This window comes from Coturnix japonica, chromosome 2 (assembly GCF_001577835.2).
Source record: "Coturnix japonica isolate 7356 chromosome 2, Coturnix japonica 2.1, whole genome shotgun sequence".
Lineage (NCBI taxonomy): Eukaryota > Metazoa > Chordata > Aves > Galliformes > Phasianidae > Coturnix > Coturnix japonica.
The window spans coordinates 60,372,768-60,516,946 of record NC_029517.1 but is presented as its reverse complement, the minus strand read 5'-3'; the positions used below and the strand labels follow the sequence as shown (position 1 = coordinate 60,516,946).

Sequence of the window (144,179 nt, the reverse complement as noted above, 5' to 3'; positions counted from 1 at the left end):
CTGGTTCTTTAGGAAAAGGTAGTGGATCTGGAACATGTTGCTGAACGTTTCTGGGGATGCTGAAAGCTTTTACGTGACAGTGATCATGCTTGTGGAAGAGATTTGCACAAACTACTGCAGATCACTCAGGATGCTTAGCATAAAACTTGGAAGTCCATTCCGGTTGATAATTGGAGTGTTAGGTAGTTATCAGGAAAATCCTTAATATGCTTGCATGCTTATTACAAGCATCTTCATCAGACTATCTTCTCCTCTAAGGCATTGGTATACAAGACAAATGTCTAGGGTTGCTGGAGGAAATGCTTAAGTAATTTCCCTGTCCTGGGAAGCCATTTACAATGTCACACATCAGGGACATCAGACAAGAAACTGATAAGAACACTTACTGACATAAAGTTATCTTTTTAATTTTCTTGTTTTTGTGAATTTTATACACTACTTCATTTTTAATACTAAAGCGGGAGAAATAGATTTGTTTCATTTTTCTCATCTTGCTTCATTGTCATGCTACTCACATGGGGCAAGACCATATAAGCAATATATAAGCAATTATAAATACCTCAAGTGTTGCTTTAAAAAAAAACACCAACAAATGCCAAAACCAACAGGCAAAAAAAATCTCAAGCAAGTTCATCAGACCTCATGTTTTCTTTTAATGCTAATTATGAAAGAAAAAAACCCAGAGGAAACTGGCTTTTCTCATTTGAGCTGTCCACAAAAATCCTTGTTCACTGGGTTCTCTGACTTTGTTTTACAAAACATTTGTTTTTCTTTTGAAATATTCTTGAAATACTTTGAAATATCTTGAAGTACCAGTTTGTCATTGCTCACTTTTCATCTTATTTACAGCTGCAGGAATCTAATACTGACAGGCAACTCATTGAGACCTCTCCAGTTCTTCAAAAGCTTACAGAGTTTGAGGAGGCAATTGGAGTCATCTTTACTCATGTTCGACTTCTAGCACGTGCGTTCACTCTGAGGACAGTAGGCTTTAACCATCTGACTCTGTGAGTATGTGGCAAGGGCCCTCTTAGGGCTCAATGGCTCTACTGTTAGTAGACCACATTGCTTTATTTGTTGACAAACTCTAGGTTATCTGTGTGTTCTCCAGAAGAGGAAGATCAGAAATGTTCACCAGCCTGTGTCACTGAGTATCCTGTCTCTGTAGTAGTGAATAATTTGGGAATTCTGTGGGTGTTAGGGAACCATACTGGTGTATCTTCTGAGCTTCCTGGACTGTTGACTTTGGGTTATTGCTCCTGAAACTATCCGAATGTGCTTGAAGATACACTTGGCCAGAGGCAAAAAGTAAAGTCATGCTTTTGGGGACAACTACAGCCCTTGTATTCTGCTGAGTGTACAGCACATAAACATGCAGTTGGCTTTGGGTGTCTAACTGCTATAACCTATTGTAAAGAAAATAGTTGTACCAGTGGATACCTAGTCCAAGCTCTCACATGGGTTTAAACCCTGATCCTTCTATTTCTTGTGAAAGGACAAAATTTCTTCTCTACTGAAGTCATTGCACTCACTGGGTAGAGACAATTAGAGACTTCATCCCATAACAAACCTGATGTCAGCAGATGTCCTAGACCTGTGATCTAATAACTGTGCTACCCTGATTTGCTTTCTAAGTCAAAGTCAGAGTTACAACAGTTTCTGTTGTTTTCGTCTCACTAGTGTTAATGCTGGAAATCTGTCTTAAAAGTGTTTAAAAACAAGTAACATTGGCTTTCAGATCATTCTTTATTTTAATTTCTATATGCATGCTGCTTTTGTTTTTTCCTCCCTGAGTACTTATTGATTTTGCTGCATTGATGTCTCATTTTTCAGAGGCCACAATCAGAGGATGGAATTCCTGGGTGACTCCATAATGCAGTTGGTAGCCACAGAGTATTTATTCATACATTTCCCCGATCATCATGAAGGGCACTTAACGGTGAGACTGCCATCAATCATGGTCTCTGGGAAAGCAAGTGCGGGATGGAGACTGAAATTATGGAAGTGGCAAGTGAATTATTCTAGATTTGATTAATAAAAGAAGCCCCAGCAGCCACTGTTCTTAATAAGACTTGGTTAATTTTAAGTCATGTGTTGTGCAGTGAGTAGGAAATGGTGATTTATGAGCTCAGTGCAATAATTTTTGTTGTCTGCGGAATGAATCAATAATTTTAAGGATGTCAGTTATAAAACTGAGAGAAAAGATTAGGTCATACTTAAAGACATGTTTAAAGCCATTTATTTAAATACGCACATAAGTGCTTTTTCATTTTCCATTGAACCTGCAACAAGGTAGTAGAGTTTCCTTTCCAGACAGTAAATTCTCACTATGTTTTACTATTTTTTACCTATTGCTTTTAATATGGATCCCCTGTAGTTACTTTGGAATTTAGTTTTAGTGTTACAGTAACATACACTACTGTAAATATAGGGTTGTGAGATATGTAGCTTTTTCTCCTGATTAACTGAATCTTTTAGTACTGCAGCTCGTATTAAGCACTATGAGAAGATGACACTCTCCTTAATGTTTCTGAATTTTTCTTAGTTTTCAAGTCATTATGAGATTAAAAAATTGTTACATGTATTATGGATATACGTCAAGTTCTCTAGTTAAAATTAGGGAGTAATATTTTGGATGTCTTTGCTACTGCAAGTGGATTTTTTAAATCAGTGAAGAGTTGGAGATGCTAAATCTCTGACAGATTCCTGAAGAAAACACTGCTTAGCTGTTTTCAAGAAACAGAAAGTATGTGTGCTCCCATTTTCATTTTTCGTTACCATTTCTTGACTTTCATTTGCATTTGTATGAATTGTTCTGCAATGTTCAGGAGGAGTTGATAAAGCCTGATCTTTTGATGTAAAAATTAAAAGGGAAAGAGGCTTGTCATTAATTTTTCACAGAGGAAACAAAAACAGAAGGCAGAAATCCAGATTTGCAGTTTTTTTTCCCTTTGTAGGTGACTTTTAAGAATGTGGGCATCAGTGTTGTTATAGTAAGATAAATCTTTCAGGAATTGCTTGGCAGGAAGGACATAGTGTTGCTGTTAATGGGTGTAAATACTCGAACGGCGATCAGAATGTCTCTGTGTTGCTTAATTTAATGATAAGTGAATTGGCAAGTAGAACAAGCTGCACATTGCCCAAGATTCAGGGGAAACTACAAAGAGTAGAATGAATGCTGAAAGTGCATAACAATACAGAGAGGTAGGCAGTGCCTAGAAAAAAAAAATTAATTTTGTGGTTTTGTACAGTAGAAAAGAAAATAGTCTTTGAAAGTCTTTTAAGTATGAGGACAAATGAAATGAGGCTTGAGAAGAGTAGACGGATGATGTGAGACCTGAAGAGAAACAGCAAACATGAGGTTCCGTCCTCCTGGGGAGATTTGAAGTAGTGAAACATCAGACAGATGAGTGTCTATAGTGTTGCAGACAATGTTGGTAAGTGATGGGAAGATTCTGCTTGACTGGCTATGCAGTGTCTTTCTGATATCCAGTGATTTCTTGTGAAGAAAAGTCAAAATTAACTATATATAAGAAAAAGGGATTGCAATTTTATAGATGTTTTTTGAGGCAGCTAAATGATCTGTCAAAAAAAAGCAAAACAATGAAATTTTGTTGTGTACTGGAAGCTACTTCTCCAGCAGTGTTTATGCTGCAGTCATGGGTAGTAAGTAGTACAACTGACTCTTGTCATCTCTAATTCTCTGTGTAGTGTGTATGTGGTTCTTTTATGATAGTACTAATCATGGATTTGGGATGTGTTGCAGTAAATATTCTGCCAGTGCAGCAAAATAAATTGTGGTTCTCTCATTTCAAGAAGCTGATAATTGTCATTTGATTTTTGTTGGGCTTCTTTCTTATAGGTTGCATACTGTAGTTAGGATTAGGTTGGGAATAATACTGATTGTTTGTCTTAAGGACATAAAAAGGAATGATTTTGGAAAGGAGCAAACAGAAGATGAGTTTTAGCATAGGTTAGGAAGAAAGGTATTAATCCTTTCTGCAGTCTGCCTAGTTTATGAAGATCAGGCTGTGAGTATCTGCTTCATACATCATTGCCGAACAAATTATGAACATACTGTTCTTTATTTATCCATTGTCAGAGATGAAGTATCAAGTGTAGTGAATAAATCTTTATTTTCATAAGCTCAGTTGACATTTTGGAGCCAGGTAGAATATAACTTGGAACTAATAAGCTGTGCAAATGTGACATGGAAGACAAAGAGGTAAAAATGTTGTACGCAGCTTCAGGACTCTGGATAAGAGTGGAATTTATTAAATGGCTATATCTAATAAAAAAATAAAAAATAAAAAAATAAAGCTCATCTTTATTAGGCATTTGGGAAATTGAATGGAATCCTGAAAGTCTGAAATTCTCCTTTCAGCTATCTGAGATTTTATGTTTGACAGGTTTCTGTTTATTTAAGCAATCTGCCTAAAATCAGAGGTAAGCACTTTGGAGACTCTGCTAGAGAACTAGATATCCTGGGCATTGTCACACATTAAAAATTTTAGAGCCTGATCTACATCAGGGATATATTAGTTCAGCTATGCTGCCTTCAGTAGAACAGTGTGATATTGCAAATGGGCTATCCAGATAAGCATTTTCTTCTCTGCCCAAATGAATGGAGCATCTTTCTCACCTGCTGCTTCTGAAACTTCTGAAGTTTTGCTTCAGTGTGTGTTTGTTTCAATTACTGCCCACTTCTTGTTTGGTGGACGTTTGGGATTGTGCTGTAGTCTCACAAGTGTTGTGTGTTTATACTTCGTGTGGGAAAAAGTTTGTATAACTTTGTGTACAGTAGGAAAAAGTAGAAAGTATAGGACTGATGAAGAGATGGTATGTGAATGCAAAAAAACTCTCAAACCAGCATTCTAAATGTAAGACTTGTCTGTAGAAGGAACATGTTTTGAGATAAAAAGGATTAAAATCTGATGAGAAGTGAAACATAAGGGAAAAATCAGCAGTAGAAAGAATGAGGATGCGAAGAAGTGTGTGTGTGTGTGTGTATGTGTGTGCGTCTACCTAAATAATTTAGGATGTGCTGAAACAAACACCAATAGACTGGGAAGTGAGTGGCAGCAAAAATAAACTGAGTAACTTCCCCCAGCTCTCACTGCCTTTTATATTTTGGTATTGCTATTTGTTACCATTGTGTGGAATTCCTTCTATTGCAGCTGTTGAGAAGCTCTTTGGTGAACAACAGGACGCAGGCCAAAGTGGCAGAAGAGCTGGGAATGCAAGAGTTCGCCATCACTAATGACAAGACAAAAAGACCCGTAGCTCTTCGAACTAAAACTCTAGCTGATCTCTTGGAATGTGAGTCGGTGTGGTTTTATAACAGTTTAGTACTTATGCACTTCATTTGTTTTCCCATGAGGCTTATTTAAGAAAGCCATCAGAAGTCTTACAAATCACTATTAAAAAGAAATGTTTGGATTTTCTAATCAATTATGCCTATATCTCTGCTTACCATATTTTTAAACACCAACCTGAATTTTTAAAGCCTATATGTGAGCATATGAGGGAGGTATAACTGCAGATACAAAACTGTAATCTTAGAAGTGATGACCGTAGTGATAATGATGCCTAGAGCAGAAGAATGTCTTAAAAGTTAAAACCTGCCATTGAGTCAAGCTGTTGTAATGGTAGTTTCAGTGTTTGTGATATGTTCTTGTCACTATCAAAAAATAAAGTAATGCCATCAGCTGTGAGTATTTCCGTGGTTCATTTAACTACATTTTATGAGATATTTCAAAATGATCATTCTCTTAGAAGGAAAGCTTTGTGGAAATTAAATGCTTTTTCCCTCCATTTATGAATGTATGTGCTAAGTTATTTCCAGAGAAAGTGGAAATAGTGATAGATATTGTGTGAAGAAAGTTAATCTGTATCTTGTGTGTTTTGATACATTTTGTGAGCCATTCAAGCTCCTTGGCTTTTGCCAAATCCTCTTAGCAAATGGAAATCACTCACAAACAGTAGTGATTTATATCTAAAACTTCTTTTATGGTACCTAGTAGTGATTTATTAGTAAGTAACCATGGTCTGCTGGCTAAAATGTGAGATTAGGAGCTGAGTGTTGTTTCTAACTCTTTAAGTGACTGAGTGGATTTGAGTAAGTCATTTAATCTCTTGGTCAACTTTGTTTTTTCCTGTGTATGCAAGATAATAATCCCCTCATCAGATTGCTGCTGTGAAGCATAATTGAATGTGGCTTTAGAGTACTCAGAGAGATGCTTGTTTCTAAAAGTGCAAGCCATTAACATTCTCCTTGGATGAATGACAATGCCTATTTTTTTTCCTCTTTCCCCCCAGCCTTTATTGCTGCCCTGTACATTGATAAAGATTTGGAGTATGTTCACACTTTCATGAATGTATGCTTTTTTCCACGGTTAAAGGTAAGACTGTCCAGTTTCCTACTTGGCTATCACTACTGTGTTTTAACACATTATCAGATTTTGGGCTCCTACCACATTCTCTCAATGCAAAAACATTTTTTGTGAACTTCTTATAGGAATTCATTTTAAATCAAGATTGGAATGACCCTAAATCTCAGCTTCAGCAGTGCTGCTTGACTCTCAGGACAGAAGGGAAGGAACCGGACATTCCTCTTTACAAGTAAGAACCAGCATTTTACAGATACCAACTCCTTATCAATCTTTATTTTATAAGGAGGAAGCTATCACTAATCTTATGTTTTTCCCATAGCTTAGTTTTACTGTGGTTATCCAAACCCTCTAGTCTCTGAAGACAGAAAATGTTGAACTATTCTTTCCCAAGCTTTAGATGTCCTAAACCATGACAGAACTAGCAAGTGATTTTAACTTATACAGGTTTAGGGGAAAAGGTTTTGTGTGATGGACAGATGGAATATTTCATTGGCATAATTCTGTATTTTTTATTTCCTCACTGTAAGGAATTTGGAGATGAAGGCAAATAGGATGGAGGTGTCTTGACAGTAGTAGTATGAAGTTTCTGTGCATTCCTGCAGAAACACAGTAAATGCTTTGTTACATATTCTCCTTGTTGGCTACGGAGTCAGATGCATTTGAAGGGCAGCAAAGGTCCTGGACATTTTCTGTGTGCAATTTACCCTGTATCTGTCTTCCTGTACAGAAGAGCTTATGGCAATGAGTTTCAGCTAGGACACCTTAGTTAGATACCTAAATCTGTATGAGATAGATTGCCCTTCTCTTTCAGTTTTAAAATAGATAATAGCTGCTTTAGTGGCAGTAATAAAATTTAAAAAGACTGTACATTTCTTTTCACATGTTCACATGTACAGAATTATGTAAGAATGTGTGCAATATTAGCCTCCAGAAGGGGAATTAAGGGCTAAGAAAGATTTTTGCTGTTGGGATTATTTTATCAAAAATACACAAAGAATGAAAGTCTGAGTGCATTTATCACATCTGCTGAAGTAAAGATCTCAATGAATTGTAGCAGTTCAGTTAGTGAGAAACAATGCTCTTCAGACATATGATCATTTCAACACTGTAACCGATGCTTTGCAAACATCACTTCTCAGTGTCACGGTGTGAGGGCTTACACCTTCATCTTGAGTGAGGGAGATGAATACAAAAGATGTGATTCCTGACTCTTGTAAAACCCGCTGAGTATCAAGTACCAAATGTTTGTTTTGTTTTTGCTATGACAATAAATTGATTTCTGTCTTACAGCTTAGAGCTAGTATTACGCTGTTATCTTCCAATTATCTTGTTAAATTCTTTTTCTTGTGGTTATGTGTTTCAATGCTGTTAGTGCTGCACCCCAGTCAGCCACACTGGGGTGACTTTTATTTGCTCATGTTTATTGTTACACAGCACACAGAGTACTATAGTTAGGTGCTTAAAAAATTGATGTGAAATTGTTGCTTCTTCCAAAAAGAAACAAGGTAATGGACAGAACTCAAACTGACAGCAGGGAGAGATTTGGGACAGAAGGAAGAGACAGCAGAAGAAGCAAATTCATTGCATGTCTGGGGAATTATCTTTTTCCCCTGTAGGTGGTTGTTGATGCATGTCCTAGACATTCCTAGTTCAAAAGGGAAGTTTGTTTTGTGACAGAAACTCTAACTTTTCAAAGCTGATGGAAAAGTACTGTGACAGTTCATGGTGTAGTGAGTTACCGTGTCCTGCATTAAGTCCTCGCCAGATGAACAACTCTCTGTGATTAAAATTATAGAGTGCACAATCATATTGGTGTGCTTATTTGCAATTTCACAGATTCATGTAATTCAAGTGATTTTATTCCAAGTGTATTCAGTGTTTCAGCGCTTTGTTCATAGTGTGTGTTTTTTCCGATAGGTGAAAGTTTTAATTTTCACAGAGTGCTCCTGTCTAAATGTTGAAGAATAAGTACATTCGATATGAATGAGATGCATTTTATGTAAATTACTTCTCTTTGTTGCACACGCACCATATGGGGGATCTGTGGGTTAATGTAGTTTATAAAGCCATCCTTCAACTCCATGCTATGCATTAGTTCCACTAAATGTATTTACCGGACTGAAAGCTTGGTGATGTATGTGCCACTGACAGATTCTGCTTTTTAATACTTCCTGTCTGAATAAATCATGTCTCTCATTTCAGGACTCTGCAGACAGTGGGACCATCTCATGCCAGGACGTACACAGTAGCTGTCTATTTCAAAGGGGAAAGAATAGGATGTGGTAAAGGCCCAAGGTATAGTGGAAAAAATTAATCTCATGCAGTTAAACTTTTATCTGTATGTGACAATGTCCAGAATGACTCACCATGATGAAGTTTGGTAATAGTCTGGTTAGCCTTAGAAACTAAAACTGTGGGGCATTCTTTGGGTCATTCTGAGTTTCTGCATCAGAAGTACCGTAAGACCTGAATGTTGGTGTACTTCTGGGTCTTAAGCTTCATTTTTTTGTGAACTTCAGAACCAGGTGGCCAGCAATAATCTCCTATTTGCTGCTCTCAGAGTGGAAACTGCAGAACAAACTGCTGGAAATAATAACTTCATCTTTGGCTTTAATGCTAGATTATTGTTCAGTATAGGCTGGCAAAGTTGGAGTGCAAAATTCTTAATTTTCATCAAATGTTATCACTTTAGGTATTTTGGAATATCTTCTAAAATTACACAGTTTACAACCACACACACAAAGTAAATCATCTTATTTTGTGCTACTAAAACTGGTAGTGTTTATAAAAATATCTTTGGCTTCTGAGAGTTCATGCCTCTGATTTTGTTCCTTTTTTTTGGTCACAGCTGAAAAACTTGAGCAAAGGATAAAGTAGATTATTTTGTTAACATTATTGATCTAAGTTTTAAAGTGTTCTATTGGAACTGTCGTGCTATTGCTCTCATAATCATAGAAAGGATAATATATACTCTGGAAATTTCTGGTTATCCAAAGAGTTTTGTAATAAAACTCTGTCTTGTAATAACATTACTAGATACTTCAGTTTATTCTGTACAAGTTAAATCATATTTAACATGTTTTTGTTTGACTTTCATAGTATTCAACAAGCAGAAATGGGAGCTGCGATGGATGCACTTGAAAAATGTAAGATATTGGAGCAACAAAAAAACATTGCCTTTAGTTTGGACTTCACTGTAAGGTGCAGGCTTTGTCTGGGAACAAAATCAAACTCAGAATGTACTGAATGCTTTCAGATTCTGATTAACAGGTTTGCTTCTTAGTCCTTGTAAGCAATTTTTTAAACGCCTATGTAGGCATCATTTGTCATTTCAAAGAGAGTTGACACGTTACAGCAAATGTATCATGAAGGGAACCATGTGTTGTAGTCTCATTTAGATTTTATTCCATACTTTAAAATGCAGTGGGATAAACCTTCTTAGTCTGACAGTGAGGCTATCTATCTTATGTTGTAATTCAGAGGAAGAGGAAAATTAATTTTAAATTGCCAATTTGATTGCACATTTTACAGTAGATAGGTTAAAATCTAACAGGCAGGTCCCCATTCAGTGTAAGCTGATACTTTCCTGTTAACAACAGTTCGTATCAGCTGAAGGTACAGTGATCCTTGCCTGCATCTTTCAAAATTATGCAAAGGAATGCCAGCATGGGAACAGTTGCAATGAAATTTGAAGTGAAAGAAGTGAGCGTATGCAGACGTCTTATATGAAGACCAGTCTCTTGAGTTAAAGTGCAGGTATTGCAAACAAATAGATGACGTGTTCTGTACAGCAAAAGAAGCTCTCTGTGTGGAGAGGCTAAAGGTACATTTTTACAACTGATTGAAATATCTGCAGCTCCCCAGATGCCAAAGTTTTTTAATCTATTATGTCTGCATGTGGAAATTGCAGGACTTAGACTTTCAAGAGACAATGAATCCCTGTCATTCCAGGGATTTCAGACTTATTCATATCCACCTGCTAGGTATAGGCATCTCACCCGCAGTAAATCTGACGAGTAGAAGATGCAACTTCTCCAGCAAACAACTGCAGAATCTTCTGGAATTTTTCTTTCTGTTTACTTCTAAGGGTTCACTCTCAAAGAGCTGTGAACTTCACCCCCTGTTTTAGTGTAAGACTTCTCACTGCTCTTTTCTGACATACATTTTGGCTTGGGTGCCATGGACTTATCTAGGTAGAGGGGATCTCTAGAGGTCTCTATTCCATCTCTTTCTCAAAGCAAGCTCTACTTTGAAGTTTGATCATACTTCTCGGGTCAAATTTTGAGTCTCTTTAAGAGATAGAGGCTCTATAGGCCCTATAGGCACTGGTATGAAGATTTATGGAGAGGTTTCAGGGTTTTTTTTGTCTTGTTTTAAGGAATATATATGTAGTTAATTTCAAGTAAAATTCATTTTCATGTACCTCTTTATACATAAGTTGCTCTGAAGTTAACACCTATTTATTTCCATGGAAACTACACAGTTCCCAACAATGCTATTTGACAGAACAAATTCTCAGCTACAAAACAGTTTTTCAGCCAGTCACCGCCATCAGCTATACATTTTTGCCAGCAATGGACAGCCTGCATGCCATGCTCTTAAACATCAGTGGAGGTGATCTGCTGCCCCCACTACTGAAACACACCACCCTCTGCCTCACTGTGTTCACATGTGCTGTTTGGTCATCATAACTCTGGCAAGCTTCAGTGAATGTCAGTGGGTGCCATTGTTTCTGCATGGGAGAAATCAGTGATGCACCATTGCTTTGTATGCACTTCCATGTCAGATGCTATTCTGTCAAACTGCCCCTCTGCTGCCATCTGTCACATGGCAACAAAATGTAATGGAACATTGGTGGGAAGGTTCAACTTCTACTACCATACCACTAACATCTGCCTCTGACCTCCCGGGCCAACAAAATAAAATAAGAGGCATTACTTTTGGATCGGGGCTCATATATCTTATAGTCATGATATGTTTATTACATAAATTTATTTCCCTATATCATAAATGAGTTATAAATGAAACTGGTTGCTACCGAGCTGAGTTCTGCAGGTTCTTAAAGAATCACGTTACAGGCACAGCGCTGAAAATGCAATTTCTGTTTTATGGTGCATACAAGCAACAAAATCTCCCAGAACTCCATTAAACAAAGTACTGAAGTTTTAAATACAACAACAATTTAAAAACAATTTACTTTTGTTTAGGTAGTTTCATATTTTAAATAAATATACCCTCCTATACCCAAGTTGTGAATAACTGATGAGTAAACTCTGTATTCCTGTAGTATGAAAAAAAACAGCCCATTTCATCAGCCAGTAAAATGCAGTAGCAGAAAGTCATTCTGCTCTACCACAAACTCCAGCAAATTAGATGGCTTCTGCACTGTGTTTTCCCTTTGACAAAATAACTGTGCTGTCTGAGACTCAGAAAGAAGAAGGAAACTCTCCTGGGGAAAAGCCCACCCAGAACCTTGATCTCACTTGGTGCTTAGGGACTCCTCCCTGAGCAGCCTCAGCTCAATCCTCTTGTGCTAGCTAGCTAGCAAGGAAGACATTTGCCAAGACATTTCCCAGACTTGGTTATAGCTTTAAAGGTCAGTGCAGCAACCTTTTGCATTTATCTCAGACAACGGATAGCCAGCACTGATCCCAGAGCTCAGCTTCTGTATAACCCTGGCAGGATTTGCTGCCAGGCACAGGCTTCCACCTCTTGCTTTCAGGCTGGCTGGAGCTAGTGGTCAAGCAGTACTCTGCAGAACAGACTCTGAATGTCATCACCCATGTCAGGAAAAAATGCCATTTTCTGCCAGGTGTGCACAAAATGGAGAGGAGTTCTGATCAATCACATAAGCTGATTTTACAGCCTTCTTTCTCAGTCATGTACCTGTGTATCAGCCCAGTAGCAAATGTCTGAAATCAGAAGTATCTTCCTCCCCAGCTCTCTCTCCATCATCTCAGCTGTGTCTAGTCTGCTTTAGCCAGTCTTCACCCATCCGTACCCCTAGAATGCACTAAGCCTGTGTACTGGCACATAGCTAAAAACTAACTTTGTCAAGAACGGATTTTACTGCAATCTGTTCTGCTACACTATTACTTTTCCATTAGGAACCTTGCCATAATGTGGGCATCTAGTGAATTCCTCATGGTCTAAAGTAATAATAAGAGGAACGCTTGTGCAATGCTTAGAAACAGTGGCTCACACTTTTTGGGGTAAGAACAAGGCAAAAAAACCTTGCAGCCTTGACAGTAGGATCGCATTCATATTTCAGAATTGACCACCTGTTGCTAAGGGAACTGAATGTAAAATCTAAGTAACACCTAGCCATGTTGCTAGACAAGAGTTTTATATTTTGTTTTTCTGAGAGTATTAGATCTCTCAGTGTTTTGTTGCAAGAGAAACCATAAAGAAACCAGTCTTATGACAGCCCTTGTTTCTGTGGATTATTAGAGATGAGTAAAAATGGTAATATTATTATTCTTCCCACCCTGATCTCATGAAAGCTTAAAAAAAAAGAAACTTTCCTTGTGTTATCAGTTTGTTTATTAATGTAAAATATTTTTTCTTGTGTCAGATAACTTTCCCCAGATGGCCCATCAGAAGCGGTTCATTGAACGGAAATACAGACAAGAGTTGAAAGAAATGAGGTGGGAAAGAGAGCATCAAGAGAGAGAGACAGATGAGACTGAAGAAGCAAGGAAATAAAAGGAGGGCACGGAAGCAGTGGCATATTTACTTACCTAATAACTCTGACTGTGGCCTATGGAGACCTAACCTAGTTTTTTGCAGATGATGAATGAGGAGTGCCTGTTGATATCAAATAGAAAATCATAATCTCTACTTTGAAGTGTGTATATAGTGTTTCTTTAGTTTGGTTTTAAGTATCAGATGAGCTTTGTTTTATTTCTTCTGGTAACATTTGGTTTTAAATTTTAATTTTTATGAAAAGTTGTGGGATTATTTTTATTCTTTTTTGAGATCCTGTATGAAATAATAAAGCATTGATTTCAAAGGTCTTTAGGAGAAGAAGCTATTTAGCAAGTTTCCTGTGTTGCAGTCTTGTGTCAATTATTGTGTGAACTTAATTGTGGTGGAAGGAAATGTGATGACGTACAGCATCAGCAGAGAAATTAAGTACGTACCCACCTCCACTTTTAAAGTTAAATCTAGTTTTAGACTCTTCTAAACCACAACCATAAACTTCTGGTCCAGTTATATAGACTGGTACAGTAATCTAAGCCAAAGAGATGTTCACTTTTGTTTTAAACATTTTGAACTTTCCATTCCATACCTGTGCAGTGGCATAGATGTGTGGAAGGTGTTCTTTTAAGTTAATATTGTAAAAGTTTGAGGTTGGGGGGGAGAAGAAAACAAGGTAATCTTGAAGCAAAAGAATACCAAGATTGTTGTTTTTTTTTTGTATAGAATGTATAAAATTTACATTTTCAAGGTTAGTTTCATTGGTTTCTAAGAGTAAGGCAGAATTTGTTCCAGAAATGTAGTTCGTAGGTGATGTGCAGTACAAAGGCCAGAACAACCAGGTCTGCTGACCTGCCTCTGTGTCATCCGGGTTCTCAGTTTTGAAGTCTGAGGTTTGTGTAAGGTACTTTTTTTAAGGAATGGCCCCAAATAATGGAACAGCCACTGTGTCTACTGATGCTCTTCCAACCAACTATTGCCTTCACTGTGAATGTATGTGTTTCTGTTTTTAATTTGCCCGCTTCGTGCCATTCATTTCTGTTCTGCCGAGTTGTGAGCTAAAAGAGTCACCGAGTGCCTGTTGTGTAGTCAAGCCACCTCTGCATCTTCATTTCAAGAAAGATAAAAAAAAGTCTGAATTTGAACTCTGTATTTTCTACCTTTTTCAGATCTTTTTTTTTTTTTTGGCATTTCACTTAGGCACCTTACCTAGTGTGAATAACAAATGTATTTGGTATAGCAACCTGGCAGATTCTTGAGCGTGGATGCATGGATGTGGCCCAGAGGATTCATGCAGAGGTTCTGGGAAAAAAAAAACACCCTTTTGCCGAATCACTTTGCTACTCTGGTTGGTGTTTTCTAGCACTAGTTTTCATTCACTTCTTCATTTGTCTGAAGCACCTTTCAATAGGTGTGTGATAGGGATCACTGAAAGCACTTTACTGCAGGGGACAAAGTAGACAGAGTGTAGCTGAAAAGATCAGACTACTCCAAATGTCTTCCCAAAGTTTTGCTTCTGAGTTAATCAGTGGGCTTTTTTATGAGCGCTATTTTTTTGTATGTATGCAACATGAGGTGTGCTTAAGTGTTTTTAAAACTTGACCCCACAGCACTACTTCACTTCTTACAGCTCGTATGATTGTATTTTCTTAATGGATTGGTGCTTTAAATCCATTTCAGAGGACCAGAGAAAAAAAAACATTCAGTAAATTAGAGAGTGATAATAAACCATTAAAACATAAAGGAAGGGATAATAACAACAGCAAGATAAAGGCAAGGAGCTGCTCTCTGCTGGATGCTGCTGTTCTTTGACTTTTTAGAAGTGATTGCAGCTCCTTATTGCTTCAATCTGTAAATAAAAAAGCTGAAATGTCTCTAGACAGCTGCAGACTTAGAAAGCAAGAAGCAACAACTGCTCTGCCCCCAAGTCTTGTATTTCAATTTCTTTTGTAGAATTGCCCCTCCGCTTCTAGCAATAAGTTGAAGTGGTGCGTTGGTAGAAGGTTATGGATAATTGTGTGCATTGTTACTTTCTCTTAACAGAGGCCAGGTTCAAGTATTTGACAAATAGAAGGCGCACCTTCAATTTTGTGTGGTTGTTTTGCTAATTTCACCATGCCTCCTATCTCCAGTGGAGGTGTCAGTTTGTACTTAAACATCACTTGTGTTCTTCCTGTACATCATCCCTTACATTTTTCCTATATGTTTCTTTTTTTTTTTATTATTATTTTTTTTTCAGCTGTAAGAAGATTGTTTCCTATGTCTACATCAAATCTGCAGTAATCTTTCTGACTAAAAAGTGGCTGTGAGGCTGTGAGCATGTTAGGTAATATGAGGAGGTGCACAGGATAATTACAGTGAGTGCAGTCCACATAACACAGCACTGAGGTGAATTTTAACTTAAATTTTGGAAAAATGATTACTGAGCTCAGGTGGATCAACAGAACTGTTGTATATAACTGGACCACTTCCCTTCCTTTTCGGAGGTGTGTCTCTGGCTTCCTGATAGAGGGGAGTTCCTTTTTGTTTGCTCCAAAGCCTGATCTGCTCTGACCTAGAGGTGCCAGTGCAAAATCCCTTGACTTATTTTGGGTACAAATAGATGTCTGAAGAACAAGCCTGAGGTTTGTGTGAATCCAGCAGATCCTGTGAAATAATGGTTTTATTATTACTTTTTAATACACATAACATACAGATGATTGAATAATAATGCAAACAAAACAGATAATTTGATTAGGAATATTAGTTGAAATTGCCTAAAATTTGCCATTCTTTGTAGAGCCAAAGTTCACTTTGTGATATTTCAGTTTCAGTAACTAAAAGGGCCTTCGTTTCTAAGACTGTTGTAAACATTGCTGCTAATAAAATTTTCCAGAAGAGACTTCAGGCATGGTTGTTACTTGCTAAAACAATTTGGAAAGATCAAAAGGCGAGTCCTGATCATCTGTCTTCCTACTTCAAAGACGGTTCGATTATACAGGCTGTGTATTTAAATGAAGTGATTCACTTGTGAAAAGTTTATTTAGTGGAAGTTTATAAAGCCTGTTAGAGCTTAGGGAGTTGATCATCTACATAGTATTTTATCTTTGGTGGAGATAGTGTTGTGATAAAAAAGATGGTATTGTGATAAAAATTTCTGAGCCTCATATGTCCTACCCTGCATTTTTCTCACCCTACCCCCTATAGGTTTTCTGTTTGGCATCCAGCATTTGAAACAGTTTTGCATAGATGGGAAATACTAAATCAGAAGGTGGCCCTGTTTTGTCTCATTGAAGCGTTGTCTAAGCTATAGTGAATGACTGAAATCTTACTATGAATAGACTCAGAAAAAGATGTGATGAGTTTCATCAGTGATTTCTGGTAGTTGTTCTTCCCTGGAAAACCTAGCTTAGCATGCTGTTGGGGGCAGGCATTCTGGATTCTGTTGTCTGTTCATTTGATTCCTTGTTGGTATATGATGAATATCCTGGAAAGCAGCTACATAACAAACTGATGGGTGCATAATGAACTTGTATTTTCTTACTATGCTAAAAAAGAAAGAAGGCCATAACAGCATGGTAAGTAGAACAATAATCAGATCCCTATGTATCATTCTCACATCTCAGTACCTTTTAAATGTTCTGCAGAGCTGCCCATTAGACCATCTACCACTAATCTCAAATGGGTTTTGCTTAAAAGAAAAAAAAAGTAACTTGCTTATATTTTGAAGGTATAATATCTCCTTGATATATGAACACTCGTTAAAATGGACTACCAATCTAGAGGTATGCTGGTCATTTCATGTTGCAGGGAAGATGGAGATTTTAATTTAGTAAGGCTTTTAAAAAATATTTCACAGCTTTCTTCCCTTGTATCCTGATGTATTCCCAGTTTGAATTACAGATGGTGTGTTTCGCAGCAAGTTTCTCATGAACGCGGTACAGCTGCCTAGCAATGAGACTCTAGGTAGGGCCATCCATCACAACAACTTGTTAGTTGTTAGCTGGATTCCTCTTTTAAAGCAGTTCTCTGTAAGTGAAGGCAAGGGTAGGTGAATTTGCACTTGTCTTATTTTCCTTACTTTATTTTCTTTTTGTGGTAGCCTACCACGTTGCTGTTGCAATGAGTTACTCAGCCAGAGGAACTCTCTGAAGCTTGCAGGAAAGAAGACCTTAGTCTCTTTTGTCTGCATTTTCTGCTTGTAGGGACATTCTTGATCTGTAAAGTAATGAGCTAAGGGAAAGAAGCATTGCTGCCTGGTGTGCATTGGCAGGTATCAGCATGCTGGAAGATCTGCCGAGTTGTCCTGACAGAAGTGCAGAGAGGCTGATCTTACAGCTGCAGCCTGGCCTGAGCCTGGAAAGATCTCCCCTGTTTAAAAACAAAAGGAGCTGCTTGAAAACAAGGAAGAAGAGAGAGTTGCTATCTTCTCCAGCTCACCTGGATGTTTCATTCTCATGCCTGGTATCTCAGGTGCCCTTAAATTTCAGGTTTTTTCTGGGGTCCTAAAATAAAGGAGGTTATACTCTCTAGCTGTTCTATCTCCCACCCTTCAGAGAGAAAGTTCATCTCAGAGGCAGTTTTCTTCACCTGCTTGCAATTGATAACAGAGTACCAAATAAATACACTCAAACCCTCTCTAAATAGGTACATTGCCCTTTGTCTAAATCATCCTTGTATTTCCTAAAAGGATTCTAAAATCTTTCATGAATAGAGGTATAATTGATATACCCACGACTTCCATTACAGTCCTTTCTGAATGCTCCCAAAATGTGTTTTTGTTGCTCTTCACAGTACCTGTGTTGAGAGAATAAAGAACTATTTATATGATTGCTGAGAAATGAAAATGAGGACATAATTGACTTTTGGGTCCAGGCATCAAGGGATCTGCAGTTGAGCAATGATGCTTCATCCAGGGGTTAAGCATCTTCTTTCTTTGAAAGCCTACATTACTTTTCATGTGCCTGAAAGCCTCTCTGAGGGAGAAAAAGAGAATATTACTATGCACACTTGGTGATGTCACCCTCCTGCCTTTCCCAAGGGATGAGTCTTGGGGAAACAATGACCAAGAAAGTCTCTAAAGTTGAGGACTCTGCTATGAGAAGCCAGGGCCCAAACAGCGTGTTGCTTGTACTCTTTTAGGAAATAAGTAAATAGTTTTTTCCCCTTCTGGCAGATGTTTCAAATGTAATCCATTAACAAAAGACAGACTTGGCCTGACAAACTGGGAGCTTTTACCAGTGACAGAAGCAGCTCCTGTGTCGGTGGTCCAGAATTGATGCGACAGTGATGGGTGAGTGCTTGTCATTGGAGGTAGCTTCTTTCTTTAAATAAAGATGGGCATGGTGGTCATAGGAACCCATGGGATCCCTCTGAAGCCAGCTGAACCAACATTTCTAACAAAATTTACTTCCCCGTGGACTTCCTCCTGTCATTACTTCAGCCATTTACTGTGTCAGAACAGTCCTGACATGCTGACCAGCCAAGAAATGTTTTTGCTGCCAAAAAGAATTACAATTCAAATGTTGTGGCTCTGTTTCCAGAGGGATACTTGAACTGGCAAACAAAAAGCAACTATTTCCTAATCCAGCAGTGCTTCAAAATGCAAGTATTATTCAGTATCCCATTATAAATTAGAGGGTTACTCTTGAAGAAAATACTAAAATTCCATAAGAATTTTTAACGGCCATTGAAGACAAGTCATCCAAAATTACCGCTCTTCTGATCTTCTTTTATTGATTAACATTACCAGATACATGAGAATCTTTTAGCTTTGCCATCACATCTTTTCAAAGGGAAAAAACTAGTAAAAAACTGCTTTCATTTCTCATGTCTAAGATTTTTAATGTTCAATACTATTGTCTCCTTCAAAAACCCCAGCCACGTGTTTTAAATATATTTTTTGCTTGTCAGAATGTGCCAGATTTTACAACCAACATAAACCTACATACACTAAAAAGCTTAAACAATCTGTGTACTACTGTGTAGTTTTTGTTGGTTTTATTTATTTTTTATTTTTTATTTTTTTGTGTAAGAGCTTGACCAGAAATCAAAAATGATGGGAAGCCAAAAAGTGCCAACTTTATAAGCCCCCAGTCTTTTAGAAAACTCATGATTTTGCCCTACAACTTGTTTTCAAGGCTTCCCATTCCTTTTTGTTTTCTTTGTTTTACATGTTTGTTTAACTCAGTCTGTATTTTACTCTCCTCTATTTCAAAGCTGCCTTTTGTCTAGGAGGTACATTAACAATTCCTTGTAATGACCTTGACCTTGGAAGCAACACTTCAGCATTTATATTAGAAATAAAGTACTGACAGCAGGAACGAAAGCTTCTCTGTGCACCTATGCAAATAAAATACTGAATCTTTCCAGTGTACTTTTATGAGAGACTTTAGAGAGTGTGAGATCTTTATGCACACAGTGATATACTTTTTGCAATTAGATTGTTAGGCATTTATTTCAACTGATAGCTTGTAAATGGACATTTGTACATGCAAGAAAAAATGAAAAAGTAAGAAAAGGCAGAATTGTTACCTACAACAGTAGAAAATACATATATATATCAGCATTGAGTGCTGAGAAGCAGATCAGCTTGGACAGAAAAATATATTAACCACTTTGATATATATGCCAAAAATACCAGGTTTTAATGTAATATAAATACAGTTTTGCCCTCTGCTTGGGATAATGATAATTTAAAAAGAAATGCAGGAGGAATTCAGTTTTATGCAAAACTAGGGTATAAATCTAAAGGGTAAGATATAACAATCAATACTTTTTATGAGAAGTAGGAAAGAGGCAATAAAAGTTCAATATCTTAAGTGATAGAGGTAGGAAATATTCTAGCAATTTTCTAATAGATTTCAGGAGCTTAACTAGGGACATATTTGAATATGTTTTGGGGATTAAGAAAAATACATCCTGCGCTTTGTGAATAGCATGTATGAAGTTTTCACTCATTACAATGTGAAAGCTTTTACCAAGGAACAAAAATGTTTTCTCTGTGCTCCTTGTTTAACAGGTATTAAAACATTGTTTGTGTTGTAGTGGTATCCAGAGATCATTGCTAGGGCTTTTCATGCCAGCTGCTGTATGAGCACAAAATGACAGGCAGTCCCTGACCCAGAAAGAAATAGAAAGAAAGCAATGACTTGCACAAAGTCACAGAGTAGGTCAAGGGTAGAAATGAGAACAAAACGTGAGTCTTCCAAGCCCCAGCTGAGGTTCATCCTCTTTCCATACCATGTAGCTCTTTATTTACGGCATTTAACTTTAGAGGTGGGAGTTATTTTATTTCTACATTAATGCCAACATTTTAAATTTCTCATGCAGCAGACTAGAATATGGTTTTCTGTCACCTCGTTCAAATTGAAAGCTCATGGAAGGATTTAGAAAAAGTTAGAAAAGAGACCAATGGAAAAGAAAATCCAAACAGTGGGTGCTGTGTTTAGTCTCCCTCTGCAGCCAGTGTGTCTGCATTTCCCTGCCTTTGATGCTCAGGTTTGTCACTCTAGGGCTCACCCATCAGCCTTGGTGACAGGCCATGGGAGCATGCGAGTAGAACATGACCTTTTTGAGGTTAGAGTGGCTCTAAGCATGTGCAATATATTTCCAGCCTGGTCACAAGGGAAAATCATTGTGCAAACAGCTGTGCTCTCATTTCTGCATAATACTTGATTGAAGAGTGCCAAAGCAATCTCCTTGTTTCCTTGATTCCATGTTGTTTTTTTAGTGTCCCTGTGACCCTGGTACGCTGCATGCTAGCTCCCAGGATAGCCAGTAGCCATGCAACAAGCTCATGTTCACCAGCAAGAAGGTAGGGGGGAACATGCAAGTCATAGACTGAAAAAGCATGTTCTGAGAGATGGTGAGGAGGCAGCAGCAGAGGTCCAGAAGGTAGGAGGCATATGGAAGAGATCATTTATCTCCATGTAATTTAGTATATTATGTTACATCTCTATTATTTAGTGATAGATTACCTGGTAGTGTCCCATTTTGTTCCCTTGTTTGTTTTGTCCAGCAAGAAGACAGTGACTATGGCACACTTCACTGACACAGATCAGGTGTGCAAAAACAATGTATTAAATGTATCCTGTGCAAGCTGTTGAACGTCTGATCTATAATTACAGGTATTCGTAGCAATGTATTAGTCTATGATTAGTCAGTATTTCAATGTTATACATATTACGGGGAAGATAAATTAGGGTAGAAGAGGTTGTATGACCTGTCTGGTTGGCTTGTCCATCATGCTGTGGGGTCTGGAGAATATTCATGTGTGCTGGGGGTCTCAGGCCAGCTGAGGGGAGCTCCAAAAGCTGTCCTCCAGCATCCTGACCTTATGCCTTTTTACATCTGGTTTACTATGTTAAACAAGGAGGGGGCACACTGTTACAAGGTACACAGACTGAGATATAAGCAGGGCTATGAAAAACATATGACTTTGCAGAAAAGCAGAGGAACTTACAATGGTTCCTTAAATTTCCAAAAACATGAGGAATTTTTTATGTATTAATCATCACACAGGTGTATGGTCTCCATGTTTTTGGCAATGGCACGCTTCCTCTTTTCCATGATGACTACAGGTCACAGCTCAGGCCCTGGGCATGAGTACTAGGCGGCATGTGGTTAGGCATAGATACGGTGAAGGCAGTGACAGAGGCACAGCTGTGGCCTAATCCAGCCTGCACTGGTAGGGGCAGTTCTCATCACTGATCAGAGGACGGCTACTGTACCATGCCTCATCCTGTTCTCCAGTCTTGCAAGACCTCTCCCCTTCTTCAGCAGGCAATGCTAGGGCCATACTCCAGGGGTGGTTTCCCACATGTTGACCCGTGTGCATGCACCATACAAATGTGTGTATCTATGTGTGTGTATGGAGTGAAGCAGATGAGTATGTGCATGTGTAAAGAGGTCTGGGACTGTGCAAGTGTAGGAGTGAAGGAGGCCCAGAGAGACAGCTGCACGACTTCTTCACCTTCTAGGCAGATCTGTCATTTTTGGCTATAGGATTGGTCTGTTTATTCCATTTAACGATACTGACCTTTGTGTGGAATAGGTTGGCCTGTTGCAAAGCTAGGATTTGTGGCCTTTTGGGACTTCAGTTATTCAGAAGACTGTGGGTATTTTTCACTGCATCAAACCCAAAGAGAGAGACTTCTGATGACCCAGTTGCCGTTATTACTCGTTTGCCCTTTACCTTTTGTCAGCCTAAGTGACTTTAAATTTAGTCAGATGTTAGAGACTCTAAATTTGAAGAATGTTCTGGGGATGAAAGACATTTTATGGCAAAGGGAAACTGAACTATTTCATATACAAACTACCTTTGTATTGCCTGTCTTTAATGACAGTCTTGAAGAGATGCTAATGTGAAATTTCTAATGTAAGAAATTTCTAATTTAAATAATTTCTCTTGAGAAGTAAAAAATATTAGAATTTTGGATCTATGGGAAGATACGTTGCCTCGAATTATATTTTCATCCACAGGAGAGAAGACTTTATGCTGATGTTACTTAATCTGTCTCTGAAAGAGCAGTTGGTTTCACTGTTGCAGTGTAAGAAACCGTCCCCAAATCTGGCTTGATTTTGGAACATTCAGTCTGGTTAGAAAATTTATCTTTACTAAATAGAGGGTTAGTACAGGAGATGGTTTGAAAGATACCTACAGATAGATGGATTTGTATTTTTGTCCCTAGGTTGTTCACTGGAATGGGTTGCCCAGAGAGGAGGCGGGTGCCCAGTCACAGGAGACATTCATGTCAGGCTGGACAGGGCTCTGAGCAACGTGATGTAGCTGCAGGTGTCCCTGTTCACTGCAGGGCAGTTGGACTAGATGGTCTCTAAGGGTCGCTCACAAATCAAATGGTTCTATGAATGAAGATGGTCTTTATGGATCCCTTTCAACTCAAATGATTCTATGACTCTGACTTGTGGTGGCCCTGATTCTGCAATGCTTACACCTGCAGGTAATTTTAAGCATGCCGATATTTATGTTGAGTTGAGCACATCATCCGGATCTTGGGAAGCAGGTTGTTTCAACTTGCATGCCATCCCTGGCAAGAGCTTTGCAAGTTTTACTTGTACTTGCACCTCGCCATTGTCTTACAGCTATAATCTGGAGACACAGAGGCTGTGCAGGTGGCCCTGTAGTTGAGTGAATATTTCTGTAAATAGACAAGCTCCAAATCCTGTTTGCTTCCCCTCAGTTCTATTGACTCTAAAATAAATAAATAAAGAGATAGACTTTAGTACTTTTTATGGTAAGTTAAACAGAGCTTTTCCTGACTTCATGCAGGAAAGGGATTTGCTGAGTAAGAAAGTTCTAATTTCACATAGCTGTTTTCTGCAGTAGAGCTACACTAAGTACTAAGCATGAGAGGAATGAGAGCATAGTCACATTAATGAAAAATAGGTTATGATAAATTATTCAAGTGGATGAAATTACTTTGGATTCAGATGAAGTTGAAATTTAAGGGCCAGATCCTTTTCTCATATAAAATGATTCAGTTTCATCACTTTCTGAAAAACAGTGAGAACTTGTATCATTCAGTCGAGAACCTGACTCCGTGGTATTGACTATGATCGGCAGTATAAGCAGTCATTTAAAACTCTGTGGTATGTATTTCATCTACTTTAGGTGACAGCCATAAGGAGAATCTTTTAAATTCTGACATGGCGTAGCCTTTCTTTCGAGTTCTGTGGTGTGATTTTAAAGCAGGTGAGATAAAAGCTGTGTGTCTCCAAAGGCACCTTTTCTCTGATATTAAAGGAAACAATGTAAAAATATGCCCACTAAATAAATCATCAGGGACTTTCAGAATAGATCACATCGTTCTGTCTTAAAACTTGTTTTACAGCTCGAGATGTTCACCTGAACTCAGCTTCTTTTGTTCAGCAATTTTTCTGTACAAGGAGGCATATGTAAAGAAGGCATCTCTGGAGGAGAACACCTATCGGATGCTCTGTGAAGACAGAGAAAAAACCTCCTCTTGACTTGTGGCTTTTTCAGAAGTTGAACCCTCAGTGATTCCTCCCTCATCTCCAAGGAGGAGAGGAAAGTGAAGGAATGACTGAGAGCTGTTACTTTGCTGAAGGTAAATACCAGCAAAGTGTGAATGTCGCTGGCTTTGCAGTAACTTCTGTGTTTAAGTGCCATAGCCAACGTATTTCTGTGGAGGAAACATTCAAATCTGGCTTCTGCTTATCTAGTATGAAAGTTGAATCACTTTTGTCTTTGGCTTAAATGCACGTGAACACAGGACAGTGGAGAAATGCATAGGCTGGCATAATGGGTTTTTATGGCTGAAATGACACGGAACTATGACAAGTTGCATCTATAGAAAACGTGCCCCAAACCAAAGAATTCCTGTTAAGTTCATCTGCAGTATGAAACTCTAAGTCTGAAATGCATTCTACCAAGTAGTAGGGACTGAGACCTACTGCTATATGAATATAGGGAGAAGGCAGCCTCTCCAGAGACTGGTTCATGGCTTAGGCAGGATGAGTCGTCTGCTAGATGTGCTTCTCTTTTCTGAGAACCAAAGGGTGACAGCTCCTTTATCTTTGTGATTAGTCCAGTGCTCATTGTTAAAGAAGCTGAATCTGGACTTTAAATGTGTGGCATATAGCTCTAATTAAGACACAAATGCTCAAATTGGGTTAGCCTGGCATAGCCACCTTAACACTGCATAGTCTTTGCTGTGGGGAAGATGCATCTTTATCCCCATATGACCCCCTCCACCATCCCATTAAGTGCAGATGTGAGGAGGAGTGACAGTTTCTCCTAAGTGAGAGTGTATTCAAATGTCAAGAAACTTTATTTTTTAATGTGTTAAACTATATAAAATCCCTAGATAGTATACCTCATAAATGATATGAGACTAATTAGTAGAAAGTTAATGAGAGTGCATTCACAGAGGTTATGTCCCAGGGGTTCATCAGTGCTATGGAAAACATGGAAGAGGGGTAAAAGCTGTAGCCTGTGTTGTTTCTCTAGCAGTGGCCATTAATTAACTCAGGAAGGGCAAGTTTAGAATGACAAAATGAGGAGATAACTGTTAAAACACCATGAACTTTGTCTTCCTTTTCAACCCCTTCTGTCTCCCACTGATGTCCCTGGGCTGGCACGTGATTTTTACTGCTGCATCAACCTGCCCTGGCATCCACAGCCATGCTATGGCTCCATCCAGCTTCCCCAATTTGATGGTTTCTACCATGCTGAGAAACTGAAGTTCTGGTGGTTTTTCCAGGAAAGCTGAAGGTCAACTGAAACATTATAAAAGTCCTTTTGACGTGGGTCCTTGTGGTTATGTGGGCCCCCAAGTCCTTTCTAACTGAGTGTCAATTGTCAATTTCTGCAAAAGCAGAAAAGAGCACTTCTTGATTGATGGTACAATATTAGGAATGTAAGTCTGTTTTTGGCTTCTGAGTGCTTGTGTATTGAGAGCTGTGATGGGGACTGAGGGCAGAGCACTGTATTACATTACTACGATAGCTGAAGTGGAAGCTATTGTACTGACTACCTGTGAAGGGATCCAAATGGCGAATTTATGTTCTGGGTTACTTAAACTTGAATAGGAGTGTAAGGCCTCATTTTTAACTCATCTGAGTCATTAGGATCCTTCCCTTGACTTTAATAAGTGTCTATATTGTGCTGAAAATAGAACCTTGAAATGAAACCTTGGCATGTGAGTAACAGAGACTTTAAAAGTGTGAATTTACAGTTCATCAAAATATCAGGGAGATAGTGCTGATGAAATACCACCTATTCCATGTACTAAATTATAATGTACTTAGTGAAACACTGATATCTCTTGAAAGAAAGGAGCTATTGAAAGCCAGCCCCATGTTGAACAAGGGTCAGCCATTTGCACAGCTTTTAACAGTGGCCACTTACATCTGAACAGCTACAGGCTCTTTTGCAACATGACAGTTCAAAGAGTTTGGGGCAAATGCAACTGAAGGAACACAGACTCAAATTAGTGCTTGCTGCAAAAGAGTCATCTCTGTACTGATTGCAAAAGCTGGATGGAAGAGAGAACAAAATGATGAGATGAACCGATGATCTGCAGCGACTGAAGTATAACTGATGAGAAGTCAAATAAGATTAAAAAAAAGAGAGAGAGAATAGCACTGATGTCAGCTGTCACAAAAGAAAAAAGATTATGAACAAGCAGTTGTAATGAAACAATAGGTACGTATGTTGCAAGTAACAGAATCTGAACTCCATGCCAATCTGAAGGTGATCAGACCATTGTGGAGAAAAGTCATAGATGAAGTGCCAAGGAGGAAGACATTCCTCTTTTTTCCTCTCAAAACTTAAATTTTACAGATCTCCCTCATATTCTTCTTTGTCTAGTGTTCCTAAATGTGGCCAGTAATTGCATCTCAGCTACTTCTGAATTTATTTCACAAGCCCTGTTACTCTTTGATTTTTGCTCATACTCAGCCTAAATTCTTCCTTCCTTTGCTTATGGCCATTACTTCTTTTTCTGTTCTCTTCTGAGACTTGGTGTGATTTCCTGCCTTCATTTACATTGTTACCTTGAAGGTATTTACAGGCTATGTTCATTTTCCTCCTGAGGTTTCACTTTTCCACTGTGCTGCTCCCTTCAGTTCCTTTTCTTTCTTTCTTCTGTTGTTTCCTTAATTTGTATCCTCCCCATCTCTTTTATCACTATAGTACAGCTTAGAATCTTAGCTAATTTTATATGTGAACTTCTATCCTGTTCATTTCAGGCTAATAGCAAGTAGCAGAACATACCTTAAAATGGTTTGAAGGGTGTTTCCACAAAGTACAACCTGATATCACCACTTCGACATGCTGTGTTGTGCTTTTAGTGTTCATCAGAAGAAAACGTCTTGTTTTGCTATGGCAGCTGCTGCAGTGGTGAAAAAGATAAAATCTGTAGCCTTCTTTTTTCAAGTAGGACTTTGTATTCCTCCCATTTTGATTCCTCACTGGCATGTATCTACTTGCAAACATCTTGAACTTGCATAGTCTGCAGAACCTGTGGTCCATGGCTGTGTTGGGTGTGTGCACTTAAACAAGCATGGGAAAGAACCTGTGCTCTGCGCTTAAAAATACAAGAGTGACATTCAGTTTGCATTTTCCCTTTCTGTTTTCCTACCAAGAGCCAGGCAAAGTTGCCAGCTTCATGTAGGCACATTGACCTGTATGTAGAGGTTCTACCAGGATTTAAGTGACTTGGCTGGCTCAGTTTCTAAGCCTTAAATTCTCGATTTTTAAGAGTTTATACCTGAATTCCTTTAGCTCTCTGCTACCTAGTTGAGGTATGCTTGCTTGGTGGGAGCTGCCCCCTTTCTCCATGCAGCACTGTGAGTGGCAGGGCCCTGCTCTGCACAGCTCCTTGGCCACAAAACAGGATTAAGGCAATGCTAAGGAATCATACAAGGTGTTTTGAATGCAAAAAGGGCCAAGCAGAACAGACACTGTATAATCACCTCACCTGATGAGGAAGGAGTGAATAACTGATAACCTGAAGCACCCGGCCAGTGGATGCAAGGCAATACAAGTAGTCTGAAAAAACATCATAGAATCATAGAATGGCTTGGGTTTGAAGGGACCTCAAGGGTCATCAAGCTCCAACCCCCCTGCCACATGCAGGGCCACCAGCCTCCATATCTAGTATGAGACCAGGCTGCCCAGTGTCCCATCCAGCCTGGCCTTGAACACCTCCAGGGACAGGGCATCCAGAACATCTCCGGGCAGAATCCCCAAATAAAGAAATTGGATGGTGCTATAAGGAGGGTAAGAATAGACTAGCGCAATCTTTGTCCTCATATTTGTTAACCACTTAAAAAGATCATTTGATAGAGGGACAGCCACACTCTGAAAATGTGCCTGTATGGCAGTGCAGGGCCAGGGAAGAGGAAGCTCATGTTGATCAGGGAAATAAATGTGTGTGGCAGCCATCAGACAGAAGGTGATGCAACTCCTGAGCCCCTGCTGCTGCTGTCATCCAGCGTGTTTGGTTTCAATGTTGTGAGAAACCCTAGGCAATCTTGCACAAAGCAAGTGAGAAAATGACAGCCCTGTGATGATGCAGACAGTTTTCCGGATCAGCGTGATTGTAGGAGAGCGCTGTACTTAGTTATATCGATTTGTCTCTGAGAGCTCTTTCAGCCATATAAATCTCATCGAAAATCTTTAAAGATCTTGCCCCAGAAGGCCACTATGTTTTCTTTCTCAGTGAAAAGAAGCAGAGCCAGGAATTCATTTCTCAGAGTTTCAACTAGAATGGTCCATTTATGAGGCAGGTCTGAATGCATCTCTATTTTACATTTCGAAACGTTTAAAAACGGTGCTGTACTTCATGATCAACCTTTGCTTCTAAGCAGTACCACAAAGAGCATCATCTATCTCCTCTCCCTTTCTTTCTTACTTCAGGGAACCTGAATAAAGAAAATCACCTTTCTTTTGCATGGGGGAATTTGAAGGAGCATTGTGCTTTTTGTAGCTCAGCCATTGAGTACAATAGGCACCATGTTATAGAGATACTATTTGTGCCACTCATGTTAAAAAGAATGATAGCGTTTCCCTGGTTAAATTCTTCTTCTAGGGTAACTAAAATGGTTTTAAAAATAAATATTTGAAATCCAAGCATCAAGTCTTTCAATTCAGTCAGAGATAAGGGAACACAAAATATAAATACATACTAGTTCTCCATACAATTTTCAACAAGTCTGAATCATAAGCTGTCTTTATGCCCGGCAGACTCATTTGTTCTAGCACATACATAGAAGTAAATAGTAGAAAACACAGGAAGCAGAACCTTTTTTTCAAAACAAGAATAGCCCTTTGAAAAAAATAAATTATTGCATTAGGTTAACCTGTAGCACAGAAAGAACCTGCTTATATAAACATCTCATGTGTCTGATCTTTAGACTGTTCAGGTACAGAACAGCTTGTATGCTGGATCTTTAAATGTATCAGTAACACTAAATGTTTGGCAACCTTATTACTTTTCCCCCTTTGATAGCGTGGTAAAATATTCCTTGCCTTATTCTGTGCTCTGTACAGATGTAGCCGTCTGTCCACATGCGGTAATGGAAGGCTTGGGACTTTATTTCTTTCCTTTTTTCTTCTAAACAAACTATCTCCAAGACCTTTTACTACCAATACATACTAAAGTGTTATTTATTCAACTAAATTGTGCAGCTTGTGGCAAATTAAATGTAATTACAATGCAGCAAACAAAGTTAACTTCATAAAATCAGGACATGGCAAAGAACATCTGTTTAGACAGCCATGCCCATACAGGTGCAGAACCACTGGCAACAGCAGGAGAGCATTGCATTAATATAGAATGCAATAGGAAATTAAGCAGGCCCTCATTTTGTCACTTACAGCAGAGGGGGATTCCGGTACATTTGCACAGAGCCAATTTCAAAGAAGTGAGCACTGCTGCACTCCCTCCAAATGCAGCAAGTTTGTGGACAGGACATTAATTGTGTTAATGAACCCTGTCCTAGAGTATGCGCATATGTTGATGAGTTTACTCTCCAAAGCTTCTTTACATGAGTATGCTTATACTGACTTCATTGTAAATGATGTGAAGCTGTTACAGTAAATAGATGAGAAATCTAATGCAGAAAGGCAGCAAGGCTTTGAGGACTGTGACTGACAATGCACAACACCACAGGTGGTAAATTCGTTGTGAGAGTGAGCTCTCATACCTGCAGCACATCAGCATTTACTCTGATACACCTGGTTCCAGTTACTTGCCCTGCACAACTTCATTATAGTTTTCGGTGTGGTATGAGTCACAAATGACTCAAAGAGATGATGGGGGCTACAGATAACATTCTTCAAAAAGATTGTTCTGGTCTTCACAAGTGCAAAACTAAAACTATTTTCTCAAACAACGCCATTTGAATCCTTGTTCTGGAGCTGAAGAAAGAAAGGCGCCAACGTTGCCCAGATTTGCAATATTAATGGTGCAGGGTTATGGGAGAAAAGTAAACATGTCCACTGATGGTCCAACTTACATTTCTGCCATGGACAGCATTTCTTCAGCCTACCCTCAGCACTCCTTAATGTTTCCTGCCTCTGTCCACGCCTTTTTGTCTTCAGGTGAGGTGAGCACAAGCTCTATTCTTCTTTTTCCATGGTTGGTGCTGTGGGGCTGGGGGCCTGGAAGGAGTGCTATCTGGCAGCTGTTTTTCCCAGAAAAATAAAAGAGCTGCCAAAAACTCCTTTCTGGACCTTTGGTCCTGTCCTCAGCACCTGGTACCTGGTGTATGCACAGCCCCAAGGGCAGAGGGAAGTATAAGCAGTCTGATAACACTGACAGAGGTGCAGTGAGATGCAGCTAAACATCCAGCAGTGTTTCAAAAGGAGAGGTAGAAAGGATGATGAGACTGTGCCATCATTCACTAAACAGCTTTATAAGTGTGTGATTAATATATAGTGCACATTTAAAAATGTACGTAGGCTACGCAGTGGATAGAAGAAAAGAGATGCCAAAACAGGAGACAAATGAAATCAATCTACAGTTCAGCTTTGGTCCAGTTACTGTAGCTGTTGAGTATGCAGGAGGAGCAGCCAGAGCCTGCACAAAATCATGACCATCTACACCAGGGATGTGACCTGCTGGCAGAGCAGGGCAACAGCTGACATACAGTGAGTGGGCTTTTGTTTTTTTTTTGATATTGCAAGGTAACTGTTAGTGAGTAACAAAGCAAAATCTTCTTACAACAGTTTGTATATTATAGTCCTTCTGCCGGAAATCTTTCTTCACACACAGTGCCTTCATTTCATAGCCCTCAGGAGCAAAATCTATAATGTGAGTCCCTCTGCTGCAGTTCCTCCTGGCCATCTCACAGTTAACATGTATTGTCTTCCAGGTGTCCCATTTCACTCCTGCTAGAATCAATGATAAAATTCTGACTGTGCAAGCGATCGAGCCCATGGGCCAGATGGATATTTGGTATCAAAACGTTTGAAAGGCTCTTACTGCAATAAAGAGCTATATGAAGTATTTGCTCTAAAGAAAAGTACCAATCTCTTTTTCTCCAGGGCATCTGCAATCAATATTATATTACAGGTTGATTAAATACCAAGATATTAGAACGGTGAATCTCAAAGTTTAGTTTTGACTTTCTTCTGTTACTCAAAAACAACTGTAAATGTTGTTTAGAGAAATGTTGACAATACCAGAAAACAACAGAATCAGAACAACACCATAGCTGCTACCTCCGAACATTTGAGCTTTGTTAGGGGAAACAGTTGTTATTGGTTCTGTGCCTGGCAAATGCTGCAGGTGGGTGGGACGTTATAACTTTGTGGGCTAAATATTTTGCCCATTTACCCTGTGCTCTATGCATGTAGGTGGTAGAACAATTTCTGTGCACAGCTTCTTAGATTTGCATCCAGTGTGTGTATAAAGGGTGGGTGCCTCTGAAAAAGCTGGTGATGGCCATGGGAAGCCAAGGAGAAAAGTAAAGACACCTTACGTTCACAAATCTGTACTGAAAGGTTTGTCTAGTACTAGAAACTGTAGCTTTGATGCATTAACACTGCAATAAAAATAAGTAAGCAGCAGACAGAAGGCCACATGAAGAGGCATGGCCAACCCAGCCATCATGTGGAGCAGTTAATGGGTGGGTTGCCACTGGATTCCTTTTAGTTCTTTGTCTTTGATAAGGTTCATGTCCATCTTAACATGAGTGACAAAGGCTGGGAGTGAAGTGAAGAGAAGGAGGGAGGAAGAACCTGGCTCCATAATTAAACTGTAAAGAAACAGGGCCACCAAAATGCCCAGTAGTGACAAAACAAAAATGCATCTGGCTCAGTGCTTTGTTTGGTACGTGAGGGAGAAAATTAAATGCAGTGAGTGACAGAGTGAAGAGCACACCTTTTGTGAGCCACCAGTATGCAGACCTGCAGGAATGAATGCAGCACCAGAGATTAAGCTGGACAATCAGACCCCACCGTCTCCTGCCACTCCACCAGCCTCCTAAGTGCCTCACTCTTTCCCTTGCCAGAGCTCTTTCATTCACTCCATTTTTCAGTGTCTTGTTATCAAAGCTTATGTTTGTTCTTTGGGGTGTTTTTGGTCGTATTATATTTTATTAAAGGAGGTTTGAGAGTTTGTTTGTTCTAATAAGCTGGAGCTGTAATTGGGAAATGGGTTAAGCTTGCTTCCAATTAAGATAATTGACGTGAAAAACCCAGTTGTGTCCTGAGAGAGAGAAAGAAATAAGTTCCCCAGCTGAGTTACAGAAGAGAACAGCTTTGTTTAACATTGTAGGTAGAAGCAGATGTTTAGAAAAACATGTAAAAGCAATCAGAAGGGGTTTTATTCATTTGTTTATTAATTAAGGTGCATGCATGAGCAGCCAGCCAGATAAGTTCTGAGTAAAGAAAGGCAAAGTTCCAGCAAGGGGTATAAAGTAAGCTGCATATGGTGATTCTTGCCTTTTTTGTATTTGAGGAACCACCCCAAAAATCCTGGGTTTTATGTTTGTTGAAGGCTCAAGTCACAGTCAGTGTGCCTCCTTCCATACAGTCTTCCTGATTATGTTCTGGTTCTAGTAAGTCTCTTCTCTTTTGCTTAAATTAAGTAAAAAGCATCATAATGACCTATTAGGCTGTACCTATCTCTATAGCTTGTGAAAGCATACATGGGATTGTGCACTCCATGGTCTGAAACAACTGGAAATATATACCAAGTACTTGGGCAGTTCTGAAGTAGACAGTGACTGACTGAGGACTTCTGATGATGCTGAAGTTTGCTTTCTAAGTTGTAGGGAATAAGGAAATAAGAATCATCTTTTCTGACAGTAGGGACAGGGTAGTTTCAGGGTCAAACATAAGGATGGGCAGTGGCAGAGAACCTGTTAGTGGATGTGTACTCAGTTTGGAAAAAAGACAGTGTAGAGGGTTGGTGTTTGTTGGCAGCCAGCTGTGCTAAAATCTGGAATGAATTACTGCTACTAAGAGGGAACATTTCAAAGGCTTTGTTTAAAAATATAATTTTCAGCCTTTTTTTTCCTTTTTCTTTCTTTTTTTTTCTCTCTTTTTTTTTTTTTTAATTTTTATAAGGTCAATACCTCATCATATAGTGTCAAAAGTAACATCATCTCATATTAAAATTGGAAGGACAAACATTGAACTCACTTGGTTGCTCTTGTAAATAATCATTCCTGCAGTTTTGATGTGAAGATTAAACCCTTAGTGAAACTTATCACTCTTTTCTTTGGTTTCCTTATTTGAGACATCCTTGAAATCCAGCAATTACTGGTAAAACTTTGTTTATTAAAGATGCTGTAGGCATTAATGTCTCATCTTGTTAATTTGTCTCTGTGCTATCTTCAATAGTATTAATGAACTTTTGGAGTGTTAGTGATCTATGCATTGCTTGTTGTTGGGGGAAGATATTTACTGATAAAACTGGGAGGTGACTGTCTGAGAATCAGATATGTTTTCTAGCTGAAATACTAGCCTATAGCTGACTTTTCGTTCTCCTTGATGTGCTCTTGGAGGATTCAAATAAGAAACCTGTTAAATTCTCTTTCCCAGTAAAGAGAGGTAGGAGGCCCTTCTGTTTTGTTCCTGGCACTCAGAGTCACTGTACACACTGAGGACTGCTAAGCCTGTACTACGTACAGCTTGTGCAGGTGTACTCTTTACTGGGTAAAAACAGGCTGGATGGACAGGCCTGGAGAGTGGTGGTGAATGGAGTTAAGCTCAGCTAACGACTGGTTGTGAGTGGTGTTCCCCAGGGATCAATAATAGAGCTGGCCCTGTTTGATGTCTTCACTGATGATCTGATTGAATGAACCCTCAGTAAGTTTGCAGATGACACCGAGTTGGGAGAAAGTGCTAAACTATGTTGGGAAAGGATGGATTTTCAGAGGGACTTGAATAGGCTGGATCAATGGGCCAAGGCCAATTTTATAAGCCTTAACAAGACCAAATATTGAGTCTTGCGCTCTGGTCACAACAACCCCATGAAATGCTATGGGCTTGGGATGAAATGGCTGGAAAACTGCACAAAAGAAAAGGATTTGGATGTGTGAGTTGACAGCCATCTGAATGTGAATCAGCATTGTGCTCAGGTGGCTAAGAAAGCCAGTGGCATCCTGCATCAGAAGTAGCATAGCCAGCAGGAGCAGGGCGGTGATATTCTCTCTGTACTTGTTTCTGGTGACACTGTGGCTCAAACTACTGTGTTCACTTTTGGACCCCTCGGTACAAGAAAGACACCAAGACCCTGGACTATGTCCAGAGAAGGGCAACAAAGCTGTGAAGGGTTTGCAGGAAAGTGGCTGAGTGAATTAGGATTGTTTAGAGTGAAGAGGGCTCATGTGAGACTTTATCATTTTCTACAGCAGCCTGAAAGGAGGTGGTGGTGAGGTGAGGGGTGTCAGCATCTTCTCCCACGTAACAGTGATAGAACTAGACGTAATGGCCTTTAACTGCACCAGTGGAGGTTCAGGTTGGATATTAGGGAAAAAAAATCTCCAAAAGAGTGGTTAGGCACTGGAACATGCTGCCCAGGGAGATGGTGGAGTCACAATCCCTGGAGGTGTTAAGAAATGTGTAGATGTGGCACTGAGCGATGTGGTTTTGTGGGAACAGTGATGATGGGTTGAAGGTTGGTCTTGATGATCTTATTGGTCTTTTTCAACCTTAATTAATCTATGATTCTATGAACCAGGATTCCTTCTGCTGCTGCTAATCTTTAGTTTAAAAGAATTCAAGCTTATTGTTTGTTTTTTTGTTTTTTTTTGGTTTTTTTTTGTAATCCTGTAAGGCTGCTCTCAAAACAAAATGTAACAGAATCAAGAAACAGGGCATCTAGAACCCCTCCATGCTGGCTTCTGTGTGACCTTACCAAAAGATGTAAGGGAAGGAGAGGTGTCCTCCACCTGCAGGGCTTTTTCTCCATGGTTTGGTGTTCAGATAATGAAATAAAAATAAGCGAATGCTTTTAGTTACCATGTCAACCTGTGTATTTATAGCTTTATGAACTATCGTTGAATGTTCAAAAAAGATGCTTTGGGCTAATTATATGTAAATTTTCTTCCTGAAGTCCACCAAAGATTACAGGCGGATGTTTAAGCTGATTACTTTAATTGGTTACAGAAATTCCTCAGTTCATTCGCAAGCTACAGGTAGCTCTCACTGTTTAACTGGTTGTTCTTTTTTGGCTAGTTTTAATACTTTTGGTGAAGAACTGCTTTGCTGTGACTTCTCCCCTTCTTTTCTTTGTCCTTGTGTTTAGGAAGAATTTTAAACATGATCAGATTTCTAGAGATGTAGACAGATATTTCCTTTAGGAAATATTAAATGAATAATTCTATCTGGAGGTTTTTCTACTTACGTAGAAAGACAATGCAAATGACATTTGTCCTCTCCTTAAATAAACAAAGACTATGCTTTGTTGTTTGTTTGTTTGTTTTTTTCGGACCTCATAAAGTGAAAGAAAAATAACAGTGCCATTTACATTTTATGATCTTTATATCCTACAAGAAAGGTATTCTACATACTTTATTCACGTAAAGCTTCCTCTGGCTTCCAGGGATGCCTGGGCTAGTTAAAATTTGGCTTGTGTTCATGGATTAATATCCTCCTGATAGTAAGCATCTCTGAATGATGTTTTCTGAAATTATATTGCTCTTTTGGGATGCCTCACTAACCATGGGCAGTGATCCTACTGCTCTTACAGCATGTTGCAAGCCAGACACTTACAAATGATGTTTGAAAGACTGAGCCAGTTTTCCTCTGTGCTCTAAAGCGGCTGCAGAATTGAGAGAATTAGGGGGGGGGGGGGAAAAAAAAAAAAAACAAGTTAGAAAAAAAAACAATTTATTAAGTAGCATCATATAAATAACTTGTTACAAAAATCAATTTGCAAAAAGGCAAATTCACTCTGTTTGTGAGAAATTGTTGTTCAAATTGGTTTCTCATTAAATCCTTAATCCCCCTGCCCCCCTCCCCCCAAAAAAGAAGCCGGTACAGTGAACAAGAAATATAAGGGAGAGAGTGCACACTTGCCATCTGACCATAACAAACTGCCCATTCACGCTGTAGAAGAGGTGATGGTTCCAGCATGGATCCCTCTGTAATACAGCTAAGCTTCTAGGTGTAAATCTCTTGGGTGCCAAAAATATTATTGCCCGCAAATGTTCCTCCTTGATTACCAGATCCATCTGATGCTGAGGATCCCCCCTGCAAGAGGGGACACACTGCAAGAGGCTGTGTAGCTGGGGCATACAAGCAAGTAAATCTTCCCAGGTTGTGGCACTGGTTTCAATTTATTCTTGGATGTATTTTTAATTAAAAAAAATCAATACCGAAAAGCATTTATTTTAAGGGCTTAAAAATCACAAATCGCAATAGGAGTTTGCCAGATCGATTTAGCTCAGTAACACAGTTAAGATGCACATAGCATTTATTATAAGGCCTTTTTTCTTTCTTTCTTTCTTTTTTTTCTTTTTTCTTTTTTTTTTTTTTTAAGTTTAATTTTCAAAGCAATGAAAGTAATCACAGAATTGAAACAGTACAGTGATTCTGAAGAGTTTTTATATGTCAAAATCCAGAACAGTTTCATGTTTGCACTGTTGTTTCTTTGTTCTGTTCACCTGAATGCTTAATAATACTATACATTTGTTCCTTTAATAAACACTAAGGTAATAGATTGTAGAAAACTAAAAGCTTATAGAAAGTGTCTCCAGGTATATTTACATAAATAGTGCAGCCTCATACGAAAGGTCAAAAGCCCACGGGAGTGGAAAGGATTAATCTGTGTGTGAGACTTATGCTTTCTTGGTCAAATTAACTTTGTGAAGAGAAATGTGAAGTTTGCAGCTCCTTTTTTTTCCTCTTCTTTTTTTTTTTTTTTTTTTTTTTTTTAAAGAAAGAAGACATGCAGAAAAAAAATAAGAGCAACTTCTGTAAAAGCTCCTTTGAAATCTAGCAATTCTATGTATAATGTGACAGCTTTGTGGCTTTTAAGTGCCGTGGGCCTGCCTTGCATGTGAGTGATTACCTCCCCCCAATTCCCACCCTGTGCAATTCATTTTCCATACTTCTGCCTGAAACTCCCATCTCTCTGGCTCTTGAACTCCTTGTAACCCCAGTCAAGGCTTTTGGATACATCCTGCTGAATTTATGAACTGTTCAGGGGAGTGTTTCGTATATGATGAGTGCAGGTCTGGGCTGAAAAGTATAATATTGCAAAATGATGGGCAGGATTAAGATTGTCTCAGCTGTGCTGAAATAAAACTGCTGAGAGGAAAGACTGGCATTAAAGCGTGGAGTTGGCTGCTGTGTTTTTCCCCTCCTGGAGCAATGCACAAGGCTGTAGGCATTAAATATACTTTTGTTCTTCATCTCTCTTAAATAGAGAAACAACCTCTAAAGAAGGCTAAACTGAAAATAGAAATACCAAAAAAAAAAATAAATATATATATATATATATATATATAATGGAATCACTGAATGGTTGAGGTTGCCAGAGACCTCTGGGTCCATCTGGTCCAACCCCCCAGCAAAGCCACACAGAGCTGGGTGCTCAGGACTGAGTCCTGAAGATCTCCAAGGAGGACATTCTACATCATCTCTGAGCAAACCATGCCGATACTCTGCTGCCTGCACAGTGCTCAGTTCTTCAGTTGTAGCTCTGACATTTATTGTGGGATGTTGTGTTTTCACAGGCCTAGAGAGTCAGAAAAATACCCTGCCTTTCACAACTTACAAAACAGTTCATACTCATCAGAAATAGGATAACGATTGTCAATTTGTCTGCTCTTATTTGACACAGGAGCCCAGACTGCAGTGTTAATTAAAACACAAATGGGCAGGGGACAGCAGCATCCAGGTGAGACAGTGATCATGTAAAACAGTTCAGTATTACTTATAGCCAAATGTAATGTGGAGAGATTTAAAACAGATGGTGACAGGAAGAGCTGATAGAGTCCACAGAAATCACCTGCTCAGAATCACCGTCCATAACCCACTGAAAACAATGCAGAAGACCATCAAGTTAGATCTGGTGCAGAAATTTAGCATGTTTTAGTAATCATCATGAGAAAGGGTCTGTCTTCTCTAAAAATTTGCATGGAAATAGCCTTGATTTAATTTGCTCTGTTTGAGAAAGATGGTGTCTGTCTTGCTATCCACGCAAATTCCCCTCTGGCTTCTATAAGCAATCTGGAAGTGGTAAAGTTACTGTGTTAACTGTTTGTCTCTGCTCAATGTGGGTAAATCATCAGACTTAGAAGCATGCCTAGCTTCAAAATGTTTTTTTCCTCTTCTTCTTTATTCATACTATATGATTAGACACATTCCCAAAGCCATTTCTCCCTGCTTTACTGCTTTGTGACTATTGAATTTTTGTAAGATTAGGGATGTCCAGTTAATGTTTTTCTGTTAGTTTATTTTTGGTTCAGAGAAATGGAAATATTTATGCTTGTAATGCAACCAATATTGCTTTCCAAAACTGGATCATTTGCAGGTTGCCTTTCCCATTCACATTTAACACTGTGAAATACCTTTCATAGAAGGAACTAAGGTCTGGCAGCTAAAAAAAATAAAGAAATATAGAGAGAGGAAAAAAAAAAAAAAAAATAGTTGTTTTAGGCCAAATATAGAAAATAACCAGTGTTGGTACATTTGTGGGAATGTTTTCTCTCTGCTTGGGATTCTTTCCTAACGATCATCTTTTAGAAGCAGTATCTGAAAGGCATGACTGCTTTTTTCTTCTCATGTTTAGATAGTCTATCCATCCATGTCAGGTCTGGAAAAACATTTCAGATCTGTGGTACTGCCAGCTGAGCTCTCAGGAAACCCCCAAATTGCCTTGTTCAGAGCTCACGGCAAGTTTCTGTCTTGGCTCTCCTTCTTAGGCTGGTCTACTAAGGGAGATGTCCTGGCACAACTGTGTTGGCAGCATGTCTGGATGCATCTGGTTTGCTGTATCTCCCCATACTGCTGCTGCTGTGGGATAGACTGATTCTTAACCTGAAACAATCATTATTCTGAGTAAAAATCCATTTTATAGGCAGTAGCTGATTTGGGAGTTGGGGTGGAATAGCTATACTAGAAACCATATTCTATTTCAAGCGTAGAGATGTTATTGTTCTGTGACAGCAGGGTTGGAAACATCTCCCATGTAAGCAGGCATCTATTTTATGTTAACTCCACTGAGTTCCTTGGTAGCTTTCAATAGCTCCCCTGTTGTTAAAACAGACACTTTTCCAAGTGAAAAGCCAACTTCATTTCTCATCTCTGCCTGGCTTAACTAAATTTGCTTGTAATGTTTATTCTCTTCAAATGGGCATGGTTCTAAGAAAAGCAGGCTTAAAACAGCCTTGAAACTCACTTCATAGCCCCTAATCTAACAATTGTTGATCTATAAATGACAACTCTAGCACCGTGTGAAAGTACTGTTAAATACTCATTTCTGTCATCTAGCACACCGACATGCAACAAGGTGCAAAGAAACACTACTGCAAAGTTTTGTATTCATTGCAATATGGCACTTTCAATATTTAATATGCGGTACTGATTTTATAAATAGCACTTTGTGGTACTGCCAAGCAAGAGGAAAAGACATAATTGAATTCTTCTTGTTGAGAAAGATACTAAGTCTGTCTAATTCGCAGGAAAAAAAACAGACTTTAAGACCTAGATGCATAATAAAGAATTTGGATGTGAGTTTGCCTTGAGTTTTCCTAGGAGAATTCATTTGCTATTGAGACAGTAATACTGTGGTGACATTACATACTTTTATATATTATACATTTACACAACAGGCATGAGCAGCCTCTCTATTATATACTGGGAAGCTCATTGGGCAGGATAGAGCCAGCTTTCAACAGGAAAAGGGAAAATAGCAAAAAAGGGAGGAGAGGGAAAAAGAAAACAACAAAACTTGAGGTTGAACTGTCACTAACAATCACCAGATCAGACCAAGTAACTGTACTGACTTGGTGGAGGTGCATGGTCCTTCTGTCGTGTTAGCTCCCTCAAGAACTGACACAGGTTCCATGAGGGGACCACTCCCATTCCAGCTGCAGGCAGGCTACTTACTTCTTGGGCTGCCTCCAGCCATGTGACAGCAGCCCCTTCTAAACAGTGAGTAGAGGATAGTTAGTGGGACCAAATGCCTGTGAACCCACAGGCCACATGCTCGGCAGCTATCTTTGATGTCCCCAGTGGTCTGAGGAGGGTCAGGATTCACTGATGGCTCTCAGCATCCAACTCTGCTCTGAGCTTGTGATTTGCTGCAGCCAGCCCCATGCAGAGATGGGCAAGGAGCAGGTATGTGGCAAAAGAGTCCCCTGAAGGGTACAGCATCTGCAGCAACTGTAAGAGTGGCTCACTCCAAAGAAACTGTGGCAGGTGCTCCTGAGATCCTGCTTCTCCTCCCATGTCTGAAAGGAACCAGGCGGTTCCTCTCCTGTGCCAGAACCAGGTTTTGGGCTGGTTGCCTGTTGGATGCTCTGATTTCCAGGAGGCCACAAAGGGATAGGCTTTCAAAGGCTTTTATAATCTTGAATTGTGGAGCAGAACTGAGAACATGAGAAGGGCCTAGCTGTGTCAGTGCCATCGTGTAGGCACATCAGGCTCAGCCCCACCATGTAATGGAGCTGGCACCTAACCCATGACAGGCTGGGAGCTCAGCTCCCCCTGTAATCTTGGACTCGTCTGCTCTTGAAAACTCATCTGAGATACAATGCTGGGCACCTACAAAGCATCAGTTGCCTTTCCCTAAGCCTGCAGACATGTAGTGCTTCTCACTGCAGAAGTGTCCTTTCCCAGCACTACTGGACACTGCAGAACAACTCGTTCCTCCTCTGAGCTGTTGTGGGCCCACAAAACTAGAATTTCTGTCATTGTGCTTGGATGTGTCTAAAACTCTGGAATCTTACCACTCTCTTTATTTATTTCTCTGAAAGTAATGAATTCCAGGGATTAATTTTTAATCCCTTTTAATTTTCTGTCTATTAACTTTTTTCCCTTGTCTCTGTATTTTTAGAGTAAATTGGAGCAGTTTAAGTTTTCAAATTGATTCACTAAAGATTTTAGGGGGGAGGAGGAAGGAAATAGATCCACGCCTGTAATTCTAGTGTTAAATACTGTTTCAAAATTAAGTACATGAGATCAGTTATTTATGAGGTATATTAAAAAAAAATAAATAAAAAATATCCTTCTTCCCTCAGTGCTCTGCTTTAGGCGAAGTCCCTGTTTTGGGACCCAGGGGGGCTTTCAGCTCCTGGAATTGGATATGTCTGATGGCTACCCCTTTGGGTTATTTTTCCATCTAACCTCCTAGATGACTGGATTTAAAGAACAGCCACAGTACAGGTTTGACAAACCAACAGAAAGAGCGAATAGTGCACAAGCTGTAGAGGAAATTGTTCTGGCTTGAGACTATGACATCTCCCTGCGCTCCCACCGGTGGACAAAAAATTACTTAGCTTGGCAAAGCAGATAAGCACACCCACTGAGAGACTTGTGATTAAAATGTCACCTTCTGGTGAAGACTTTAACAACACTGGCTGAGTAGTTTATTAAAAGAAAAAACAAACAAACACCAAAGTTATATACCCTGCCTTTTTTCAGGCCACTAGAATGACAATTGATTTTTGCTTATTTGTGCATTCAGGGCTTGAATCAGAAGGGGGAAGGGAAAAAAAAAGCAAAAACAAACAAACAAACAAAAAAAAAAGCATAAGAAATTACTTCCTCTGGCAGAATGCCAGCATTTTTCCATCTGTAAAGCATTTTCCAAGTGACTTATCTAATACTTGCAACATCCTGATGAGGTAGGCATTATTTCCCTACTTTACAGATAGCAAAACTGGGCAGTCAGTGAGGTCACCCTGGGCTGCCACCAGGGGAGCTCAGGATGTAGAAGTTCTCTTTCCTCCTTTGCAGTTTCTTATTTTGACTCAGTGGGTGGCGATGACCCTGAGGCTACAACAGCCCTCCTACACTTGGGAACAGGCAGAAGTAGAAAAGCCCGAGTCCTGCCTCCCCGGCACAGTGACCTTCACCACTGATGTGCATGTGGAAGCCACTGCAAGTACAAAGAAAAGCACAGTTGCTTTCTGTTCCTTCCTCCAAGTCATGGTCTAATATGGAGTCTAGGTTCCTAGAAGCCATCTAAGAACAAGATACTGGGGCTACTGACCGCACACACATGCATGCACTCACATCTCTCCAGCAATGCTAGGTCAGAAGAATATATACATAGTAGTCAATGAACTATATATATGTGTGTTAATACAATTCAGTGCATTGGGGGCAATGGCGAGTTCTGAAAAAACACTTAGATTTAAGTGACCATTAGGCCTCTCTAACCTCCTCGTGAGTAAAATGTGTTGGATGTTTTTTTCTCATCTGACTCTACTTTGTATAATAAACCTTCATTCCATCACCACTACTTTTTGACTATAATACATAGGTTAAACTAGGGTACCTCATTACATTGGGATGTGCAATACACAATCAACAGAGCAGTCGTCTGAGCTGAATAATCTGAATACAAGTAAAAAGAGCAAGTGAGCTTAAACAGTAATATACTCCAATTTACAGTATAAGCAGAACAAGTAAAAATATTGCTCCCCATCTGATCTTTTTTTTTTTCCCCTCCACCACTGCTGTGCCTGTAAGGTTGGCTTGATAAACTTGGATGCCCTAAAAAATAAGAACTTTGCCTCTTGGAAGCTCATAAAATGATACTAGAAAAAGTTTTCTGACAGCTGATCCACACAGACTGCAGTCATTAGACAACTGGAACCGTTCGAATAGAGAACCCTTTCACAGAGCTGTGGAGAAATAGAAAGAAATAGCCACTTCACGTATCTCAATGCTGTTTCTGAAAATGAGGGAGGGAAAAAAAAGGCAACATATTAAGAGTCTTTGTCACTGTCCATTGAGCCATACATATCTGCCAACTTTTTAAACCGCGGCCCCCAGTCACTGAGGTAATCATAGTCCTGGTCTCCGTCTGTAGTAAGGGATTCTATAGAACTGAGGGACTCTGCAACAGATCCATTTCCTTCATAAGCATAGGTTGCTAACGAGTCATAAGGGGGGGCAGCTGGGTCTGTATCATTCTCCTTTAACCTTTGGTTAATGAAATCTCTGACATCCGTATTATCTCTGGTTGTTGCAGTCCGCCGTGGCATAAAAAGCGTTTCTGGCACAATGTCTCTGCGTAATTTATTATCATCTATGGCTTCGGGATTCCTCAGCGTGCCAATATCAAATGCCTGGGTGTCTTCCTCTCCACCACCTTCATCATTATAACTGACAATGTTGTCTCTGATGTCTTCTTTAGAAATGATCAAAGGCTCTTTCTTCCTTTGCCGTCTCAGTGCTGCAAACAACACCACTGTAACTGGAAAGAAAAACAGAGGAGAGGAAGAAAAAAGTTAATCCCCCAACTCCATTAAAACCCAGATGAAGTGCTGAGCTAGGGTTTAAATTCTAAGTTTGAAAAGATGTTTTGCAAAACTGCAAATGTGCACGTCAGGTTTTTAGACTATGCTTCTGCTTGTGAGCGCTGTGAGAGATGTTGTGGCATGAGTGTGCAGCAGACAAAGGAGATGTCAAGCTGGTAAGAAGCTGAGCGGTGGCTTCTTGTCAGCAGGCCTATTTTTACCCAGAATTATATAGCAACTCTGTTGCTTGGAGAACAGAGGTAGTTCCATGAGAGCTGGGAAGGGAGAAACACCTGCACCAAAAACATGTTATATATGTGTTATATACCTTGAACATCTGCGATGAGACGAAACTTGTGCGAAGGACAATACTAATGTCTGCTGGGCTTTACAAATGTTTGCAAAGCTGTACTTCAAGTCCTTCCTTCTCTGGAATAGTTTAGGATATGGCATGGATTCTCAACACACTCCAAGTCCAAGTTTATTTTATGAACTTTCCTGGCATGCTTTTACAATGGATACCGTGTTTTAAAGTATATAGCTTGCCTTATAAAGTATATAACTTAAAGCCTGTGACCTATGAGATATTGCCATATGGCAATGGCTTTATTAAATCCACCAAAGGATTATGTTTCTCAAAAGGTATTTTATACTTCTCATTCTAATGTGGGTGTATAGATATAATTTATTCAAAATGCAGGAATTCCTTCAAAGGCCCTGGTCCAAACCTAAATAATTTTACTCCGTAATTATCCCTGGAGAAGTATGCACACAGGGTAGGAGCTGATATGTTCAACATTTTTTTCTTTTAGAAGCTGATTTCAGATTTCTTAGCTGGATTCTGCTTTGAGATGGTAAATGACCAAATATTTACAAATGAACAGCAGCAAGGAGCAGGGATGTATTACTGCTTGGTAGTCTGAAGTCCACAGTGCCCAATATTTCATCTCTGCTGTGCAAACTTGGAGAAAAAAAAAGACAGATCTTGCTGTCTTTATAGTTCTTTCAGAGCAAAGCAAAACAAATCAGAAAATGCCTAAGCTCATTGATATGAGACGATAAGGCAGATCAAAGTTATCTTTCATGTCAGCTGCATTTCTAAAACTGTATTTCTAAAATGGTGTGTGAGTAAAAGCACAGTAACAGACTTCTTACTTTTTATTTTTTTCCCAACCCCTTCCTTGATTGTAACCCTGTTAAGAGCAATGGCAAGGACTGAGAACATCCCCAGAAAAAAATGTTATTCTATTGAAACTTAGTGTATATTGACAGACAAAAATCATAAGATGGCAAAACCTTTGGTTTCATATCCCAGTGATGATTTATTTCTGGTGTCACATAAAGACCTTAGTTTGAGCCACATAGCTTCCTTATGTGGCTATGCTGCAAGGGAGAACTCTTGTCCTTATGAACATAAGGTGATGTGTGATACTATAAAAGAGGGCTAGGAAAAGGTCTGTGTTGGGAACAGAGATAGCTGGAGCAAATTTTGGAGAACTTAAGAAACAGAGTCAATTTTGAATGTGTTTCTGCTATAGGCTTGTCAGAATTATCTGACAAAGTACGGGATGAGTTTCTGAAGTATTTCATGAACAACAAAAAATGTGTTATACAGAATACTCTAGCATGATACTTAATAATTATGTCACGTCTCTGATACTTGGATTTTCTTACTTTGCACTGAACCTGTAGACAAAAACACCCCACCAAATGATAATAATAATAATGATAATAAAACAAAGAAAAAGCAACTCATCATTAGATGTTATACATTAAAGTACAACACCCTTACATACATGTCAGTTTTTAGCAATATCTGTGGGCTTCTGATAAGCACTAGACCTACTCAATCTGAAAATAAACCTAGCACTTTACAGGCACTTTTTGTTGCTGCTAAACTTTAAGATGTGGTTCAGGTCTGCCCAGAGTATTGTTTTTCACTCAGTAGTGACTGCACATGCAAACCTTGCAACCAGCCTGAAAATAGAAAATTATATAGCTGAGTTAATTGAAAATCTGCTTATGGTGCATGGTGGTGTGAGCAGTAATTGACATAAAGTGCTGCTTAGCACACAGAATCAATTATTTTCGATTGACATAAAACAGGAAATCGTTTAATGTCAGATTGATATTAATGAGCACAGTTGTATTAACTAGTGCAAGACTATCTGCAGCATTAGATTGATTTCTTTTTCTGGAAAGGAACTTGATACAAAGTGAGCTCAACACTTAAAGGCCATGATATCATGTTTTGAAAAATAAATTTAATGGCAAAATGAGGTTCAGATTGTTTTTGTAGGAATCTTTTTCTGAAGAGATGATAGCACTTATCTGGGCAAGCCATGATTATATTGTTGAAGTCTGAGTGTCACTATCTGGTCTTCAAGTCATCACTGGAGGGAGAAATCATTTGTCAACAGTAATGCTCATGGTAATGAGCATATGGTGATGAGCATGTCTGAGGAAGATACATGTGTAGTGAAAACAAGTGGAATCACTAGGGAATATCTTCTCCCCTGCTTGACCCTAGTGATATGACATTGGTCTGATTCCCTTCTTTTCTGGTCAAATGCTAATCATCCCCCTGAGGACTGACTGTGGTGAGTTTTACAGTTCTCCACAGATTAATCAATTATATCTAATGGCTGATGGATATATCTCAATTTTGCTGAACAAATTGAGCAGAATCTCCATGAGAGGACTGTGAGAGATGTTCCAAATTTGCCTTATTTTTCAATTAATAATAATAATAATAATAATAAACCTGACCACCTGTAAATGCTGTAGCCAGAGATCTGCATGTCCTCGAGATGTTAGAATGCTTTACTACCCACCTCATTTCAGCATCCTTTTCCAATGGAACAGAAGCACCAAGTGTGACTTGTTTGTCCCTAAGTTAGACATGGGAACATAGTTGTTTAAAACTAAGTTATCTGGACCCCTTCTGAGATCAACAGGAAGAGACAGACTCACTCTGCAAAATGTGGATAGTCACATCTACCTCAAATACTAGTAAGGGGATGGGATGGACAGCTTTCTGGATGTGCCTGTTTCTGTTCTGCAAAGGGTGTAGCCCTGCTGTCTCATCTTGCTTGGATGTGTCTAGCTTTTAGACAGTTGAGATTAGGTAGGATGTATTCTGTACACCGTATCACCAGCATCCCTCAGAGGAGGAAATACAGTAATATAAATGTCAGATAAGACATGGATGCTTCTACTTTGTTCTTTTTCTAGCCTTGGTATAACCACTTGCAGCAATAGAAAATAAGCCACTGACATCTGTGATACTGACCTCTTTGATCTGAAAGTTTTACCCCCTTGTACCATTTCTTTTGAGGTGAGCCTTTTGAATTTCTTAATTGTTCTGAAAGTATTAAGGAGAGAAAATTTCTGTGTGGTCTGGTGGGTTGTTGGTTATTTTTGTGTGTGTGTGTGGTTTTTGTGTGTGTGTGTGTTTGAAATGCTCAAAACTGATTCAACCACCTAAAGAACAAAATATCTCTGAGCCACTTACCAAGTAATATAATGATACAGAGAAGAATGGCAATAAGAGCCCCAGTGCTAAGACCAGTAGGATGAATCAAGGCTTCCGCATTACAGGACAGCATCTTTCCTCGATGGTCGCAAGCACATACCCGAATAGTCACCGTTTCAGTGCTGCTCTGGATTGGGTAGTCATTGTCTGATATTACCACTGGCAAAAGGTAGGTACTCATTTCATGCCGGTTATATCTGGTTTTTCGGGTGAAAATCCCTGCTGTGTTATCTGGAATCATAAAGCACACATTTTATCTTCACCTGAGGACTGAAAGCAAGAGTGAGATAAATAAGAAAAGTCCTTCTAGAAATTCACCTCTGTTGTCCTGGAGTGTAAAGTTTGAGCTGCTGGCTGCCTCTGGAGCTATGGAGAATGAAAATTGGTGTCCACTGTAAGAGTCATCTTTATCAACAGCGCTCAACGTTTGTATCAGCTGAAACAATAAGAACAACATTATCCTCAATGTCAGTGGACCTTATGTCTATTTATGATTTTACTGTTCTTTTTTGTTGTTTTTTGTTTGTTTGTTTTGTTGTGTTTTTTTTTTTTTTTTTTTGTTTATTTTAGCTGATGCTGCAATTGTAAGCATAACAAAAGCAATGCATGTGCTACTGATGCTGCTTCAGATCACCATGCTATTGTATCCCATACCATTAGCCAATAACATAGTGAATTTGAAAGCTGGCAGGAAAATCACGTAGGCTTTGGGAGCAGGTTTGGGTTGATGCCACTCCAGCTGGGTAGAAAGCTTCGCATGTGACAGGCAGCAGAAATGAAAGATGAGGCAGTCCAGTTTGGCTGTATATTCATCTAACCAAATCCCACATCACTAGAATTGTTTGGCTGACTCTTCCAAATTATGTGCCACTTTGAACCACTTAGTAATAGTGCTGATAGAGTGAAAGTTATCTGGCAGAAAATAATTATCACACAGACAGGAACTGTAATAGTTTTTGAAGGAGACTGTGGAGGTGCCTGAATATAGCAGAAAATCACAGAGGGAAAATGCATCAGAGATAACAAGGCACAGTACAGAAAACAAGTGTAAAACATAGTATCGTATTAGCTGCAAGAATACTAAGTTGTAATCGGATGCTGTGCAGCCACTGTTTAGTTTAATTTTGCCAAACTGACACTCTGATGCAATGCAAGGTGTATCTCTTGATGAGGTGGTGCAAGAGAAGTAGCAGACTCAATTCATTTTGAATATTTTCTTAGTACAAGCACACAACACACCTGTTCTGCTTTTGCATTTTCGCAGACAAAGGTCTCATAAAACATGGCAAACTCTGGAGCGTTGTCGTTTACATCCAAAACCTTAATGAACACTGGGACGCGGCTGCTTTGTTTTGGGTTGTCTGAAATGATAAAACCAGAAAAAATAGAGATTTTATTTAGCCCAGCTACTGACCCAGTATAGAAGAAAAGGGCAGATTTAGGGGCTCAGTGCCTTCATTCCTTTCTCGAACATTATTTTCTGCTAATTCCTGGGGAAATACATTATGAGATTAATTCAACAAAACTGGGCTGTATTATCATACTCTGATTCTCTGTTAACATTACAGTTAATATTGGGTAGGAGTTTAAGATTTGCCAGTTCCTTTGGACATTCTGAACATGATTACAGATGCATGTATAATATCTGTAAAAACATAATGCCAGAATTAAATGAAATCTATTTATTATCCTTCTTGATGGGGACGGTGTTCCCAGAACATACTCCTTTCCTTAACTCTGAAACGGGAAGACTGAATATTCATGAAGAGAGATAGGGTTGCGGGTTTTTTCCACTCCACCTATAAGAGGCAATATTCCTTTCCCTGCAAATCTCATGACAGAGCTCCTTAAGCTACCATGATTCCCATTACTATACATAAATAATAACCACTGCTGTGATCACAGGCATTTTCTAATCTTCTGTGGATTGATTTGGCTAATATTCTAGAGTTGATTTTAAAATGTATCAGCCACCAGCACTATATAAATCCGCAGATTCCTGTATGTAATCTTTTCTTTTCTATTTTTTTTTTTTTGCTTGAATTTGAAGAGGATATTAGGATATTACTGAGCATAAAGTACTGATAAAAATGTTGATATCCTCATAGACGAAAGTGAAAATGATTGGAAGTGCAGCACATTGTGCAGACCATTCCTCTTCCTGTTGGACTACAAAGGAGACAGATCTCCATCAAAAAGATACTCAAAGTACAAAAGAAAGGAACAGGTAGCAACCTTGTCTGAGAGGCGTAAAGGAAGAAACAGGTAAGACTTTCAGTCAAAAGGACACATCATAGTTACCATCAGCTCCTAACTGATACAAAACCCACCCCTGAACAAATCTATCATCACCGATCAAGAGTAAACCAAGAGACATTTCCAGACTTGTTCAGTGTCCCATGTCCTCCATATGAATCAAAAAATGATCCAGGATAGATCACCTAGACATACCCACTGTAGTAACTGGGAGCGTGTGGGAGTGTGAGAATGAAATCTATGAGGGAATGAGTGGGACTGAAATGACATTTATTTAAAATAAACACCCACCTCCTCCTATTCATGAGGACTCGCACTGAGTTTTGCTACATAATTTCCAACCCATATAAATATAGTTTATTAATACATTTTAGTCTATGATCCCAGTTTAAAAAAAACAAAATAAAACAAAAAAAAAACCCAAAAAACCCCAACAACAACAAAAAACAACGGTGGAAAAAAATATAGAGCTATGAGCTTGCGTGGTTCTACAAACATTCATAATAGTAGCTTGTTGAGTTAAGCTTTAATAAAAGCCCTATTGCTGTATTTATCAAACTTTTATAAATTTGAAAATGCATTCTCCAAAATTGGCACCGTATATTTGTATTACAGAGCTCAGTCATTTGGCAAAATACTGCACTTTAAAGCTCCACAGTCCCATTGAAGTTAATATGATTCCATTATGCGTAAAACACTTTCTAATATAAACCACAGGGCTAAATTCATTCAATGTATAAAATATCTATGTACAATATAGACTAGGCTGAATTTTATGCTAAAATACATCAATACTAAGGTTGAGTTTTTATAATAGGCAGAAATCAAATTACTCATTAGACTTTGCAAGGCTACTTGCAAGACTATTTATAAGGGCATACCTTTCTAAAAAATGCATTCAAATATATTGCCAAATGTGGTTCCTTTTCTCCCCAAAATTACAGTTGTTTTCTTTCCTGCTATTTTGATCTATTAACTACATATTTTCATTTTACTTCAAGATGCCTAAGATCCTTACAATTTTAAAAGAGAGTAGAAGGAATAGAAGCTATATAAAAACCAACATATTCAATGGACAGGGGTCTTTTCTTTTACTTCTTGGAAATACAAGTTGAAATATGTTTATACATCATAAAAACCTTTTTGTCTTCTTTCAAATTATTTTTGCAAAAGAATTGGAGTTTTTTTTTGTGTGTGTGTGTGTGTTATCCTTTAATTACTACTGAGCTCCTTCTCCAAACAGGTTCCACCATAAAAGACACAGAGATCTGCTTAAAATTTCTCTCTATAGTAGTATGTTTCATGTTTACCTATCAGCTGCTAAACATTTATTTTTCTGAATGCTGCTCCATCGTCCTGCCGACGTTGATTTACCTTTAAGTGTTAAGTAAAGGATATTTATTTTAAAACACCCTCAGAACTGTCCCTGGTGAGCTGTGATTCTGCAGCTGTGAGTCAGGAGTGCTGTGTATTGAGCTTCATTATCAGTTTGCCTCAGACTGTGGCAGTTGTAGCGATCCTGTGTTTCATGAGGTAATTGTTTGCAACATTCAGAGCATAACTCTCAGGACTGCTGAGCAACTGCAGCTCACACAAATACAAACAGGAGAACGTTAAAAAAATGCAGCTATCTACACTTGCTGATGATTTTAGAAAATTCAAGGCAAAACAACTTCTGTATTTCCATTTGTTTTTTACCATAATACAAACTTGTGAACAGTCATCCCTGAGAGATATTTCTCTTTATGACTTTACCACTTTTTTTACATCCCTTTGTGTCAGTCCCGCCTGTAACTGTCCTTCCTTTAGATTACTTCTTTAGTAATCTAAATTAGTAATGTTGTGTTACTGAAAGTAACTAATGTTAGCAGAATGGGATTTAGCAAGCCTGGCTAGAAATGTCTAGTTTTAACCAGGACCATTAAGCAGTGGTGTTTTCCAGTTCAGTCTCCTGAGTCTAAAATTAGTGTGGTAGCCTGGATTAGACCAAGGCTTATTTGAGGAGTAGCTGCTTTTCTGCCAAGAAAATTGCTTTTGGAATGCATCTGCCCTAGGTATGCCAAATTTGGTCTAGGCTTAGAGATGCATAGCTTGGGAAGGCTGTGGCAGCCTGCAACATTTCAGACTAAAGAGGAAATGTAATTAAGACAGAAACTTGTTTTAGGCTCAAAAGGTTTAGCTGAGAGCATTTGGCCCAGTAGAGGCTCTCCCCTAAGAGAAGGAGGCAAGGACTGATATGAGTATTTCATGTAGACACTAACTTGGTTTTCAGATACTATAAAGTCTGCTGTAGCGCATGTTATTTCAGTTCCAATGGGATCAAAGTAAGTGTGCTTCTTGGCATTCTTTCCTTTTTAAATGTTTATATTTTCCCTCCTCTCCTACCTGGGAGCACAGTCTCTAGTGTACAGCTCTTGACCCTAGACCACTCCTTCAAAGACTTAACAGAAACACAAACATCTGGCTAACAGTCAGCTAGAAGTCAGTGGTATGCAGAAACAACATACCTGGCATAAAAAGATGCAAGCTTTCAAGAGAGAAAACTATTTACAAAACCATCATTCCTGTAGGCCCTAGTGCACTGGTCTTATGTTCACAAGGCCATCTAATTGCCTCACTAGTATCACATACATCACAATAGATTTCAGCTTCAAAAAACCAAATCAAACCAAACCAAACAAAAATCCCTACAGAGTAAGGAAAACTGGAGTCAAGTACTTGTTAGTTACATTCTTCTCAGCATTCAGCAGCTGAGTGAGCCATACACACACATATACTCAAAATGAGAAAGTAGAACTTGCATTTATCTCAGACCACACTTTTTTTTTTTTTTTTTTAAATGCCATTTAGCTTCTGGGACAGTCCCAGAACTGATACTACTAGAACTATCTACCATTCTGTCATGCTTCACTGTCATAGGCACTGGGAGTCTGCAAAGCTGAATGGAATTGTATCCTGTAATATGTCTTATGTTTATAGGTGGTGCATTAAAACAAAGAGGCTTACTTATTAAAGCTACCTAGCATGCATGGCTTTATCTAGATCCCTCGCATGTCAGTTCATAAAATAAACATGACTACTATTACCACAAAATTACTTTTTCTGACCAGTCCTAAAGTAAGCAACAGACAGGTTTGTAACTAGGGGTTCTGAATTTAAAACAAAACAAAGACAAAACCCTACAGAAGTTAGAAATTGAAATAATAAAAAGCTTATTGGCACTTTGGCACTTGGGCACCTAGCTCAGCCCAGCCACCTCATCCCTGCTTGAAAATATCCTGACATTCAGTCTGGATCAGAGGAAAGTCGTTCAAGGAATGCTGTTCAACTTTAAGCCACTTCATTAGCTGCATACTACTGTTTGGAGCTCATTGAGTAATTGTGGTAATTACTGATCAGAAAATATAGAATTCTTGCTTTCTTCCCTTCTCAGCTGTTACCTCTTCATGCACTGCATCCCCAGTAGACATAAAACTGCAGACCATTTTTTTCAGAGTTTCTGTTTCTTCATTAGTATTGAGCAGCCTATCCATATAACCTGACATCTGTCCAGCCGTGCTTTCCACACTCTCAGTTAGAAGGCTAAGTTCATTACATCAGGGACAGCAGTGGTATTTAGGTTTGACTTACTGATCTCTGCTGCTATTACTGTAATGTTGTGCCATAGCAATGTTTCCCGGTCAAGAGTTTTTGAAGTAAATATCGAACCATTTCCTGAGTTGATGTTGAATACTCTGTCCATATCAGTGTGTCGATCTACAGAGTACCTGCAAATGCAGAGAGAGAGGTTAGAAGATTGTTTTCCGTTTATTTTCTATGTACTTAAACCATTTGCTAAGACTAGACATCAAACACCCATTAAATGGGGTTGCCTTTTGTTTTCAGTGCAGGCTTTGGTGTCTTTATATATTCATACAAAGAGCTGGTTCTGAGCTTCTAGATAATGACGCATTGGAGGTTTGATTTAGAAGGTGGGGCATTGTCATTGAATGAATGGATTACTGTGGAATTTACATACCTCTGAGAATCATCAAAGCTTTGTTTTTAGTGAGAAATGTGAAGTCTGTGTCCTGAAAGATATGAATTTTTTTTTTTGAGGCTGATTTGGCTTTCCCATTATCAAACCCTTTTTTAATGGCTTTATATGCCAACTGTTCCAAATAATTTCTGATAGGAAGTTTGACAGCCAGGATGCATTTCTGCCTTTCAGTTCCCAGGGTTAAAAAAGACTGCCCTCAAAATAACAAGTTGGTGTGGAACAGAGATTCATTATTCCATAATGTATATCACATAAAGGTTTCCTGTAATTCATTAAAACTATCATGCTCAGCCCTACTTGGTGGTATCCAAATGTGAAAACAAATGCTAACAAGCTCTGGAGCTCATAGTCTAAATACCGGAGCAATTTTTCAATCTGATCTCTTTCTTTTCCTGCTGACCTGAATCCAACTGTAAAATCAAAACTCTCCAGTTCATAGGACATTGTTCACCTGTCCTAATCCAAATGTTGTCACCTCCTTTTATCTTTCATGAAGAAAAAAATAATTCACATAAATGATGGAGATTTTGACAGAAATGTGTTTCTGATGTTTCTAAAACAATTATGCAATTGTATTATTCTGCTCCCATTGCAAGTTGAATGTGTGCTGGTGTACAATCCAGAACAGAACATTATAAAGCCCATTGTCCTTGCTTTGTCTTCACATCAGTGGAGTGAAGGAAGCTACTGCTATGTTTAAGCAAAGATAAAACTGAGATACAGCTGAGCTAGAATGCAATCAGATGAAAACTGGGCCAGGAGAATGACTGGCAGAGTTCATTTTCACTATAGAATTGAATGGAATGCAAAGGCTGAAGAAAAAACTCCACTCCCTTCTCTGCTCTAGGAACAGCTCCGTGACATGTTCTTTATTCTGCACAGATTTCGCAGGACCTGTGCAGCTTCTTAACTTCTGAGAATGATCTCACACACAGATAGGAACAGATAAAAGAGCTCAGCTCAAATGTGATTTTAAGAAAGGTTTAAATTGAAAACACTAACCTACTAATTATTTTGTAACTTTGTGGTTTCTCTTTTCAAATGAAAAAAAAAAAAAATGGGATATGATATCCACAGAGAGTTAAAGTAGTCTTATTCTAAATTGAGAATTTAGTGAAAAGTACCTTCCCAAAATTGTAGAAAGCATTAATTATTTTGAATAAATTACTTTTCTTTTTACATGTGCAATTTCTATGGAAACAACCAAATGAAATTCAAAGGTACTTAGAGAGCAAACTAGTTGTATTTGCATAGGCATACTCTACTATGCCTGTGATTTGATTTAGTCCTTGTTCCTCACTGTCAGTTGACTAACAATACAAAAATTTTAGCTGTGCGAAGTCAACTTTGGTGTCACTAGTCTAGTTTCTCAGTGCACCATTATAACATTACTGACAGCTTGAACAAAGTATGTGCGAAGGTATGGAATAGGCAGCACTGAGTGACGGGACAGCTCCAGCAAGCCATGTATTTTTGTCCAAATGTAAATATTACACGTGAATTTGTTGACTTAGCTGAAATGTTTGATGGAAACAAGTTTATACCGAGCAGTTTGACTCTCGTATATTTTGACAAAGTAAGTATTTGATATGGTAAACATTTCATTTTAACTTTCATTCATTCTGGCTTTTATATGATATTATGTTGGTATTTTGTGAATTCAGTCATTTTTCAGACATTCTGCAGCTCATTTCCATATCTTTCAGCTGAAATACTTCAGTATTTCCACTTCACAGTACATCTAGATTTTTCATTCTTGTTTCAAATGAAAATACCAGGATTTTCTGTAGATTAGCTATTCTGGCCGACTCTAATAGTATGTTTCAGGCTCTTATTCAGCAAGATATTTAAGAATGCATCTAGCTTTAGGCATGAGTTGTTCTTTTTTTCTTCAATTATGTCTTCATGCATGCTTCGTATTCTGAATGGACTTAACATATCTTACAACCTTAGCATATTTTAATGCCTTGACATATTGTAATCACTATCATTACTTTCTAAGCTTGCCCAGGTTCAATTGCATCTGTGATACAGTGTCTGAGTGAAATGAAAGAAAATGTTCTGGAGCTTTATACATTGAAGACTTCTTTGAAACATTAAGAATTTAAAAATGTAAATCTGAGTAAAACCAAATGTATGTTCAGTTGTTTGTGCAGAGAAAAGTTAAACTCGGGAAAAAGAAAAAAAAATAAATAAGCAGAGAACAGCTTCTTAATGAAATGTTAATTTTATTTCTTCATATTCAAGAGAAAATACAAACAAGGTCAATGCAGTTAAAGCATATTCTAATTATATCATTAACCCTGGACTAGAAAGATGATTTTAATAAGCCAAACTGTCAGTTCTGTTTCTCAGTTTGTGTAATCCAGTCTCTTTTGGTCGAGGACTGTTAATTATGCAGAACTGGTGGTGATTCTGACTTATGGATCATAACACAGTAAGAATTAAGCAGACAACATCAAACTCATTTTTACATTTATTTAATGAAATTATTGGTGCGTATTTGTCATATTTCACGACCTCATCACTTTCAAACCTTGAGGAATTGACAAGCTAGGAAGTTAAAAGGTATCTATATATATTCCATTCTCTCCTTGTACATAACAGGAAGAAGGGGCGAGTGAAAGAGAGAATCTAACACATGCAAATATGCTGTCATTAAAATATACAAACAAAATTAAGCCTTGCATTTGTTTGTGGATCATTTTAATCTAGGAAACTTTCGTAAATCAAATCACAGCAGGGAGACAGCTCCAGTGACTGATGAACTTCATTATGACTATAAGGAGTTAGTATAGGAAAAAAAACCTCAACTAGCAATTTACAGAGATCTGATGTACAATACAGCAATGCCAGTTGCAGCTTTTTTGTTTGTTTGTTTGTTTTGGGTTTTTTTTTTTTCAGTATGCAGTGGTTCATAACATCGTTTCTCTTTAGATCCAGGAAAAACAGAATGCAGAACTTTTTTCATAGCACAGCCGAACAGTGGAATATTAATCAGGAGTATATGAACGATGCTATGCCTGGATGGTTATTTAAACATATAGCCAAACATTTATTGGTGTATTTTTATATATCCTTAATGTTACATAGCAGAAAAGCTAATTTATAAGAGCTGGACTGATGCTTTACTGATACACAGGTCATAGACAATGATGTACTCTTACAACCAGGGCAGATATCCGCTTCATATTTGGCTATTGCTTCATTGTCTCCTGACGCCCAGCAGCTTGCTGTGTAATGCAACCGCAAGTCAGGAAGATTTGTGGGTCAGGAAGGGATGTGTGTGTGAATTTTTCATAATGCATTTTCATAATGATATTGTGAAGGTTTCCTTTAATGGAAGATCAAAGGGACTTTCATCTAACAGAGTTAGGACTCAGTTTGTTTAAAAAGAGAAATCTTCACTCAAGTAGAGGAGAAAATGAAAGGTTTTCATTGTAATATCATGTATCTAAAGATTTTATTTTTAACTGTCAAGGAAAATTGACAAGCAAGTGACAAGCCATATATATACAGTCTAATTGCATCTTCCCTGAAGCTCAGAGAGAAAATCAAATTTAGAATCTCCATTGCATGATGGAAAAAAGTTACCCTGTCAAAATAATGCAGACTCGACCTCTGACCCTAAATTCTAGGAAATATCCAAGGCATTAGCACCGTAAAATTACGATGACTGCTCCAAAAGTAATGCCACCTATTTTATTATGTTGGCCCACTGCGTCAGATGTGAATGTGGTATGTCAGTAGAGGCTGAACCTTCCCATCAGGATTCTATTGTATTTTGTTGCCATGTGACAGATGGCAGCAGAGGGGCTATCTGACACAAAAGTACATATGAAACAAGGGTGTGTTTTTGAATTCCTCCATGAGGAAAAGATTGCAGTCACTGACATTCATCAGTACTTGCTGAATATTTATGGAGACCAAACAGTAAGCACAGTGAGGCAGTGGGTGGTGTGTTTCAGCAATGGAGACAGCAACAATGAGTCAACTCCACTGGTGCGGATTTTTATGAATGCAGCATGCAGGCTTTTGTTCATTGCTGGTGAAAATGCGTAGATGATGGTGGTGACTGTGTGGAAAAATAGTGTTTTGTAGCTGAGAATGTGCTCTATCAAACAGTGTTATTATGCTCTTTTTATCTGTTCTATTTTCCATATAAATAAATAAGAAGCATTACTTTCAGAGCAACCTACATACATTTATTGTAAGATAACATATCACAGGCTGCTGCTCTCTCCTTTCCCTCTTGCTGATTTTCCTGCTTATTGTTTCTGTGTTTGCATCTGTTACTGCAAATTCTTCCTCATTTTTATTTTTCTTCTCTTTTCTCTCTTATTGTTTCAAATTATTAGTGCATAGAGACAAGTTTTCTGCTGTTATGCATCACTTTTGACATTTCTACTCAAATTTGTTCAGTAATTATACTTTAATATGTAGAGTACCTGTACAGTACTTAATAACTGCCCTTTGAATGATAGATACATTTTAGCACACACATTCAATTAATAGAAAAGAGCCAATAAGCATCACACAACATAAGCATAACCACTATTAACTGTAAATCACTTAAAAATTAAGAGGTGGTGGTGGTGTGAAATTCAAGTGGTTATAGTTATCACAACAGGGGAGCAGAGGGAATCAGAGAAGCATTCCCCTCATTCTCTAGTGCCATTAGATATGAAAAAGTATGTTTATATGAGGACGAGAAGGGTTTTGCCTAGGTTTCACCTCAAGCAATTTTTCATCTTCATGTTAGCGTACCCATGAAGACATGCTATAGATGGTATTCATTCTTTCCCTGAAACTCACCACAGCCAGCGAAACATCATGTTGCCCTTCAAGTCACTATGCTCTCTCTTCTAATCCAGGACTTCCTATAATTGTTGCATGCCAATGATATAAATAAAAGCAAACCTTAATTCAAATTAAAAGGCTTAGTCTTGAACAAGAATTCATGTGCAGGTTGAGGAATTCAAACAGATTGGGTTTGTGCCAGAAAGTTTCTTCTAGGAAATTAAGATAGTAGTATTTACCCATCTCACCGAATGAGCTGAGAGCTTAAAACTTACTCATGCTTCATAAGCACTCTAAGACACCTTGATGAAAGATAGCTGTCTGCAGATGTACAAAGTATTGATGGATTGGATTTTTATTAAACCTGTATTGTTCTATCTTTGATCTAAATACACTATTGCATTTCCAACATGCCTAACCCAGAGACAAGCTAAAAATTGACCTGGATTTAATATTGCTGTATTTTTCATTTCCTCCTCTTACTGCCTTGTCAGCAGCAATGAACTCTAATTAAAACACATGGATATTTAGAAGTTCCTTCATATTCTATCTAATATGATTTATGTACTTCAGTACTTCAGTACTCCAGTTTTCAGATGTACTGAAACAGTTGACCTTTTAAATTACAAAAGCAAACAAACAAAAAAAGGATTAGGTTTAGCTACACCAGCCTTATCATTTACTCCAATTCCTCTAAGACTAATTAACTCAGACATAGCAACTGTAATATACGAAGTCTATGAGCCTGAATTTTTCTTACTAAACTTACACTGATATAAGTGAGAACAGAGTCTGTGTGTGAAGCAAGTACTTTTAAGGTATTTCTACTTGTGGTATTTAGAAGGTAAAAGTGACCTCTGTTAAGCAAATTTATATGGATGGGAGAAGAGTGAGCTGCTGAATCACTACCCTGTCATATCGCCAAAAGGATGCACAACATTGCACTGGAAAATATTGGAGGTGGAAGCATCACTACTAGCATCATCGTAGTGTTCTTTCCCAGTAAACTATTCCATGGTAAAAGTAACCACAAACATTATTTACTAGAAAGGCTAGGATATAATTCAAAGTGCAAAGGCCATGCAAACACCATCACGCATATGTAGATATGCTCAAGTAAGAGATCATTTAACATCTATGCTACTCCATATATAAGCATACCGAAACTATTTCATTCTGAAAAGGGATTTCTTTGTATGTACTCACACAAAAAAGAAGGCAAAAGCAAAGCAGTAAAAGAATTCAGAGTGAGCTGAAAGTCTGTGCTTACTTGACAGGGTTCTTGGCAGCATCTGGATCCTGCGCTGTTACTGTTCCTATTACACTGTTTATTGGAACATCTTCTTTCACTTCAATTATATATGCTGGTCTGCTGAACACAGGGGGTTCGTCTACATCTTCTACTTGAATTCTGATTGTGGCTGAATCCTTGAATGGCCCCAAGTAGAGGAATCGAGGATCCACGTGAGTATTGGTGGCTTCCACCTTCAGAATATACAAGTTTTTATTTTCAAAATCCAGTGCCTGGGAAGAGAAACAAAAGAACGAACAAACAAACAAAAAACCTTGAGAAGTCCGTGGGGATAGCTGTGGTGAGCAGCCCGAGTATCTAAATGATCTGGGGGATGAAAGCCTGTGCTAGGTTACAGGAGCCTGAACTGGAATTAACATGCCAGAAGAGGGAAGAAAGTTGGGGGTCTTTGCCACTGATGGTAAGTTCTAGGAAAAAAAACAGCACAACAACAACAAAAATACTTTTGCAGGGAATTCTGTGCCAAAAACTTCTAAACTCAAATTAATGGTACCTTCTCAGATAGCATCAACTCTTTTTATCCTGTTGGTTGTAAAATTTTGTTGTTTTCCAGGCTCTCCATCTCTTGACCTTAAGCACCATACACCAAAGGGGGATTCTCTAGGAGCTCCTTTCTAACATGCTGACATCCCATCACTGAAATGAATCACTGTCTTATTTGGTGTCAGAAGGCATTCAGGATCACCCATGGAAAACATGACTTTATGACAGGCTATGACCATATCACACAGTGATAAAATGTGAAGAACGTTTTAGGAACCATTTCTTACATTCCTTAGAGTAATGTGAGGAGAGATTACTTATCCCACTTCTCTATTAGGCTGTAGAAAATTCACAGCTTCAGCCACCAAGAGACAGAAATGCAAACAGAGCTAGACTGATATCATAATCATCCCCTTAAAGGCATCTCTTAAAAAACAAGTAATGACAGGTGTCGTACTGATATCAAAAGCAAGTGCACGTTCAGAAAATCTACACAATGTCTATTTAGTGATGGCTGAACTTGAACTGATGGAGGATGATATCTGTAACCTTATCAAGCTTGCCTGATAAACTGTAAACAATATTTCTCAAACCTTTTCTGACAGCCAACGTGCAGCCTATAAGATGGTGTCCATTGTGATCCAATACAGCAGTATTTTGTTTTGTTTTGTTTTGTTTTGGTTTGGTTTGGTTTGGTTTTGTTTTGTTTCTGAATGAAAAGCATGCTGATGGGTTTTATAATTGCATCTTTATAGCATGGGAGAGAATAAATTTGTCTTTGTATTTTGATATGTTATAGGTATACAATCCAATACCTTTTGAAGGTGCAGAGCAGGCTGTGTGACACTGAATATTTCTGTGGTGCTAACACAGCACATTTCTAAGAAGTGAACAAATCCTGTATGCATGATAGAGACAAAGTCACAGTTGGGTAACTCCTTGAATTGTCCTATAGAAACATTCAGACAGAATTTTTTCACTTCTATCCCACTCCACAGATTATGGAGATCTCTCAGATTTGAGAGATACTCAGATCTCTCAAATTACGTCTGTTATTTTAGTAAAGGAGAAAGCATCCTAACTGTATAAAAAAAAATTGACATAGGTAATGTTGTAGACATTCCTATTTGATGGTATCCAATTTAATAAGCAAAATGTTGCACTAAAAATGGAAAACAAATGTGGTAGATACTTTTTTTTTTTTTCTTCTGGTATTCCTGAGGTTAGTATGAAGTGTGTTAGTATGTGTACCTTTTTGACAGTTAGAATTCCTTCCTGTGTGTCCTTGTCTGTGGTAATTCCAAACATGTCAAATCCATCCCCCTCAGTGATACTATACTCAATCTCTGCATTTTCACCCAGATCTGCATCATTAGCTTTAATCCTGCCAATTGGAGAGTCAGGTGGCGTAGACTCAGGAGCTCTGAATTGGTAGGTGCCTACAGCAGACAAGAGGAAGCTTTTGTCAGTCAGACTCATGGTATTTTGGATGCTAACTCTAAGCCTGCTGTCCTGTTGGTCATGAACAGATGCATTACGGGGTGACTTTGTCTTCATAGTTTCCTGGTGCAAAAGCATCCAGACTCTGCCTTATTTTCATAGGAATAAAAGCAACTTATTCTTCTATCTTTCTTTTTCTAGTGTGAAGGGATTTTTTTTCCTACATATATGCAGCTTTAGCAACATACTTTCCTAGATACTACCAGTCTGTGTTAACAGTATCAAAACATTATATGAAAAATGTTTTGGGGTCAAAAGACAAATAAAATATTAAGACCTGCCAGAGGCCAATGCAGTTTAGTATCACTAAAAGCCCACTAAAAGCAAATCCAGCTCAAATGCCTATTACTAATATGCTGCACTGAATTTCTCCCCTGAGAAAAAACTACTTGGGGAATGTTGCTATTATGAGTCTGTATCTTTGGCTTTTATATTGAAGACAGTCATGTCCGGAGATGTATAATTAACTCATTGGAGGCAGAGTGCTATATTTCCTCTTAACTTGTTTTAATTTAAATGGAAACGTTTTGCCCACAGCTAAGAACAGACTTTGAACTTAAATGACAAGTTGCTTCCAATAACATTCCCAGTGACTTAACCGCCAAAGCTTGCTGATTTGTCTGATAGTATCTGCAATTACTTTCTTGAACAGCTGCTCTTGACTTTGACACACACTGACACTCTGATACACACACACACACAGAACAGTGGTAAGATGAAGCAAAAATAATGGAAAAAGAGAGAGAAAGAAATGTGAATGAAATCTGGATCACGTTGAATCACTTATGGCAATGAACAATCATTAATACAAATAGCTTTCTAAGAGATCTGACTCAACTGTTTCCTTTAAATACTACACAGCTATCTAAATTATCTGAAGCAAGAGGAGAATAGGTTGAATATCTGGTATATTTCTATGTGTGTCTTTTTTTCTGTTTGCAATGAATATAGGAGAACCCATTGAGGCAAATGTTTCGTAGGTAAAAACACTCATTTTGGTAGAGTTGCTCTGGGGATCATTTTACATTCTTAAATAAATACTTCAAAAGTTAAATATGTTAAACTAGAACAGACTACTTAAAATGTAGTTGACCACAAGGTCTATTATAAAAACAATATTGATCAGAAAATATAGATTGTATCAGTCAAAGCTATTTAATGGGTGGCAAAAAATAGAAGCTGTTTCTCTTTGTTAATTCACTTCTCAGAATATCTATTGCAGCTGTAGTAAAAATATTAAAGGTAAGATTCCCAATGTTTGTAATTAACCTTAGCATGTTGCTACTGCTTGCTTGTCTATTTCCTTTTTCTTTCTTATGTGAAGTCATACTCTGTAAATTCATGACAGCAGAAGCTTGACTACAGAAACAAACAAACAAAAAACTTAATTCCTGTTCACTGTATTGTAAAGACAGAATATAAACAGTCCATACTCTGGGGAAATCGAGGTGGATTGTCATTGACATCAGTCAGCGTGATGTTCACAGTAGTGGTCCCTGATAATCCACCCATCTGGCCTCCCATGTCTTTGGCCTGGATGACCACTTGATATTGCTCCCTGTTTTCACGGTCCATGTTTAGCAAAGCAGTTTTAATAATACCTAAAATGTGAAAATTAAAGAAGTAAAACTCACAAGGAATGTACTGACTTCAATGAAAATCCATATTTAAAAAAATCCCCACAGCCTGAAGAACAAAGCAATCTCCGCATAATGAGTAAACTTTGCCCAGTACAAATATTTACTGTTATGAGATGGCACATTAAATTACAGACCTGTCATATCATATCTCATGCTGCTGCCTATATGACAGACACAATAGTAGTGGCATCCCCAGAAAGATGTTCTATCTGTGAGCAGTGTTATTTTACATAACTATTTACACCCTTTCAGTTCCATGCTAAAGTCTCTGGCTGAACTGAAAGGTGGCTCATTGTTCGCTATAATGCACTCCATCTTTTCCCTCCCGTTTTGTCAATATTTTCATTTTGACAGACAAAAAAAAAAAAAAAAGAAAGAAAGAAAATAAGGGAAAAAACTAAATTCAGCAATACAACATTAAAGAGGCAGTACAGCAACATTAAAATGGGAGAAGATAATTAAAAAAATTGTAAGCATACAAGCATGCCCAAGTATATATATTTCTACTTATACATTGATTAAAATGATTTTGCTAGACTCTTCCTTCTTCAAAGGTACAGAGTCATTTTAAGCCTAGCTCCTATTGAATTTCAGTCATTTAGATTAACCATGAAGCAAAATGTTTGTGTTCTGACTTGGTGTCTTAAGGCTAAGAACTGACTCCTTTGTAGACAAAAGGGATGAAATCCAAGCACTGAAATCCATGGTAAAATTCATAACAGCTTCAACAATGACTTATTCAGCTCTTGGAGTTTTGCAATTGATTTCCATGGCAGCATGATCAAGTCTGTGGTTTACCTTGCTTCCTTTCCATTCCTCATACAACCCTCTTGCTGGGTGCACTATCCATATTATAGCTCGGAGAACAAATATTGTACTTTCCAAGTGAGAATGCATGCATCAGTGCAAAAATCCCCCTTCTTGTACCATCTAATACCTTCTGCTTGAAAGGGATGCTCCCTTTGATATTGGCTTCCCTTTTTTTCAGATATACCTTTTTTCACCTCACATTTTTCTCTGATACATCTCATCTCTACCTTGAACAAGTCTCTACAATTTAGATAAGAAACAATTCTAAACCCTGACTAATTGTCTGGAATACCATTCTTTTCCTGTAAGGATGTTGAGGAGAACTCTATCTTCAAGCAACCTATCAGAATGGATATTCCCATTTAAGGACCTTCTTCAAATCTTGTAGAAGTTTGATGTTAAGTCCTGAGAGTATCTGTATAGTGGGTTAGTGTAGTGGTACAGCAGATCTGGTCAGTCAGAATTTACATGTTTTACACACAAAGGCTCCAAAGCAGTCTGTTATTCAGCCCATAAAAAATTCTAGTCACTTTATATAATTTAAATATATACCAAAAAGAGAACTCAGAACTTTGAGATTCTATTTGTGATCTGCTAGTGTAGCTCAACAGCCAATTTTAACTCTTCTATCATTATTCTTAATTAAGATTTCTTTCATAAAATTAGCATTAAAGTGGTATGTTGAAGATGTACAGAAATTATAATTACTTTAAACAAGTTTTGAAGAAGCAGAAGGTAGAAAAGAAAAAAAAAAAAAACAAACGAGCAAACCCTCAGTCTTAATTTAGCCATTATGAAGATATATGAGGATTAAGCACATTTTTTTGCACACCCACCTGTTTCTCGTTTTCTTCTAAAAGCCAACCTATTTAGTTTAATTTAAGCATCTATGGCAGTCTCTGTAGCACTGCTTGTTAAAAGTGATTGAAAACTGTTTCACATTCAGTACTAATTGTATTTATTATATTTTGCTTGTGAGATTAAAATAATGTTGGTGTCATGTTTACAGATATATCGCTCAATTAAGTTTGTCAGATTTTGCACTGAATAAGATATAATCTCTTTGAAATTTTTGTTTAATATGTCCTAGCTTAGCTTAGCATGTCATTTTAAATTGCAGACATTGTCACAGAATGACAGACAAGGTCTTCTGACCTGTTTCAGGTTCCACAGAGAAATATGGCTGTCCCTGAAGAATGCTGTAGACCACTCTGGCACTGTTTCCATATGTAGGATCATCAGCATCTGTTGCTGTGACTTGCACAACAGAGGTACCTGCAATGATAAATTACAGAAAGTAAAAAAATACATTTTTTTCTTCCTTCCTTTCTTACTTTCTTTCCTTTTCTTTTTTGTTGCTTCTGAGACAGCTTACAATGTAGAAAAGCATAGCTGAGGTTCAAGTCAAACATGTGGCAAAAAGTAAAGTCTTATTTGGTAGGAGCTATTCTGCTCATAAAATACAGTGTTTCTAAACCAATATAATAGCTGGCTTTTTCTCAGTTCATTAAACTGCATTTATCTAGTGGATACATACATCCTTTATTATAGGTTTTAGGAACAAATCAGAAACCCAACTTTCATTAGATATCAAAGGTGTTTAGAGATTGAATCTAGATCAAGGATATACTTTCATAAATTTACTCATGCTTGCAACAGGTTAAACTAAAATTTACAGCCAGAACAATGTTAGACTTTAAAGTGTTTGAAATCAGAAAGTAAATCTGTTTTTTTATATATCTTTTAGAGAAAGAAATGTCTTTGAATCCTAGTCAAAGTGTTAACAAACATGATAAGTGAGCATAAGTTTTAGGATTTAAAGCAGATTTGTGAATAAAGTGTTCGCTTCACATACTAAAATGTGAATATTAGTTTCTGTCTTCAACAGTTGAGGTTACATCTGCGTGACAAGTCCCATGAATGAGAGGAGAGAGTATGCCCTAAAGTCTTTATTTTCACATTGCTTGAGCTTTATTTTAATCTCATTCTTGACTGTGATTAATTAATGTTTCTGTCTCTGGGTATTTTTTTCAGCTTATAACTGTGCTTCTTGCCATTCAACCATCCATTTTTCTCTGACAAAAAAATAAAATGACCTTCCTAAGAATCAGAGAGAAAAATTCAAAACCTGTGAACTTATATGAAAAAGATCCAACCATAAGTCATATTTCAAGGAATAGTCTCTCCCTGGAATAGTCTCTCCCTTCTTTAATTTATTTATTTATTTATTTATTTATTTATTTATTTATTTATTTATTTATTATTCATTCTGATGGCTTGATATCTGTGAAACAAGTGGAAAGATTTAAATGGATATCAGTGGAATTTGTAGCTCAGTTTTGTTGCCTAGAATAAGCAACAGGGTTAATAGGAAGTAATGACATATCTAAGAATTAATGATGAGTTGACTTGGCTCACAGTTTTCTTTCCTGAAGTGAGTGCATTCACTTCTGCATCTTCCCTTTCTTCCCCCTTTTTTAACCTTCCTGAACTAAACAACGTTAGCTGGATACCTCTAGGGGTGGTGCTGACAAACATAGGTGACCATATCTTAACATACTATTACACTGCAACTAAATCATGTTACCAGTGTATGTTTAACTCTTTGAAGGTGTCCTGTAACAGAGGTCAGCACAGCTTACTTTCACTGTGAGCTAAACAAGTATGCATTAATTTGCTTTTTCTGTGGCATGACAGAGGAAGAGTATTTTACTCATCTGATACTTATGTTTTCAGCAAACCACTGTCACTGATTCCACTGGAGACAGATTTTTTTAGTGGCTCAGTTACTTCTACTCACTGCAAACAGCAGATGTCTGCATTCATTACCTTTCAGTTTTGGTCCCTTAATAAAATCCACAGAAAGAATTCACATTAGATACAGAAATTAACTCTTAGCACTTACCAACATCTGACATTTCTGGAATGCTGGCATTGTAAACATCCTTTGTAAACATTGGCTCATTGTCATTGATATCATGGATTTTGATGATAAACTCAGATTCTGGTTCCACTGGTCTTCCAGTTCTTCGATTTATAGCCTGGGCACGAAGTATGTATACAGGCTTTTCTTCTCTGTCTAGTCTCTTCGTGGCTTGGATGTCACCAGTGTTTTCATTGATAATGAAGAGGTCTCCTGCTCCATCTCCAGACAGAATGTACTTAAGTGATCCATCTCCTTTATCCTGGTCTGAATGCAGCTGGTGATGAAATGAGAATAATCAAGAAGGGGGGAAAATAAATAACTGGAACACAACTCTACATATTTCTTCTCATTATCATGATGCAGACTTTACTATTGTTAATACCTAGCCAAAGGGCTATAATCTTCTTTTAGGAAATCAGATGATACACCAGTAGGAGTCCTGAATGGATGGAGTGGTATATTGAAGTTGGAATTGAAGTTGTTTTCAGTATTATTAAAAAAATCTCTGGGGAGACCTAGGAACCTGAGTTGCAGATGACTTTCCAAAGCTGAGCATATATCAGTAAAATCTAAATACTAGAGGTTTCAGTATTATTCTGTGAATATATACGAGAGTAATCTCCAACAGTTGGAAAATCTGCAGAATCATGACTTGTAGTAGTCAAAGAATGAAAAAGTAGCCAGGGCAGTCACTTCTTGAGTTCAAATTCTGTGTGCTGTGCCTTTATGACTCTGGGCAATACAAATAAGAGTGAAAAAACACAAATACACAAATGTAGCAAATAAGAGGCAGAGGCAACTCATGTACAAGGCCATTCCAGCACTGGCAATGAAGATATCAGTCACCTATCCAAAGGGACGCCGACCAACATGAAACAAAGCAAGTGCAAGTGAAAGTAGAGAACAACAGTAGATAGCATACAGCGCATGAACTTTCTCAGGAGATTTCCCTGGCTATTGAAAGTCTGCTTAATGCACATACAAGGTACAACAAATTAAATCCTACTCTGATTGCTGCTCCTTTGGTAAGGACATATTCCTTTGGCCTTAAAATAAAGGTTAATCAAATGTACTTTATGGATTATTATTTTATATATTATTATACAAAATAAAAATATATATTAAAATGACTTCTAAGTTTGGGGAATCAGTGACAAAATTCACAGAAGAAAAGTAGCAGATTCCTGCAAATTTTTTATTTTGTAGCAAAGATGTTAATGAGTTGGAAGAGTTGAATTTTCTCAACCAACTCTTTGCTTTTCTTTCTGCATGCAAATTTGAAATATATCTGTAGCTGAATGTGTGTAGAAGTACTTAGCATTACTGGATAGAATGCTTTGTAGAAGAGAAAGATTTGCACGCTGAAAGAGTATAGAGTACTATGATCTTCACAGGTTTTACCAGTGCCTGCCTATTCCCCAGGCACACTGGAAGGGCAGCCTCCAGTGTGACTGTATGGTCAATGTTTTGGGTTTCCTCCAACCTTCTATCCAAACCAGAGCAATGCTGAGAGAGAGCCATAATGACAGCCGCCACCTGGTGGCATGGTAATCCCCATGAGACCACCCATGCCTGTGGTCCCTACAGAAAGCATGATCAATGCAACAAGCGCATCCTCAATAAGGGTAAAACTCTGTTTTTATATTAAAAAAAACATGTTTTTTTATATAATGTTTTTAATAAAGGTGTTTCATATATAGCAATGTATGTTTTATAATAAAGACACATAAATATAAAATAAAAAAACATGTAAAATAGAATCAAAATACTACTAGAACCTAATAGTCACAGGAAATCATTATCGACGCGAAGACATGCCAAGGGCAATACTCCATTCCCAGGGAGAAAATGGGCCTTCAAAGTAATATTGCACAGAGCCTTCCTCTTGAAAATAAGCAAACTATCAAGTAGCTAGCTTTGTAAAGCAATTCTTATCCATCAAGGAGATATTCAAACACTTCACAAAAGCAGTACCATTACATTTGCTTTGTTTTTTTGAATAGCAAGGTATAGAAACTTGGCACGTTCACACAAGACAGCGTGGTCTTGGAACCTGGAATACAGTTCAGATCTCCTGAAATACAACACAGAATCCACAGAATCCACAAGAATTACCCACGGGTGGAAGGCGACGCTCAGGATCATGGTAGTTACCAACCCCCCTGCCTGGCAAAGGCCAACCAAACATACGCCTTTACTAGAATCAGAGTTTGCCCAGGGCCCCGTCACACAAACAAACTGGTCTTGAACACCATCCACAAAGGAACGGGGATCCCACAACCTCACTGGGCAGCGCCTGTTTCCAGAGACCTAACCACTCTTCCTCAGAAAAAGAAACTTTCCCCTAAACATCCAAACCTGAACATCTTCCGACTCTTTTCAACTTAAGAACGCCATTTTCAGCCCCTAGTCCTGCTATTACAGCACTCTTTCGAAGAGTTTACTCACCCCTCCTGACGGTAAGCGATTTCCGCCTTTAATCATGACGAAGTTAAACTGTAAAGGGCCTGCCCAATGAAGGTCACACACCCGCAAGCTCAAAAATATATCATCTATATAGCACATCCCAGGCTCTGAAAAACAATAGCTAGCTCAACCCCCGTCAGCAGCTCGTCCATCATAGGGGAGGTGCTACCAGAGCCCTCTCTGATGCATAGCCTTTAAGATCGGCCCCGAAGCGATGTCACACATCACAATGGAACATGCCGATTTCCAAAATCTCCATTCTTTTTGTACTGAGGGCTCCACACCTGGACACAGTACTCCAGATGAGGCCTCACAAAGACCCGAGTAAGAGAGGACGATCACCTCCCTATCCCTGCTGACCACCCCTCCTCCTGATGGAGCCCAGGAATCCCATTTGCTATTACGCAAGGGCTGGCGAGAAGCGCACTCGTGAGTCCCAGTCAATTGGCCATCAAACCTACAGAAATGGTATGATTTACCAGATATAGCCTAAGCCTCTGAAGAATATCTGTTAGATCTCCTTGTTAATAAGTCAGTCTAGAAGTCTACTGTGGAAAGTAATTGTAATTGTATATTTGAGTACAATTTTCTCAAAGGCAACTTTCAAAAAAAAAAAAAAAAAGAAAAAAGAAAAAAAAAAGAAAAAGAAAAAAAAAGGAAAAGGAAAAAAAGGAATAAAAATAATTCTTATTTAAAAATACATATTTTTAATGAGTATTTCACATCCAGATATTCAATTTTTGTTTGCCTTGAAAGCCTCTTTAATTTTGTCTGTATCATAGTGGGAGAAAAACAGCCCTTGGTAACAGACTATCATTAATTCACATGAATCATGGAACAGTGCTGCTGTGAGACTTGCTATAGGCTGAACTCCCAAACTCATTTTTATCACCGTTTTAATTAAAACTGGTTTCAAGGAACAAGGCAGCAAAAAAGGTCAAGCTAGAAAGGGTGTTGGAACCACTGGGAATTGTCTTCCCTAGTATTCTTTAAAGAGTACAGACTACCTAAAGAGCTTAAAAAGGAAAACTTCTGTGATTTTTCAGTCAATTTTTTATGAAATTTCCACTTTTCCCCCACAGATGACCTATCAGTGTAAGACAGACTGTGATTCATGTATATCAAGACAATGTATATCTCAGTGTACTGACTCACTAATGTTGAAAATGAAGTGATTTTCATCGAAGGTTCAGTCTCTAGCTTTTCAGTAAAAGCAGAAACTCCTGAAAAATAAACATTTCCTATCACAATGTTCTTTCCAGACCTAATATTCTAATACCTTCAGATTTATCACTTTCCTAAGACATTATAGAACAGACTGAGTGTTCAGCTGGCCAGAAAATAAATGGCTTCTCTACTTAAGAGTCAGGTCTGGGAGAGGTCATGTCCCATGTATGTTATGTAGAACTAGGGCTGTCTGAGCATCTACTCATCAGTCCCAACAGTGAACTTCCAGTGTGCTACCATGTGTGGCTTCAATAACATATTTCATAAAAATTCTTTATAAAAGTATGATTATAATACTTGATTTAAGTAAATAAAGATACTTAGTTAACCACTGGGCATCAGGGTTGTTTTGTTTTGTTTTCTGTTTTATCGTGTGTGTGTTTTTGTGGGATAGGACAAAATTATAGCACCAGCATGAACTGCTTAATAGCTAGTCCAAAGTAATTTGAGGTTTTTTCCTTTCTTTTTCGTAATAATAATAATAATATTGTTTTTATGTATGAGAATAAATAAACAGATCTCCAGGAAAGTTTCTCATAGATGATAAATTTGCAACATTCACCTATGAGGAAAATATCTAGAAAAACAATTTATTATTACAGATTATATTATCTGTGCTTGACTGTTTGCTTGGTATAAAATTTTATGAGGGCAAAACCATTTGCTTTATTTTTTCTTAACTGTCAATTTATCTTGAGAGTTAAGAAAACAGTGAGCTATGTGAAGTGAGAGACTGCTACTCTAACCATTTTGGGGAAAATAAAAAAAGAAAAACCAACAACAAAAAAAAAAAGGAATAAAATCTAAAGGAGGAAAAAATGGTGCAAGTTTAGACCAAAAAAAGGGCCTGGATGAGAGATGCACTTAAAAATGCAGCTGATTCTTTTGTATATAGAACTTAATACAATTGTTATGAAGATAAAATAGGTAGTGGAAACAACCCTGCTTTCCTTTGAAAATGACAGAATTTTCACTATCCAAACCCTTCATTTCACAGGAAGTTTGCTGTAATGAAATATGCATAGAAAGTATATTGCAAGTGCTTTCAGCAGGACAGATACGAGACATCATAGCTTCACTCTTTGTATTAATTCATGTTGCAAAAGTATTTCCATTATCCCTGCATAAAGTTGTTCATGGGCCAGATAAATGGACCATGGCAGATAGTCATGAGATAGAATAAAATATCGTGGGATGCAATATTCATGTCAGTTGGGTTGTATTACATTTCTGCTCCTTGATACAAATTTACTATGCCCAAACATTTTAAGGCTCTACTTAAAGTTAGACTTTTTATTTCTGGAGGAACTCGGTGTTACTCAAAAGCATTCATCTAATTTGGTGACTGAACTGAGCAATACCCCAAAGGTAAGCAAAATTGAGAAATAGTAAGTTGCAATAAAAAGCAAATGCTTCTGCAATTGAACTACATTAATATTATAGTAAATTGATTCACTCAGAATCTTCTCTGGACACTTTTGTGAAATCACCTATCAATCACTGGCTATGGCTGAGGATGAATGACAAATTAAAGATTTTATTATGCCCTAGGCACATTTTCACTCATTTTACTTTAATGCCAATGTTACGTGAACCATCTTCTTTGCTTTTAATGATTTACAGTAAGATAAAAACCATCCAGTCTTTTTCTCTCTTCTCCCCTCAGGAATATTCTGGCCCAAGACATTCAGACATGGCTGCCTGAAAGTAGGTAGGGCCTAATTGCTCTGGTAAGAAATATACACCTGTTTAAAAAGTCTGCAGGACTGCAGCATTAGCTACCTGTATTTGACATTGTACTCATTGTCACCTACATAATTCATTTAATAGAAGAACTTTTTATTTATTAAAAAGAGTCACAATCTGAAGCAGCCTTGCTTTCCCCAGTGTCACTGACAGAAGCCCCCCAGAAGCATCAAGGGCAGCTACAGGTATCTTCTCCACTTGGAGAGGTATGTGAAAGCTGTGCTGAAAGTGTTTGTGCTGTGAATATCTTTTTTCTTCTTGTTCATCACCAACACAAGGTATTGCTTAACTTTAAAGGAGCACCAGAAAAAATTTACCAGGGTTTTCAAAAGTTGAATCAGGCCTATGCTACATAAATAGGAATTATAATAGGTTAAAATTAAGCTCTGAATTTATTTTTTATTTTTTATTTTTTTTGTGAGTTATAATGGAATATATTAGACAGATGCAGCTTTCCAGCACACATATTTGTAATGAGGTTTTACTTTACTGAGAGTGTACTTTTATAGCTGTGGTAATTAAATTCCAAAAAAAAAAAAGAAAAAAAAAAGAAAAGAAAAAAAAAGAAAAAAAAATGAAATTACAGTCCATGGATATTCTCCAGAATGAAATATCATTCCTCCTCTACCTCGCTCTGTAAAACTGATTTAAACAGCATAGTTAATCTCATTCATGAAATGGCTTTGGGTTGTGTAAGACAGCTGTAAATTGCAGTTTAGCTCCCACTAATGTCTTATTGCTGGTTATGATAACTGGAAATTCGGTGGTTTCCATCCATCCTACAAATCAAGTTCCCATTCCTGCTGTGAATGCAACCCCCTGCTCCCTCAATTTGAAAGCAGTCCCTGAACCTCTACAATGGCACAAGCCAATTGACCTTGGGATGTACATACTAAACCATCAACCTGCAATTATCCAGAAATAAGCTGCCTCGTGTCTTATTGTTTGCTTGTATTTATAAAAGGAACTTGCTATTCTGGGACTGCTGTGGCCACGTTTTTGTTTCCTAGCATCACAATGAAATAGAGACCATTATTGAAGTGGCAAGTGGGCAGTTGGTATGTAGTTAACATAAAGAATCAGTGTCTTACACTTGGCAGTATTCATAGCAATGATTTTACTCCAAATTGAATAGATCGAAGCAGCAAAGCTCTGTCAAGTAGTGAACAAATTCAACCACATTTATTGCTTGAGGTCACACAGTGTGATGGTACAGTGAAACACTAAAAACACTATGAAGTTATAATATTGCACAATTTCTCTTTCACAGTAATAACTTTCTTGAACTCTTTCCTATCTATCCCTACAAAATAAACACTTGTCATTAATATAATAATTAACATGATTAATATCATTAAATAATCATCTCTAAAGCTTTTGGTGAACTTAATGACTCAAAGTTAAAAGGAAAAAGACATTTTTTGGTCATTAGGTAATAAGTACTTATATATATATATTGCTGAAATTTAAGTAGAAGCTTTATTTGCTTCTTAAAATACCCCCCAAACACTATTTGTACTTCATATACCTATATGCTGTTTCATGTATTACTGAGGCAAATACAGAAATAATTTATTTCAAGCCATGAAAGTGCCTTTTTTCTAAGAAGGTACCCCACAAGATCCACTGGAAGATTGAGTATCACCAGAAATGACAAATTTACTATGGATGTATATGCCATGTTCTTATGGCCTCAATTATGGAAAGCACCATCTCCTTCCCTGGTCCACATAACCTCTCTATCTGACTCACCCCTAATGCAAAATTGCCACTGCATGGTATTTTATAGTTCTTGCTCTATCAGTGTCTTCAAAACCTCTTAACTGCAAAATCCTAAGCTCCTTCTCATGTCCCCTAAATCCTGGCTGGAAAAGAGACAGAATGTGCTGAGGTCAGTGGTGGCTTGGTTTATATGCATATTTGCTGAACAGTCGTGGCAAAATGTAGGTTTCTTTACCTTATGCTGCTACTATTCTTCCAAACTGTAATGAAATGAGTGTTTTCAACACCTTTATTCCTCTATAAAATTTAATTAGAAGTGGTTAATGGACTTAAAAATCAATTAGAGAAGGCCAGCAGACAGGGTGCAGAGCATTGAGCCTAGTTATCTGCTCAGATCACATACTTGGAAGGTTAATGTAAGATATAGGTACCTATACTTCCTCTGGCTTGTTACTTCAAAAATTTAACTCAAATTTCTGGTAAAAATGGGAGGACTCTAAGAAAGCATTCAGAGGAGAATGGGAGAAAGGTGCTAGAGTACTTTCAAATTTTCTTCTTAGTGTTTAGAGAAACTAGAATTGATTCCTTTCTATTCTTATGTAAAACAATTTGAAAATTATATGAAGATTTATACTCAAAAATTTAAGTCTCAAAATAGGAGTTTGTTATTTCCATAGAAAGTAAACAAACAGCAACAACAAAAAGTATAGACAAGATGAAAAGAAAAATGCAAAGAGATTCTACCAAAGCATAGCACTATAATTCCAAATGTACAGCTGCCAGAAACAGCACTTCCACACAGGGGCTTTTATTCTAACCATTATGACAGGTGCTTAAAATTAGTTACCCTCTTTTTTACATCTCCCCACTAACCAAACATCTGTTATATAAGCAATCAGCAATCTTCATTGTTCATCACTTTCTTGATCGACTGTACATGTTACAGTTTGCAGAGTACTTGAATTTGTTTACTTCAGTGATTAGTTTACTGTAGTTACTGTAGTTACTGTAGTTAATAGTGTAAACCTGAATATGGTTCAGTATGACTGATTCCTGAGTATTTAAGACAGTTTTAATTTCTCACATCAGGATTGTTTTTCTATTTCAAGAACCACCTCCCACTTATATTTTTCCTCTTCCAACATCTATGGATGATAATTATACATACTCTCAGTATTTTTCTTTGCAAGGCTGCCAGCCTACATGCACTCTTCCTGTGTGAAATGGTCACTTTTCAATCCTCAAACAGAACCCTGTTTAAAATGCTAGTCTCTTGGTTTTAGTTAGTAGATTGAAAGTGCTTGAGTTTAGTAGATTCCAAAAGGAGACAACAAAGAAAAGGCCAGATGTGATGTTTAGTAGTTCCTAGTAGTTTTTCTGTGATTGGTCCATTTCAGTTGGCCTTCCTTCTGTATGAATACATGCAGGTCTTGAACAGCAATGTTAATATTTTCCTTTATCTTACAGAAATAAGTACATACATTTGTTACTTCTGTTGCCACATTTAAGGAGCTTCTTGACATCCTAGTATTGACATTTATGCTTTTCTCCTTTTCTCACTGTTTCTAACATATGACCATTTATTGTGTATAGATTTTTGTTTGTTTGTTTGTTTTGTTACTTCTATTTTATTCCTATCCTTTTTTCTTTTCCTTCTTTCCTCCTGCAAGATATTCTGAAAACAGTTGTGGCGGAAATGCTAAGTCATGGTTTGAAACAGTGATTGAGCACCTGGTGGGAAGGCAAGGCCAACCCAAGGTAGCTCAGGTGCTAGCAATGTGCCTGAGTGACCAGAAGGAGTGGAGCCAGAATGCACCTCTTCTCAGACCTCATTGAAGGACTGGTTGTGGAGGTGAGGGTATTTCATTGTAGATCTCTGTTTACGTATGGTTTTTTAAGGGTAAGCAGTTTTTGTTTTGTTTTGTTTCTCTTTTGTTTCTGTGTTCATGGCTGCTGTATTTGAGCAAATCTTCACTTGTTGTTACCTTAGCTACTCTGCTGTCCTTATTGCATTTTCTATTGCATAACAATAGTAGGAGATATATATGATAGAGCACTGAAATGAAGCATATAAATATTGAAGTTGTAATACCTTAATAACACAGAGAATTGAAGAGTTACTAAGGATAAATGAAATTTATGTGAATGCTGGTTTGTTTAGAGTTATTGGGATTTTTCTTTTATTTGCAAGGGGTTCCAGGAAATAGAGTGGAAAGGGCACTGAAATAATAATTTAACATTTGACCAGGGTCAGGAGACAAAGTGCTCTTGTATTTGACATCTCTGGGCTCATGCTCTCCGTGTAGGCTGGAAGGCTCTTTTTATTCTTTTGTGAGGGTTATGGGTGAGGCTGCATGGCCTTAAGTAGACTTTGACAATAACTTGTCTGATATTGTGATCCTGGGGATGGGGGACAACAGGCTGCCCAAAGAGTAGCCAGGAACCTGCTGTCCTATTTAAAATGTTTAAATCTAAGAATAAACACCAGTACTCTAGTGACTCACACCTTTGTTACACACCTTTCAAAATCACAAATGGTTTTCTATCCTGAAGTGCAAATATGCAGCCACAGCTAATCAGCTTTGCAAAAAATCAATTGAGAAGTGTCAATCCTTTCAACATTGCCAAGGGCCTATCAACTCTTATCCCTCTTGGGTTCCACAACTGCTGTTGCTCTTCAATTTGATTAAACAGGGACAATGACACAAGAACTTTTTGTTCTGAACTGCAGTACATCAAGCTGGAAAGGTCCCTTATTTTGTTGCTCTCTTTCTCTAGAGGTAACTTGCTATCAGATCTTAAGGATTATTGAACAAAACTACAAGCTAGTTAAAGGTGCCTCCATGTTCTCTTGGGCTGAAAGATGCTCAGCCCTTCTTTGATAATGTAGTCTTATTTGTCCCTTTTGCTATTATCTCTAAGCATAATTATAACAGGAATTTACTAAGTTACAACAGACAAATAGGTCTTTTATTTATAAAACACAATAGATTTCTGTGTCATGTCTGATCATCTCTTTGCTTAAAGGGTGCTTGACTTGCACTTTCTTTTATCAAAATTCTTGCTTTTTTTTGAACTACTACATAACCACAAGAAAGAGACCCAATCTCATTTTGCAGGTATTAAAGAACTGAAAGCCATTATACCTCTGAGCACTGATTTCTCTCACTTAAAAAAGAACATGCATGTGATGTAAAATGATTTCTACAACTTTACTTACCATTTGGTATCTTTCAAGCAATTGCCTGAAAGATTACAGAGTCCTGTTCAGCTCAGTTCAGCTAAACTGTTGTAGTCATAACAAAATAGCATAGGATATGACTTCTAGAATTATCCTCACAAAAGCTTGGAGATTTTTTTGTTTGTTTTTTGTTTGTTTTTTTTAAATTCAGTTCAAAATTCTTTATGAACAGACAAAGCTGTTTAAACAATTTCCTGTTTAGTTCATCTATTTCAGCAGCTGGCATTTCTCTGTCATAGTGACCACCACTCTTTTTTTCTTTGTTTTTAAACTATTTGTTAGAAGCAGTACCTGGGAGACAGGAAGACTGGTTTATTGAAGTCACTGACTGAAAGGCGTAATGGACTTAGCCACCCTAGACTTGTCATAACATAACTGAGGTACTAAGAATACTCTCTTGCATGTAAATCTGAGCCGAAGATTAGGAGAGATTAAAAATTGTTTTATTAACTGATGCGTACACTTCAGTGGTCAGGAATGAAAATTCAATCCGTTGAAGCTTTGAAAGCCATAAAGAGGTGTACAAGTCATCTTATTTCAGGAGACAGATTATCATTACTCCATGTTTCCTACCATAACTGGATTGTCAGTCATTGGTTTCAAATATGAGTCTTAAAGACTAAATGAAAAGATGAGTTTGATGCATAACTAATGACTTCCTTGGTATATAAAAAAAAATAAATACAAATGAGTGAAGCTCATTTAAGTGCACCTCTTTGAAAAAGCACAAGATATGCAATGGAAAGGCATGCTTGTATTTGGAAATGCAGAACTTACTAGTTTTAATATTGTCTCTGTCAAAGTCTTACTGGCTTATCTTATATCAGTATTTGATGCTTCTACATTTTTCTTGCAGTAAAATGTGGGTCGTTAACAGTGTTCTGTTCATTATATAATTATAATAATGTGATTTGAATCTTAAGTGTAAATTGTTCTATGCTAGCTTGTGGAAATATCAAAGATTAAGTCGAATAAAGCAAGCAAAATGCTTTAATGCTAGAAAATATCATTGCTCTCAGGTGTTTATTATCTACCTGCTGAAGGTTACTGTCACCATATTAACTAAAGAATGGGATAGATGCACTCTGGGCTGATTATATTAGCTCAATAACACCTGGAGTTGTTCTAAACTATGGTTTCTTACTAAAATAAATATGTGTTTTCTGTCAGGTAAGCTGTGGAGGTATGGAAAGTTAAATGCCTAACCTGTAATGATTTTCAGCAGGAGTGAAATGAGTCCCTAAAGAAAAACATGCTTCCCTGGAAATCTTTTCCCTAAGTCCTCATTTTTCAATGGGAATTGTGAAAACTATTCAAGAGCACCTACTTTCCTCACAGTTTTTTTTTGAAAGTCAGAACAAAATTGTTCCCTTATCTTAACATACGTCCTCGTATATCTCAGACAGTTATGTGCACAGGAACAGATGCCTACAACACAGCTAGTGTGCCTTTTTAAGTTAATTTAACGTACCGTGTTCCATTTTGCAAGAAAAGATGCTCACTGAGTCAAGAAGCTAGTACAGATATATTGTGTTTTAAAAATTACATGGGAAAAAAGTATTATATTAGTTTGTACATCCATGCAACCATTTAATGGCAGAATACTTTCATGGGGCCATCTACATATCCAATTGACTTTAATGGGACTTCTATCATGTACTGCATTACCTCAGTCAAAAAAAGGAACTCAAATAATAGTAGTTGACAGCAGATACTTACTGAGATTAGGAGTTTTTTGGTTGTTCTTGTTTTGTTGTTTTCCTTCCCCCCCGCCCAGAAAAACAACCACATGCACTTTTGTAACTAATAGATTGTCTTAGCATATCTTCCTTAATCTTCAATTGGCCTGATTAGTATAGTTAATGAAATCAATCTGTGTTATATATCGAGCTTTAATTGCCTTCATTATCTTAGGAAATTTACCCAGGGTCAGTTGCTTCTCTATCAGAGATCCAAATTTTCTATTTCACTGAAAAGCAATTTTCTTTGACTTATAAATTTAAAAAATAAATAAATAAAAATTTTAAAAATCTCCTAAATCATTGCTGAACACAGCAACTTCAATTTAATATTACATCAGTGTTGTTCTTTCTTTATAGATATAATGCAGATTCAGAAAGTTAAATGAAGAAATGCATTTTTAATTCAGTAAAAACCTCTAATCCTTGAGTGGGAGGAGGGGTGGGGAAGATATTCCTTAATGGTGAACTAGAAGGGGAAAAAAAAAATTGCTTGGCCTAATATCCAGAAATGTTTTTACTGGGATATGGTTGAATAAAACATCAGGCTTCTTCAGTAAGTAACAGCTTTTTTCTGTTCCCTGATGGATGTGCTTGAAAGCAAATGCTCATCCTTTGCTTACTGACAAAGGTGATCCCTTGATATTCTGAGCTGCACTTGATGCTGACAATCAAATCCAGAGGTATGTGTATGAATTTTATATGCTATATAAAAGTGTGTGGTAGGGTGGAAAGTAGGGATTGGAGAAGTGAGGCTATAGAGAAACATTCAAACAAATGAGGAGACATATTCTGATTTAAATCAATGTTTAACAAAAATGAAATAAATTCATATCCACAGGTTTACTCAAGTCTTTAATCTGTTTGCGTACCTGGCTTATCTAGTACTGTAACTCAAAAAGTGAGGAAAGGAAAATACCTCTGCACTGTCATCTTTCGCAACTTTATTTCTAAAAGTTTGTGTTGCATAAAGAGATACCTAGAGAACTGTGTGAGGCAATAGTTACAATTGAAAAGGCCGCATGTATTAAGTCTTAACCATGTTCTCCCTGGAAGGCTGCTCAGCTAGAAATTTCTTTCTAAGAAAACTTGGCCGAGGCTGTCATTTTTCATTCAAAAGAGCTCAAAATATCAGCCTGGACATGAAGGAATGGTTCACATGGCTCAAATGTTGAGATAAACAGATGATAGAACTTCAGGAAATCAGGGGGGTGGATTAGTAGAAGATCAGCTCAGGGAGATGGAGCTTTGCTTTGGAACAGGTGACAAATCAGTCAAGAGCTTGCAGATAAAGGACAGATCAACATGAGTGATATTGTGGTAGGTACTCACAACAGACTGCTTGCTCAAAGAAATGAAGTACCTGAAGCCTTTGTTAGATGGAGGAAGGAAGCTGTACAATTGAAGGCTCATGAAAGACTTCAATCATTCTGATGTCTGCTGGAAGAGCAATATGGCTGTATGCAAGCAACCCAGGTTTCTACAATGTGTCACAACAAAATTTCACACAAGTGATTGATGAGCTGACCAAAGGGTGTATTATGTTGGATGGATGTGAATGTAAAATTTACCCTCAGGTCTCAAAGGTCCCTGAGCCTAGCAGCAAATTCTAGTGAAGTGAAGCATTATTCACAGCAGAAAAAACAAACAAGCATACAAAAGCACTATAAAAGTGTAGGGTTTGTTGTTTGTTTGTTTTTTTAACAAATTGGATGAACTCAGGTACATACTCAGAGTGGGATGCATTTTAAAAATATAAAATGGTGAGGAAATGCTTTCTTGCTATGGTATTTGGCAAGTGATTGAGGAAGGTTCCTAATTTCTGAGAACAGGAAAAGCCACAGGCATTCTAAAGAAGGACAAGAAGGATCTGGGAACTAGAGACTGGCCAGCTATACCTCAGTCCCAAGGTATGGAGCAAATCCACTTGGAAGGTAAATCTAGGCACACAAAGAAAACCAAGGTGATGGAAACAAATAATATGGATGGCAAATTGCTTAACCAACCTGATCGCTTTGATATAAAATCTGAATAGATGAATTGGTGAGATATGGACTGCAAAATTGGATGGTAAAATGTGTGGAAATTCCATGGATGGACAATGGACAAACTCAGTGAGTTATGATCTGTGGTTAGGAATCCCACTGGTGGGATAATGGGTGTTAATACTGCTTAATATCTTTATTAATTATTTTAATGATGGAATGCACTCTCAACAATGTTTTTAAGTCATTAAAAAAATAAAGGGGGGGGGAGGGGGGGGGTTGTTTGCATAGAGAGCTTTCAATATTGGGAAGGTAGATGTCAGCAGCTTGGAGAAATGGACTCATGATGTTCAGCACTCACAAATATAAGTTCCTGCATCTGTGCTGGAATACAGTCTAGATAAAGAAATAGTTTTGCGCTGAAAGATCTGGATGTTTCATTTCAATAAGCTGAAAATGTCCTTGCTGAGAAAAAAGCCAACTGAACACTGGTTTCTTTTAGCAATAGTGGCTTACTGTCAGAGGTCATAGATCATTCTATTCAAAGCCTGTGAGAATGGCAGTAGAGCAGTGTATTTAGTTTTGTCCCTCCTCTGTAAAAGAAAGAAGTTGACATACAGCAGTGAGTCTACTGAAGGGTCACCAGATGGGTTAGGGGGCTGGAACATATGATGAATGCAGAGAGAAGAAAAATGTTTTTGTTTAGATTTCAGAAGAGAAGGTCTATTGTTGTTTACAGCTACCTAATGGCAAAGAGTAGATAAAGACAGAGGAGACTGTGAAAAGATGAAAGGCAGTAGTTAGAAATTGCAGCAGGGGTAATTCTGGTTAGATATTTGAAGGAAAAAAAAAAATAATCAAAGGAGTTAAGCTCTGAGAGTGCTGCCCAAGAAGGCGTGGAATTTCTGTACTTGGAGACAGACAGAACTTGATTGAGTCCTGAGTGATGTGCTCTTAAATGGACCTACTTTGAGCAGAGAGGTCAACCAGATGCCTCTGAGAGTTTCTTCCATCCTAAATTATTCTGTGGTTCTATCTGTCAGAAGTAATATTCACTGCAGGACAGTTCAAGATTCAACACTGCCTGTCTAGGACTGAGGGTTAATTTTGACTGAAGAGACTGGAATTATTTCGGTGTTAATACTTTTCGTCATTATTCTCCAAATTTTTATCTAGTTTTTGTGGAATAATATATATATATATATATTTCTTGAGAACTTGTGGTGGCTATGGTCAAATCAGTATAAATATTCGAAAAGGAGTTTTCCAGAAAATACTTTCTGAAGGTAAAATCATAAATATTTGCTTGATGTGAGTCAGTCGTGGTGAATTGTGTAGATCCTGACAGGCTGTGTTACCTGAAAGTAGCACGAGGCTCACACTTGTATTAATTCTCTGGCTGAAACCCCCTTGGAGGTTGTTATTCTCTGTGTCTACTGGAAATTCTCTGAGGAATTTCAGCAGTTATAAATTGTATTAGCTCTCCTTTAAGCAACTGACCTGAAATGTGTAAAATCACAGAAAGAGCATGGGGCTGGAAAGAATCTATGAATGCTCTGACACCTCTGTTTGCATGGCCTTTAAATCTATTGCCTGAGTCAGCTTGATTGTAGGGTCTGCTATGTAGAAGCATGTCATGGATCCATAGATACAGTTATACCCTTCGGTTGTCTTTTAGGGAGAACTGGACCTCTTGTTCATGATAATATAGTGCAAACATATAATTTACATGCTACATGACTTTCATTGATGTAGCCTGCTGACATCAAGATGCAGTATGCACAAAGCTGACAAACACACTAGAAAAAAAATAGAATGATATTAATGAAGCAGCACAGAGCAGTAAAACATTTATTGCAGCAGATGATTAACAGTGAAACAATGTTTCACAAAGAAGTAAGAAATAGTGCTGGGTAAACAGCATATCTATACAAAAAGGCCACTCCAGCTACTTTTGTATAGTCCTGCTCCATTCAACATGGCAGACTTCAGCTGGGAATAGAAGGGCTGCAGTTGAGTGATGTATCTCCCAACTTTGAAAAGAAAACACTAGGAATGATAGTTTCAGAATAAACTTTACAGAAGGGGAAAAACATATCAGCAATGTACAGTTTAGCTCCCAGTTCACCTAGCATTTTATTTCTCTACAAATTTTATTCTCTCTCTCTCTATATATACATGTATATATATAGTGAAATTAGAAAAAGAAAGAAAGAATTTATATTTTTTCCTTTCTCTCTTCCTTCCAGAGGGCAGTTCTTACCTTTCCTTCATCTGCCACCTCAGGCTTTCACATTGAGTACAAGCTTCACTGAACCCTGAAGCATTTGCAAGTGCATGCTAAGGTTTGCTTCACCCCATTAATGGTGAAAGCAAACCACAGTCTGCATTAGCACATACAGATCAGTGGTAGCTATTCGCATCACAACACATTTTCAGTTTGTGTTTTGAAATACTGTGCTGACTGGCCATAGCTCTCAATCTGCTGCTGCCCCACTGTGAACCTACGTTCACCACTGAGAGAAACAGCAGCAAAAGCAAGGGGAGTCACAGAGGATAAGTTTCATTTAATAAAAAGATTTGTGTAAGCTTTACAGTTTAATATTTTTGATGAGCCAACTGTAAGTAGCAAATGTTGGAATAACAAACGTTCTTTGTCCTCAGCCTGATAAGCGGGATTTTTTTTTCTGGCTGTTGCTAGCCCGCAAGTTCTATATTCGTAACACTGCAGCTTTATAGGAAAGACTTGTCTTTGCCGTACAAACAAATAGGAAAATGGTAATTGCAGCAACAAAGATCAGTAATTTAAGTAACCACAAATAAACCATGAACTTCACCTGTAGTTCTTCTCTGGGAATAGAAATAAACATGTTAAGCTATTTTTGTATAGCTGTAAGTCTAAGGGCACACAGTCCAGGAAGATAGGCAGATTGCTGACAAAGGGAGAACAAGATGATCTGTGGAAAGATGTGGCCCAAAATGTAAGCACTGTTATGAGTGGGCTGTTAGTATATAGAAATAAAAACTGTGTAGTTCAGGGCACAAAAGAAAAAAAGGAAAAAAAAAAGAAAAGCAAAAATTTTTCACTTCATTTCTCAAGCCAGAGGGAAATACTGTCTTGGGAGTTTCAGAATTTGCTTGCCTTGACTTCTCTTGGTAGAATGGAACAAAGAAGAGGAGGAGGTTATGTTCCATTGCATTGTAAGTATCATCGTGTACCACAAAGGAGGAGATGTGGAATGTTAGTGACAAGCGGTTGTAAGGCTCTAATATTGTGTAATATATTTGAGTGTAAGGATGATGCCAAGTAGATTCACAATTATGGAAATCATAAACGTTAAACATGCTTTGCTTCCAGCCTTTCATTTTCTGAATGTCATTCTTGCCCATCCCACCCATTTCTCATTATCTCCTTTTTTAGCCTCCATATGATGATTTAAAATCTACAGCCTGTTTCTGGATTTGTGTCCTGGGCCTTTAACCTCTCAGCAGTCCCTTGTTTCAGTTATCTCTATTCCACAGAGACCAACAGCATAGAGGGTTTCTATCGGCATCAGTAAATCTTTCAAAGAGGAATATAAGACAAGTGTGTGTATGTGTGTGCAATTCAGTATAAGAATGAAGGGCAGTTGGGAAAGTCAAGTGGTAGAACATAAAATATGAATGATGGATGAGGAATAAAGGCAGTGCACACATGCCATGGCATTTGTTCTACTTTTTAGAAGAATGACATACACTCAGCCTATTGAAGCAATAGGCAGGTGGAACATAAGAACTGAGCTTTTTATTTTTTTTTTCCCTATTATTATTTTATTTAATTGTGGTTTAGAAATTTCTGATTTTTAGCTCTGATCATGTCATTTAACCTCCCCATACATCAATTTTCTCTTCTATAAAAGGCTTCTGCTAATGCTTCTTTCACCAAAATGTTAAATGTATCATTCCAATTAACTAATGTTGGTACTCATAAAGGACCCTGTGACTTTCTTGTCAGTAGCAAGGGCAGGAGTGTCACAAACAGTCCAGAAAAGCTCTATTCTCTGCTAAGAGAAAAGTGGCACTATAGTATATTGCTGATAGCTTTCCAAGGACTCTGGCACTCCTATACAGGTGGAGGGAGTCTGCATCTGGAAAGGTACAAGGCTTCACTTTTCCTCCTGTGTGGTGATGGGTCTGGTGTCATCTGAGAGGTACATCATGGAGTCATGTTTTTTTGTGCACATCTGGCTGTGAAAGAAGAACGCTGAGGAATTGCAAGGGATAGGGGTCCAGCCCAGAGGCCTGTGCACACTGTGGGTAGTGCTACAGTTAGTTTGACTGAAGCAACTGAAAAATGACAGATGGCTCTCTTCAGTTTTGCTGTGAGCCACTCCAGGACCAGAAATTGCTCAGGACAAAGTCATTGCAAGACATAACGTCTGGGTCTTGGGTTGCATTTCTCTTGGAAAATCAGAAAGTATAATCTATTCCTAAACAAATAATATTCTTAATGTCAAAAGAAATTGAAAGCTATTTTGAGTAGACTCATTGAAGAAGTCACAAATGTAACTTTTACTTTCAGGCTTCATGAAGATAGCAAATGGTCACTGTGTTTTGAATAGGAAACTAAAGGCATCATGCAGCTATCACAGCATTAGTTACAAGGTGAAGAAAACAAACAATATTTGTCTGTAGAATTGTATTAGAAATGCTGGACTTTCAGCTTTCAGTTTGATTTTACACTTCTTGACCTTTTTTGGAAAAGTTTTGGTGATAAGTACAGAGTACTTATGAAAGTATGAAAGATCTGAGAGAAAGGGAAAGTTTTTCTTGCACTGTCATCCAATTAAGCTGTCATATCTTTTTTGCATTAGAGTATGCAACCCATTGCTGATCAAAATGTTGAAAATCTGTGGACTATATTACAGGACAGCAGTTTTCCTTTTTTTTTTTTAATGGCCCCTCTTGTCACAGCCGTACATTTCTCTCTCACAATGTGACTTAGTCCCACTACTTGCAATGATTTTGAGATATTCTACATTTTTTATTTTATTCTTTTGATGCTTGCCTTCAAAACAGTTGTAGCCATAAGTAAAGTCAGGGAAAAGGAAGCAAAATATGGAAACATTGCAATACCATTCTGTTTATCTCCTTTCTAAAAGCAGGATTGATGGTACCTAAACCATTCCTTACAGAGGGTGAGGAATCGTTGTTTTTTAACACCAAGCAGAAGGATTCTACCTTTGCCTAGGTGCAGTATCCTTTCTGCTTTGCCAAGACACATAGCAGCAGAACTTTGACTTTTATCTTCCTTGAAAAACTGAGTTGTCAGCAGAGGATGATTGTTTATGATGGGTGGTACAGGTAGAAACATCAGATAGCTTCCAGGCAAGCATACAGCTTGAATTATTTGAACATCAGTAAGACACATAAAAAATTAGAAGTATGTCTGGAAGTTTCCTTTCAGTCAGGCAGCGTGACAAAACCATTCTGCCTGTTGTTATCAGGAAAGCAAGTTGCTCCTTTCTACTGCAGGCTGCCAGAAGCTGTTTCCAGGTTAATGAGTAAGATTTAAGTCTTGTTCAGAACTTTCTTTAGTGTAAATGAAAGAGGCATCCTATCCCTTTTATATAACAGTGACTTCTAGGTTTGTACTCTGACAAGACCACTCAGTGATGGATGCTAGTACGTGGATTTCATGCAGCCAATGGGATAGCTGCATAAAGACATCAGATGCATACAAATGGTAACTGTACCTTTGAGTCTACTATTGTAATGACAGCTTTTTTTCCACTCCATAGCTCAGAAGTATCTCGAGACCTCTGAGAATACAGCATATATTTCTATATACAGAAGCAGTACCACTTTATTTTTTACCAGTGACTTAGAGAAGAATTCATCTCAGCCCCTTAAAATTTTACTAAACAGCCATTGGTACAAGTAGATATTTTTTAAAAAACCTAATTCAAATGTTGCAGATTTTTCTGGATAGTAGTATTGGGAACTTCTCTACTTTGATACTCATGTAATCCTTTTATTTTATTTTGGGATTGAGTCTCTGCCAAGTACCATAATTTCTGAACCAGAAGAAAAGACATCTTCAGGTTAAAATGTCACTGTGCCCATCAATCACACTTCAGTGAATCACTATAGCTCACAAGTTATTCAGCAATGCAATGAATAATTCCAGTCTAGAACTTTTATACCAGTTCTTTATATTACTGAGTCTAACCAAGACTAGAGGGCACGCATTTCTATTTTTTTCAAAGGACTTATTTTGTGAATATATAGGAATGAAACTCAGGAATAGAATAAGATGATAAAATGTTGGATCTGATGTCAGTGCCACAGTGTAGAATCAACTTGTGTTGATAACACTGAGAGATTCATGGCAGATGCATATTCTTGTCCAAGACACAGTAAAATATTTGACTTGATAGTAAAATCTGTAGTAAACAAAACTGGAGGACCTGTTCCTAATAGTTCATGGTGCCTATGGCTACCAGAAAAGGACTACTTTGTTTTATATGTGCTCAGGTGTGCTTAGACAATTATCTCCTAAAAGATGGAAGCACTTGGGTTTGCTGGAGATAAAGGACACAGAGCGTACAGCATTGTAGTGCTCTGGCCCATTACTCATGATGCTTCACTGTTGCCTTCAGTACTGCCCTGAGCTCTACTGCTGTTTGATATCTTCAGAGTGATTACTGTTTTTTTATTATTATTATTATCTCAAACCTGAATATGTTCTTCTTTGCTTTTTCTCCTCTTCTCAACAAAACTATTATGATATAAATGTGATTTCTGTAGCATAAACAGCTACAGGTTTTTATGACTGTAATATGGGCAGTTATAAAAACAATGCTGTTAGAATACTTTACAGCCAACTTGTGATGGCTAATCTTTTGATACAGGTGTTTGAATTAAACATGTTAACAGTGAACAGAAAAGACAGAAGCAAAAGCAGACTAAAATTTTTTTTCGTTTTCTGAAGGTTTTTTTTTTTGTTTTATGATTATAGTGTTAATGCCCACCAGCTTCAACTATTGAACACAAAAAGCAAAAAAGCTAGATACAACTGCCTATGCAGTGAAAAGAAAGCATAATTCCCCTTTATGTGCATATTTTGTTTTGTTTTCCAAGATTTTCCTATGCACGTTTCCCTGTGATATAAGGGAATAAAAAGAAGATAACAAAAGACTCTTAACGTTTTCAGTTTATATTTAAGGTTAACATTTTGTCCTCTCAGACAAAATATGCTTCATAAACATGTTCATTATCCTCATTTGCCCACTCCAATCAAGTTTAATTGCTCAACTAAATTGCTTGGTTACCTCAATTTGGAGACATTCAGCTGTTTCTATCATTTATCCTCACACCAATATTCAACTTTCTCTAATAGTAAATGGCTGCTGTTCCATGCCTTTTGGCTAATTGTTAAATTACAAGGGTGTGAGCAGTTCTGGCATTTGAAAGACGTGTGAAAGGCCACTTGTGAACAGCCCAGGGACACAGAATCAATGACATTTATACATGATGTGTCATTTCTATGCTTTGCAACAGTAAATGTATTATAGTACAAATAGACAGGAGAATAACTTAAATAACAACCGTGTTGGGTATTTTTTGTTTGTTTTTTGCTTTTTTTTTTTTTTTTTTTTTTCTTTCTGCGACTTTACTTCAAACTTTCTTGGTTTTTGCTTTTTTTTTTTGGTTTTCTTTTTTGGTCCAACTAGATCATTTTTAACTGTCTCACTGCAAACACATCCTGAAGGAATATTTGCTCCCCTAACAAACCCTCTATAGTCAATACCTTCTACTTGAATTCTGCAGTGTGGAGAATGGGAGACTTGGGACTGAGAAGGTTTAATGTCAGAATTTGCAGTGAAAATGACAGGCTGCAGAAAGAGCTCCCTACCTCGACCCACACAAGTATTCTGTAAAACAACAGAGTGTGTGGAGAACTGCTGTCTTCCAATTTGTGTTCTTTCTTTTTCCATACTTCTTGTCTGTTTGATTTGTTTGCATTTTGTTTGGTTTTATTTTCCTTCACTCTCTCATCTTCTGTTTTTACCATGTTCTCTTTAGGTAACCTTATTTTCCTGAATTCTATTCCCTACCCCTATTTGATTTCTTTTTCCCTCCCTCGATCTTGATTCCTCTTTGTGAAGTTTCCTGTCCACCCACCTCTGTCTTTCTAGTTCTCCTCTCTTACTATTCTCTGGCTTTTTTTCTTACCCTCTTATCTTCCCTTCTGCTTTTCTCTGAGGACTCTCTGCCTTTGGCATTTTCCTGTAGATTGGGTTCGGTGGTACTCTTCATGAATGCTGATTATCTTGGTTGGAGCTCTATGAGTATTACACCAGCTGAGTAGCTCTTCATTTGAATCATGCCTTGCAGCCATTTAGTAGGAAAGGAGTGTCACATCCAACTTTGAGTGACAGCTGATTGGCAGGCAAGAAAAGCAGTCACCATCTCTCATGGGAATGCTCAGAAGCTTGTAGAGGGAGATAAAATGTCAAGCCACTGTGATCTGCAGCCTCTGCTGAGAGGCCTGAAAGATCAAGCTAGATCAGACACAATCCCATTTGAGTTTGGAAAATTAAGCTATATTGGTTTTACTTTGAATGTCATCATCGATAGCGTAATTTCTGCATTCTGCAAGAGAGACTCCTATAGATTATGACACCTTGGGCCGTGTAGGCTCCCTCTAAATAAACCACAAATGCTCTTTAGTTTACCTGAGGATAGCTACCTACATAGGCCTGACACTCAGGGAAGTGGATATTCTCAGAATTGAGGTGTAAATTTTTAGTTTTTACAGACTCTTTTATAACTGTTGGCAAGCTTTGAGCTTAGAACTTGTAACCTGATAGTTACTTAGCACATAAGCAGAATGTTCTTCAACTCTCTGTAATAGTATGGCTGTGTATCATGGTCATGTCACAGAGTCTTAGTGGCGCCACAAAACCTCATCATAAAATGGCTGCAGCCATTTGTGCAGTGGGGAATAAGCAATGAAATGGTTGCCTCCTGTGGGATAGGGAGAATCCTCACAAAAACATAGGCACTGTGAATCCTAGTTACCTTGGACTAAACCTCTTCAAGTATATATAGTTTGACTCTATACAGTTAAAGAATGTGAAGGAAAACACAAATTTCAAAGATAAAAACTGGGCTAAACTATAATTGAGCTGCATCATATCCATTAAATAATTTTTAAAAACAGAAGCTTTTAAAGATTTGGGCATGATTGACTACGGGACTTGCAAGTTAAACTAGGAACTCCTTGTAATTGATTACAATTTGAATCTGAAGTATACTGACCTTTCTACTGAATTACTCCTCAGCTGAAGCAGGGCAGACAGGAATGAGAACTGTAGCAGGCATCATTCCTACCTACTTGCTTTTGCTGGCTATTTAACTCTTCTAAAATCAAAACACATCTAAAAGAATCTTACCTTGCCAACATATTGATAGTCAGTTCCTGTATATTCCTCCAATAAAAAGAACTGATTCCACATCCAACTCCTTTTGGAACGACTGAGGTCTCTCCTGTTGTTTCCAGACAATACCAAAACCTTTTCCTTCTCTGGAAAGCCACTAGTCCTTTTGGACAGCAAAGTTAAGAAACTCTGGTGGGGCTGGCCAGCCCAAAACAGCAGCCAGAAGCAATGGTAAGTTCTCATCACGGCAACAAGAGAAGATCTAAATAGCAACTGTTTTTCTTGTTTTCAAGCTAACCTATTTTACTGCATCAAATCCAATCTCATGCCGTCTTCACTCTTTAAGTAGTCTTTGCAGTCTCAGAGGATCTCTGAAAAGAAAAGTAGTAGTGTTGTAAGTATTTTCAAAGCTATTAACAATCATCATTACAGCAAGTAGTAAATCCAAAAATTAGAAGAGCAATCAAAAATTAGAAGAGATTGTTGAAGAACTGTTCCTGGTTCAAAACATTGCAAGCAGTCCTTTAAATAATTGGAGTGAATCTATACTGAGTAGAAGGAGGTAGTCCTGATGTGTTTTGATGTTGTTGGTGTCTTTTTTCCTTCACCTCCATTTACTTTCATTCATGAACTAAAGCAAAAAAAAGTATTTACACTTTTACAGTCTAGGCTTTGCTGTGTAGCTGATTAATTTCTGACTGGGGATCTTGATGTGGTTACTTTATTATGCTGAAGAAGGATTAGCAAGAGTGCATACTGTCACCTCAAGGACGTTCAGTTGCTATAGTTATGGGCTGAAGAGCCTGAAATTTCCAGGATTTTACCTTCAAATTTTAGGAGTGTTGCATTTAACTTCGTTTAGGAAGGATCAAGTAAACAGGTTAGTGAAATAAATATATGTATTTGCCAACATCTCCCAATATCTCTGGACCTCTGTGACACTGTGGTCGTAAGTGGAAGTGTTTGTTCTCTTTGCTCCCTGCTGCCTAAGTGATGTGCTGAGTTTTGAAACTTTAAATTAATAGTTACGTATGTAAATATTTTTCTTAATTAATTTAAAAGTATAGCAGTCATCTAGTTAATCTCTGCCTCTGGGCTCCTACTAGCTACTGCTTCCTATTTTTAATATTAAATATCTGTACACCTGAAAAATAATTATGAAAATGATCCCTATATCTCTGAAGATTGCACGATTTTCATCATGGAAAACACCATGCATTCAGTACTATAGCTTGGTATTGTCAGTTCTTCAATTTTAAAGAAATTGAAAGCTTTTATTAAGTAAGAAGAAATGATATGAGGAGCCAAATGCCTAATGAACGGCTTTGGAACAATGTGTTATCTGAAGAAATTAGAATTAGTTGACAGAAAAAAATTCCACATATACATATATATATATATATTATCCACTTTTAAAGTTTATTTGCTTGATTTTCATTTTGTTTTGCATAGATGCTCTTTGGAGAAGTTTTTTGGTTTTTTTTGTTTGTTTGTTTGGTTTTTTTTTGGTTTTTTTTTTTTCAATATTTTTATCAGAAGCTATAAATCATTCTGAACCAGCTCAAAATTCAACAAGGCAGCTCTCAGTGTTTGTAAATAAAATTGTTGAATGGTAATCTGACTTTATACTAAATCCAAAAGAGATTTTATTTTCTAGACATTTCATGCATCACTATTTGGATCATATTGTACATCAAAGATAATTTTTCCCCCTATAATTTATGTTGGGTTTTTTAAGGTGTAAATCGGGCAGAATTTAACCTCAGAGGTACACTGATGCAGTTAGACCATTTCCGATGCCTCCTGTTAGCCACTCTTCTGGTTGTCACTGTTCTTAGTAATAAATTGTATAAAATAACCTCAAGTCTCTTGTAGTTCCTCTTACTAAATCACTTCCCATTAAAAGAAAAAAAAACAAAACAAACAACCATTTAACTTTTAGATGGATGGTAGGTAATGGAAAAGGGTGGTTCAAGCTATATTGTTTTACAGCTTCACTAGGTAAAGTACCATAAAATGGTAGCTTCTGGGTGAGGAGGAGCCAGTTTTTTAACATTAAGAGGAAGAGTGGAAAAGGTACAATTAATTCTGAAGTGGTGTTATTTCCTCTGGAGAAAAGGGAAAGTTTGCAGTTAGATCTCATTAACACCAGTAAACATTCGGTAGGCAAAACTGCTTCAGTCTTGCAAGGAGATGTGGGAGATGTGCCCACATAAATATTTGAGCATTGTGAGGCAGAATCAGACCCACAGGTTTACACTCGTCTGAATTTGCACACGTTCAGGCATCACAGTAAGAACAGACCCGCTGCCCACATCAAGATGGCCTTTACAGGAGAGCCGGGGGGAAAGTGTGAGAGGAACAGAAAAAGCCAAATGTGAGTAGACTTGAAGTGTTTGGCATATCCAGGTACCAGGCAAGAGAGAGCTGAGGTGGCTTCAGCTTTCTTCATTTTTTGATGGCATGGTATCTTCTTTATGCCCTTCAGACTTGCTCAGGCTCTTGTTTAAGGCTCTGCCAACATCCCTCCTTGTAACCCCTCAGCTCTGAGTCTCTGCACTCTGATAAGATGCAAAAGGGGAAATGATGTCGCACACTGTACTTCTGACTCCCACACAATTGCCCATCTGCTCTGCAGGGAGGCTGCTGGTTGCCTGGGTGAGTTAATGAGTGCTGTGGGCAGCCGCAGCCCTGGCAAGCTGCATACCTATCATAAAGCTAGTTTGGAGTAAAGATGGGAAAAGACAGGAGAATTAATTTCTGGCTGTGTGAATGTGGCTCACCTTGCTGGGGAGGAAGGGTCCGAGATGGGGAGTACAGTGTATGAGTAAACCTATTATTTTACTATTAGTGAAGTCTTCATGACTAAGGGAGTGAAAATCATCACTCTGCAGGTACCACCAGTGCTCGTCTCATTGTCCCCACAGCCAAATCCCACAGCGAGCTTGTGTACCTCTGCTCCTATGCTTAATGTTTCTTGAGCAGTGCTGCCTGGAGCAGAACTACCTGACAGGATTTGTGCCAGCCTCTTAAAGGATCAGTCCTTCAAATGCCAATTGCCAGGAAACAATTATTCCTACAGGGGAATTTTCTGCACTTGAAGTCAGCTATATTTCACAGCTCTGATGTCATGGGAGAGGTTTTATAGTGGCTCATGCTGAAATATAGCTCATGAGAATGATATCATAGCTGTGAAATATAGCCTTTTATTCTTCTTTGCAGAGAAGTGTCCAAAAAGCTGAAATAGGGGCATGATCCCATAATGTCCCTCTTGACTGGGTGGTCTCCATGCAGAAGCTGAGCAGCTAAGCCCTAGCAAATCCTGTGTGCATGGCAGGAGAGCAGACATTTTAACAGACCTTGGCTTGAGTGTGCAGTCGAGATGAGTACCAACCAAAGCCCAGGGTGTCTTTGCCCTGTAGGTGCTGGTAACTGTATGGGTCATAATAATAAATTCAGTGAAGTGAATAAAAAGAATGGGAGCAATATACTCTGAGCTGAGTCTTTAGTAAAGAGTTAGCTCCTTGTCTCTTAAATGGCATTTTGTGCTTTTGTTTCAGTGTCTCACAATGCAGAGAGATCCCTGCAATGTAGCAGTTCCTCTCTTGCAATGCTTGTGCTTACTCCTTTCTTTAATTTGAAAATAAGTCCTTCACCAGGGATGCTTTTTCTGTAATTGGAAGAGTGCAAATAGAATTGACAGGATGTTTCCCTTTGTCCCCACCAAGGGATGGGGGCTAAAATTTGTGTTTTCTTCACTTCATACAAAGACAGGCAGTAAGACAGAAAGAGCACTTTAAACATTTCACTTTTCTCAACCCTCAGCTGGTCAGCTGGTTGGGGAACGCACTGTGTTAATCAACTGAAATGTCAAGAGTGAAAAACGATTTCGCTGTACAACATTCTCAGACAACTGGCTTAGCTCTGTCAGCTCAAATACACATCAAATCTGGGATTTTTATGGGAGAAGAAGGAATCTGCACACCCAAGCTTAAAAAATAATAAAAATCCCAGTCTAACTTTAGGTATGATGATAGTTAACATAAAAGCAGTGTCACTTGCAGTGAAATAACTGTCTTCAGTGTGACAAGCTGCAGATTTTAAAGTTTATGTTCACACCTCTTTGAAGGATCAAACCTCAGACAATTGCTTAATCACTATAAATATCAACTTACTTAAAAATTATTTCCCTAGGTGATGATGTTCATAGTCAACTTTTCTGTTCACCCTTTCTCCCAGTATCTCGTTAATGTAGATGTCTTCGTGTCACTGATGTGAGAATTCAGTGCAATTTTGCACTCTTCCTGAGAAATACTTCATTATTTCAACTATAAATCAATGAGAAAACGTATCCATTTGGGTTTCTTTGATGCATCAGGGAGCACTGTCCTGGAGATGGCTTTCCAGCACAGCGACAACCACCAGATGCAGGTTCGAGTCACAAGGAACACCAGAGCTCCACCTCCACTCTCAGAGTAGTAGGTTGTGTTGCTCTTTGTAGGTGGTAGTTCAATACCAGACCAGCAAAGAGCCTTCCCCTCAGAGGCATCAGTAAGGAGAGAGAAAGCATTTTTTTCATTCCCTTCCATTCATTCCCATAGTATCTCCCCCTCAATAAACTCTCAAAGGAATATGATTCGTAAATTGTCATTGAACCAAGACTTGAAAATTACTTCTTTTCAGATTCCATGCATTCAGATTCCATGCATTCAGTTAAGTGTCATACAAACATACACACACACACACACACATATATGTCAGGTATTGTGGGCTGCTGCTGCTGATTAGATGTTAAGTATCCTTTTAATGTATCAATAATCACGAGTCTATAAAATTTCTGACACAGCCATTATTCAGACAAGTGCTAGTGCAATAGATCTTTTATTTCTTATTCACCTAAGTATAGTTTCATTGTTTGAGGGTTAGGTACAAAGCTTCAGACATTAGGAATAAGGTCCATTAGTCCATGTGATTTAATACTGATTGTAGTCAAGAACTGAAATTTACTGCTGTTCTCACACGAAGAACGAGTGAGGAGTTGTAAGTTAATAGATGATGTGACACAGTAACTGAGGGAACTGAATATGGAGAACAATACAGATATGCTCTTCAAGAGTTAATTGCCGATGTGAATATTCAGACAAGATTTATTTATTTATTCAGTTCTTTATAGTGTGTGTGGTTGCGGGGTGCTAAGGAGAAGCTGTATCTGTCCTCATTGATATTCAGTTACTTGGGGGGAAAATAAACACAAAGGCAGAAAATAGACCTGCTGTTTAATTCAAGTAGTATTACACAATGAGCACTCTGGCATATGTGCCTCTACTGGCACAAAATCAAACTTGTTTTATGGTTGTGGTGAAAAAGTGTAGACTAATCCTCTGGCTTCATCAACAACTGTGTCGTGTCTACCAGTGATATGAAGCGTCTAACAGTACTCTGATGCTGACATCAGGTACAAGTGTTTAATTTGTCAGAGTTTTCAGAGAGAGGAGAAGGAATCAGCATTTCATTGTCAAAGCCTGAGGAATGAAGGGTGGGGAAAGCATTAATGGAGGGGAAGAAGAATGGACAGATATTGATTCCTAGTTTTGCTGTGTAAGCTGCTCTTTGGAAGAAGGCATGCTAGGTGAGGATCTGGTGATTATTTATTCAGATTTTACCTTGTTGCAAAGCCATGCCAAAGAAGCAATGTCCCAGTCCATAAAATAATCTGAACAACCCAGAAGAGCCAGGACCTCAAACTGTCCTTGGGGCTGTCCTCACAAAGACAAAGTATACAGTTCTGCTCCCCCGCAGGAAAGATTGCAACAAGAGGATTAAGGCTGTAAGGAAAATCTGCAAAAAATTACTTTCTCATCATGGGGGGAAAAGGTTAAAGTAGCAATCACTACACAAAGAAAAGACAGTATTCCATCTAACCTAAAAAAAATACAGGCTTCCAAATTTATCATAGTCTTTTATTTTCAATGTCGTACTCATATATTCAAATATATTGATACATTTTAATATATAGTAAAGAATTCCTTGCTGGATATTTTCAGTAATGGCTAAATTTCATGTACTCAAAAGCTGTAATGCTGCAGACTTGTTCATAATTGACTTGGACTTAAAAAGAAGTTGAGTTGGAGCTTACTTTACAATTATGTTTCTCTTATGACCAGTAAGATCTGAAAGTCTCAAGTGTAAATTAGCTTTTACTGCTCTGAAATACAAATGCCCTTTTCCCTTCATTCTCCATGAGGCATTCCTTTGCAAATATCATTCATAAACAGAAAAAAAGGCATTTTTTTCTTTTTTTTTCCCCAGACTAAAGATAGCCAATAAAATTTTAATCTTCTGATGTTCACTCTTTCAATATCTTTGTTACATAAACATATGCTCTAGTGATCACTTCTAAATACACCTCTGAAATTCCAAACAGAACAGAGCCAAGAGAGAAATCAAACTGAAAGATATGTGGTTTTAAACCTTAGGTTCTTTCTGAAGACATGGAGTACACGATGTAATTGCAGGCAGCAGTGGTTGATTATAGTGTCTTTGAAAGCTATTTTTTATTCAGTTCTCTCAGCAGGAAAAAAGGTCCAGAACTATAAAAATAACAGAAAGCAGCAGAAATGTTAAGATAACTACTACCTGAATCCTGTACTGGGATCTATTAACATGGCACTTTGGCATAATGTGATTGCTTTAATCCCAGTGAACCAGAATGCACGCAAACATCAGCCTTCAGAAGAGCACAAACCTACAAAACAGACAAAGTGAGAGGTAAATCTCTCTCGTTAGTGCCTCAGTGGCAGTGGCTACAGGTGACTGTATGTCTTTATAAGATTATCCAGTAGCAGGTGAGTGGACTGATAATGTGGTTTGTCTGCTTTTTTTACCTGCCTCAGTTAGAGCCTCGGTTTCATCTTGTTTCAGAAATGCCAAATCTATGTCTCTGTATTTAGAAATACTGGAAACATACCTTTCATCCATTGTGCATAAACAAACAAAAAACAAGACAAGAATGTCACAGAAATCTCACTTTTTCCATTGTATGTATGCAGTAAGCGACTAATCTGTGATCACTCAAGAATATAAAAGTCCTGCAGCTAGGTTGGGGTAATTACTAATATCAGTACAGACTAAAGATCAATTCACTGAGAAGCCCTGCAGAGATAGACCAAGGGGTTACTGGTGGATGAAATATCAGACCTGAGCTGGCAACAGGTGCTTTCAGCTCAGAGTCTCAATTGTCCCATGGGCTGAATAAAAAGGAGCTTTCTTATCAAGGTGAGGGAGGTGATTTTCTTCCTGTGCTTTGCCCTCATGAGGCACCAAGTGGAGTACTGTGTCCAGGCTGTTGGAGTGGGTCCAGAGAAGAACATAAAAATGATCAGAAGGCTGGAGCATCTTTCCTGTGAAGATAGTCTAAGGGAGCTGGGGTTTTCCAGCATAAAGATAAAGCTCTGGGGACACCTCACTGGGGCCTTTCAATATGAAATCGTATGTATTATAAGGGAGATGGAGAACAATTTTTTCCAGGGCATGTAGCATGTGGTGGCAGTTTTACTTCCAGACATATCTGGCACATAGATCTTTTATTCTTAATTAGTACTGTGATAGCAGAGCAGTAGATGTGACTTGCCAAGTAGTAGCCAAAGGGCTCTATGAAGTACCAAAAAAAACCTTAAAGCTATGAAAATACTGTAGGAAAACCATATTGCAGTACTTGCTGGAGGTCTGCAGTTTTGCTACCACCTTGTGAAATTTGTTATGGTTTTCAGAGGTGCAATAAAGCATTATCAAACCTACATAATGTTTTTACAAGCCTGATTTTCCCTAATTTTTTCTTTTTTTTTCCCCGAGATAGGGAATTAGCAGATTCTTTAAAGCAGGAGTTCTATAAAAGATAACACCACTCTACCTCGCGTACTGAAATATGATTCCTGAAAAGGACCACAGTTCTCCTACCCAGAGAGGAAAGCTATTGTGTGCCTACGTTGTAATGTTCTGTCTCTTCATTGAAAAGAAAAGTGGTATAATTTGACTACCTCTCCTGTTTCTTCCTAGATTCTGGTAGTTGAAAGTGTCATAGACAAGTGCTGAGATAATGACCATTAAGGCATTTCTTAATGAAATAGTAAAGCTATTTAAAACAAGACTCTATTCTTATAATATTATGGGATGCTATCACCAAATAATCATTATGAAGGGAACTGTTTGGAACTTTCAGAGTGCATTAAAGAAATCTTGGTCAGCTTCTCCCTGAAAATCACAGTATCCTTAATGTAGATGAGATGTACTGTTTTGCTTTTTCCATCTCTACTCAAACAACCATTAGGCACCTACCCCCTGGCCACCAGAGGCATCTGATGTCATGTATATGCATATACAATGCAGAATCACAGAAGAATAGATTCTTTCTGTGCTGATCAGCAACTCCTCAAAGCAGCAAGTCTGACGTACTCTCCAAATACAAGAAAAAAGCCTGGGTTTGCAGCTTTTTTTTGTAGCATTGCAGTTCTCCCTGAAGTATTGCAGTGTGACAATGAAGGCAGAGGCTGTACTGCCACACGCCTAGCCAGGAGTAGAAGAAAGCTGGAGATAGCGCATTTTCAGCAGACACCAGCATATCATTCTATCTCACTGTTTCGGCAGTAGTAATTAGACAGTTCCAAGACAGACCTAAATGGAAGAAAATTCTTTGAAAGGAATATTTTGGTTGTGCTTTGGGCAGTGTAAATCATTGTAAAATGCAGTCTTAATCCCTGAAGTCTTATTTCTTTCCTACAGAGGAGGTTGATAGACAGATATCAAAATTATTGTAGTAAATAGCATAATTAAAGGCAAACAGGTAAAGAAGAGTTCACCTGATTCTAATCTAGGCATATTGGAGTTTGCATATGTGAAAAAAGGATTATTATTCTCTATTTTAAATTTGCAGCCATATGTAAAGTTATATTTCTAGGAAAGCCACAATCCCACATTTGACTCCTGCTGTCTTTTTTTTTCAGTGACCCTAATCTCTTCTGCTTGCTATTTGCAGTTCTCCCTTACAAGGACTTTTCTCACCACCCCTACTGCTAGCATGCCCCATTACATCTGTGGGAGAACAAAGCACTTGTTTTTTCTAAGGAGTTTTCCATCCACCAGCTGCTATTTCCTTCTTTCTATCTGCTAGAGGTTTGATGTTTTCTATGCTTTTCTGTGCATTTTGACAGTAACATATGGTACCTTCCCACTCTGAACTTAGGTGAAAACAATTAGTAGATGGGACATAATGAACTGGACCTGGGAAAGGTAGAAATAGCTGAACTTTACTTAGTATTTGATAATCAAGAGTTTTCTTATTTCTCATGGAGTTTCATGGCTATTTACCACTAAGAAATGGATGCAGACTGCTACCAATCAGAAATCCCTATAATGCTCAGCATGTTGTGGGCAAGCAAACTCCATTTATGCAAATACACTCCAACGGGAGCAATTAAGAGGGAAATAGAGGAATGCCCATTAAGACTCATTTCATTACAAATGTGCTATTAAAAGAACTGTAGATTAGTAGGTCATGTCTCTTTTTTGATGAAAGAGTCTTTTATTTCTTTGATCATGATAGTAACAGGCTGCACTAAAAGGCAATGCTTCTTTAAAAGCCTCTTAATGTTGCCCCTATTAACTGCACAGCTTAAGAAGCTGTAGCAAAAGTCAGGAGAACTAATGCAGGTTGGCAGACTTTCCTTTGCTCAGATCTCTTAATCCTGGTTGGGATCTTACTAAAGAGCTAGGAGATCTTCTCAAGGAGAGCTAGATGAGATGGCAGAAAGTGGAAATACCCATTGAAAGTCCTCCTGAGCTCTCCTCATGGTCAACAAAAAGAAGTGCAGCACTTAGGAACACTAAGGTATTTCTGAGTAACTTCAGAGATATTAGGACTCAGTAATCAATGTTAAATGGGAATGAGGTGCGCTTGCTGTTCATACAGGGTAAATAAATACCATACTAGTAAAGCAAGCATATTCTAGTAGTCTTTTCACTAGGACTCAGTTATCTAAACAAGTTGTTCTTTTCTCCTAGAACAGCTTCAAGCCAGAACCATCTACCCTCTACAGCCAACATGTATGGAAATCTGCCTATTACTTCAGGTGAGGATAACTTCACAGCTTCAGTATTTCCAACCATGGTGACTCATTATTTAACTGAGGTTTTGTGAATACTGAGTGATGGTTCTGAAACTCTTGAAGTTTCTTGAATAGGAAACATGCATACTTGCTTTTCAAATCACTAATCTGAGAGGTGGCTTTCTTCTCTGAAAGGAACCTTTTAACAAGTTTTTGCTAGTAATGTTATGTTTCTTAGAATATGAAAATGTATAAAAGAATAACAGTACTTGTGGCTGAATAGCTTCTGAAGTATTTAATAATGCCACTTATGTCACTAGTTCTTTGAAAAACCTTAATGAGTTGTTTAATTGGGAATATGCAAGAAATTTGAATCGTTTCTATTTTTTATTTTTTTTTAAATTTTTTTTATTTTTTTTCTCCTGGTGCATACAGCTGTGTGTAAGTAAACCATTAACAAATACTATGCAGGTGATTTACTCCTTTTCTTCTATTGTTGAGCTATTCTTCTCTGGGTGTAGAACCCAGTGAGGAAGTTCCTTTCAGTGATAAGTCCTTTTAAGTGCATTGCTTCTTAAAAGTGATGAAATCTAGGAAAGATTCTGATCTGCTTTGAAATAATCAGTGTTTGCAGTACTTTTGAATTCCTTCCAATTGTATCTGGAATCTCTTTGGAGAAGAAGCAGAGTATATATTTTTGGAAGCAAGATTTCTAATGCAATTATTATTGGCATCCTCTTGTGTATTGGAGGCTTCAATGCGGTGCTTCATTTCTAATTCCCTTCCAGCCAGAATCCTTGTTACTGTTTTCTAGAGGGGGGAGTTGGGAGCTCTTAAGTGCATTGTTAATACTAAACAACTATGTGATCACATATGCAGTGAACCACGGGTTAGAAACTTCTAGAACAGCTCTGCTCTTATGTGTCACACAACTGAAGGAGCTAATTCTAAATATACTGAACGAGTGATACAAGTGTTGGTTTTGGTCTGAGACTTGGAGGAACGTTACTCTGTGTAAACTACTGAAGAGTCTGACTTTGGCTATTGTTACTCAGTGAAGCTTTGTTTTAGATTCTGAAGTAATCCCGTTGAGTAGCCAGGACTGATGATAGCCAAGATTAAAAAAAAAAAAAAAAAAAAAAAAAAAAAAAAAAAGTAAGCAAGCAGTTTGGGAGGAGCAGAATTAAGTGAATCCATTTCTGCATAACTTATATTTTCATGCTTGTAAACAGATGTCTCTGCTTAAAAAACGAAGAGATACTTACCTGATAAGAGAGACTACCTTCTTATTGTGAAATTTCTTTTAATCTAAAAGGGATTCCCTTGGGTACAGAGTGCTGAGGATAAGCAATTCCAGTAAGAAATGAAAGCTGACCAACTGAGGTGTCAGTACAGCCTCTCTGACACTGCTCTTTTTATGAGAGAGGAGCAAGTCTGTTGTTTATCTACTAATGGAAAGACTACTCTTATGTGTTCAAAATATTTTCTTGAGACAAAACTAAACTTCTCTGAAACTCTTACAGAAAGTCATATACAGAAACAACCAACTTTGGTCTTGTTGAAATGGATGAGAAGTCTGTGTCATTAGAGCTAGTGTGTCTCCTTTCCTTTTTTCTTTTCCTTAAATGTTTCTTAGTTCTACAGTTATTTCCTTCAACAGCTTTTATTCTCTCTCTCTTTTTTTTTTCTTTTTTTTCTTTTTTTTTTTTAAATTAGAATTAAATAATAGCCTACCCTGAAATCTTAAATATTGCATGTACTTTAGTGCAACATGACTGTTGTCAGCTGTGGCTGCTTCTGTCTGGAGAGATGAAAGCCTCCTTCCTGTCAAGGTCGCTTAGCTTTGATCCTAAAGTTCTCCCACTTTCTGCTTCCCTGTTTCCTTCTCACCTTTAATTATAGGCAAACTGATGTAAGCTGAAAATTGTCAAACTGCCCTGGAGGCAAACATGAGTGTTTATTCACCTATTTGAGATACTTGCATAGTCTCAATTACCAAGGAGTTCGATCACTTAGGAATCTTTATTGCATTTATCCTCAGAGTCATTTTGTGAGAACTGCAAAGCTATCATTTCTGAATATGGAAACAGAATAAATGTAAAGACCAGACCTTCAAAGACGTTTAGAAGCCTAACTCTTACTGCAACCAGGTCAATGGAACGTAAGCCTCTTATCGTACGACATTTTAGCACTTCTTTAAAAGCATAAGTTATTATGGCTACCAAAAAATCTGGGTGATCATCAACAACTGAACATGAATAAGCTCAAGAATGCACACATTATCTTTCTTATTTCTCTGTAAGATTTCACATATTTCTGCTCAAGTCTTGGCAAAGTAGTTTTTAGTATTTTTTTTTTTCACATATATAAGCCACAAGGCATTTACTCCTTATTGTATTTCTTATTTGCTGGATGAATACAGTTTCAAAACAAAATCAAAATTACACCAGCAGTTTATTACCTCCATCTACATATTATCTGTTGAATTGATTGTCTTGTGATGAGATGATGTCTTTTCAGTTACATAAGCAATCCACAGAGTATCAGTTATAAAGCAGAAATTAGATTCTCTCTCCCACTTTAAGCCCTTGCAACTTAGCAACAATGCAGGTGTGAGGCACACACAGGCAATACAGGGGAAGATTACCCTGGAGTTATCTGCCTCTGCTCCCTCTCCATAATCAGTACCCCTTTCTTCTGATTTACTGCAGATTATTTTGCACTGCAGGTTCTAAGTGAACTTATTTTGAGTGTGGGCACTTACAAAGCAGTGGGGATTATTCAAGGTTCAGTCTTGTGAAAAAATATGGTATTTCATTAAGTGGGCAATCTGAGATTTATGATTTTTAGTTTTCTATTCCTTTCTGTTTATTAATGCCCAAAGTTTGTTGAAAGCGTGATATACTGTCACTTAGTACTGTCTTCCAAGTGTTGAATTTATGTGTGTATATATACACAGTACACAGCACACAAATGCAGATGTATATCTAAACTGGTAAAGGCTTTAGTTACCTGTGGGAATTAACTTTGATTCCAGTGCTGAATGGCTAAAACATTTCTGTGGTGTTAGGATCCAGAATAGGATGGAGACTTAAAACCATAAGCTTCTGTTCCTTGAAATCAAGCATGGCTCTGTCAGATGTGAGTGGAGCTGAGCAATGTCAGCTTGAAGGAAAAGCTCTGGTGCTTTGAGAAATAAAATCCAACACTTTGATGGCAGTTAATTCGACTGTAACTGGGGAAAAGATCAGCTAAGTAGAGTTTTACTGACAGAAGCATTTACAGAACAGGTAATTGCTATGTATGCCTGTTTGGAAGAAAGTGCATATGCACCAGCCGTGCCACTGTGAACACAGCTTCTGCAGCCCTGTGTCTCAGGAAACACGATGCTGCCATTTCTACCTGCAAACTGCAGATTTTGGTTTAATTTAACAGAGGCTGCTTGAGGTCTGAAGCATATTATAGCTTGCTTTACCTGAACCTGCAGTAAATCAACAGGTAAGTAATGTCACCTTCCTGCCTTAGCTTAACCCTTTAAGACTGTATGGTTTTACCTTAAAGAAATTACTGTAACTGAGCTTGCAGACCAATTAAAATTAGCAACAGACTGTCAGAAAACCTCAAGTAGACCTAAGAAATTCTCACCACCAACAGTATGCTCCTAAAGGAGAAGAACTTAGGACATAACTTGCTTGTACTACTTGGAAGAAATGTGAGGATAACTAGACAGAAAGGTATAAGTACCAGGAAGCTGGTGATGAGCCAACTTTTGTATTATTAATGAGAATAAGTAATTAAGTAATATGGACAAAAAATGTCAGTATAAATGTAACAGGACTATAAGTGTTTATTTCATTTTGATTTTACTATTGAAACATTAATCAGGCTAACAATGAATTCTAATTGTTGGCTCTGCAGATAAGGTGTGTTCCCTTGTGCTCATAATGAGACTTTGAATACAACGCTGTTTGTCAGATGGGCAATTTTTGTGCAGCAGAAGTGTGGAGAAAGGGAGAATAATGAGAAGTAACAGCAAGGAGAAAGAAAAAGAGCAGCAGCAGAGAGGTTCCTTGCTTGGCAGTGCTTCAGAGCTGGGATACAGCTGCTTATCCATCTGTGAGCCTGGGCAGCAGCCAGGCAAAGGGGGCTCACTCCCATGTGCTCATTTTCTCCCCATTTGTATTGAGCCCATGCTGGTGGCACTTGAACATGTTGACCAGCATCTCCGAGGTCAGATGTTATCTTAGATTCCAGGCCTCCGAGGAATTTGAATGGGTGTCCTTCTCCCTGCTGTCCCTAGGGACACTGCTATCATGGCCTTGTTCACAGCACTGATTTTCTTCTTAAGCAGTCCCCTGTTCTGAGCAGTTTCACACCACCAGAATGAGTTCCATGCCAGAATCGACAGTGTCAATTCATTAGTCAAGGCTGACCGAAGTTTGGTGTCGCATCTCTAAAATGCAACCTGTCATTTAGGGGCCTGGGGGAAATGTAAAGGGTGACTTGAAGCAGCCTTCTTTTCTGATGTCCTGGAGGCCTGAAGTGGCTCCTCATATAGATTAGGCAGTCATGAGTATCCCTAAGACCCTACACTGCCTTCTCCTTGCTGCTTGGCTTCCACATCCCAAAATGTCTGCAGCATTGCACTCCATGTGCTCGTAGACACATGAGCAGTTGCTGGGGCTAACTTTCTGCGCTAGTGATGAAGTCTGGGGGAAGAATGTCTTTCCTGTCTGTGCCTGGAGCCTTTAAGGCTTCTTTAATGACTTCTTAGACTCTTTAGTAAACATAAGGGGTCTGGAAAGGTGATGGATGGCTCCCTTTTTGTGTCCAATGTCAGCATACAACATGACAAAGAATCACAAGTTGGTTTTCTCAGTTGTGGAGAAGGAGGAAGAAAAACCAAGAAAACCCTCCAGACAAGATGTACCTGTCTGCTGCTTAAAACTAAAGAGGGGCAGAGTGTCCTGAGCACTTCATTGCAGTGCTACTGCACACCTGTTGAACTGGGTTACCATCAAAGTTCCCTGTAGAAAGCGCCTGGGCCACATATCCTGAATCAGCACATAAGGAAAACAAGTTGTCTCTAAGGAAAAATGGTTGTGTCTGGCCTGCCTCGCCTTTTCTCCCCAGCCCTTCTCTAATGGAAGAGTGAGATATATCACCCTGCCTCAACTCTGCATATTGAGTTAAGCCTAACATTTGGATTTATTAATAGATCACTTCCCCTCCTTCATTGCCCCAGGTTAAGAATTCAATCTTTTTCCCAGGAGCTGCACTTTTATGCATACGTTATGGGCAGGCAAGGTTCACAGAAGGTGACTCCCTACAAAAAGTCAGTGTCTTCTCAGTGCCAATTTGTTTCTGCTGGAAGGACCTGAAGTAATCTGCATGAGTACTCACAGGAAACTGAGAACAAGAAATGATGAATTAGAAAGAATAGGCTAGCATGAAACATGGGAGGGAAAGAATCCCTATTCCGGTTAATATTAGCGAAGTCATTACAAAATTCAGAGATTTCCCTTTGTGTTCCAAATTAATTTATTGGGATTGCTGCTGCTGCTGCTTGGTGAGTGAGATGCAAAAAAAAACCTGATAAGCAATGAATGTATTATTTTTCTGGTGCGAGGGGATGTAAGCTTGGCTTGCATTTAGGGGAGAAGGAAGAAAATCAGAAGTGAAATGGATTGCTGTGTTGTTACTCAGTATTTCACAGCCTGGGAGGGGTAGGAGAGGAGCAGCAAGAAACTTGGGTTGGTCAAATACAGTCTCCTCTGGGGCTTAAAAGGAAAAGTGCGCTTCCACTACATCACTACAAAGAGATTTCAGCCACTGTGAAGGGACACTACCCTGAGTACCCTTTGAATATATAACCCTACTCCTCATACTTCTGTTGGGGTAACACCATCTTCGTGGCTGTGAGTCCTTATTCTACCTTTTGCATACAGCTGCACTTATTTTAGTTGTTATTAGTTGTTTTGTTTTTTTCTAAATTGCTTTTAATTGCACTTCAGAACTTTTGTATCTTACTTTCTTTGCATCGTCATAGTGAAGAATATTGTGAGGTGGCAGCAGGGCAAAATCCATAAATTCTAGTTTAAACAAGGGAAAAAAAAAACTCTGAACAATTTTTAATTTTTAAAGCCTTTTCTTTTTCTTGCTTGCAGTTATTTATGGACTTGATCTCCAACCCTACACCCCTGCTCACCTTTGTACCACACCACATTAAGTCTTAATGAGAAAATCTTTAGGGTGAGATAATAACAAATAAATAGCTGTTTACTCAGAAGTCCTTTCTATTGTTTCTCTTTTCTGTCTGTGTGCGCTGTAGCATTCCTGTGGCTGATAGGATCAAAGTCATCTGGCTTTTGTATTCCCATAGCTGGTCGCAAGCTATATGAACATTTTTCAAATTCACCCTTCCACCCAGGACATGTACTAGCTCTCAAGGAGGCATAAAGGAAACATCCCAATCCAATGACTGCTGCAGATGTGTTCAATAAAAGAGGAGCTGTAACTACACAAATTACCTTTGCTAAGCTGCAGGGTGCTGCAGAACTCCTGGAATGAGTTTCTCCCTGCTACACTTTTCATTCTCTCTGCTGGTTCTGAATGAATACAAATTAAGAAGAAATCGCTGAAAGAGGTTATAGGCCTATACAAATATCTTACAAGAGAATTGGACTGCTCGTACAGCTTATTTCTTTACATTGCTGATAGTTTTCGGAAGAAAGGGATGTTACCTCTTTTAGAAACCTGTATCTGTAGGGGAGGAAACAGAGACATTTAGCACAGCTTACTGGCAATTTCATTACAAGTCTTGCAATAATTGATATTTTAATTAAAGCCCCAGCTCCTGGAGACAGGTAATTGTGTGCAGATCTCTATTTTCATTTAGGAAAACATGCTTCTTTTCAGATGTTTGCTAAATAATACTGGAAAATATAACCCATGTCCCAGACACCTCAAAGCTAGAATGCAATGAAAGCCAATCTGCACTTAGGACGTTTTCTCATTGTTTGAGATGCAGTGCCTCCTGCTGAAAGCCCCACTCTTTCATGTTGGGGCCGGGTCCAAAGCTTTCAAGTTTGGAGTGGTTAATTTTGGGCATTTAAATTGAAGATCTGAAATGTATTGGGAGCAGTGGTAGGAAGAGGCTGTGGCCACCTGCAGTGGGAGGGGAGCGAAAGGAACAAGCTTGTAGCATGCTGCATCCCCAGGGGGAGCAAAGGGATGCTCTTTCTCAGAGAATGAGAAACTAGCTAAGAAAAATTGCAGCATTACCTTCTATTGAGGAGAACAGCTTCTTAAAGATTGATTTACTTCATCCTTTGGTTCAAAACACCATTTAGCAGTGTATTCAAAACTGTTGATAAAAAATGAGTCCTCATTTCTGCCCATACACAACCAGACTCTCTGCCATCTCTCAGCCCTGATATTTCACAAACAACACCCTCAGCTCTGTAGTGTTTTAAGGAGCCTGCCTGCTTCTCCTTCCCAGGAGGAGGTACAGAGGAGCTGGTTGTAGTTTGCCTTTGTAGGTGTGGAGGCAGGATTTTAACTGGCCTTCCACATGTACTCTCCTTTTAGCAACTACTTTGTGGGGTCCCATTAGCAGCTGCAGAACTCTGGGACATGAGGCCGGGAGTTTTCCCACACCACAGCTTTTTGCTGTTTGCGAATTTCCTATGCACAGCTAATTTTAGACTTCTATAAAAAGAGCCAACATGAAAGAAATCCAAAACCTGTAGCAGAGTGTTGCCTTTTAAAATAACAGGTTTTTGGCTCCAGGCCAACCAAGCTGAGAACAAATGGAAGAAAAATTGTCTTAAATATTTAACATTACACATAGGATTATACTGGATTACAAATAATCAAACTTATCTGTTTATTTATTTATTTATTTAAAGACTAATTCCACTTGTAGTTTGTTAGCTTTCATGCTTCTTTGTTGCTACCCAATGATAGTAAGAGCCTCTTTTGGGCTAGAAAAAAATATTTTGCTACTGGTCAGTGATTTTTCTTCTTTTTTCCCCTTTACATTCAAAGGATTCTTACATGGTCTTCCATAAGAGCAGGGTGGGACCCATTCCCAATTAGCAAATGCTGCTTTCTTTTTCCTCCCCTACTTCATTAAGAATACCCTGCTGCACATACAGCCACGGAATTGCTCATTTTGTTGTACATAGTCATTGGTGTAAATGCATACAGTTTAATTGATAGCCTGCTCAGGCATTAGCTGGCAGAATAGGTAATTTGAAGTTTTCTCCCAAATGTGGCGAATAAGTCTGTACTTGCATAACTGGTAGAGTCTGAGGAACAAGCTTTATTTAAAAAGCTGTTTAAAAAAAAAAAAAAAAAAAAGTACATCAGAAAGGGAGAGCAAAAGGAACGCAGTATGAATAGTTATGATTTGGGATCTTTAGTAGATTAATGACATTTGAGAGACAAAGAGAACTGCAAAAACTTTCAAATTATGGAAGTCATATTTGTCCAACCATTGAAAAAAGATAGTGAATAGTATCAGTTCAGAAAGTCTGTACAGGAGAACCTGAGCTTTGATGCTCAGGGTTTAGAGCCTCTGAACCTTTTCTCAGCTGCCAGCTCACCCTAGTGGTGCCAGAATTCCCCAGGCACTCATGATTTAGCCATCAGAGCCCTCCAGGTGCATGCAATTCTGCTACTGAGAAATGGTAAAATTATGCAAATCTGATGCAGGCAGGCAATGTGGCAGCTAATACTTGGCATAATTCACATGCTAGACCCTCCTTCTCCCATTTCCCCTCAGGAACCTCAGCTGGGATATCAAAACACATCTACCAAATTGGCAGAGCTTTCCAGCCTGTTTCCTACCTCTAGCCCCTATGCTCTGATGGGGCTCTCCAAGCTTGATCCCATTCAATCTGTTGTACAGAGGTTGTGTATCGTTCCATAATACTCACAACATAGATTAGCACCCAGGCCACTCTATCCACTATGCATAAGCCTCCTTTCCAGTATTTCTTTGGCTCAATAACAAAGGGAAAGTTTTGGCTCAAGTTCTTTCTCCTGTCTGATTACTTCCATCTTTCCTGTTCTTACCTAAATGGATACAGCATGAACTGCATCACAACTCTACCTTACGTATCCCAGTGGGCTCAGATGGGGGAGTGAGGTCTTGTCCACATTTCCTCTCATCTGCAGCTGTGTTGGCTTAAGAGCTTGTTTGTCACCAGACGCTCATCTGTACATCCTGCCAGGAGAGCAGTTCGATAGCTGCACAGTTCCTTGTTTCAGTCAGAATAAGCTCATTGTAGATCTTGAATGAACCCATCTAATCTTGACCCAAAGGAGGTGGGCAGGGCTCTCCAGAGGGGTCTAGCTGAAGGGCTCTGGGAAGGTGGCTACAGCCAGAGGAGGATGCAGGAACAAGACTGCAGCCACACTGTAAAACGGAGGCTGATGCAGCTTTTGTGTAGGATAGATGGAGAGACTGAATTGTGATTGAACCTCTGCGCTTGCTTTCATTTCCTAGCCTGGTCTGCAAGATGCCAATTTAGCTATTAAGGTCTAATAGCAAAATGGAAAGCTCAATTATAAAAGATGAAATGTTGCATTAGAGGTTAATAGAATGGTCTGATAAACAAATCAGTTGTTGCATTTCATCACCCTGTTACCAAATTAGTGGTTTGTCAGTTGTATGCTTCCACCCTTTTTCCTTGTAATGCAGTTGATTTGTATATTATCTGTCTTCCCTTTGAAGATAAAAAAAAAAAAAAAAGGATAGCTCAGACTTAGCTATGTTGCTTTAGCTAAAATATTTCTTGTTCTCTTATCCCTCAAACCACATCTCCTGCTTCAGTCATGCAGAAATGGATGAAATGGGAATCAGCTTGGGGAATTTAATCACGGTGCCAAAAGACACTGAGAGCCCTGGGGATTCAGTACCCTCTTCTAGCCATACAATGTTGACACCAGGGAAATCTGAGATGAATGTATTTGATAGAATAGAGCCTGTACATCATCTCCATTAAGATTTGCACTTTTTCCTGTTTCACTGTATTCTCCATACTTACACACTCCTGCCAGAGGAGTTGAAAAGCACTTTATAGGCATTGAGCGGAGCCTCAAAACACTTTTTTATGCTAAGCACTAACTCCATCTAAAAGATTGAAGGGGAAGGAGAAGAGGAGAATAAAGCCAAGAGGGATTAGTGCCAAAAGGGACTTACAAAAATATTTGCATGAGTTCAGTTAATGGGAATTAGGTACCCTTCTGACTTGAGTGCATCCCATGAAGGCATCTAGCTTCCATGGATGAGCCCCCTCAGGGGATTTTGCAGGTCTCTTGAACTAACATTATATCTTTATAAGTCACATACAGAAGATTCTGTCAAGCCTGGGCCAACCATGATTATTACTGAACATTTCTACTTCTCATTGAAGTAAATGGGATTTAGGGCTATACAAGGGGTCATCCTGTACATCTCTGAGGGTATGACATGGAGCCTGAATAATCCAGAAGCTTGACAGCCCCATGTACCAGCTGGTTGAGTGTGCTCTGAATTGAGAGGCAATGCACGCGCATCCAGTGTTGTTACTGACATGGTTCTGAGTGGTCCTGGATAGCCCCCAAAAGATTAGCATCTCTGTAGGGACTTTCATGTGCCAATACACAGTGGAGCAGGGATAAAATCTAGCTTATTTCACACCTTCTGTGGAGATGGTGCATCTTCTTAGCACTGTTAGTGCAGGGAAGTAGCTGGGGTGGTAAAAGCTGTGGGGATGCAGCCTGCTCCCCATGAGGTATTGAGATATTTGATATTCTGTTGCGGCAGAGGTTTCAGAAATGCCCAGTATTTGCAATGTAATGTCTAGTATTTTCCCAATCCATTGATCTTTACGATTACGTAAACCTTTTCAATTAGATGATATGTTTTAAAACCTCATTGTCTTTTTGAAAAGAAAACGTTTCCCTCACTGTAATGTCTCAGCAAGACGCTTGAAAAAAGTATGTGGTCAACACAAAATAACACAGAAATCCAATGATACGTAGCCTGCTGCATCCCCTGAGCACAACTGTAATGTTAGTTTGTTGTAGATGAGACGCTGTCAGAGGTTTTGAAACCTCTTCATACATTTTACAGTGTGCTGCAGAAACAGCAGGCTTGGCCCTGGTGCTTCTCTGATCATGAAGCAAAAAGAAAAGCAACAGCAGAAATGAGAACAATATCTGCTAATACAGTGAGTGCTATATAACCTGCTGGAGCTCTGCTGATATGGGGCTGCATGTAAAAGCGTGTGTGTTTGTTCAGGTGTGAATATATGCATTGCCTCCCTTTGTTTACATGGATGCTTTTGTTTCCTGTGTTTATACAAGCTTGTTCTAAAGGCTGGCACATCTCATCTTTGAAGCTGTGAATCCTTCAAATTCCATCCAAACTCACTGCCAGCAAGCCACAGCTGTACACAGTGAGAGCAAGCAAATAAAACAAGTGTAACTGGAAGGAGGGCAATGCTGCTTTGCTCTTGTGTGAGCTTTCACTTTAGTCCCGTGAAGGACCCAATTTAGCAGAGCACTTTACTTTCAAGCTGTATATACTTTTACTGAAAACTGCTAGCAGACCTGAAGATAAAGATATACTTGAATGCTTGCTGAATTGCGGCCTAAGCAGCAGAGCATAACAGAGAAAATGTTGATCATTATCTAAGAAATGATGGGCTGGCATCACGCTGATAGAAGTACTTTTTCAATGTACATAAAAACAGTAGGGATTACAGGTGAGGAATGGATTTCTGCATCTTATCTCTCACTCATTGAAATAAATGGTTTTATGTTTCTAGCAAGTTTACTTAACTTGTTCTTCCAAACAATTTTTTTGTACTTGAACAGAGTAGGGAAGAAGGTGAAGCAACTCTTAAAATTGTTCCACACTGTCAGCGTGGTGGAAGGCTCCATGTAGGAAGATCTTCCCACTGAGACTTCCCCTTTGGCAAATGGGAAGGAATGTTTTGCTTTACAGTGGTCTGCCAGACCAGGCGTGAAGTGACTCTGTTTATCAGCTGTGCAGGAGATCCCTGCACCTTGCCATTCCTAAAGTACCACAGCTTTTCTGAAACTGGGAAAAGCAAACAAAGCCTATTAGCATAAATGTCTTCACTGAGTTAACAATTTCCCTTGCAGGGAAAGAGAAGGGAGAATTTGAATTTGAATGTGCCCCCTGCTCTGTGCGTGCACACACAGACACCTCCTGCCAAAAGATGCATCTGGTTCTATAAAAATCCCGGATCCTCTCGCATGAATGCAATCTGAAGTCATAGGTTTGCATAAGAACCAAATCCTCAGCCAGAGGGCTGTGAAGTATCTGTCAACTTGTCAGCTGGATGCATACAGAGCGAGCTATTTAGAGCTGATGTTGCTACTTGGAAGACAGGGACTTGGTTACCTTTTTACTTCTGTGCACCTGTGGCCTATCTCAACTATGTTATAATACTTGTTGTTTTTACCTCACCTTTTTTGAGCTAAGAGTAACCTCAAAGCAAGTAGTTAACATTCAAATGCCCTAACCCTTGTGTGAGACAAACCTTTCCCTAGGAGCACTGAGGTAACATAGAGCCAAGGTGCTGTCCTGTGAGCAGGGCAGGGAGGAACCTGTGTGGGGAAGAAGAGCCCCAACCAGAGCTGGTAGAGGCCCTTTGGTACTCAGAAGAGCCGTTGTTCAACTGTCCCTCCTCTGCAGGGAGGTGGCTTGGAAAAGGTCTGCTTCTATGAAAGAAGCATCTGCAGCAAGACAGCCAGACTAGAGTCACATGGAACAGTATGAGGTAAGAGTCACCAGTACATCCCACCCTTATGTCAGGGGATATATGTGCTGCTTTAATTTCTGGTTCAATCAACTATGCTCTTTGAGCAAAACTTCAGCCCAAACTATGCATGTTAAACAAACAGGCTTTCAGAAAATCAACTTGACCATATTATATCATTCTGCATGTAATTGCCTTCATAACAGAAGGCACTACCCTTCAAATGAATAAATAAATAAATAAATAAATAAAGGAAGGAAGGAAGAAAATAAACCATGCTTTTGGTGCCACTGTCTTTAGATCAGCTATTAGTGTCTGCAGACTTTTGGGATGCTACTCAAGGTACGTGCTGCATTCCTGTAATGCTGGTGAGTGATGTCAGAATCTCTTCCTAGATGCAGGTGTTGGCCAGCAAACCTGAAATTAAATCCCACTGTGATATTCTTTATCTTATTCCACTGAAACAAATGGGATAGTGGTTCACTGCTGACTCCTCCTCATAGTGTGGTCTGTGACAGTGATCTTGGAAACAACTCTGCAAGGCGAGCTCTTCCATTCCTGCTCTGAAGTGCTCTAGCAGATTAAAAACAGTGGGATGGAGAAGGAGAGGTTGCTGAGCAGTTAATGGCACTAGAATGGGGAGACTGCATGTTGTGATGAACATTGCCATAGCTTGTGACCTTGCCTGGTACATGTGGTGCTGATTATACGAAAGGATCCAGCAGATGTGAAGGAAAATCGAGTTTCATCTCCTCCCAGCTATCACAGGCTCTCTTTGGTAAATGGAGGATTATGATACTTTAGGAAAATAATGTATGTATCTGCGTGTGGCTGCAATAATGACGGATTTCCCCCCCAACCAAAGTAACTGTGATTGATGCAGCTGGTGCAACCTATAACAAATGCTAAGGTTAATTGGAGCCAAGGGCACAGCAGTCCTTAAGTAACATTATTGTGTGGCGCACCCGTGTGCTGTCATTAATTTTCCTATTTGTTTGACTTTACAAAAACACATAGAACAAATCTGAAAAGAACAGAAAAAGGATCTCAATTATACCTCCTAGTACTGAGGATGAGGAGGAGCTGAATCACCAAAGTGCTTGATGACATTCTGCTTTTGTAGCTCATAACGCCTCCAGGTAACTGGAGAGCATACTGTGCAGTGGCATTTGCTACATCTGTGCTCTTCTGTCTCTTCTAGCGGGTGCATTAAAAGACTGGGCATCATAACACTTTCAGGCCACAGGTATTTTATCACAACATGGTTCAACCTGAGTCAGAATTTGAACTCCTGAGACAAGCGCTGAAACAAGTATATGGAACAGAGGTTTAAAGCCACTTTGCTGCATGAGAGCAAACAATGTAGGAGGTGTAGTCTGGAATCACTTTGAAGGTGGCTGGCTTTGGGTGTTGTAGAGGGGTGGTCAAAGATCCAAACAGGCTGAAATGGGGATAATCTGCCTTCCACATGATCCACTACATGTAGAAACTGCTTTGAGAACTGAAAATCTGAGGTATTTATGATCTTTCTTTCTTGGAGCAACCTCATTCATAACCGTTTCTGTCTGTACACATCTCCAGTTCCCTTCTGGACGTTACTGAAGCTGGGCTTAGCAGGATTATGCGTTGCAGTGTCTCCTGCAGTATAACAGCTTCAAGTTGCATGAAAAAAAAAAACAACACTTCCTCTCCTTTGTGTTATTTATGTTGGGGCTGGACTACAAAGCCTTGTGTTGTGGGATGTACTAAAAAGCAACCATAGCAGAGAGCAGAAGGCAGCAGGAATTACAACAGTGACGTGAATGAAAACTGATAAATCACCTGACAAATGATGTTTGTCTCTGCTGATCCCACAGTGTAGCACAAATACCCCAGACAAGTCCATAATACACGTGAAACATTGTACACTTGTCAGAATAATCCAAACAAAAGCCCACCATCCTACTCCCTCCCCTCGCAACAAACAATGCAGTATAGGATCTTTTGCTCTATCACAGAAGCCAACGAGTCAGAAATGATTCATATTCTCACATAAAATAGATTTTTATACTATTTTGTTTGAATGAATGATGACTGTCAGAATATGGTTATGTTAGGGTGCGAACAAAGAGAGCTTTCAGTGTAATATAATACCAAGCATGTAAACTAAATTCATATTACAGATAAAATTAGATCCCCGTTATCTATCTGAAGTGATTTCTTCCAACACCTTTGTAAGATTTCAGGGCAAACAATAACATACCAGGTGCAAAACCTTCTCCCGGGTTCATTCTGTGATAACAGACTAATAATGACATTTGGCCACCAAAAAGAAGACGCGTGCCAGGAATAATGACAGGTGTGTCTGTGCTGCCTATATGTAACTCTGTGTGCATGCTTGTTTGCACTTGCACCCTTGCAGCATGAGGGAGAAGAGGAGGTGGGAGCAGGGGCAGGATTTTTGCATGTTACAGATATTGATACAAGGGGTTTTTTTTTGTCTTTCTCTAAAGACCTTCTGGCGGCTGTATTACCTACATGAGAGGTCTTCAAGATCCTTCCCTTGCTATCACTTACCCTAACAGCTACGTGCACCCTGATGAGACTGTTTTCTTGGACGTATTGGTGTGCTTAAACATGTATTCTGATGTGCTTTTGCGTGTGGTGGTGTTTGTTTTTTTTTTTTCCTTTGGCTCAGCTGCAGCACAGAACTGTGGATATACTGGGAAATGAGGACATAGAGTTTTCCAGGCTGCTGAAAACAACTCAGCTTGTGAAGAAAAGCAATTATTATTGCTTTTGGATTACTCTTTTCTTGGGAAACATAGTGCCCTGCCACTGTATCCAGTATTGCACAGAAATCTATTGGGTGAGCGGTAACCTGTAATTGTCAATCTAATATCTAACACACAAGCAATTGAAAAACTATGGGGGGGAGGGAGGTGAGGGGAAGGGGGGCAAGTAAAACTCGTGCTCCTGAAAATAGTTCATGAATATATTTCACATTCAAGTTATTAATTATTCATTGAAAAAATCCAGACTGACTGACAGGATCGCAGTTCTTTTTAGTGGTTCCTAAAATGCAGTCAGGATATTAACTCTGCCCATGGTGGTTTTTCTTTTTTAAATGGAAATGTAATTAGAAAGTAGGCAAAAAACATTGGACCAATTTGAGACAATGTTCTTTAGTTGCTATTTTAACGCAGTAGAAAGAAGGCACTGCAGTGCTGTAAAAACTTGCATTTTATAGGGGGATATGTTGATGGGACATATGACTTGGAGCAGTATGTTTCTACAATGAGCAAGACCTTGCTTCTGGCCACTCTTTTATGATGCATCTCTCAGATCCTCAATATGATGTTACACGATCCTGCAGAAACCATATGGCACAAACTCCTCCACACTGGCAAAGTATTTATGCTTTAACATGAGTGCCATGCATTTATTTTTTTTTTTTGCCAGTGCTTTGTACTTCTAAAAATGACTGCAAAGTTGATGTTGTACAAAGGGAGCACAGCATAGTTTGATTCATTCTAAGAGGTGGCTTAAGAGCAGCTTGGAGTGCAAAGGTGAGGTGAAAGGTGACTTTAAGCCATGCTCACACACCACTACTCCTCACGTAGTCTCTGCCAGATCATGCCCTTGATCTCTTCCTTTCCCTTATTGCCATGTTTTCTCATTTTTAAGCTGCTTCTGCATGTTGTACTCCAGGTCTCAGGTGGGCCACAGGACACAGGGAAGTGTGAAGTGCACAATGCACTCCTGCAAAGTAGGTGTCTGTTACGTGGAGACTTGTGATTATGGGAGAAATGGATTCAGTGCCCCAAATGATTCCTCCTAGTGCTGTGTTCCCAGGAAACTCAGCAATATTTAGAGTAGCCTGAAGGCTATTTTAAGGTATGCCAGCTGCTAAACACAGCAGGGATTCATCAGGGTAATAAAGGACATTTTAGACCAAGTCCTGACTTATACTCTCTGCAGAGAGTGTGATAAAAAGAAATTGCTGGGAAAGCTTTGCTCAATCTGAGAATGCACCTGCTTTGGGATAAGTCTTCCAGGGCTGAGTTTAGGCTGAGGACAGATTTACACTGGAGGAATGGTGACAATCAGCACTAATGCAAATAGATTGTGTAAAGGGAATAACAATAGCAGAAATACTTGAGGTTAAAGATTGATATTTGCAACCTGGCTGTCTGGAGGCTGGGCCTTATGGCATTTTATTTTATTTTATTTTATTTTATTTTATTTTATTTTATTTTATTTTATTTTATTTTATTTTATTTTATTATTTTTCTCAATTCATTAATCCAATAACTCACTTGTAGACCCCATTAATGCAACTCAGCTGTGTATTCTTTACCAAGTGGTGAAAGGAACCTCCTTACAGAGGCAGACTGGTGAAATGGTGTCTGTATGACTGTGCCGTGCGACTGATCACAGCATAATGTACTGAGTGTCATACCCTGCTCCTTCACCTCTCCCACTGGGGTTAGTAAAAAGTAAAGTGAGGATTGAATGTTAGAGGGAAAATAACTCAGCTCTGTGCTTTCACATGTGATTCTGAATCCGGGGGTTCTGAAATGGCATTAACTGGGTATAAATTGAAGCTGCAGGAGGCAGCAGATAAAAGCGCATTGCCTTGCTGCATGTACTGAAAGAAGGACGCAGAGAAACTTGGAGAAAGGCGATGATATCGGCCCCTGTGACTTGTGCTGGCTGTCTCGGTGCAGCGCGCTGTCAGAAAGCTATTGTGGCCTGCAAGCTGCCGGTACATGCATCCCTCCTTCACGGGGCTGTCCCTCTGCTCTCAAGAGACGTGACACGACCCTACGACCGCCGGGAGGGACAGCTGTGTCCCCTTAGGGTCGCGATGCAGCCCTTGGTGCCCGCTGGTAGCGAAGGGCTGCCGCGTGGGGGTGCTGCAGGCTCGGCGGAGTCGGGCGACACCGCGGTGGGCCGGGGGCAATGGGGTCTTTGCTACTGCTTGGCTCCGCTTTGGGAGCGCGTGTTTAAAGGTGCCAACCCCATCCTTCCATAAAATAATAATTTTTTATTTTTTTTTTTTGAAGTTATTATTTTATTTTTATTTTATTCTTGAGCACTTTGTAACAGCTCGGCTGGAAACAGAGAAATTAGCAAGAAGTGAAATATTGACGAGAGCTTAATGCAGTTTGAGGTAGTTATTTTCGCTGCGGTAAGGCAGCAAGTCCAATTAACTGTTTCCTATTAAGTGGCCTAAAACCAAATAATGTGGTTATGACCTGACTGTGGGATGAAGAGATACTGACCCTGCATGCGGACGTAAATAATTTAATAATCTTTCTGATGGCAAAACATAATGCTGCTACAGCACAGAGGCAACAACTAGGTGAGTGGATAAGAAGGGGAAATCCTGTTGAGGATTGACATTATGAAACGCTGCTCTCTTCAAATGCTGCTTGTTAATCGTGAGGGCTTTGTTGGCTTAAACGCGAACTGTATCACCTCATGTCCTCCCTTTACACAGCCCAGTGGGATTCATTCCCTTCTGCCCATCTGCAAACTCCAAAGACCAGTCACTTTCAAGGAAATTCATATACAGAACCGAACTAAACATTATCTTGGAGAGAACTGTATCTAGTTTTGTCTCTGACTGATTGAAATGCAACTAATTTGCCATCTCACAAGGCTGCAGTTTCGTTTTATTAGTCTATTTTATTTATTTTTTTAATTTTTATATTTTAATTATATTTTATAATGCTTAATCTCTTTGGCATCTAAGCAATTGGAACAGGAGCTAGAGTTTGCATCCCACTCAATGGATGGTGAAGGGGTGTTAAGCTTCTCTGAGACAGATGAGGTGGTATTTGCAGATGCTCTCAGAGCAATGCTTGCACTGTGGTTTGCACTGCAGGGCCGGGTTAGCACACTCGACTGCCATGGAGACCTGCTGGAAGCCCAGCAATAGGAACAACGCTCCAGCAACCAAGAGAGACAGAAGTCTGGTTTGAGATTACAGCGTACTTCCTAACAAGGTGAAATTTTTGGATGAAATCCTGCAATCCCAAAGGTTGCATTTATTTTTCACATGGATGATTTATGACCACAATTTTCTCCCACTCTGTAATGACACTGCAGGTAAACTGTCTGGCTCGCCAAGCAGAGCGTGGCTGTAATGGGGAGGACAAGTGCACTGCAGTCTCACAGGCAGAGCCTGACAAAAATTTTAAGATGTTCTGATGCTTTTGGGTGCTGAAAAAACATCCTCGGAGTGGCTTTCCAAATGATAAATGTTTTCCTGGGAGCCCAGGATGAATCTATACACCAGTGGATATTTTTCAACTGCCACTTTTCACAGGCCAGTCAGCTTTGAGTTATTTGTTTTGGAACAGTATCTTAAAGAGACCTAAGAAGGTGTTGTTTTCAACGTACATTGCAACGGTCTTCCTTATGACCGTGTAATGATGCCATCTTCCTTAAACCTTTCTGACTGATGAGTAACCTTCCAAGAGTGGCTACATGTACAAGTGCTTGAGGCTGCTTGTGTCCTTAAAAATACACCCGTGCCTAAGTATTTACAAGACCGGGCTCATCTCTGCTAACTGGAGTTCACTGGAGTAATTTTTAATTCATCTTTCTTTTCTCTTTTTGCACTCATAACTATTCTTTGTCACATACCCCAATACCTTCCTCTTGCTTTAAAAATGAACAGACAAATGAACAAAACAAAACAAAACAAAAACAAAAACAAACAAACAAAAAAAAGCGGGATTTTTAGTTGTAATACAATTTTAGTTTAGTAATACAATGTGAATATTTTTCCCAACTCCAGAGAAGACTTGCCTTGAACCAGCACTTGCATCTGATTGTGCAAGAGACAGCTCTCAAGCACTCCTCCAGCTGTGGTCCAAGCCTGGTGCAAAGCAGTGCTCTGTGCTTGCTGCCTGCCTCAAGCGGAACATAGATCAGTCTGCAGCACCCATCAGGGCATGGCTGCAGGGCTGAGCAACACGCTGTCAAGCAGAGAGCCTCCAACCCTCCCTACTGCAGCCCTGACACTGCGCTGCACCAGCAGCTTGCCTAATTCATCCTGCTGACGGGCAGCATTCACCAGCCTGCAGGTGGCATTGGGGCTGGTACAGCTTGGCTGCTCTGGTGGGACACAGTGCTACCCAGGTATCAGCAAGTGCTGGGGTCTGCAGAGTGGCATCAGCCCACCTTGTAAGGATTTGCTTATCACCTCAAAAGGGAAATCAGCAGCACTGCTATCAAACACTGCCTGGGAGAGACATCTGCTCTTTAAATGGGTTGTATCAGATGAATGGAATTGAAGCACAGAAATCCAGCAACACCCTTTTTTTTCCTAATATAATCAGTGTTTTTAGGCAATTTGTCTATTTATTAACAGGAAGGTTTTAAAACATTTTGCTTGAGCTGACGTTCTTTAATTGTTATATTCACACTGCTGAATATGCAGTCACACCAGCAAAAGCTTCATTGTGAAAAAATACACAGATTCAATCTGTTTACTTCTGTATATTTTTTCTAGCTTCGTCATGAGTTTTTTGGTTTTTTTTTTCCTCATTCATAATTATTTTCTGTTGGCTTCTCATATTTCTTCTTAAATGTGTTTATTTTTTTTTTCTCCTTGCACTGTTGTTCCACTTGAAAACACCAGGATTAGCATGCAGATGTTTTTTTTTTTTTGATCAGTCTTTTTTAATCATTCCCATTTTCCACAGCTTATTTTGATAGCGAGGGATTTTTGTTTGTTTGCTTGTTTCCAACCTTGTCTTATTGCTTTCTTTTTTTCTTTTTTTTTCTTTTTCTCTCTCTTTTTTTTTTTTTTTCCTGATAAATACTTTACTCGTGTCTTCTGAGTGTAAACACCTTCTGTTTGCTATCATCTCCTTAAGACAGCATTTCAGAATTATATTTCTCCTAGTTAAATACATTACGGGCTCTGCTAACTATGCCAATAGCCTTCTATCTTCCACATTTTTACTGCTTCACTAACTATGAAAGCTTAGGTCAGATATATGGTTTCAGGAAGGTTTTGCCAAAAGAAAACAAAACAAAAACAAGGTTTTAAGCGTGTCAATCTGTTGTAAAATCGTACTGCAATACCTCTAAAAATGGCTTCCAGACCAACAGGGTGAACAGAGCACCCATGAAAGTGGCAACATATGCCATCACTAACTACGATATAAACATGGAAGAGTTCAGCAGCGTCCTCTTCTCTTACATTAGAACAAATAATCAATGGGCTGCTATTTCACTATGCATTTTTAATGTCAGGAAGCTAAAGTTGGGGTGGGTGTTGCTCTATAACCCTGAACATTGTCAGAAACTAGGATTTCCACCACTGCTGTTTAATAGCTACATATTTGTTCACAAACTTCTGTGCCTGAAGGTGGAGAGGGAAGCTGGTCTGTACCTCCTTCCTTACAAGGAAAAGCAGCTTAATATCACTTCAGCCAAAAAATTACCTTCAATGATGTGTGCTGGGCAAGCTCAGAAATGCCATGAACTTCAGTTGTATGGGAGCCTGGCCAAACCAACAGAATGTGCTGCTCATTTTCAAAGTTCATTTAATGTCTAAAACTTTGTTCGTTAATAGCTCCTTCTCTCATCCTGAATGACCCTGTCTTTGCCTGGTGGGCAGTTCTGTTTCACAGAGAACAGTCACTGCATCCTGGCAGCAGCTCTGTGACAGTACCACAGAGTGCAGGGAGAGCTCGGTTCAGAGGGCACAAGCACAACCTACACAATTAATTTGCCTGTTAGGGAGATTCTGCCACCACCATGCACTGTACTCGATTCCAGGAAAAGGGGTATTGGCTAAAGTTAATAAGCAATGAGATGCTGAAATGCGAGTTAGTCCCACAAGTTTTTTTTCTACAAATAAGTAAATGGAAAAGTCCAGAGATTATGCTTTTGCCTTTTCTTTATTGCTAGAGGTCTCATAAAAAATGGATTCTCTTTGAGTAATTTTTTGAGACAAAGTATCTTTTCCCCTACAAGCGAAAGCAGGAGATTATCTCTTACCTGTAGCTATAATCAGGATAATATTACAAATCTGTTTTTCCCCTACAATCCTATTTCTTTTTGCTAAAGTAATTAATTTCTTGTGGCATCACATACTTCAAGGAGAAAACACAAAATGATGGTGCTACAGCAGAGCAGAAAAGAGGGGATTTTTTTTTCTTTCTTTCTTTCTTGTTCTGCAATATTCATCTGAAAATGCTCTAGGGCTTAGTCATCTTTCTTTAAACCCGTGGCAAGTAATAAGTGCCTTGCCAGCCCTCTGTGTCTGGTCATGAACAGACAAAGGCAGAAGGTCCCATAGCCCTGCAGCCCCTTTGCACCATTATAGCTGAAGCAAAGGCAATATGGTCAAGGTGTAAACCTCTTACAAAAAACCAAAAAACCAAAAACAAAACAAACCAGTTGATGTTCATGTAGAAGTCTAGATGCGCGCTGTCTCCAGTGTGGGACTTGGATGTGTGAGGTTACAGAGGGATTATCTTAAAGCTACCTCCTCCTAGTGAGAAATGTAGAGATTTCCCAACTCACCACAGCCTTTTATTACAGTAAGAACACAACTTAGCATCTCTCTGAACTGCTACTACCATGAATATTTTAATTAGTTCCCACTTTTAAAGCCCTTGGGCATAAAGGAACAGTGCAAATGCTAAGTGTTACAGCCATTATCATTCACCTTTAGCTGGTATATTTGTTTGATTTAGCTGTTTGTGACCAAGAAGTCAATGTGTCTTTGGCCAGATTGTACTCAGATGAGCCAGTGGAGACCACATGAACAGAGAAATGGGATCCTGAAGCCGTCTTTGCTCCATAAAGCTGAGAGGAAAGTTTGCTTGTAGTGTAATAAGTTACAAGTTGATAACAAAGTAATAAATTATTGCAGTTAAATTAAACTTATTGCCAATTCCATGACTAAATAAATCATGAGTTGGACTGACTTGAAAATAACAAAGATGACTATTCTTCTATCATTTCCTCCTGGTTAGAAGTAATGTTTTCAAGTCTTTCTTTATATCCAAAAGCTAGAAACTTCACCACATTATTTTTAGTGAGAATTAAAATCACTGACTAATAATATTTTGCTCTTAACAAGCCAGAGATTTAAAGAAAATGAAAACTAGGAGTGGACAATGGGAATACAGGGGATTCAGAAATGAAACAAACACCATCAAAAATTAAAACATAAAGGTCTGATTCGTTGCTACCATTCTTATGTCAGCTGAGAAAAAAATCATTAAAATCTACAGGTAAGATATCAACCTCCCAAACTCATGAAGTCCATTGAAAATTCTGCCAGGGTCCTCAGTGGAAAGGGAAGAACAACAATCCTATGAAAATAAGAGCAAGCATAAGCTCTGTCATTTGACCAGACCGAAAACTAGATCATGTCCCCAGCTGCTATAAATGTCATGGTTTTGCTTTGCTTTTTTTTTTTTTTTTTTTCTTCTTTTTTTTTTTTTCCCTTGAAGAAATAATGATTTGGATGTCTGATGAAATGAAAGTTCAAGGCTGAATTTCAGGTCTAACTTAGAATTCATTGGAAAAAACCAGATGTCCGCATGATCTGAACAGTTATATTCATTTTAGATGCATAAATATCTATTCATAAGAGGGTAAAATCCATTTACTTTATTCTATTTATGGATATGTGTCTGTTTGCAAGCTTATGCTTTTATTATGGTGTCTAAATACTTAGAGAATTTGCAGACCCCAGTGCGTGGCTGTGCAAGATCCTAAATAAGATATCATTGGCTTCATGATGTAACTTCTCTACTGTAGCTGAGGGCAAACAATCTGCTTCAGGATGAAAAGACCATAAAAGCGAGTGATAGAATACATGTAATTATAAAAAAATAAAAAAGAATAAAAATAAAATTGAACTCGGGACAGGTAAGAATTATTTATGAAAGGAAGGGCACTGCTACTCAAAGCTTAAATCAACCAGTTCCTTTTTAGAAACTGTTTTTTAATGGATAGTTGTAGAAATGAGGGTACCTTTGGTTCTCCCTTCAAGGTAGGTGATATCACAAATCAGTGTTTTAATTTTCAACACATGGCTTGAATACATTATGTATACCGCAGCAGATCTTTCACTGAACAACTAGAGTGTGAGAAAAGTTAATTCCATCCTCAGATAAGAGACTGCCCTGTCTGTATTTCTCTGCAGATATGAGAAAACAAAGGCTATGACCTTTCTGAGTAACTCAGTATATTGTACAAAGATTCAGAGGTTCACATATCCTTACCTTGCTTGCTTCCATTGCAAGTCAAGTACACTGGGACAAACATTTAGTTTTTTTCAGTTCCTTTACTGATGCTGTCCTTCTGCAGTGTCGACATTTGACAGCTGTGGAAGCCAAAGACCTTTATGTCTCCACAGAACAAACAGCAGCAGTGAAAGTTTCCCTACCCTGAGTTTTTCAGGGACTGTGCCAGTGCACAGGCTAGCAGCACTGTGCTCCATACCACTTCTGCTAATAGTTCATGGGTGCCACAGTGCCACTGAAAGTCCTAAGAGATGACACTATTACTACAACCCGTACTATTTATTTTTTATCTATGAAAGGGAATGAAAATACTTGTTTTGCTTACAGTCCTCTGAAGAGCCATTAGGTGGTACTGATGGTGCTTTTGGCTGCTGGCATCTGTTCCAGCTGAGGTTTGAGTAAGGGGCCTTGAAGGTAGAAGGTTTTCAAAACCTGTCTGCTTGCCAGTCCCCTGAGGTATCCTATCTATGCTGGTATTAACATATTGAAAGATGTATGATGCCAGCCAGCCAGGTGCAGAGTGATAGTTTACTGAATGAGACAAGCACATGATCATGAAGTAAAGATGCAGAATTTCTCTTGCAAGGCCTTATAAACACTCTTGCTGAATTATGTTTTTGAAATAATGTTCATGAAAAGCTTTTGGAGAGTGTTCATTGCTGTTCCCTCATAGTCCTCCTCCAGAGGCATTTAGCAATCCACAGCATTGCGGAGAAAAGATAAATGCTGTATGTCTTTCTTTTTGGGAAAAAAAAAAAAAAAGAAAAAAGAAAAAAAAAAAGAAAAAAGAAAAAAAAAAGAAAAAAGAAAAAAGACAGAACTTTAAAGGCTGTTAAAAGGAGATATAATCATATCATGTATAATTCTACTTAATGTAGTTTCTTCCACAAGTGTTATTCTACATTTCTTCCTTTGACAGTATTTCTTTTAAGTGCCAGTGGCCTGCATGGCACTACGAATGAGGCTGTTACACGTAACCTATCCTGAGCAAAAGTCAGGTTAGAATGCCAACTCTGGTATTTTGTTGGTTTTTGTTGTTGTTGTTGTTTGCATGTCTGATAAAGGAAAAAATCCCACAAACAATCAAAATGTACCTTCTGGTGGGAGCTGCTCCCACATCCTTTTCCTTCTTTGCTCAGGGCTTTTAAAGAGTTCATTTTTATGGGACTTAAAGAGTTCAGCCTCCTACTTTTGGCACATCATCCAGACTTCTGACTTTGCAAGGAAACGGTTTGAGCTTATATAGAGTATTGATATTAGAGGTTATGTGAGTTGTGCCCAGATCCAGTACTCAGGAGTGCTGAAGGCTTGCAGTTTCTAGGTATACATCCTGTTCTCCGTAGCAAGCAACAACCAGAAGGTTGTCCCTGTGAAAATGTTCTCCCTAACCTTGGCATCCTTTTAGTCGGGCAGAAGCCATGCATAGTCCAAGTGCTCCAAAGCATACACTGCTTTGCTGTCACAGATGCTAGTTCATCAGATGGTAAAGGTGATGACAGCTCTTTAAAGTTACTGAAGATACACATGTATTTACTCCAATTAAGGACTTGGCCCAGATTCTGTTTGTTTTGTTTGTTTGTTTGTTTTAATGCATTAGCAAGTGGCAAATATGCACTGGACGTGGCCAAACTACTGGTTTTTGAGGGCAATGACCGCATGCTATGCTAATTTGAGGTTTTATGTTTATGCAAGCTAACCTGGAGGGACACATTTCAGAGTTGGGTAGAGCAGCAGAAAGAGTCATGCAGTGAAGTGCAGAGCTGGATATCAGTAACCCATTTAAAGTTGAGGTGTGGATGCAGGGGTGGGTGTGTGCTCATTCTGAAGAAATTCAGAAAACAAGGTAGGAGGAGATGTTGAGAGATCTCCTACTTCATACATTTCTCTCATTCATTCATGTCAAGATGAAGTCACTAGCACAGCGTAATCTCAGTTCAGTATCCAAATGCATTCACTGTGTGAAGGAATTTGACTTCATGGATTGGATTCAGGCCAGCTGACATTCTACCATGGGCTGATATTCACACATTCTCCTGGAAATTATATCCATGATAAAATTTAAGTGCACCAGTATGCAGTGGAACTTGATTAGTAATCATCATCTAATGGTGGAGGTTTAGAGATTTGTATGAAACAAATGTCCACAGGATATTCAACCTCTCTGTCTGTATCTGCAAACTGTGCTGTGTTATTGTAGTGATGTAGAACAAAGTCGACATTTCCCACAAAACTTTGTTGCTGCAGAAAGTAACACAATAACCATAAAGTTCCTGTTGACTGGAGTTGGGCAGTTTACTGTCTAATTCAGACTGCACAGCAATGGAATAGAAATAAAATACAGTTTTGAACATTCTGAAGAATTACAATTAAGCCCTATGCTGCTATATATATTTATCTGTATATATTCTTTAATGTTAACAGATCAATCTATGAATACATGAGAAAACTGAGTGCAGAATTTATCCTAAAGACCACAAAGACACATACTACAGCTTCCACTGACCTCTCGTACTATCTAGTGAACACGTTGTATGACACCGTTCATTTTGTAGTTCTTTCTCTCAACCAAGAATTGTGATATCCTTATGTTGTACCTGATTCCATGTTGTTTTTCAAGATAGATAATATATTCTTGTGCATTACTTATCTTGCTTTTTTTTCATTTATGATTCATTTAAGTGAACCAAGAAGCCATATTTGTGAGTGAAAATCACACTGACCTCACCAGAAAATTCTGTACACAGAAGACTTTAAAAATCATTCTAGTTATTACAGATTGAATCATAATATACCAGCTGTTCAGCTATTTTTTTTTAATAAGTATGCTTTAATTGAAGAAAAGCATATTTGATGTGTTTAATTTACACATCTATTACAGGGCAGAGTTTATTTAGCCACTCTGTTCTAGTATAATTTGCTGCAAAGTTATCCACATTTTGGTCAAATTGTCTTACAACCAAGACTGACTTCCCTGAACATATTTTCCAGCTGGGACTCTATTTGGTTGGAGCAATGCTTTATGCAATTAGGGCCTGTGGGCACTAATGTAAAACCAATAAATAATAATATGTTGTAGAATAGTTTGGATAAATAATTAATTCCCCAGATTAAATATGAACTATTTGCTCATGCTGTTGTGTCATTGGCCACAGAAGTCCCATGATACTGCTTTTGCTCTTTGGCTTATGGCTGAGGATTTTTCAGTGGGAGAGAGGAGGCAAGCTGACAGCTTTCAGTTTGTGGGCATGTCTGCTGTTGATAATATATTCATGCATTTTCTTCTGATTTCTTGGACCAGTTTTTCAGCTCATGCTTATCCTAATAGCTCACTGGAAGTCAAAGGAATAAGATATGTTTTCCTCTTTTGACTTAGAATGTGACCAGCTAAAATCTCAACCAGAACTGAAAAATAAGATAGAAACCTTGAGTGCTGCTAATCCTGAATCTAAGGGACTTACTCCACACAGATACTGCTTAGTCCCTGATTCAGCACAATTTTTGAGCTTTTGCCTAAATCCCACTGACAGTAATGGCCCACAAGCACACATTGAATGTTGAGTGCCACAGGAAAACATTATGATTGAAGTACTCAGAGTTCTTCTAACAGTAGTAGCTTGAAATATGAATACACCCCTACAACTGAAATTTAGTATGTCATGTTCTGAAAAGCCTTGCACCTGAGAAATCTTCCTCTGATTGTGCTGATGCTTATTTTTTGCTTTGAAGAACTGGCAGTTTTCAGATGATGGCTCCAGTATTTTAAAACTTAAAGCCCTTGAGCCCAAGACAAAAACTAAGCTATTGATTAAAAGAAAAGCCATGGAGATGTTGAGAGTTCAGATAAAGAAATGAAAATGCTTCAATATCAGTATTTCTTTTCAGGCTTTTAATGTCTTACTGATGAGGGAAGCTCAAGAGGACAAAAATCCCATCTTCCTTGCTGTGAACTAGCTCACAGCCCTTAGCTGACAGCCTTTTCCCTTAGATCCACAGGCTTTAACCACTCTATCCAAGCCTTGGTGAAATGTGTGTTAAATCTACTGAAATATACCAGAAATGAAAATAAACAGAGAGGAAAAAACAAAAAACAAAAAACAAAAAAAAAAAAAAGAGAGAGATATGCCACACAATTTCCTGAAGCAGATGAACTTGGAGAAGAGAAAGTCAAGGGGAACATTAGGTCAATTTGAAAATAGAAAGATAACAGAACATATCATTGTTGTTATTTTCTATTTGAAAATAGCCTTGCCTGCAGTGGAACAAGTTCTACTCTTCTCCACTAAGGTGTATGTATTTGTCTTGCTTTTGTACTAATGCAAGTGAGCAAAGTTTGGCCAGCAATGTTAACGATATCTATTCACCTCTCCTTCTGCCTGCTAGCATCCTAGCAAAAAGCAGCAACTCCTGCTCCATTGCTTCCCAGCAGATAGCATCAGGATCACCAGGATCCCTCCTAACAGGGGATGTCCAGCAATAACCTAAGAAGCTGGACAGGGAGGCTCATTGAAAGCTATCACTGAGACAGATGTGACTAGTTGCACAAAGTAAATGTCAAGAAAGAAATTCTTGCGTGTCTGGCAAGCCTCTGGCATTTATATCTGGATTTCACCGTCTAAAATAACATTAGCTGGACAACATTTAGCTCCTACGTTTGCAGATCTCAGCCTGACTCTGCCAAGTGCTGATTCCAATCCATCCCAGTGGGCTTCAGGGGCACTGAAAAGCAACTGAGCACAGCAAGAGACAATATCCATCATTTTGCAGGATCAGACCCATCACATGATACAAGAGGCCAGCTTTTCCTCTGACATATACAAACGGACAAAGTACTCAAAGATCAATACAATAAATCAGTGCCAGCAATGTTCACATAAGCAATTTTTCTGAAGCAACAACAGTAATAATAAAAATAATCAACAATGAAAATGTAAACCTGAGTATGGTTTCTCTTAGATGCAAATTAAGATTTAAATATAAAAATGATAGGCTTGTGCTAATCCTTCTTAGGAAGTCATAAATTGTTAATCAGACCCTAGGCAGTGTTGTTTAATACCAACTTTAATAAAATAGCTGCCTGAAGCAGAAAGACAGTTGGGATCCTGACTCCAAAACTTTGGTAGCCTCATCCACATTTTTGTTGCCTGAGGCTCTTACACTACTATTGATACCAACTCCTTTGAAATATGCTCATTTTTTAGACTGCTCAATTATTAAACACCTTATTAGTAGAAAGATTAGATGGAAGAAAAGTCATCTCTGTATGATGGAAAATGGATTGGAAGAGGAAGAAAAAGTTGAGGGAATATTTACATAAAAGATACAGCTCTGTTGTTGATATACAGAGGTAATCCATAATCCATAATTCATTTAAGAAATGAACCCATCAAATTACATCACAATGCATGACAAATTGCTACTGTTGAGCTATCCTATGATAAATTACATAAAATCATTCTTGTCAGAGTAAAACTTGTTTGCGAAAGCAATGTCACTAAAAGGTTATTTTCCCTGTTGTTCCATTGGATCTGTCTATCATGCACAATGTTTTGCATTCCCGTTACACACCTTCATAGGGAGGGGTTGTGAAAGTTCCCTTGTACAGGGTAACTACAAAGTTTAACAAATTAAAACTATTCTGAAAATTGCAAGAAAGAGGAAAGGCAGAAGAGGGAGAAATGTTCCTTCTTTATCCCTTATTGATACATGTCGGTAAGATGAGCAGATATTTTGACAAAAACAAAAGCAAAAATCAGTCTTTTCCTTAAGTGAAATGACTTTTCCTTATATGTCCAGAGCAGCTTGTTAGCATGCTAATTGTTTAGTTTAATATGCAATACAGAGCACGCTTGCTACTTTGAAGTGCTTATTCATGATGTCATGGATGTTAGTGTATATTTCTTAATTACACAACAGGACAATTTTCCCCCCCACCAACCTACTCTTTCTGTTGCTCTGATTGGTTTCTTTAACTAGCCAGAATAATCATTTTGCCACACAGAAAAAGATAACGAAAAAAAATTGTAAACAATTTTAAAAGCCATTTTAATTTAATAACAAATTGGGAGCTGTACTTTGTGTTAAATTAGCACTGCAAGCCTCATATCAATTCAAGGCAAGTTTCCTTGTTCGTTACTGCTTAATTAATCAGTCCTGTTTCCATCTAAATGAAAAGTTTTCTCTCTCTCCCTATCATCTCTAATATCTCATTTCAGGCAGCACATCAAGCTAATCTTGCTTACATTAGCAACTTATTTCTAATGGCTCAGCTCAGTTATTTACAATAACTCATCCTACCCCAACTGAATGAATCCTGCTTGGTCTCAGCTCCATTCAGTCAGTCCACGCTACACCAGCAGGTGCAGAGCAAGCTCATCCACTCCCTTGACACAACATGTGAGGACAGAAACCTATTTCTAACACAATGATGTCTACTGAACTTTTGGCTTCCTGATGTGTCTTGTCTTCCCAGAGGCAACGTGCAAAGAGCTGAGCAGAGGATCATTTTGTTATAAAACAACAACAGATGAGCATGGAACAGTCCAATAGAGAAAGAAATATATAAGGGACAGAGAAAATACAAAGTTAGGTGGTGCCTGAAAACAAATCCCCATCACCCTTACACAGCACTTCCTATAAACAAAGCTGGAATCAACTAGAGTCCTGCGCTATCACCAGCGGTGTATATGAAACACAGCAAACCTTTCACCATTCCATCTTCAAAGGAAATGAAGGACTTTAAGCGGCTGGTTGAGTATCTCCTCTGTGTGCTCACCTCACCATTCACAGAGCTGAAAACCTCTAGCCACAGACTATGTGGCTATATCCTACATTCTGTCACTGACATAGCCAAGTACACAAAGCCTGGGACTTAACAAAACACCCCCATTATTTGGGATTGCACTGACCTGGCCCAAGACAACCACTTACTGAAGCTGTGATCTCTGGTAGCCATCCAGTCTATGTGCCTACCATTCCAGGTTTGGCTTCCAGAAGGAAGATTTCCATATTCCTGCCCAGGTCAGGAGAGCTGCTGGAATCTCCCTCCCTTGTCAGGAAGCATCACCACCACAGCAGCTCTGTTCCCTGTGACCCAGACCGCAGAGAAGTAACAGATACTGGCCAGGGCAAGGGCTCGAAACTGAATCTGCATCTGAAGGCCTGCACCACGTGAAGGCAGACTTTCATGCCAGTTTGGCCAAAGATAAATACCTCTGCAATAAACACAAAATATGCTTAATTAAACAAGCCACTTCAAGTGGACAAAAGCTGTCCCCAAGTAACCCCAGTATTTACTTTCACTTCTCCAAGATTCAGGATGGTATTTCAACAGGAAGGAAGAACGTGCAGTATATCTTAACCTAGATTTGTGACAACCAGCTTCTGACCTCACATTTACCAGCCTGGTTGAAATTACAACCTGTTGCTAAGGAAAACTCTATCATACCTTAAAGTAACTGTGATATCAAATAGCTTTGAGATATCTGACAAACGGATTGCAGGAGATTAATGAGGAACAGTTTTAGAAATCCTGTAAAAGACAGCTTAAAATGCTAAAATATGATAATACATTTCATTTAATAACAATATAAATTCTGTGTTGAGAAAAGAAGGAGCCTCTTTTTTATTTTTTTATAAGAGGAAGACGAATCCTTTCTACAGATCAGAGTGCACAGTTCTGCTTCTGATGGGAAGCACTGCTCTGAAAAGCACTGAATTTCAAAAGCTTCTTGAGATTAGATTGTGGAAGTGCTGATAGCTGTAAATATTAATAAATAAGATACGGTGGGCCAGCACTTTCCCCTCAGATTAGCATGCAGTGCTTTTACCTTGAGAACAGACCTGAAGAAGCAAGCACCTGAAGGAACAGTTTAGGAGTTGCCCTTAGAGGCGCAGCACTCCTGCAATGTTCTGGCATCCCTGTGCTGCATTCCTGCAGCTGCTCCCAGGCACTGGTGGAAGCAGAGGCACAGAAGAGGAATGCAACTCCATGCTGTGCAAATGAGCCAGGACTCCATTATACTAAAGAGGATTCAAAAGGAAATGACAACCACTCCTTACTTGGTTGTTTCCATCCCTACTTTTCCTAGTTTACTGCTTAGAAACACCAAATGTACAAATTTTTGAAGGTCACTGTTGGGCCAGCTCTAAATTTGCTATAAACACTGCATTACAAGATCCTGACATCCTCATCCTGATCCAGGAAAGCACTTAAGTATCAAAACGGTCTTGTGGACTTTGGTGCAGAGTATTGCTCTGTTTAAAAGTAAACGTCTTTAACAGCTTTCTGCTCTGGGACCAGGTATGATTAAGCACAGAGAGAGAAGAACGCTGCTTTGTTTATAGCAGAAATAACTTGGCAATTATCAGCAGTGAGAAGGGAAGTACAGTAGCAGGACATTCATATTGTTTAGACTTAAATGGAGTTTAGATGAAATACAGAGTTTTATAAAACTGGTTGGCACAGCATGGATTGCTTAAAGGGATGTGGCTGGTGGACTTAAAAGTTGCTTCTGCATCTTTTTCCCTTTCAGCAGTGACAGCTAAATTGAGCACCAATTTCACAAAAGGAATTTGCTCCCTGAAAGGGATTCTAGCTCTCTATATTCCTACTCTGTGATCTCCCAGAGCACTTTTCGTACTGTGAAAATGAGGAAATAGGCTCTCTTGCATCCTTACCACAGTCGCTCAGTTTGTGAGGCCAGCTCTAAAAACATTAGAGCACAGTGGTTTGGACTTAGAACTAACCCCACCATATAATTTGCAAATTCAATGCAATATTGTGTTTTTTTTCTTAACATTTTCTTAATTCTCTCTCTTTCTTTACACCAAGATCGATACCCATGACAGGGGTATGGTATATGCCATGTCCTTACTCAACAAACTTTTCTTTGGCTCACCTCTGTAGCTATATACTAGGAAGGCTACTTCTTAGATGTCTACAAAGCAGGGGTGCTTTGAAATGGATTCCTATAGGAATGGAGGTGAACAAGAGTGGGAAGAGTGACCTCTGGCTGCCCCAAGCCACAGGCAGCAGCATGCAGAAGCAGCAACCTTTTTTGAGACTCCTTTATCCCCTTTTCTCCTGCAGGCATAAGTAGGTGGAAATGGACAAGGCAGGGAACTGTGAAGAATCTTCATGGCTGCTTCAGCTTCAACGAGGTGACACTGAGAGGAAGGTCATCTCCACCTTGCTTAGGGACATCTCAGATTACTGTCCTCTGAGAATGAAATATTCAGTCTTATCCTGGACTGCTCTGGATTTACCCAGCCTCTCCCCTCCCCTCCACACTGAACAAACAGGCAAAAGACATCCAGAATGCCCTTTGGGGAGAATGTCAAAGCAGCTGCATAGAGTCCTTGGAAAAAATAATTGTCTTTCTTCTGGATGAAAAAAAAAAAAAATAAAAAAGAATAAGAAGAAGAAAGAAAAAAAAAAAAAAGAGACCTACATCTGATTTTTTTCCATCCATTCTTTCATCAGTTCCAACAACTGGAGCAAGCAGCAGAGAGGCAGGAGGCTTGGCTGCAAGTGGTCCTCGCTGTAGGTCCCAGTTCAGCATTGCTGCTGTGCTGCTGACTCCTTGTGTGACCTTGGGCAAGTCACACATCTCCACTGTGATCTGCTTCCTGCCCTCTGCAAAACGAGGCAAAATACATAGGCCAGCTTCACTTGGGTCTGCGTGGTGAGGAAATATTTTAGAAATGGTGGAATACTTAACAGATTTTGAGTGAATGCCAAATGCATATCAATGACGCCTTCTCTCTTATGTGAAGCAAGACCACCAAATGTCCACACAGCATCTCACGATGATTGATGTTTTTGTGACATGATACTAGGAGCTATTTCACTTTCTTTTTGTCTGTGAAGATGCTTTTGTCAAATAATGATTGCCAGACTAATGACACCCTAAAGTTACAAACCACAAGGCACTCAAAGATAATTAATTCAGCAAAGAAACTGTTTTCACCTGAATGCTTAGGGCAAAACGTAAAGCAACTGTGCTTTTAATTGTTATTTTTGTTAATGCAGTAGAACTAGGGGGGAGGAGGACATGTGGATTTTCTTTTAAGTAAAAAGACTATCCCTTGGCAAGAGCATAAACGCCAAGACCAGCCTTCATGCTCCTTGTTGCCAGCACCCAGCAGGGACACATGGACACATGTGGCTCTCCCACCACCAGACCAACCCATGTACAGAACAGATTTGGAGTCCTGCCAGCTTCAAGACCGCCACACAGGCTTACCATCAGAGGTGAACACTTCTTTGAGTTAAGTGCCACTAAAGCAGAGCTAGATGCTAACAATTGTGTTGACAAAGCAGTCTTTGTGCTTACTGGAATGACTGGCTGGCAATGGAGATGCAGCAGTTAGGGAGAAAGTGGCTCTGCCTCACACCCAGGTGAGCATGCACCTGCAGTACCTGGAGAAATTTAACTCACATTTAATTTCAGTGCTAATTTCCAATTCCTGCTGACCCTTCTCCTGGGTGTTCCTGCTCTAGTTCTGCAATTAGACGCAGAAGCAAGAATGCTGGAAAGAAACACTACCTATTATCTCTCAGGCAACTGTAAACATTACAGCAAGATAATAGAATTAGTTTAACTGAGAGGAATTAAGGTACCCATATAGTACAGGACTGATGCCATTCACAAAGCGATCTCTGTGTACTGTGGTATGTCATTAGAGAAGAGCTGTGGGGATACGATGGATATTTATGTTGCAAATCAAATCTAATAGTAATATTCTGACTATAACAAAGCACTTTTTGAATATATAGATATATGCATATCCTGGCAAGGCAGGCTAATCAATCCATAAAATATCTGCCCACAATGCCAGAATGAAGCCATGATTGAGCAGGTAACTTAAAACACAGCAAGGCTGGCACTGTTCCTGAATGCAACCAGATGGAAATGTATATGCTCTCTGTGTTGTGTGCTTGGCAAAAGGGACAGTGTGAGCAGAGAGTCCTGGGGCTTCGGGTGAAGAAAGATGCAGCAGTACCAGTGTGAGGGTGGATGTTTCAGCGCAGTTTCAGGTGCTTTGGCACTATCACAGTGAAGCAATCACTGCATCGCTTCCAGCTTCTTTTTAGAGCTCCAGCTACGTAAACCAGGAAGGACACCACTCAAAAGAGTCCTGAACTACAGCTATCCTAATTTCTTCAGGGAATGTTCCTGCTAACAAACAAAACCATAAATACAAATCTCCACAATATTTTTTTGGGCCTTTCAATGCCAAGCAGACTGCCAGGAAAATAAATAAAGCCAGAGAAGATGTTGGCAACCAGCCACACCTGGATTAAGTACGGTGATTGGTTATGGGTGCAAGGTGATATAGTGTTGCCTGTTCTGGGGAGATGCTAGATAGACCCCTGAAAGATATTGGACAGTCCTTGGGGCAGGATGAGAGAAGGTCTTGGGGTGGGAGGTGCCACAAGAAGAACCCAAATGGATGTGAAGAGGAGCACTCAAAAAAAACCCCAAATTTAGAAAATGCTTTCATGCAGCACTTCCTCCATCTAGCTCTCCTGCAGAGTCACTCACAATACAAACAGAGAGGATGACTTTTTCAGTCACTTCCCTGCTTAGTGTAAGACTGCTGGTGTTTTTGCATTTATTATGTATTCTTCAAGGGTGTCTTTAAACCTCAAACAGGGACTAATAATCTGCCCTGTACCTTTTGTTAAGCAAATAAAGGCAGATAGCAGCTGAGTTTAATTACACAAAACATCCCTTCTATGTCTCCTCTTTCTTCATCCCGAATGAAGCAAGCTGAGATGCCATAAGATCTTTCTCCTCAGAGTGCCTAATTTCTCCAGACCCCTTGGAAGGGCTGCCATGACTAAGCAAGCAGCAGAGCAAACCAGCTGCTGCTGGGTTGGTTTTTTTTTGTTTGTTTTTGTTTTTTAATCTCCACTGGTGCACATTTAGGCATTTATACTGCAACTTGAACCCTGCACTGAGTCTGCAGAAGAGACTGGGTTCAGCAGCATATGGAACTTCATGCGCAGGATGGGGGGCTCACTTCAGAGGTTTCTGTTGGAGAGGACTTGAATTTGGCCCCAGTGGCAGTGAAGATAATGACATTTGTCTGCCTTGTTTCTAAGCACTGGAAACCAAAGTAATTATTTAGGAAAAAAAAAATAGAAAAAAGAAGCAACCCCCCAATGACTCAAAGCCTTTGAAGAAAGCAGCACAGTGTATGCAGCTTGCAGTATCTTTAAAGGGTTAATTAAGAAGTCTCCCTGACACTCAGCTCCCATCACAGGGCCCCTCTGCGGCACTTCCCGCATGGGCACGATAATCAAAAGATACTGAAAACCAATTCTGCTTTATTCTGGTGTAATTGCAACAGAGCTACCAGAGGAATTGCAACCATTACACAGGATGAGGCACCATCGCGGTGGGGCCTGCTGCTTCCAGCAGATTCTACCCACTCATTTTTATAGATTTCAGCTACCTTTCATTTTAGTAATTAGCCAGCATTTCCAAGGAGATCCATAAGCAATTTCCTCCTCATCTTGAGCCATAATGCTACAATATTGCACTAGCAACTAAGCATAGCTTAAAAGTAGTCAACAAAGAGCAGAAAGCTCTGTAAAAAGTTAAGCAAGAGACGAATCCCACCATATAACCCTGGATAAACGTCAGTGCCTTCTACACCTGCATGACTGCTGCAGAGAGCACAGGCATTCACTGGAAAACCCAACAGTGATTCCTTCTAAGCCCCCAAGTATTGCAGGGATCTGCTAACTACAAGTAGATTGGTATGCTGCAATCCTAAAATTTCTGGAGCAGATGTGAGGGAAGAGTGCACTCAGGGAGGGTCCTGCCCAGGAGCCCAGCATGCCTTGGGCAGCGCACTGAGCACAGCAGTGCAAGCAGGACTGCAGCTGGGGAGCACAGCCAGAACTTCTATCAAGTTTACAGCAGTTTAAAGATCTTCAGCAGAAAGGAGGAAAGAAACACAACGTGTTTTTTTTTAATGCGTGTGTTTTGCTTTCAAGGAAGTCTCTCAACTAAATATTTTTGAAACAGCAGATGGCAAAACGCAAACTTTCTGAAAGGAGAAACTGCCTTGAGCGGCAGGTTACCGCCTGCATGGGAATGCTGTGCAAGGGAGGGAGAGAGCAAAGAGCCAGAAGTTATAATACATATTTCTAGCTGAACAACTTGGCTAGAAAATGACGACCATATCTATGTATCGCTGGCATGGTGATATGTAGGAGCTCTGAATTGGTGTGAAAGCTAAAATACCTAGAGAAACTAATAAGTCCCCATGGGGACCCCAGTTTGCTAGGTCCTTAGATGGCTGCAAAGGATAATTGCAGACAACTACAACAGGACTGAATCAATGCCACTTTCCCTGGGAAAAATAAATAAATAAATCAGCACTGCTGCCTCTGATTATGCTGCTCTGAAAAGACTGGCTGCCTCCTCCACCTCCCCCACCTCAAAAGTCAACTGCAAGCCACTAGAAATATGTCCAGAAAGATTATATTGCAGCTGAAAGCCAGAAGCACATGAGATTATATATTTACCGGTGCTGTGTCGGATAACATCTGGAAAGAGTGCAGAGGAAAAAGGGATTCAGCCCTGCAGTCTTTATTAGCATGTTTGGGCTGTTCAAAGGAGCTATCCAATTGTGCTGTTGCTGCCAGGCCTCCAAAACTGTATATATCCATGGTAAAGGAATCTACTTGATCTCGACCAGAAGCCTCCAAGCTCAACCCGACTCTCTTGTGACATGAAAACTTATTGCCTTCAAACAAGAATTAGAAAGAAAACGAATAGGGATGCACCATTACCCATAGCATTATATTGCTCAGGAACAGATGTTAATCAATTTTATGGAATGCTTTAGGTAATATGCAAGCACTTTTGCAAAGAACTGACTGCATAATAGAGATTTCAGCCCAGCAAATACATGAGATAAGCCTTTATCTTGACGGGGAGAGTTATGTCTATTTTGATTAAAACCTGAGGTCTGCACACTCAAGCAGTTTTATTCCCTTGGAATTGCGTTATTTCCAGGGCGCTATTACACATGGGTACAAAGACAAAAGGAAATGAAAATAACCTTGCTCTCATTTACTGCCCTCCTTGCGCATGTGTCTGTGCACACAGCCCATGAAGTACACATGTGGATGTATGTACTACTACCCTTGCCAAGTCGTGGACTAACAGTAACAGCCATCCAATACTCTCTATTCCAGCTGTGCCTGAAGAACTGTTTGGAGAAAGGACTGACCTTATACTAGGTGAGTAAATTCTGCTACACAATCTCCCCATGCAGTGCTATCAGAACTTTAAAACCTCACATCATGCAAAAGTGCAAGGAAAAAGATGCCCCATCCTCTCAATTTGTACTAAAGTAGTCTCCGTGCCAGGAGTAATTTTGGCCATTAAACTTCTTGATCCTTGAATGTCATCAGGAGTTATTTAGGTGACCATCCACTTGCACTTACAAAGTACTGCATTTAACTCCATAAAATATGGATTTTATTGCAGCAGTGACAAGACTTCTCTCCCTGGCTACTGACCTCTACCACTACTGCTTATCTCTTGACTCAACCTTCTGTATAAGAATACATATTTAGTCTATATCCCATGTATTGGTTTGTGTGCATGTAGGTGTTTTATACATGTGAATATATAAATAGTTCAATCTATCTGACATACAAAGTATGCTACCAGCTCCTTAGAAACATTGACAACAACCAAATTCAACACTTTCTTCCTGCAATTATCCAACTTTTCTTCTACAAAATGCCTGCACGCCTACCCCCTTTTCTTCCCCCACCTCCACCACTCCCCAACCTCTTCCTTCCCCAGATGAAGCCTTTCACATTTGCCAATCCCCGCAGCATCCCCAGCCTCCTCCCCCCCCCTCCTCCTTTGCCCCTTCTTTGCGCCGGGGGAGCTCTCATCTCAGCGCTGCTCTGCATCCAGCTCTGCACTTCGCCTTTTGCTTGTGATCTGAAGGGCTCTGCCCTGTATCCATTTCACCGAGACTACGTAGCGCCAGGAAGCCAACACAGTTTTGTTTTGTTTTTTTTAATTTATTTATAAAAAAAAAAAAAAAAAGAAAGAAAGAAAGAAAAAAAAGAACAAGAAGAAAGAAAAGAAAACAACCTTAGCTTATCATGCTTCTCCTTTTCCATCATCATCATTATTCTCATTCTTATTAACAGCTTTCTGATCGCACGCGACCCCTCCGCCCGCCTTCACCTCATCCCTGGCCCCAGCGCTTTGCTGCCCATCGCAGCCCTCAGCCCAGCGCCGCATCCCTTTCCCCGACTCGGCGCACGCGAGCGCGGCTCCCGCAGCCCCCAGGGGACGGAACCCGGCGCAGCCGCGGAGCCCCCACCAGACAACCACCAACTTTGCGAAAGAAGTGACGGACGCCCCCTCCCCAGCAACAAACACATTCTGAATACGAGCATTACAAATTATAATAATACATTAATTAAAAGAAAAAAAAAAAAAGAAGAAAGGGAAGGCGGCCGCCTGGTGACAGCCGAAGCTCAGTGCCCGGGGCGCGCAGCCCTGCTCTTACCGGCTTGCAGGGCTGAGCTGGGATGGGTGGCGGCAGCTCCTGGCCCCTGCTGCCCGCTCTCAGCCTCCCCGCCGCTCACTGGGGCTGCCGCTCGACCAGCAGCACTTTTTAACTCCCGCATGCAAGCAGCCCGAGCCGAGGGGGCTCTCTATCTGATTGGTTTCCATTCAGTGCTCCTGATTAATAAAAAAAAAAAAAAANGGGAGGGAGAGAAAGGGAGGGGGAGGGAAAGAAAAAGCCAAACTCCTCCCTTGCTGCCTGCCTCCCCGGCAGGCGCACACTCACACACGCTCACACCCACCCGCGCACACGCACTCCGGGCGATGCGGCTGTGGAACCGCCGGAGCTGCAGCACCGGGGCCGGGAGGTGCGCAGCGGGCGGGCGGGCAGCGGCTTGCGAGCGATATAGCGGGGCTGAGCCGCCGAATCCCCCGTCACCCCGCGGGCTGTTCCGTGCTTGAGGTGGTGGCTTCGTAGTGAGAGTGAAAAGCAGAATGGAATGGGGGCAGGGGGGTAAGAAGGAGAGAAGGGAGCACCGCTCTTCGCTTGTTCATGCTGTGCGGTTTCTCATCCCGGGAGCCGTTCCTAAGTCCTTCTGCAGGCAGTGGAGATGCCCGCCTGCTTTTTTCCCACTCTTACTGGGAACTTCCCGGACTTGATGAATCAAGGATGGCAGTGAATTATTAATGGAGACGCACCTCGCGGGGGTGATCGCACGTGGCGATCTCTACGTGAATGGGAAGCACGGGGGAACGGCTGCCCGGTGCCTCCTCCGCTCGGGGCCCCCATCCCGAGCTGCGCGCGTTCTTGCAGAAAGCGGAGATCTCGGCTCCCCCGAGGGTCTGTGCAGCCCTTCTGCACACACGCACGCTGCACCCTCAGCCCTCGGCAAGGCTTTAGGTGTTTTAATCTGAAGATAAAATAGCAAAGAGGAAATCGCCTGCCAATTTAGTATTTACCTGAGAAGAGTCCGCCGCAGCTGAGCTGCACAGCGTCCCCTTAAGATTCGCGGCCAATGTTGCAGGAAGAGCAGCTTTCTGCTGTTTTCCTCTCACCATTACTCTACAGCCTTAGGTTTGACCTTTATGATGTGCTTTTTCCCTCTCTAGTCAATCGTAAGCTTTCATTTCCCCCTTTTCTTTTTCCCACCCCCTTACCCAGCTCTCACAATTGCTGCTTGCTGAATGTCTTACGGATGGCTCCTTGCTGGCTCTCAGCCACCTTTGTGTCCTCCCATTCCTGGACCATCTCAAGGCTTTCAGTGTAATTTAAATAATCTGAGCACCAGAAGTTCAGGTAACTGTCTTGCTACTTGCCTTGTAATTCCTGCGGTGCTGCAGCACCATCTCCACCGCACAGCTGTTATCCCTGACACTGGGACCGGTCTCCTTAAGGCAGCCTCCAAGCTATTCCCTGCAGTTGCTCTGTTGACAGAGTCCTTCCTCAGCACAAAATCAGACTTGTAAGGGCTCTGTGTGATGCCTACAAAAGCCAAAGCTGTGCAAAGAGGCTGGATTCTACCTTCTGGATTCTTAGGAACTCTACTTACGCCACTTAGGTAGCACTGCACTTCTCCAGATGTTTCAGTCATTTCACACAGCTGGTTTATTTCAGCACGCAGATCACTCTGATTGCTCTTCTTTGAACTTCCTCTAGTTCCCTTATTATGATTTTTAATTTATTTATTTTATTTTTTTTGGCACTGATGGCTCAGGAGCTCGGTGAGCATTTGCAGAGTATTCCCAGGAGTCCCTTCTGGACACAATCCTTCTCCCCCTCATGACAGACCACATTTGCAAGCTCCCTTTTTCCCTGCCATATTGCATTGTCAACATTTGATTCACTGTCCACTCTGACTCCGAGGTCTTCTCAGGCATGATTCATTCCTGGATGTGTCTCATTATAGTTAGCCTTAATAAGGCTGCTTTAGGCTTTTATTTTCTTTTTGTTCTTTTATCTATCTTTTTATTTATTTATTTTCCCCTCTCTGAACAGGGGCTATTTATATCCTATTTGGACTCCTATATTTTTTTCAAGAAGGAAAGATTAATACAGGATCTGTTCTGTTCTCCATAGCATGTGCTGATTTTGTTGTTGTTATTTTTTATTTTAATGTATCTTCTCATTAATGACATGAACTTGTGGGAGATCATTTTAAGTCTCTAGCTTTGTGAAGAAGACTTGTTTTCATTTTTGAGAGACATTGTCAAGGTGATGTCCTCCTTCTTCAGCCCTCCACTGTTGGCAGCTATAATGATATTAGAATTCCCAGACCAGATCAGGCCATTAGCCCATGAAGTGTCCAGTAGCTGACACATTAGCTGAGAGCAATGCTCAGCTTGGCTTCTGAAAATTAATCGAAATCAGCAGTGATTGAAATCTACTGTCCTGTCATGAGGTAGAGAATTTAAGAAGATTGAAAGGAGGACTGAATGTTTATGAGTATAATGAAGAGTGGTTAGAGTTATTACACTTAATACATATGAAAAAAATTCTGGAAGCTAGATAAAACATTTGTTTTTAGCTCCTGAACCAACCTAATAATTGAAAATCAGAGTACATACTCAATGTAAAACATGTAATCTCAAACCTACATTGTTTATGGCTGTTTGTTTAGCAACTATTCTTGCCCATGGATAGACACAACATTCCAGCCAGAATGAAGATTCAAAGTGGCAACTTCTGCCTCTACAGTCTCTGTGGAATGACCAGACATTACAGGCTGAAGCCAAAATGTCCACAAATCTCAGCCATCAGCACAAAAAATCAAAATGCAGCAAGAGCTGGGAAAGTGTGATGTTTCTGTCTAGTCTATTCCAGAGAAATCTTGTTTCCAAAAAGAGGAAGATTTCTTTGTAGGGTTAAAGGACTAGGAAGAAACTTCCTGAAGCTGATGAAAAGCCACCTACAGTTCATGAGCAACTGCAGTATCTATGAAACAATCTGAATGTCTCACTTTGTCAATTCTCACATGAATCAGATGCTTCAGAATTTTCACAGCCCTTTTTATTTTCAAAAAATGTGTAGGGATCTTTTTCTGACTTTGCAAAGGAGAAACCTCCATCTAGCAGAACTTCTCAATCTTTTCAGGTGTTTGGTTGTTGGTTCTAGGAGAAAAAAAAGTCCCCCCAAAAGCAGAGCTACAATATCATTTCAATGCAAAAGAAGGGGAGAAAACTGTGTTTGCTTCTTAAGCAATCAGGTGATGTTAAAATTTTGATGTAGAATAAACTATTAACTTGGTGTCATGTCATTACTGGTCCTAGACATAGTCACCATGAAAATCTTTAAAAATCTACATTTTAACGCTTCTGACCTTCTGTGTTAATGAGTTCCACGTGTGAACCGCATGGTGCATAGAGCTGTCTTTTTCTGTTTGTTCATTTTACGTTTATATCTTTTTAATTTCAGAGTCTTATGCTAAGGATCAAGAAAATAATGAGCTCCTATATAGCTTAAACCATGTGTTTTTCTCATTTGTTCTTAGTACTCAATTTTTTCCCACTCAAGGTTGAATGCTACATGTTCTCTACATCTCTAAGTGCAGTACTGTAGATTCATGTGCAACAATCAAAGATTAGCCAGACCACTGTAAGAAGCCAAGATAAGGTGTTGTCATTAATTGTTCCTCAATCCAAACATGCATCTCACAGCACTGAATTTGAGCCTGTCTGTGTTTCTATTCCTAATCCACTGCAAATACAAAGGAAACAGATAAACTTCAGCCTCTTTCCTATCTTCTCCTATTCATACCTGTGGTCTGCTGGACCACTGGTGAAGTGATAATGGGTTGCAGGATGTATCATCATGATGGTTCACAACTCCCTGTTGCATATTTGCTTTCCTTATCTGAATAGTTTCATTCTTAGTTGACATTCTTTGTGTAATCAAGCTGACAAAACAGAAGTATGAGGTTATTCCAGCAACTCTAAATTCTTTGTTCTAATTTGAGTTTGTTACATTTTTTCTTCCCCTTCAAGAAGTATTGAAGTAGATGATTACTTGATTTGTGGCTTGTGAGGAAGTAATCCTTCCTATGCCAATGATATTTTATAGTGAAAGGGCTTCAAATTGGAAGGCACAGAAGAACAAAGAAGCCACGTTTTCATCAACTCTTGGTG

At 39.0% G+C, this 144,179-nt stretch overlaps 2 protein-coding genes across 2 annotated transcripts in view; one reads left to right on the top strand and one right to left on the bottom strand.

Annotated features, from left to right (window-relative positions):
* DROSHA (drosha ribonuclease III) overlaps nucleotides 1-14,209 on the top strand; it is a 65,093-nt gene extending 50,884 nt beyond the window's left edge. Inside the window, exons 25-32 of the mRNA XM_015854467.2 lie at nucleotides 850-1,007; nucleotides 1,834-1,939; nucleotides 5,178-5,319; nucleotides 6,319-6,401; nucleotides 6,518-6,621; nucleotides 8,595-8,687; nucleotides 9,492-9,538; nucleotides 12,967-14,209. Of these exons, the coding sequence (XP_015709953.1) occupies nucleotides 850-1,007; nucleotides 1,834-1,939; nucleotides 5,178-5,319; nucleotides 6,319-6,401; nucleotides 6,518-6,621; nucleotides 8,595-8,687; nucleotides 9,492-9,538; nucleotides 12,967-13,097 (864 nt within the window). The 3' untranslated portion in view covers nucleotides 13,098-14,209. The remainder of the gene's footprint in view (nucleotides 1-849; nucleotides 1,008-1,833; nucleotides 1,940-5,177; nucleotides 5,320-6,318; nucleotides 6,402-6,517; nucleotides 6,622-8,594; nucleotides 8,688-9,491; nucleotides 9,539-12,966) is intronic.
* Nucleotides 14,210-36,925: 22,716 nt separating this feature from the next.
* LOC107309558 (cadherin-6) lies at nucleotides 36,926-140,246 on the bottom strand. The gene is made up of 12 exons (XM_015854470.2): nucleotides 140,059-140,246; nucleotides 90,361-90,716; nucleotides 66,774-67,068; nucleotides 65,024-65,143; nucleotides 62,852-63,019; nucleotides 61,170-61,357; nucleotides 59,394-59,647; nucleotides 52,915-53,051; nucleotides 48,268-48,389; nucleotides 47,347-47,464; nucleotides 47,008-47,259; nucleotides 36,926-43,450 (listed from the first exon to the last, which is right to left on the bottom strand). The coding sequence occupies exons 2-12, from the start codon at nucleotides 90,586-90,588 to the stop codon at nucleotides 42,960-42,962; spliced, it is 2,373 nt and encodes a 790-aa protein (XP_015709956.1). The 5' UTR covers nucleotides 90,589-90,716; nucleotides 140,059-140,246; the 3' UTR covers nucleotides 36,926-42,959.
* Nucleotides 140,247-144,179: the final 3,933 nt, after the last annotated feature.

What these genes read in the sequence shown, in the direction of transcription:
- LOC107309558 (XM_015854470.2), bottom strand. Translation starts at nt 90,588, where the DNA reads ATGAGAACTTACCATTGCTTCTGGCTGCTGTTTTGGGCTGGCCAGCCC. An exon ending in GAATTCTAACTGTCAAAAAG is followed by an intron (nt 59,648 to 61,169) that starts GTACACATACTA and finishes TTCTCTTCCCAG; the next exon opens with GCACTGGATTTTGAAAATAA. An exon ending in AGTAATAGCAGCAGAGATCA is followed by an intron (nt 48,390 to 52,914) that starts GTAAGTCAAACC and finishes TTATCATTTCAG; the next exon opens with ACAACCCAAAACAAAGCAGC.